This window comes from Haliotis rubra, unplaced genomic scaffold, assembly GCF_003918875.1.
Source record: "Haliotis rubra isolate DU_JTF1 unplaced genomic scaffold, ASM391887v1 Scf1105, whole genome shotgun sequence".
NCBI lineage: Eukaryota > Metazoa > Mollusca > Gastropoda > Lepetellida > Haliotidae > Haliotis > Haliotis rubra.
Genome location: NW_025765010.1, coordinates 69,854 through 191,749, shown reverse-complemented (window position 1 = coordinate 191,749; position 121,896 = coordinate 69,854). Strand labels below are relative to the sequence as shown.

The window sequence follows — 121,896 nt, the reverse complement described above, 5'->3', positions numbered from 1 at the left end:
CCTGGGAGATGCAAACAAAGGGTTGATGGTGTAAGCGCCAGTCAACCAGTCACGTGACAGTTGACAAATGGGCACCTGCATCTCAGACACAGGGGCATCCGGGGCCCATCAAGACATTCCTATCAAATTAGTGCTAGCAAATATTCAGGTAAGATTGTAAATAAACATCTTTATATTGTAATTAATGCATGAACCAGTTTATGGAATACTCGTGAACGTTCATTCATTTATTACAGAAATCAAGGAATTTTAAAATTCAGACTTAAGCTTTGTAATTGTAAATTCTTAATTTCACTTCTAACAACAGTAACTATATACTACATCATTGATTACATGATTCAGTTGTTAATGTATGGGATAGGATAAGGGCCGTTTCTGGCCAATAGAAAATAGCAGAGTTTAAGGTGGCGGAAAACTGACATGTTCAAATGGCTGGTAACCCATTTTGGAATTCTAATGTGATACTGAAGTATGGCTAAACTATGTGAAAAGGGCTCATGTTAGAAGTCTAGATATGAGCAAGTACATGATCAAAGATGGATTATTTATCAAATGTTGGCAATGGTGTTATGTCTGTTTCATCTGAAAATTGCCTGTGTATACTATAAGATTTGCTCATGTCCAACTGTTGGTAAAACGTTTCTTGGAACCTGTCAAATCAGTACTTTATCTATACACTTTAACCTTGCTTATTTATTTAAGCACTTCAGTGAGTGAGTGAGTATGGTTTTACGCCGCTTTTAGCAGTATTCCAGCAATATCACGGCGGGGGACACCAGAAATGGGCTTCACACATTGTACTCATGTGGGGAATCGAACCCGGGTCTTCGGCGTGATAAGCCAACGCTTTAACCACTAGGCTACCCCACTGCCCCTTATGCACTTTAGTGTTATCATAAGTCTCAAACATGCACTTTTTGACTTGTAGCTTAGTGGTTAAATCGTGCACTCGTCACGCCGAACGCCCGGGTTCGATTCCCCACATGGGTACAATATTTCAAGCCCATTTCTGGGGCCACCCGCTGTGATGTTGCTGGCATATTGCTGAAAGCGGCGTAAAACTAAATTCACTCACTCACTAAACTCTGCGGATCCTGTTGAACAAAAAGTAACCTTACTCCACCTCGTCCTTTCCGTTCGTAAAATGCATAAGGCTGAATGTTGTCCCGATTGTATACTGCCTACATGCATGTTGTGAATTTTATGGGGTAGTTTCGCTGATTTTCAAAGTGGTATTACGGGAATGTGGTCATTTTTAAATGGTCAGTTTGTAAAATTAAACGTTTACCAGATTCATGTATCGGATCGTTTCTTGTTTAAGAATAGATACATATTTACCTAAAATACTAACTCAAATGTGTCAGTGTTTAAAAGAATAAAACCATATTACACGGTTGCATGCCATCATTACAAGGGTTCTGATCACTATTACCCGTAAAGATCCGGGTCAGAATCGATCTTCAGCAACCCATGCTCGTCGTAAGCGGCGACTAACGGGATCGGGTGGTCAGGCTCGCTGACTTGGTTGACACAGGTCATCGTATCCCAACTGCGCTGATCGATACCCATAATGTAAATCACTGGATTGTCTGGTCCAGACTCAATTATTTACAGACCGCTGCCATCGAGATGGAATATTGCTGTGTGCGGCGTAAAACAAACAAGCAAGCAAAACTGAACTCGAAATTGTCAACAAATCTGTGCTGTATTATATATCTTGTAGGATTTTACTTAATACAGGGAAGGCATTGCAATCCCCCCAACCCATCCTCCCCCACACACACACACACATTACTCCTTTTCCTATGATTTTAGCCCATAGCCTCTCATTACGAAATCAATTTCGAGTGATCCATACCCAACAGTCATTTTTTTTAAACACATCGAATATGTGACGGTATGGCACAGATGATTGTTTTTAGATTTTAAGCGATGTCAGCATCTTTACCGATCTGGGGCGGTGGGGTAGCCTAGTGGTTAAAGCGTTCGCTCGTCACTCCGCAGACCCGGGTTCGATTCCCCACATGGGTACAATGTGTGAAGCCCATTTCTGGTGTCCCCCGCCGTGATATTGCTGGAATATTGCTAAAAGCGGCGTCAAACCATACTCACTCACTCTTTACCGAACGTTTCAATTTGAATAGTTGATTCAATAAAATCAAATGGAGGTTTTAGTCCTTGTTTCATATTTCCGCATTTGAGCCCTAGGCTTAACCTTGAAATATTAGGTCGTAAAAATATATCAAACCCATTATTTGCCCGTGGACTTTAATACGCTTTCCGGCATTCGTGGATGACGAGAATGGTCACCCATGTTGTAACGCTCAAATCACCCTGGACAAATGTTGGCGTTATAACAAGGGAAGACTGTACAATCATAAGGTATAAGACAATGTCGCGTTATCTTCTAAATCCAACAAAATAGTTTATCGCGAACCTAAACCACGTGAACAAACTTACAGACCGGACTTCAACACCTTGATAATGTATTTATCGGAATTTGTAGACATCTGTTAATCAGCTGTAGTCTCTGCCCCCTTTCTGTTCCCCCTCCCCGTCACACGTGCGTTCCCATCCAGGGTAGCTCTGGGTATCTACCGGGTGGGACAACTCTATCTCCCCGATGCGGGTTTGCACACAGCGGAACGATCGCGGGACAGGTGGTGAATTTCCCGTGTCCCTCCGCTCTCATAAAGAGGCCGCGCAACACCGGGTTGTCATTCCAGCCCACGCGACACGCCGAATTTGATACCTTACCTGCCGGGTGATGGTTAAAGAGGAAATGAGACACTGACTTGGGGAGTATTCCGTGGTGAAGACAAGGTCAGTGTAAAATTATTTTGAAATTAATATTAATATTTTAAATGGAAAATGTTAGTGTAAAATACTATTATTTCCGATTAATAATTTCAATCGGCACATGTCAGTGTAAATACTATTATTTTGAAATTAATAATAAGAATTGGAACCTGTCGATGTAAAATACTATTATTTCAATTAATAATGGACATTTTGTTATGTGTACAAAGAAATGTATTTTTATAGTAATTAATGTTCCACATCTCCCAGAATGTAAACTCACGGACGAAGGAACGTCACCTCGCTTTTTTTAACATGTCACAAAACAACAAATTCAGATGGTGGAAATTTAACAATCATATTTGGAAAATTAATGGATTTACAACATTCTGAATGATGAAAGTTTGAACTACAGATAAGAATAATCACTTAGTGTACGATAAAAAATAATTTTGGTGACGTTTCTTTCGCCCGTGAGTTTACATATTGTTATTAGTAAAATTCTATAACTTTCATTACAACAGGATCGTTAACAAAGTGCTTCTTTGACAGAACCATCACGCAATTAGTATTTTGCCTACGTGTCTTTTATAGTATTAGAGAGAATTACTTAGATGTTTCACGTGTAAAAGAGTGACTTTTGGAGTTAACTTTTCACCCATTTTATGAAGTATACAAATGAAAATAAGAAGAAATCAACAATACGGTGCTGGGCCCCGTTTCACAAAGCGATCGTAGCGTTAAGGTGATCGTAACACCCATACTTTAACACAGACTTACGACAGGCGTAGTGCTACGATCGCTTTGTGAAACGGGGCCCTGGACAGTACATTTAATAGTCGACTACTAGTCTGTCTCACATTCCCTGAAGCATATTATTTTCCCTAATGAATTTAGATTTCCTCACGTTAACCAATTCGGATCTTATATGTCTCAGAGTCTTCCATCCCACTGGGGCTCCTGTTTTTCTTTTGCTTCTCTGAGTGTTATATGTTTTCAGAGACTAAGAGTTAGTCTATTCAACAACATGCCGTGGCATTATAAGATATACATAGGGGTAAGAAAAACTTCTCACTTAGGATTAGGAATCGAGAAAAATGCATAAACGAACTCGACCCTTCATTGCACGTGTTCGCGACGTTCTAGAGTATTTCACATCAAGTTCCATCTCAATAGGTTATACGTATGTTTTATTCTGATTAAGAGACACGGGTATTGGTATTGGCGAAATACTGAATAACATGTAAGATGGATGTTTAAGCCTTGAAAATATTGAAGCTGACTCATTTATTTAAAGATCTCTCTCACAGGATGTTTTCAAGTGCAGATAGTGCTATCGGGGAATTGAGCGATAATGGCGACCCTCCACAATGGACGATTGAACGTTTAAGATTCCGATACAGCTAGATTATGTTTAAAAGTTATCGAAATTTCAATGAGCTTTATAAACATTTCTGCCCTTAGAAGATTCAAAACTAACGTAATTTCACTCACAGTCGCGACCGAACACATATTGTTAAGAAAGGAACCGCACTAAATTGTGATCTCCAGAACGGGAGAACTTTATCAGCGTTTATAAGCTTCAGGCCACGTGCTAGTTTTCCCATTGTGAGTGCAGGTTTGCGGGTACAGAGCATGATTGCTTGAATGTATTGAACATAAAACTCTTTAGGACTGCACATACATATATAAACTGTAAACGTCTGGAGTGTTCAAAGCTAAGCTATCCACATTCATACAGAAAAAGGGAAAGGCGTTCTTGCCCGATTATTTATTTTGTATGGAGTCAGGTTTTCAACTCTCACTTTATCTGAATATTCAAATTTCATGATGTATTTTAGTTTGTCATTATTCTAATTAAACAGATACAACGACTCAATTTAGGTTACTATGAAGTAAAACATAAAATAAATCACTGACAAAATTTAATTCCTATTTCGAGTTTGAAAAATGTACATAGGCACCCCCGTTTGTCCTAAAAGTCATTAATAAATTACTATTGAAACTCTCGTGAAAACGGGTGAAAAAAATGAACTGTGACTCTCTCTTCCGCCCCTGATGTATATGATCATCTTATGTTGTTTTAGTGTGCATGAAGTATATTGGCCATTGGCGTTGTTCTCCATGCCATCGTAGTATAAGTGTCTTAATTCAACATTAGCCAACAATGCCTTTAACTCCAAACTCTGCAGCTGTGCGTAAACTGACACAGGTGTGTTAGGAGGTTCTTCGATTCCGCCGCCATGGCACGTTCCGGTATTGATATCTAAAAGAGCTTTGTAGATTTGGTTCTGGGCTGAATGTACCCTACCGAACTATGTCAACATGAGGATAATTACTATGATTGAAATTTTACATCGATTTTACGTAATACATCGGATACCTCCTAATTACCCGGGATTTAAACAAGGGAGCGTACTCTAAACCTTGGACAAATTCAGAGTTACCTCCCCTCGAATGAATTTGGATTGGGCTCAAACAAATGGCCGATAGCCCCAGTAAGCGAACACCAGTGTTTCCCCCCGTCTAATCAATCTAATTCAGTCAAGGGCTTCACATGCTTCAGATAAGAGAACCAGGGTATGGCGAAGAAGTGAAATTACTGCTAACCTACCGCTCCTGTGAAACACAGTCAAAATCAACGTATTGCATTGTCTAGACAGAGACAGAAATTCGGCAACATATAGCTTGTGCACCAGTTCCCCTCTTTAACAACATACTTTATGAGAAAAAGATTGTTTTTCGTAACGAGGATGTTTCCCGTTGATAGAGCCTCTTTTGATAATGCACAAATGTACTGATTCAAGTAACCCGTGAACTGACCCTGGGCGCCTTTATTGCATAATTTAAAACATCCGTATCTTTCATGGGACAACTGCACTGGGCGTAGCCACGCATAATTAAATTCCGTTCGATTCCCTAGATGGATACAATGAGTGAAGACAATTGCTGGTGTCCCTCGCCCGTGATATTGCTGGAACATCACTGTTTCCTATCTTTCGGGTGGTAAATGTCAGACGTTAACAATGATGCCATAACACCCATAGCTCTGTTATCAAATTCAGGGCAGCAAAAACAATAACAGAGCAGTAAGCGTGGATGTATTTCCTGTCCTCGGGTAGTGAGTAAGTTGGGTTTATCGTGGCTTTGAACAGTATTCTACATCTCAGGACATGTATGATAAATATTGGAGGGAAGACGAAAGGGAGTCAAGTGGCAGAGGTTATCTCTTAAACATCCAAGTTTTACCGATACGATACCTCTCAAGGTGTGAGGATGCGCAGATGGAAGATCGCGTCAGGTGAACCCTGATCAAACTCTGACCGCCCAATCACAATGAAGGATGCACGAGTTCAGGGGCCAATTAGGTGTCATTGCTTTACCGCCTAGACCCGGGAATTTCCGATTTTGGGAAACCATTTAGGGTGCAGATGTAAATTGTCCACAAGAAAATATTAAAACATTACAGGGCGACACTATTTTATCGCCACCGGATTTCGAGAAATATAATCATTTTGCAAACAGTCAGATAAAAATTATGCTGGTCTGAATATGTTTCTCACTCAAGCCGAATATTCAGAATCCGCGACGCTGATTGGCTACATTGACTGTTCAACTATATGGAGGCATCATGTAGTACTGTATCAGAGTTAAAGGGCTGATTTGATCGATGGGCGACGTTTAATACTTTAGTGACACCAGTGAGTCTCTAAGTGACCGAATCTGTTTGTTCCGCTAATGAGCCGAATAACCGTGAAACGTGTTGTTGTCTTTAATTGTTTAATGACGCAGTTAATATTATCATAATATATGCAGCGGTAATAAATAATCGAATCTGGAGCCAAATATCCAGTGATTGACATCATGAGTATCGATGCAAAGATATATCCATTGTATCCATGTAACAGCACGCTATGAACCAAGTCATCGACCCTGGCCACCCGATCCATATAGTTGCCTATTACAACCTGTATAGGTTGCTATGGGCCTATGTTCCCAACCAGGATCCCTGCGGATATTATCAAGTCTGGATATGATAAGCTGCATTACGATACAAGTGACATCCTGTGTTATCTGCGGTCATCATATACAACAAAGACCCTGTACTTGAACCGGCTGGGGAACACTGTAAAATAGTGTTGTAACACAGTGATGTTATTGAGTAAAGATTAGTGTAACATTTTCTTAACGGCAGTATATCTTCCGTGAAGTTCTTGTTACAACAGAAACTTTTCTTGGACAGACTAGCTCAGGGGTAAAATGGTAGACTGTTGTTGCCAGGTGAGATGAATTGTGGTTCAACAAGATCATTGCGCCTACATACGTGTGTGTCTGTGCATGTGTGCGTGCGGGTTTGTGCGTGTGTCTGTGCGTGTTCGTGTGCTTGTACTAGTGGTGGTCCGATTAATTGAAATAATCGAAGATTGGTCGCAATGACAAAACGACCAAGCAATCGATCATGTTTTCTCATAATCGAACACAAACAATTTTGGACCACTTGTTTGCAATAACAATATTTTTCAAAAGGTTGATTTTGTCTCGACATTCCATAAGCACTACAAGCTCGTTCCATGTCATGATTAAGTTTATCTTAACAACTCCAGGAAATGTATGTTCCTAACACACTAGTCATCCTTTAAAGATGTGAAATTTGCAAATGCAATTTGCGAAAAAAAACGAGAGAACTACATGTTTTTTCTTTATTTTTTGTGCATTAACAAACATAACCAGGAAAATTTGATAAATGACGCTAACCAATTATTTTCGATGATTGATCGGTTGTAATGAACCAATCATCAATTATGAGATTTACACCAATTCCCAACACTAGCTTGTACTAGTCAGGGCGAATGTCGGTTTTATAGTGACAGCACACTGAGATGCCATGTAGCGGTTTCACATGGAAACACCACTCAGACAGAGTCTACTGAGTCTCAGCCCACCAGTCCTGACGTTATCTCCTTGGTGGGTGCACCAGGCAGGGCAACAACAAGTGTCATATTTTGAAGTATGTTCGTAGGACGCTGCCCTGCCGACTTTGCGCACTGTCCATTAGACCACGGAGTTCGTCTGGTAATGTGGAACTATATGCCAGTTCATATAGCAAAATGTTCTCTTGTCTAGGGTTGTTTGAACATACGCTTTAACCACCATGCTACGCCACCGCCATACGTAACATAGACCCTGCTGTGTCTACTGTGGAGACCCTGGTCGGTTCAATATGTTTGCACACATGGACACATGGCTGTTTGTTCCGCCTGTCCTTGAATTCTAGGGTCGATGACATAAAACAATGTACTGTGCATAAGAGTACTTCATTAGTAGACACGAGGAATGTCCTTTTCCGGTTACTGTTGAATGTCCGAATAGAGTGAGTTGAAATTGTTACATCTCATCTACAATATTGCACCTTCACCGCTATGGAAGAAACAGGAAACTGATGACAAACCACGTGTTTCTTTCTAGCTTAAGGTTTACTCGATTTGAAGTGTCACCTATTCCTGCTGTTAAAGTGGTTTAAGTCGCTCCAGATAATGAGGTGTGTATTACGTCCTCTGCTCAAATAACCAGCACTTCAGCCAATATCGTCCAGGTCCGTGCTCAAGGTGGAGACATGTGAGAAGCTGACAGCTGCTGATCAATGTACATCAGACTTCTGCAACAGCATTGCAGGTGTTGAACTTGATGCGTCTGTACACATGATACGTACATGCCAGGGTCTTAATATTAAGTGGAGTCATACTTCCGTTAAATGGAATGCTTTTTAAAAAATAATCGACGAATTTAGCAAACTTGTATAACCTTGTGCAGCAAATATAGACACGTAGGAGCTGTGTACTATGCGTCTTGAACTGTGAACCCGCAATAAATTTACAGTGTTGGGAACAAAGGACGATGGCGTAATCTTAGATTCATAAATTGATTTACGAACATCTGGTATCACCACTAATTTTCAGTGATCCTTCCTTTTAATTTTCTTGACTGCATGTTTTTGCCATTTATGCCCAATGAAATAGGTTCTATCCCAAACATCCACATCAGTATGCCAAAGCGTGTGCAGTCAACCAGAAATGTTGTTGGAAGCTGTGGAAGTCTTGGGATGTGGAAGTTTTGGGAGGATACCAATGAAATTGTTTTGGGCAGATAATCGAGAGTAATTATTTTCTTGAGTCCACGTTTAATATTCACAGTAATTTCAAAAGAACGAATATCATAACATAAGCCCCTTACAAAAAACAAAACTGGTTCTATATAGTGTATCATAAATACATTACACTTAGCATACGTTTTGTCCTGTTACAGGTCATTCACCAGCATCATGAGCCCGTCAATACACATGTCCATGTCCATGTGCCGGAAGTGCAGAATGCTACGGCGGAAGTGAAGGATGCTTTGGACGCAGAGGGAGAATATTAAAGCTGTCCGCTGACCCGAGCAGTTCGCAACAAGACTTACTTTTGAGTGTTTTGTTCGTTCGGCTCGCGTTACTTTGACGGCACATACATCATATAACGAAACAGCGACTGAGTCCATCAGGGGCGTAGCTACCATTATAAAAAAAAGCCCGGGCTTACACATGACTGTTGCCCCAAAAGGTTGGGCAAGTCCTCAATACTATCTAAATAAAAAGCTTTGCAACCAATCGGGCTTACACGAAACAATTGGCTGGCTACGCGCCTGTCCATGTTGTTTAACGCCGGAGTTAACCCGAATGTTGTATCACAGCAGTCTGAATAAATACTGGAGCCAGTCCAAGACAACCAAATAATCCTGGGCTACTCCTCGCGGATCCAAGACAGCGAGACAAGCATCGGTTATTGTGGAAGTACTCACCCCGTATGTATGCACGTATAGGAGGCAACAGTCGGTTACCAGGGACCTGACATAAGATATGCTGAGTTTGGCAACAATCTGCATTTAAGGAATAAAGATTATGGCACCCTGTTATGTAATAATGGTTCCGTTTTTTCCCTTTACTAGCATATATAGTAACCTAATTATAAGTTAAAACACGAGCAGAATATTAAGTGTTCATCGCCGTATATTTATGAACGGTGGGTGCCATTCTAGTACACAATATTTTAAGTATCACTAAACCCCCACTGAATATTCTTCCACACAAACATATCTTTACCTCAGGGCGTTAAAACCAATTAATATGCATGTATACCTCAAATTTGATATGAATTAATCGTACCTGTAGTTAATGCAGTTAAAATCAATCATAGCATGGGGCCTTAAGGTCTACCAAGGTCTTACGCCAACCAAATCTAACGTATCCCAAATTGAAATCTGGTGTTCAACTGATGAACTCTGCTACTCCACAGCGGGCAAGGGTGGCTCAGTTGCTTTGGCCATGTCATTCGCTGTGGAAAGTTGCCTCCCTTTAGGCCCTGTCACACTTCTGCGTATCCTATTTCCTTATGAGTTGCGCATTGACATTTCTTTCATACGCAGTCGTACGCACAATACGCACCTCATATGCATCTCAATCGTTTTGTGTAAGTTTTATTTACGCCGGCATACGCACAGTACGACCCAGTACGCCCGATAGTTTTGGGCATGCACCATACCACGCTGCGTATAATACGCAGGTAATAAGTTATAAATACGCATGCAGTGAATCGGTTCCGCATCGGTCGAGCTCGGTAAGTGTTCGTGGGGGTATATTGAGCGTATACATAGCGCACTTGCAGCGCTGATACTACGCACGCTGAACGAACTCGTAGCGAATGCCGACGTATTGCACGAATTAGTAGAGTTTGTCCGTCGATCGGGCAGCGCATTGTACTTGTTTGTAACTTATGACAAACGCATAGATACCGTACTTGCCGAACATCCAGGGTGCACACGAGATAATTTATAAATAGGATGGCTCCTCAAGACTACAGGGTGCACAGATCCGGGCGGCCCATGATGACAAAAGGTAATGTTCACGCAATGGAATCTGCAGTGGTAATGAAAACAGCGGGAAGCAGCCGCCTTTTAAATAAATCGGGAATACGCTTGGCATTCGTCGGAGGTGTAAGGCACGCGGTCGGCTTACGTGTAAGTTGGGTGCATGCTCACTGCATATTCAACTACTTGCAGCAAGAAAAATACCGTTACGCAAATCATACGCACCTAATACGCAATGTATGCGCTGGATTCGTTAATTATACGCTAGAGTCAAAAGTCAAACTAATAAAAGAATTCGCAATTTTGAGCGTACGGCTGCGTATAACTGAATTGTTTTTTTTATAAGGAACTCATAAGCACTTGATATACGCAAATGAGTGAGTTGGTTGGTTGGATTTTACGCCGCTTTTAGCCATATTCCAACAATATCACGGCGGGGGACACCAGAAATGTATACGCAAATGTGTGACAGGGGCTTTAGTCCTGGAAGCTGATCTTTGACTCCAATCAAGGATGACCCGTGATAATGATTGTCAGTTGGTCAGTTACATACCCACTCACGATTTTGCTTGGTTGGTTGGTTGTTTAACGCCGCACTCAGCAATATTCCAGGTATATGGCGGCGGTCTGTAAATAATCGAGTCTGGGCCAGATAATCACGTGATCAACAGCATGAGCATCGATCTACGCAATTGGGATACGATGGCATGTGTCAACCAAGTCAGTGAGCCATACCATCCGATCCCGTTAGTCGCTTCTAACAAAAAGCATGGGTTGTTGAAAATCAATTTTAACAGAATCTTCACAGGTCTACCCACTCAGGAGGGTCACCTACATCGACAAGTTATGTACGATCTGCATTTAATGTTGAGATATACATGTATAAGATATGTTCAAAGTATGAGCTGAGGTCTAATACGCATGAGCTCACGTTCAATATATAACATGGACGCATGACCTCACAAACAATATATAACAGGGACACATGACCTCACAAACAATATATAACAGGGACACATGACCTCAAAAACAATATATAACAGGGACACATGACCTCACGTTCAGCACATTACATGGCCACAGGACCCCCCTGTTCAACACATGGACGCATAACCTAAGTTCAGTATATATAATGTGCCCGTGACCTCACATTCAATATATAACATGGATTTATGACCTGACGTATGATATAAAACATGGACATGATCTCTGGTTAAGTATATAACATGGATACACGACCTCACATGCAATATATGACAGGGACGCATGGCCTCAAGTTCAATATAGAACATGGACACAGTACCCCACGTTCAGTATATAAAGTGAACACAACCTCACATTCAATATATACCTAGTCAAAAAATAAACTTCACATTCTTTCTTCAGGGCACTATAAAAGAACAAGAGATGGTAAGATGGTTAAATTGTTATTATTTCATTGCTGAGATCTGTGTGATGTACCCGATACACTGACAGTGGCATAATCAGTTCCACTAGGCTACACCGCCATTCCAAAACATGGGTATACAGAATGTCAAGTCACAAGAATAAAAATGCGAAATTTCTCAGTTCAATATCGTGTATGGCCGCCCCGCTCATTCACCACTGCCAAACACCGTCTTCTCATCGACTGCCTAATGCTTGTGAACACGTGGTTGGGGATTCTGCGCCATTACTCTTGCAAGGCAGCGCCAAGTTCCTGCAAATTCTGAGGTTGGTTCCTAAGACCACGAAGCCTTCTCCCAAGTGCATCCCAAACGTGCTCTATTGGATTAGGGTCAGGGGACCTCGATGGCCAGTCCAAGACGTTGATTCCAGCGTTTTGAAGGAAATGTCGTGTCAACATCGCGGTATGCGGCCGAGCATTATCATACTGGAACTGTAGACCTGGACAATGAGCCGCCATGAAAGGAACGAGTTCAGGGGTGAGCACCTGGTCGCGGTAAGCCGCAGCTGTGAGGTTTCCACGGATGACCAGAAGTCGGGAACGATTGTTCCCACAGAAAGCACCCCACACCATGCAACTTCCACCCCCGAATCTGTCGACTTCCTGTACACAACATTGGGCATACCGTTCACGACGTAGTCTCCAGACTCTATGCCTGCCGTCCGCGAATCTGAGGGTAAACCTGGATTCATCGCTAAAGACGACTCGATTCCAGTCTCTCTGGGTCCATCGGAGGTGACGTTGGGCCCACAGCAGACGTTGACGTTGATGAAACGGCGTCAATATTGGCCCACGATATGGACGTCGAGAATGGAGATTGGCAGCCCGCAACCGATTTCGAATGGTCTGTGAGGACAGTCGACCTCTAAACATCTCAGCCCTGATTCGTGTAGCCGACAGAAATCTGTCACGTAGGTGACGTAGGACGATTTGACGGTCTTCTGCTCGTGACGTCACACGTGGACGACCCGACGTTGGGCGATCAGAAGTGGTGCCAGTTTGTTGTAGACGACCTCGCAAGTCATACACAGTACGACGGCTGCATCCCATTGCTCTTGCGACGTCAATAACTGATCTTCCCGCTTGCAACATGCCAACGGGACATTCACGTTGCACATTTGACAATCGTGGCATTTCAAGTACCGTAAGAACTGTGGTTTAAAAGTGTTTTTTTCAATTCTTGAGGCCAATGCAAACACGTGCATATGAAGACAACTTCGATGCGAAGATCACGTGATTGACTGCACGTGCAAAACCTGATTTGGCACTAACGTCATTTGCACGACGAATGGATGGGTTTGAGTGGGTTTTGCTAACGTTTTTCTAGAGTCGAAAGATAGGGATTCCATTTCGGATACATAGATGTATCACCAGAGAAAAAATATTCATTATTTTTCAAATTACATTTTGTGAAGTTTCTTATTTGACTTAGTATATAACCTTATATTTTGCATGGCACAATGACCTCACATTAGTTTATATCAGACACGTGGCCTCATGTTTGGTATATAGCATAGACACATGCCCTCACATTCAGTATATAACAGACATGTGATCTCACATTCAGTATATAGCATAGACACGTGACCTCATGTTCAGTATATAGCATAGATACATTGTCTCATGTTCAGTATATAGCATAGACACATGACCTACCATTTGGTATATAGCATAGACACATGACCTCATGTTCTGTTTACAACAGGTGACATCATGTATCATGGACTGATGAGCTCAGGTTTAACTGCCACTGGGTGTAGAGGGTGTGTCACGAGTGGAAGGTCGGTGGCACTATTCCCTACTGCAATAATCCAAATGACGTGAAACGATTGTAGTTGTTGGTTTGTGATGAGCTCAAGGTAGGCAACTAAGATATCATAAACTCGATCCCTTTCAATGGCTGGTCGGGAATTTTTTAGTTTCCTGATGGTGTAGTTGGCGCTATTTCTGATAAGCACGCAGATGTTGTTTCATGTATTGTGTGGTCTGGGTTGGCTTGGAACATTTCACTCTTGTCAGCAGCACAGGGATTGTGTCGGGATAAATGAATAAATGGCTCCAAAGAACAGGGACAGGGGCAGACTTTTCCATTGATTCATGGTGGCAGGACCGCCTCCTTCCATCTTCCATTGCTTTTACAAATCAAATGGAATCGAGCTATCAGGAAAACCCCAGTGTCACCATACTTCGGTTCACCAAAGTTGTCCATTCTTACTGAGCCTTGATGGTAATGTCATCATGTCAGGATTACTTCTATTGACTGATGTTTTATTAAGCACAGCATAATTTAGCATAGCATAATAAATATACTGACGTCAACAAGCAAACATTTATTTTCGATCAAGAGTAATCTGGAAGTCTCTGACACAACAGATTGATCTGGCATAGTAGAGTGTGTTCCGGAGGATATTTAGGACTATACAAGGGGCAAGGGCATACCTTTATTGGCAAAATTTACATCAAGAACAGCGGCCATGTGAAGATTTTACTTATGACCATTCTTGCTGCAATGCTGTGAATGACATTATGGCCGACTTTCTTAGTATTATCATGCAGGCAGCCATCACAGAGACATGGAGACAGACAGTGTGTGTGACTTGTACACTGGGAATGCTAAAATTATTACCCTTTCACAGGATCAGTTTGCACTCAATATTAATCTAAGCTCCTGGGACTATACAACCCAAACTGTCAGTGAGGCACAGAACGTTAATGGCTACTTTACCATTTATCCCACTTGGTACGCATTCACACCTGGGTGAACAGAGGCATACCATGAACAAAGTGACTTTCCTAAGGAGTCACCACCTGTTATGTCTGCCTCATGGAACTGAGACATCAGAACTATACCTCATCAAGTTGCTGTTCGCCCACTCATCCAAGGACTTTCTGTGAGCAACATTGCATGACCTGAATAAGGGGATTTGTCACAATGTTGCTTTTTACAGCTCCTGATTGTAGCCCAACAGGAAGGAAAGACGAGGTCAATGTTTTGGCCGTTTTTCCAAGTCCCTATTTGTTTTTGTTCCTGAGGACAGCATGAAGCTGTTACATCAATAACAACAGTGGGGTAGCCTGGTGGTTAAAATGTCTGCTCGTCATGTCGAAGACCCGGGTTCGAGACCCCACATGTGTACAATGTGTGAAGTCCATTTATGGTGTCCCCCCAAAGTGATATTGGTGGAATATTGCTGAAAGAGGGATAAAACTACTCACTCACTCACCCTATTACATCAACAACAAAGAGACAGAAACACATGATAAAGTTTTCGAGCCAAATTTACTCGATGGCCCCCACGAAGGGTGGCTGAATACAAGCATCAGGAGCGGGTTGTCTATTTGGCTCCACCATCCCCCAAAGGCCAGCTCAACACAGACAGACATAGCAGTTTCTTCACCTGTTCATCTCAAATGGATACACTTGAAACTCACTGAACATCAATTCCATGCTATAAGAGTGAGTGCATGTTCAACGTATAATATCTCAGGCAGCCACATTCCAGACAAATATGGCTCTTCAGAAATGATCTGAACCAGGCGACTGACCACCTGAAATGAACCTCATATATAGTCGGACTATCTTCTTTTGTCCATCCACAATATGATACAGTGGTGTCCTGGTGAGCCCACACGACCTTGCTGAGTTGATCCAAGTAGCAGTAGATTGTATGGAGCTGAAACAAGAAGTCCGATCTGTGAACATCCTCTAGTTATGTGTGGATTGTGGATACCTACAGGAAAGTGATCCATATGGTGGTCGACTGTCCAGACTGGAGTGTTTCAGATGGTCACACACTGTTCAACAGTCCAGGACAGTCAGTTTCAGATGGTTATATCGTTGACTGTCTATACTAGAGAGTTCGAGATGGTCACACATAGATCAACAGTCAGTTTCAGATGGTTATATCGTTGACTGTCCATACTAGAGAGTTCCAGATGGTCACTCAGAGATCAACAGTCAGTTCCAGATTGTCATGTCATTGACTGTCCAGACTAGAGAGTTGGAGATAGCTTTGATCCACAGTCCTTGCGAGTCTAGACAGCCACAGGGGTACCACAGTGATTGACAGTCAACGCCTGTTCCTGTTCCTTCAGTTCCAGGCAGTCATATCATTGACTGTCCTGGCTAGAGAGTTCCAGATGGTCATGTCATCGACTGTCCAAACCAGACAGACCCAGACAGTATTATAGTTGGCTGTCGTGACAGTCAGTTCCAGACGGTCACACACTGGTTGACCAATCAGAGCAGCTGCCCCTCACACAGTGCACAACGGGTCAGGTCCGCGGCCAGCCAGGTAATGTCTGCAAGAAGACACATGTACAATGGAGATTACCCACATTCAGTTTGTTTTCGTTTAGCAATATTACGGCCATGTTACAGTAGCCTCTAAATATTTAAGTCTGACCAGACACTCCAGTTGTCGACATTGTTAGCAATGATCAAATATCATAGAGGTACAGTTATGTGACTGTGAAATTTAGCATTAAACATTGTTGTAATTGCAATTATCGGGCCGAGCTGTAGATGCATCCTGGGTACTAGTGGAGATTTATCGGAATTTTGTATACCCTGGAGATTACTGAGGATGATTTACACCCTGATGTCATAATATCAACTAGCACATTATTAGACTTGAGAAAACCATTGTACCTTTCAGTTGCTCCAGTTGATGGCAGCAGTCAAACAAGGGAGATAGGGAAACTGTCATGACATGTCTGGCACTTCCTGTATGGAATCTGGTCACATGGCAGCAATGTCACCAGATTCAGCATGCCCTAAAGTTAATCCGTCACTGATACAGGAAACTGTCATGAATGTTGAAACTATGGACCAAGCATTCAAAGCTTACCACTGAATAGATCAGAAGACACGGGTTCATATATCCTGTACCACAATGGAAAATACACTGGTGTCCCCTGATTCATACTGGAAGTTTGGCATAAAACCATACTCACTCACTTCACATTCAAAGAATTCTTTAGTTCTAAATTGATCATAACCATGGCCAGTTGATTATAAAAGAAGCTAGCTGAGAGTCACTCTGTCAATATCCAAACAACTGAAAGAGCCAAGAAAGGCAGCAATAATAAAGGGTGGTGGGGCAGTGGGACAATAGGTTAATGTGTTCGCTTGTCATGCTTGTCCAGGTTCAATTCCTCACATGGTGTACAATGTGTTAAATATGTTTCTGGTGTCCCCTGTCGTGATATTGCTGGAATATTGCTGAAAGCAGCATTACGTGTACCATACTCACTCACTTACTTTGGATGAAAGCTAGTTAGCATGGCATGAATATTAAAAAACAATGTATAGCCACAGGGCTCTATACGCAGCTGAGTCATAAATATATGATGGTGACCATGTTTAAAATCTAAATGGAATTCTGTGTGAAAATTTAGACATAGGTTGGATCATTTCTACAATGCACATTTGAAAATGTAAAGTTAACAATGAACAGAGAAACTGACAGTAGACCACAACATAAGCTAACAGAGTGTGTTATGGAACTATGACAGCCAAATACTTACCAAATGTATGCCCATTGACACATTTACAGCTTGAGTGATCCATCTGGAGACCTGCTTATGTTAAGGTTAACTGATGATTGCTTAAGTCTCACCATTCCCAAGAGAGACAAGCATGGGTAGCTGGAGACTAGTCTCACCATTCCCAAGAGAGACAAGCACGGGTAGCTGGAGACTAGTCTCACCATTCCCAAGGGAGACAAGCATGGGTAGCTGGAGACTAGTCTCACCATTCCCAAGAGAGACAAGCACGGGTAGCTGGAGACTAGTCTCACCATTCCCAAGGGAGGTAAACATGGGTGGTGGGGACTAGTCTCACCATTCCCAAGGGAGACAAGCATGGGGTGCTGGGGAATAGTCTCATGGGGAGCTGGGGTGTTGGGGACTAGTCTCACCATTCCCAAGGGAGGTAAGCATGGGGTGCTGGGGACTAGTCTCACCATTCCCAAGGGAGGTAAAGGGTGCTGGGGACTAGTCTCACCATTCCCAAGCTGGAGAGACTAGTCTCACCATTCCCAAGGGAGACAAACATGGGGTGCTGGGGACTAGTCTCACCATTCCCAAGGGAGGTAAACATGGGGTGCTGGGGACTAGTCTCACCATTCCCAAGGGAGGTAAGCATCGGGTGCTGGGGACTAGTCTCACCATTCCCAAGAGAGACAAGCACAGTAGCTGGAGACTAGTCTCACCATTCACAAGGGAGACAAACATGGGGTGCTGGGGACTAGTCTCACCATTCCCAAGGGAGGTAAACATGGGGTGCTGGGGACTAGTCTCACCATTCCCAAGGGAGGCAAGCATGGGGTGGTGAGGACTAGTCTCACCATTCCCAAGGGAGGCAAGCATGGGGTGCTGGGGACTAGTCTCACCATTCCCAAGGGAGGTAAGCATGGGGTGCTGGGGACTAGTCTCACCATTCCCAAGGGAGGTAAGCATGGGGGTGCTGGGGACTAGTCTCACCATTCCCAAGGGAGGCAAGCATGGGGTGTTGGGGACTAGTCTCACCATTCCCAAGGGAGGCAAGCATGGGGTGCTGGGGACTAGTCTCACCATTCCCAAGGGGAGGTAAGCATGGGGTGCTGGGGACTAGTCTCACCATTCCCAAGGGAGGTAATGCATGGGGTGCTGGGGACTAGTCTCACCATTCCCAAGGGAGGTAAGCATGGGGCTGGAGACTAGTCTCTGGGAGACAAGCATGGGTAGCTGGAGACTAGTCTCACCATTCCCAAGAGAGACAAGCACGGGTAGCTGGAGACTAGTCTCACCATTCCCAAGGGAGGTAAACATGGGTGGTGGGGACTAGTCTCACCATTCCCAAGGGAGACAAGCATGGGGTGCTGGGGAATAGTCTCACCATTCCCAAGGGAGGCAAGCATGGGGTGTTGGGGACTAGTCTCACCATTCCCAAGGGAGGTAAGCATGGGGTGCTGGGGACTAGTCTCACCATTCCCAAGGGAGGTAAGCATCGGGTGCTGGGGACTAGTCTCACCATTCCCAAGAGAGACAAGCACGGTAGCTGGAGACTAGTCTCACCATTCCCAAGGGAGACAAACATGGGGTGCTGGGGACTAGTCTCACCATTCCCAAGGGAGGTAAACATGGGGTGCTGGGGACTAGTCTCACCATTCCCAAGGGAGGTAAGCATCGGGTGCTGGGGACTAGTCTCACCATTCCCAAGAGAGACAAGCACAGTAGCTGGAGACTAGTCTCACCATTCACAAGGGAGACAAACATGGGGTGCTGGGGACTAGTCTCACCATTCCCAAGGGAGGTAAACATGGGGTGCTGGGGTCTAGTCTCACCATTCCCATGGGAGGTAAACATGGGGTGCTGGGGACTAGTCTCACCATTCCCAAGGGAGGTAAGCATGGGGTGCTGGGGACTAGTCTCACCATTCCCAAGGGAGGTAAGCATGGGGTGCTGGGGACTAGTCTCACCATTCCCAAGGGGAGGTAAGCATGGGGTGCTGGGGACTAGTCTCACCATTCCCAAGGGAGGTAAGCATGGGGTGCTGGGGACTAGTCTCACCATTCCCAAGGGAGGTAAGCATGGGGTGCTGGGGACTAGTCTCACCATTCCCAAGGGAGGTAAGCATGGGGTGCTGGGGACTAGTCTCACCATTCCCAAGGGGAGGTGCATGGGGTGCTGGGGACTAGTCTCACCATTCCCAAGGGAGGTAAGCATGGGGTGCTGGGGACTAGTCTCACCATTCCCAAGGGAGGTAAGCATGGGGTGCTGGAGACTAGTCTCACCATTCCCAAGGGAGGTAAGCAAGGGGGGTAAGCATGGGTGGTGGGGACTAGTCTCACCATTCCCAAGGGAGGCAAGCATGGGGTGGTGGGGACTAGTCTCACCATTCCCAAGGGAGGCAAGCATGGGGTGCTGGGGACTAGTCTCACCATTCCCAAGGGAGGTAAGCATGGGGTGCTGGGGACTAGTCTCACCATTCCCAAGGGAGGTGCAAGGGGGCATGTGAGTTGGTGGGGACTAGTCATGGGTTGCTGGGGACTAGTCTCACCATTCCCAAGGGAGGCAAGCATGGGGTGGTGGGGACTAGTCTCACCATTCCCAAGGGAGGTAAGCATGGGGTGCTGGGGACTAGTCTCACCATTCCCAAGGGAGGTAAGCATGGGGTGCTGGGGTCTAGTCTCACCATTCCCAAGGGAGGTAAGCATGGGGTGCTGGAGACTAGTCTCACCATTCCCAAGGGAGGTAAGCATGGGGTGCTGGGGTCTAGTCTCACCATTCCCAAGGGAGGTAAGCATGGGGTGCTGGGGACTAGTCTCACCATTCCCAAGGGAGGTAAGCATGGGGTGCTGGGGTCTAGTCTCACCATTCCCAAGGGAGGTAAGCATGGGGTGCTGGAGACTAGTCTCACCATTCCCAAGGGAGGTAAGCATGGGGTGCTGGGGTCTAGTCTCACTATTCCCAAGGGAGGTAAGCATGGGGTGCTGGAGACTAGTCTCAACATTCCCAAGGGAAGTAAGCATGAGGTGGTGGGGGACTAGTCTCACCATTAGGGACACCATCAGCATGGGGACACCAGCATGAGTGCTCTGGAGTGTGTCACTCAGTTCTAACAGGAGACCAAAATCAGTTGCGGGTGACCTCGACTCTCCGGAGTGGCAAGTTTTAAAAGGATATTCTGTTCACAGATGGTGCAGGTGGAAGGTGGGATGTCCATCACATGGCCCATAACTTTGATGACAGTGTCCGACTCGCCATACTTATGTAACGTCTCCTTGGTACTTTGTTCCAACCATTGGCACATGTGGGTCAAGATTCTTTGTTCTGAAGTTACATGATTACAGAAGATACAGAAAGCATAACAAAGTAAAAAACCCCTTCCACTTCAAATACCATTAGGTATCTCTCATAAATATCCCCAAGATGATATGGTATAGGTTTTGGGCTCTAAGTTGGTATATATAAATGCCTGGAATACCCAGTGCAGCACTCTAAAGTACTGTCGGAAATAGAAAAAAAACTGTTTTTAGGCTGTTACTCTGTATCCCTAAAATTTACACAATTACAAATAGCATATGTCAAAATAACCCACTTCGGCCTAACTGGGCGTTCAGTGTGATACGTAATACGAGTCCGCCCGGAGTGCGGAAGGTCGCGGGTTCGATCCCCGACCGCGTCATACCAAAAGATGTTAAAATATGGTACTTGTTGGTCCCTGCCTGGCGCTCGGCATTAATGGGTACAACAAGGACTGGTCGGCTCGGAGTCAGTATAATGTGTCTGAGTGGGGTATTCATGCTTCACTGCGGCATGGTATCTCAGTGGGCTAGCACTATAAAACCAGCTTAAGTCTGGGCTAGTACAAGCAGCCGCACATACACATACACACGCAGGCATGTCGTCATATGAGCGAAATATTCTCAAGCTTGACGTTAAACCCAATTTCACCTCACCTTACCTCACGTAATACGATATCCAGAAAAACATGTTTACTCGTAAAATCATGCAAAACTTAGAAAAAATACGAATAGCTGCTGAAAACAATAGATCAAACTATAGATGGCAATTAGGTCGCTCAGCCAGGTATGACGACGGACCATTGACTCACCTGGCATGAAATGCACGTGCTGCCTACAGGCACAAGGGGTCATCTCAAAGATATTTTGTGCTTTTTCATGTGTGTTGACTATGTCTCATCTATCGATTAACATCTTACGTGTCTTTCTTTCATAAAGTTTATGTTGTGATATGTAAAAGAGTATGATACCCGAAAACCATAGAAACGCATCGTAGTATATAGGTGGCATGACCATCCGAAGATCGACAGGACTGGATATTATTTGTAAATTGTTATGACGTGCAGTGTACCTCCCCAGTATAATTGCCCTAAAGGATTATCTTATCTTAGCTGATATCTCTATCCCCTAGCCAGACCCCAGGTTTTGCTTTTGAGACGACCCCTCCTATCTGTTTCTTTTTATAGTGACAGTGAGACTGCATGGTAGCTACATCCTTAATAGTTGTAGCATAAAAGTTATTATTTTTTACGTCAGCTATCGTTTATAATGAATCTACGTCTAATTTCAAATTGGGCATTTAAAAAGTGTCCTTTGTAATACAATATCGTCGCACACTAATTTGCATAAAGCCATGGTCTGTTCCAAATAAATCTTTTTGGACTTAGAAAAGCCGCATTGCTCATTTCTGCACTAATTTCCCCTCAGTAAAGTCCCTTTTCTCCATTTCCTATCTCTCTACCACCGAGACTGTAGTTAGGCCGAACTTAGTTTAACAGATATTTCACACTTTCACATATCAACTACATAAATTGTAGAGATAAATGAGAAAATACAGTTTTTTTCTACTTCTGACAGTACTTTAGTATATATATACATATTGATGGGGTTGTTCCTTTCAAGGTTAGTTAGGTGGAATGCTGGTCTGGAGTGAGTGAGTGAGTTTAGTTTTACGCCGCACTCAGCAATATTCCAACTATATGGTGGTGGTTTGTAAATAATTGAGTCTGGACAAGAAAATCCAGTGATCAACAGCATGAGCATCGGTCGACACAATTGGGAACCGATGACATGTGTCAACCAAGTCAGCAAGACTGACCACCCGATCCCGTTAGCCGCTCGTACGACAAGCATGGGTTACTGAAGATCAATATTCTAACCCGGATCTTCACGGGTTGCTGGCCTGGAGGTCACTTGGCAAGGTGCCTTGACCAGGGAATCTATTTTGAAGATTCAGAGACTAATTTGCAGGGGTCTCAGGTTAAAAGCAAAAGGTTTCCACAACTAGAAAATGTCAAATATTGAACACAGCATTCAACCATAAGACATGTAATATTGCACATGAACATAGACTTTTATTCAAAAACAGATTTAGAATTTCCATCCTGAAACAAATCTTTAATAGAAAAGTGTGAATCATTTGGTTTAGTCAAATGATTACATACAACATTTGATTTAACCAAACTTTCAGACAGCAGCATTCACTTGTAAACATGTATCTTCAGGGATACAGATAAGGGGCGTACAGCCATAATGTACGCCTAAAAATCAATGACGTACGACATAATATAAGATTTCAAGCGTATCATGTACGCACATAAATACCTTGTACGTCTAACATATATATAAACAGCTGAAAAGTTGTTTAATATTATAAATAACAAACCACATCACCGGTTCGCTCACACAAAAGCATGTAAGTACTCCTTCAAAATGATCAGTACACCTCCACTTGCAATATGAGGTGCAAGTACACCCACAACCTCAAAAGTTATCTGGAGCCCTGTATCTTGTTGGTATTGGTTTCAATTTGAATATATAAAGATGCAGGATTTTGAGTCCAGTAACTTCCTGCCTGACGCATGTATGCAAGATTGTATCATAAACATTTTAAGTTACTTTTTCCATGTTTCTGGACAACATTATTTTCAAATATATATTCAACATACCAAGATGTGAGAGTTTTCTTTTGCATTTGTTGACATCTTCAAATCGTTGTTTAATTAACCGACCATGAATTTCATCTGTGAACTTTTCAATGTCCTTTGAAATTGGCTCAAAACCCTGGAAGACAAACAGATTGGAACTAATGATAATACAGGATAATAGGGTGTGATACAGGATAATAGGGTGTGATACAGGATGATAGGGTGTGAAACAGGATAATAGGGTGTGATACAGGACTATAGCGTGTGATTCAGGACATCAGGGCATGATACAGGATGATAGGGTGTGATACAGGACATCAGAGCGTGATACAGGATGATAGGGTGTGATACAGGACATCAGAGCGTGATACAGGACGATAGGGTGTGATACAGGACATCAGGGCATGATACAGGATGATAGGGTGTGATACAGGACATCAGGGCATGATACAGGATGATAGGGTGTGATACAGGACATCAGAGCGTGATACAGGACGATAGGGTGTGATACAGGACATCAGGGCGTGATACAGGACCATAGCGTGTGATTCAGGACATCAGGGAATGATAAAGGATGATAGGGCATGATACAGGACAATAGAGTGTGATACAGGACAATAGAGTGTGATACAGGACATCAGGGAGTGATACAGGATGATAGGGTGTGATACAGAACACAAGAGTGTGATACAGGACATCAGGGCATGATACAGGATGATAGGGTGTGATACAGGACATCAGGGCATGATACAGGATGATAGGGTGTGATAGGATGATAGTGTGATACAGGACATCAGGGCAGGATGATAAAGGGATGATAGGGGTTGTGATACAGGACAATAGGGTGTGATACAGGACATCAGGACAATAGAGTATGATACAGGACAGGATGATAGGGTGATACAGGACATCAGGGCATGATACAGGATGATAGGGTGTGGTTGTGATACAGGATGATAGGGTGTGAACATTAGAGATAAGACGTGATACAGGACATGATAGGGTGTGATACAGGACAATAGAGTAGTATGATACAGGACATTAGGGTGTGATACAGAACACTAGAGTGTGATACAGGACATCAGGGCATGATACAGGATGATAGGGTGTGATACAGGACATTAGGGTGTGATAAAGAACATTAGAGTGTGATACAGGACATCAGGGCATGATACAAAATGACAGGGTGTGATACAGGACATCAGGGCATGATACAGGATGATAGGGTGTGATACAGAACACAAGAGTGTGATACAGGACATCAGGGCGTGATACAGGATGATAGGGTGTGATACAGGACAATAGAGTGTGATACAGGACATTAGGGTGTGATACAGAACACTAGAGTGTGATACAGGACATCAGGGCATGATACAGGATGACAGGGTGTGATACAGGACATCAGGGCATGATACAGGATGATAGGGTGTGATACAGAACACAAGAGTGTGATACAGGACATCAGGGCGTGATACAGGATGATAGGGTGTGATACAGGACAATAGAGTGTGATACAGGACATTAGGGTGTGATACAGAACACTAGGATGTGATACAAGACATCAGGGCGTGATACAGGATGATAGGGTATGATACAGGACAATAAAGTGTGATACAGGACATTAGGGTGTGATACAGAACATTAAAGTGTGATACAGGACATAAGGGCGTGATACAGGATGATAGGGAGTGATACATGACAATAGAGTGTGATACAGGACATTAGGCTGTAATACAGAACACTAGAGTGTGATACAGGACATCAGGGCATGATACAGGATGATAGGGTGTGATACAGAACACTAGAGTGTGATACAGGACATCAGGGCATGATACAGGATGACAGGGTGTGATACAGGACATCAGGGCATGATAAAGGATGATAGGGCGTGATACAGGACAATAGAGTGTGATACAGGACATCAGGGCGTTATACAGGATGATAGGGTGTGATACAGAACACTAGAGTGTGATACATGACATCAGGGCATGATAAAGGATGATAGGGCGTGATACAGAACACTAGAGTGTGATACAGGATGATAGGGTGTGATACAGAACACTAGAGTGTGATACATGACATCAGGGCATGATACAGGATGACAGGGTGTGATACAGAACACCAGGGCATGATAAAGGATGATAGGGCGTGATACAGGATGATAGAGTGTGATACAGGACATCAGGGCGTGATAAAGGATGATAGGGCGTGATACAGGATGATAGAGCGTGATACAGGACATCAGGCTGGATAAAGGATGATAGGGCGTGATACAGGATGATAGAGTGTGATACAAGACATCAGGGCGTGATACAGGATGATAGGGTGTGATACAGGACATCAGGGCGTGATACAGGATGATAGGGCGTGATACAGAATGATAGAGTGTGATACAGGACATCAGGGCATGATACAGGATGATAGGGTGTGATACAGGACATCAGAGCGTGATACAGGATGATAGGGTGTGATACAGGACATCAGACAGGATGTGATACAGGACATCAGGGCATGATACAGGATGATAGGGTGTGATACAGAACGGTAGGGTGTGATTCAGGACATAAGAGCATGATGCAGGACAACTCAGAAAAATACACACCTCTTCTTCCTCATCAACTGAGTTTCGCAGAAGGTTTTCCAAGACCAGAAATAAAAATCTGAAACCAAATTGTAATCTTTACAACATTGTTCATCTATCATCCACAGACTTGGTACATCACTCCACCTTCCATACAGGAATATGACAACATACAGGCATTGAAACCATGCAACACACTTCATTGTTTCTACACAGTTTTGCAGTTTAATGAAGACATTTCTTCACACTTACAATGAACACTTATATTTACAATTGACTAGATCAGTCTAAAGGAGTAGTGTTAGCTTGCTGATCCTCAGAGTTTGCAGCTAGCCCTGCTTTACTGATTTCTCATGAAGTCAAATCATGGAGAACTGGAAAAGTTATAAAAATTAGAAAAAACATAACCCTCAAATATGTTAATTGTCATTGAAGTCTACCATCATCAAATTACTAGCTGTACTCTGGAACACTTAGAAGTTTTTGACTAGCATTATTTTCTTTTATGAATCATTTGATATAACAAATGCCATCTCATCAAAACATATTGTCTTAATCAGTGAAACAAAATGGTCTAGGATTTGTTTCTTGAGCCTTGAGAATCCATTTGGTGGTAATTCTCACCTGTAGATCTTGAGTGCCTTCAAGGGCTGACTGTTTAGGTCGGTGATGTTGAGGCGATGTTCCTTCAGGAGGTCCAAAGGGTCGACCTCACAACATATGCTCTGTCTGTAGGCTTCAAACACGTCTCCGGCCTTACACAAGGACCCTGTAACACAATAAACATTGGGAGTGGGACCAGAAGCTGGGACAGGTTACCCAAGTACCCTGGTCAGGTAAATAATTGTCACTATCCGAGTCCTGAAAAAACTATCGGTAACTCTACCCATAGTAGCTGATAGTCTCATACATTACGTAAATTCATAGCAGGGCTCGATTTAGTGCTTTGCTACTTGCACTGATGCAACCCAATGTTACAAACTGCAACCTAGTTATTTGTCTAACTTGCACCAGGTGCAAGTCAATTTTTGAGAAATAAATCAACAATAAATCTAACATTATAAGCATAATTATGTCAGCTCATTTTTCTTCTAAACATTGAATAATTCAATAGCATATTTCTTTCATTACATTTTGCAAAAAGAGCAGTGCAGCTAGAATTTGGCAGGTGCAACTAGGTTTTTATCTCAGGTTGCACCTGGTGCAAGTAGGTTAACATCTTTTAAATAGAGCCCTGCATAGGACCAAAATAATCAACCAAAATTTCGGTTTATATTCGTTCTTCAATCCCATAAATCGCTCATTCTGTATAAGCATTGTGTTACATTGCTGGTGATAAGTACCAGTTGCACTTGGTTCTCTGTGTGAAATAAAACCAAACGCCACCTTTTCAGTTTCAGTCACCAGGACTGTCAGTTACCTGTAACTCAAATTAAAAGCTGTAACACGTACCCAAGGTAGCATTCCCCGGGTAGAAAATTGCTGCCTGTCCCTGCCCAACTTGGATCTGTCCAAGTGACAGCAGAGTACTATCTACTTCCTTATCTTAATTTCAGTAACATCATTGTCATGGACACCAGAAAATGGCTTCACATATTTAATCCCCAAGAGGATAAGTACCCATGTCTTTGGCATGACAATTGAATGCTGTATCCTGATTACTACCTCTCCATTCATGACTGTCCTAAATAACAGGCCAACATTGAGGGAAATTGTGTGAGTAGTCGGGCACTGAGGAGTATCAACACCGTACCTGCATACTCATGGATGATTTCCTTCTCTTCCACGTGAATGACTTGAAGCTGATGAAAGAAAATACTGAATAAAGCATCAGTGTCTATACATGTGAAAGGCAAGATGGTGCATTTGCTGTTTAACACTGCACCCATCAATATTCCAGCTATATGACGACGGTCTGAAAATCATCAAGTTGAGACCAGACAATCCAGTGATTGATATTATCAGCAACTTTCCACACCAACTATGATGCTTCAACAACTGCACTCATCAATATTCCAGCTATATGACGACGGTCTGAAAATCATCAAGTTGAGACCAGACAATCCAGTGATTGATATTATCAGCAACTTTCCACACCAACTATGATGCTTCAACAACTAACTGAGTCTGACAACCCAATCCACTAAATCACCTCCTTCGAACAGCATATTTTTCTGGGACCTATTATAACCTTAATCCTTATGGGTGTTTACTTTCAGACGAGTGAGTGAGTGAGTTTAGTTTTACGCCACACTTAGCAATATTCAAGTTGTATGGCTGTGGTATGTAAATAAATCGAGTCTGGACCAGACAATCCAGTGATCAATAGCTTGAGCATCGATCTAGGCAAGTGGGATACAATGACATGAGTCAACCAAGTTATATTTCAGACAATAGAGGAAATCAGTTTAACTGAAACTGAATGTGTCTATTTTGACTGTACTCTATAACCCAATCAGTTTATACTACATAAACTCTGTACACTGTGCTGGTACCCTTGTCAGTGCTACATGATCTGACAATGACACACAACATGGTCCTGAGATGGTTCTCAATCACCTGGACAGTCAGCTTACCTTTACTGGTTCTCTCATTTCTAAATGGCAGAACCTGGACGATGGTCTGAAATCACATCAAAAAGAATTAAGGAACTTGATGACCATGGCTGAATTTCTGTTGTTGACCTACCAGAGTGAGTGAGTGAATATGGTTTTACGCCGCTATCAGCAATATTCCAGCAATATCACGGCGGGGGACACCGGAAATGGGCTTCACACACTGTACCCATGTGGGGAATCGAACCATGGGGACTCATCGGCATGGATCGAGCTGGATTTACACCATCCTTTCAGCGCTTTTAACCACTAGAAGAGATGATGTGATATGATATATGATATGATATATGATATTGTATAGAAGAGATGATGTGGTGTGATGTGATATTGTATAGAAGAGATGATGTGGTGTGATGTGTGACGCGAAGGCGAAAAGAAACGACTCTTCAGATTTTACATTTCATTGCATGGTCTGCCATATTTGGTACTTGTTTCTTTATTTCACAATAAAACAGCACACAATTCATGGTCAACAAATACCACGTCACGGCTGGAAGCAAGGTCTGAAGACTCACGTGAAGACTGCCGCACAGAATGAGCCATTCAGAGACAAGGACGTGCCATGGCAGCTCCAGGAATACTTATCGTCTTTAGGAAATGGTAGCAAGCTGGTATCAACCACAATTTCTGTAATAACAGCAAGAGTGAATCACCATCAACATCCAAACCAAAAATGAATACACAATGTCATTTGGAAAGTGGTCAAATTCTTGTACTAGAATCTGTACTTCACTGAGAAAGTGTAATTCCAAATATGGCACCAGAAATGAGTTTCACACATGGTATTGAACACACGGCTTCAGCTTGACATGCAAACACTTTAACCACTGGGCTACCCAACCAGCTCTATAACAAAATGAGTGAATGAGTGGTGGTAGAGAAACGAGGGTTAACGGCACTATTTGACACCACACTTCTCTAAAACTAAATATGTAATTTTTCAAGTAAAATTGATATTTTTATACTTATCCTGACTCATGATCTTTTGCTTATCTCCCTTATCTTTTCAAATGGTAGTGGAACACTTGAATCCCTTGAAGTTCCCAAAGCGGACGTAAAAATACACTCACCCACGAGTTACCTCCCTTTTTGCCATTTCCCGCGCAAACAAGTCATGTGACCAGCCTTACTTATCACTTTCTCCTGATATTTCTGCCCATGCACTTGGATCTGCTGTAAAATCCGACGTGCTTCCAGCGGGGAGGTTAGGAGGGCTTCTTGTCATGAGTCAGGATAAGTATAAAAATATCAATTTTACTTGAAAAATTACATATTTTAACTTATCCTGACTCATGATCTTTTGCTTATAGAATCTGACGGATTGGTGGTGGGTCAAGCCACTTCGTGGATTCATCAGCTGTCCTTAGATACGTCTTGTATCCCCCATGGGAACTGCGAAACGGCATTTCCGTGATCCTATTCTTCCAACTTCCGTTATAACTCTGGGGGACCACTTTCTTGTCTTACTTCAGTCTCAGACAAGTTGAATCATGTTGATTCATGTGGCTACAGATAAACTAGTATCTTCTTATTACTAGATATCTTATAACAACCCATAGATTATCATAAGATCTTTATCATAAATGAGTTGCTAACCCTTCACGTACAGGTAAGATCTTTACCCGTACAGGATCTTTAATCACTCATGCTAGCCTGTCCTACACTGTGCACATGCACTTTTAAACTAATACTTTTCCTTAGTAAAAGTTATCAACAAGTCAACGTGATAAAGGGTGAGATTTTCCAACTCAACGCCTTTGTGGAACCGTTAGTTGCTGTGCAACAACGAGAGGACCAAATTGGTGAATGCCTGAGACGTCTTCAGTGGCTATGTCTCGGAGGTAGTGGTTGGCAAACACCGTGTCCGACTTCGAAAAGCAGCCCTCCATAATTGTAGATATAGAGCAATTTCCATGCAGAGCCAGTGTTGACGCCAGTGCTCTGACTTCATGTGGGTTGGAAGCTCTAGGAGGTTCTAGTCCTGCTGCTTTATAGGCTCTCAATATGACGGTTCTCATCCAGAACGATATCGTCGTTCTTGAGACTTCTGCTGATGTCTCTGTGGATAATGGGATGAACAGGTGCTTGAATTTTCGTCTCCTTGTCTCAGTCTTTTGAAAAGATATCTTAACGGAAGATATTCCAAACGGAAGGACGTTCCATTGGAAATGCTGCCCTCTGAATATGAATCGTAGATCCTTTCTTGATTCCAGATGTATGGGGATGTGTAGGTACGCATCCTGCAGGTCTATGCTGGCCAAGTAATCTGCTGGACGGACGAGTAGTCTGAGTTGAGGTAGGTGGATCATTCTGAACCTCTCTGGTTTCAGCAGATAGTCTTTGTTGAATTTGCGCATGTTGTAAATCAGTCTGAACTTCCAGACTGCCCCTGGAACGTACTCAACATAGCACCAGTATTATGAATTTCAGCAGTAGCAAGCAACATACGGTTTGCAGGCTGATCTCCTGTTTTATCAGCCGTCACTTGAGATGACTTCCTCACCCGATCCATGGCACGTCTATAGATATAAGACAAATATTGATTAAATTGTAGATTTGATAAATCAACACAATAAGTACAGCGCAAGCTGGAAGAACATGGTTTTATGCACGAAGGGCATTGGGGGTGAGGATCAGCCAAGGATAACCTGTGCCTGCAAACACTGCAAGATTTCATGAAATGTAAACAAAGTTACATGACGATGAAAGTATGACACAAATACAAATAAGTTTTACAATTTTTTTACATATAATACAAAGTAGTTATTGCCAAATCCATACACAGCGTAATTTTGAAGAATAGGACCTAAATAAAAAGGATATAATGCCGTATATGAGACTCCAGTGCTCGCCCAAACATCCACTTGGGCGAAAAGGGATAGAGTGACAAGTAAGGCTGGTCACATGACTGTTTGCGCGGGAAAGGGCAAAAGGGAGGTAACTCGTGGGTGAGTGTATTTTTATGTCTGCTTCAGGAACTTCAAGGGATTCAAGTGTTCCACTACCATTCGAAAAGAAAAGGGAGATAAGCAAAAGATCAGGAGTCAGGATGAGAAAAAATAATGCATTTCTCTCAATAATACTATCAGTTGTTATTACATAAGCTACCACATAATTTATTCCAAAAAGAATTGCGTATTTAGATTACGTATTTAGAATTAAAATGTTCGAATGAATTAATGCAATGCTGCATTAAATCAACTCTTGTGCCCTCTACCAGCCGAACATAATTTCAAGCTAACCCCATAGAGTTAGAATAGAGTAGGAATATTATACGTGCAACTTGTGATTGAAGCCAGTTCGGCAAACACCGACAACACTGCATGCGACAGTTTTCAATGTACGGAGCAATTGTTTACATTCCTTATATGGCAAGTGTTCTCTGTTTGGAAGCTGTTCGCCTCAAAGTTTCAGTTATCACTTTCAGGAAAATCATAAGAGATAATAAGTCTCTTATTGCATCAGTAGGAAGCTAAAGTGAGTGCATATGCCCCAATATATATAATATAGGCCAAAATATTGTCAAGAATGTGTGAAATTTCGCCTTTAAGAGAAAACTGTGACATAGTCTGTTCGTGTAGCAGGGTGCTGTGAACAAAACAACCTTAGTGCTAAGACTATCTGAAGTCAATATTAAAGTATGGGAGTAACAGTCACCTTAGTGCAAAGATCACTTTGTACAACAGTACCCTGGTTATTATCTAAAACCGGTTAGATTACTGAAATACGGCCATCATATATCACACCTAAAGAGACTGTCATTGGGTACTATGCACCTACTTACAGTGACAATCACGTTGAACTGGGGACCTATCTTGTCTCAGAATCCTACATTATGCAGCGTCACAACATGTTACAATGAGTGAGTGAGTGAGTTTAGCAATATTTCAGCAATATCGCGGCGGGGGACACCAGAAATAAGCTTCACACATTGTACCCACTTGGGAATCGAACCCAGGTCTTCGGCGTGACGAGCGAACGATTTAACCACTAGGCTACCCACTGACCCTGTTACAATGAAACCAGCCTACCTCCACTTTTGTTCCTCATCTCAGTGACCATGACCTTCTGTACTACTCCGTCTGCAGAGCCGAGGACTGTGATACTGTCATGACTGGCTAGACCTACAAAACAGACGACACGACACTTTCCCTCAAACTGCAATCACAACAAAGCCCTTAATGTACACGCTAGCACAAGGTTACAAAAACTGTGCTGAACAATGATAGTCATCCCTGACTTGTAGCATACCTGTAGAAAATTAGACATGGGTTCTATGTGACGTAAAATTTTAACTCACTCCATTCCATAGAGTTAGCTCTGATCATCTTAATGCTGAAATTGTTTCGTTGCATGGGACACAGACACTTAAGTGATTGATGTATGTGCAACCTACCGGTGCCTGCCATCCAGTGACTTCCTGTTGCTGTGGCCTTCTGGGAAAAAGACAGTTTGTTGTCTACTTTAACGCTGTGAATCAATAAATATTGTTCCTTGCTGGATATCAGTATAAAACCATCCTGCAAAGAGAGTGGAAAGTGAGTGTACTGGAGTTAATGCCTCTTTGAACAATCCTTAGATAAGGTCATAGAAGCATTCATGGGTTTCATTTCATGTTGTCTTTTTAGTCTGAAAGTCTTTTAGTAGCACAATTTTAATTTATGAGAAAAAGCCCCTAAGAGAAAGTCCTAAAGCACTCAACAACATAAAGCACATCAAGTTTAATGACTTCATTTCTGGACTGTAAAAACACATTTTTAATGTAATAATAATAATAATAATAAGAGTACTTTTATAGCGCCTCATCCACATCACCCAGGGACATGCTCTAAGCGCATAACATATATACAGGTTCTATGTACAGGAAAGTTGACGTCATAGATATTTCTTGAAGAGGTGAGTTTTGAGCTTGGACTTAAAGACTGGGAGTGATGGAGAGGTTTTAAGATCCGATGGTAGAGAGTTCCAGAGAGTGGCAGCAGCATGAGAAAATGAATTTGCACCAAAGGTTTTGAGTTTGCACACAGGAACAACTAGCAAGAGTTGATCGCTGGAGCGGAGAGATCTTTCAGGTTTGTACAGTTTTATCAAATCATGGAGGTATGCTGGACCAATGCTATTAACAGACTGATAAACAAGGGAGAGCAGTTTAAATTCAATCCTCTCGCGGATCCGGAGCCAGTGAAGAGAATTGAGAGCTGGCGTAATATGAGAGCATAGCTTTGTCCTTGTGACGATGCGAGCAGCCTGATTCTGTATTTTCTGGAGGCGCATGTAACACAGCTTCAAAACAGAAAAGGGGGCAGTGGGGTAGCCTAGTGGTTAAAGTGTTTGCTCGTCACACGAAGATCCTGGTCTTATTTCCCCACATGGGTATAATATGTGAAGCCCATTTTCGGTGTTCCCTGTCATGATATTGCTAAAAGCAGCATAAAACTAAACTCACTCACTCACATAAATGCTTCTAGTTACCATAAAAATAATTGCAAAAACCCTAATTTCTGTCGTTCACATGCCTGATAGTATCTACGTGAAAACATTGGGAGCTATCTGTTGCTTGCTCAGAAGCCTGATGTTGCTTATTCATAGTAAAGCCGCCCTAGAAATGACCATTCCAATGACCCTAACCTTCAGAAAAGGTTTCAATGCTCCACTTTTAACAACGGTCCCAAATTTTCTCCTACTTCAGCATCTTGAGCTATTGTAGCCTTGTTAATGTCTACACAGAACGTCAATTCAACTGTTAATATTAATGGACAGAAAATACTGTGTGGCAATACACAATGCCATTTAGAAAGTGGTCAAATGTAACATGTTATATTTGGGATTACACTTTCTTAGTAAAGTACAACTTCTAGTTCTTTTGGGGTTGAGTCCCATCTGGATGCATCTTCGGCTCAGCCCGATAATTGTATTACTTCCCTTTGCTGGCTCCGCCTTCTCAACTGAGCTTGCCAGTGTCAACAAAGATGGCGGATACAGGCATTAAGGTTTGCTCGCTGTTACACAGAAACAAATCAGACAAATTGACATGTCTGAAACCTTCAAAAAATATGTGCAATAATTCCTTCTACCTCTTTCAAGGTACCTCTGCAACAATTGTGTTGCCAAGTTTAATAGGTTAGATAAAAGAAGCGGAATGAGTTATGACAGAAGCCTTGAGATTGGTACACTCAACTTCCCAGTGTAGACACCTGATTGGATAAAAAGCCAGCAAAGGGAGGTAATACAATTATCAGGCCGAGTCGTAGATGCATCCAGTGCACTTTTGGAGCTTATCGAGGATGGGGTTAGTATTGGTCTTCAGTAACCTATGCTTGTTGTAAGAAGCGACCAACATAATCGGGTGGTCAGGCTAGCTGACTTGGTTGCCACATGTCATCGCACCCCAAATGCATAGATTGATGCTCATGCTGTTAATTACTGGATTGTCTGGTTCAGACTCGATTATTTACAGACTGTCGCCATATAGCTGGAATATTGCTGAGTACGGCATTAAACAACAACCCAAACAAACCAATCATATCAAAGGCCTTTAACTCATTCGCAGAACACATAGTTTTAAAATTACTTTATCTCTTCTGTGTAAGTAGAGAGGCAAAATGGACTGTTAATTATCATAAGGAAAGAATAACAATCACATTTTCGTTTCCTTAGAAACGTGTTCCAGTATTTGTATACACTTGTAGTTTAAACAGAAGATCATGTCATGCTGTTGTTAGTACTCACATTCAGTTTCTTCCAGCACATGCAGGAGACTCGAAGATCATCCATCTCCCCGTAGAGGCATGCTGGTCTGACCGACACCTCCTCCCCTCCTCCGATAGTCAGGTCCATCAGGTGAATCACTCCACTGTTGTAACCAACCGCTAAAACAGCTGAAACGCAAATTTACCTTCCTGATTTATTCAGGCTTCCATGGAGATATTGCAACAAAGAATTGCCTCATAATACTTTTCTGACCATTGGGATGTTACTATGACTTCCTGATCAAAAGGCATCACTTGCCTCTCTGCGACTAAAGCCAGTTAGTTCTACAGTTTTCAATCACGGTAGCTGATAATCATGGGTACAACCTGATATTGCTGAAAAATTATTTTGGAATCTCCCCATCAAATCTTTTGATATAAAAAAACCCCTTGTCAATAACAGGGTTTTACACAGACTTTTAAACATGTGAGTCATGGTGACTCACAATATCTATTTTTGGGAGTTATTTTCAATATTTGAGAGTCATGAAAATTTTAATATTTCTTTGGGTTAATCATTCTCAGTATGTAACTGTGTATGTCACACCACCAAATGAAACTACAGCATTGTTCAATTCAAACAGCCAGGATTACTGTCTCCTCTGAGTTCTCTGGAATAATCTGACAGCTCTGTAAAAAGTCAAACTATCATTGAACAATATCATTTTTTGCTTATCAAATCGATTTTATTGAACTGAATTGTGAGGGCCACCCATAAAACTTGCGTGAAGCTTGACTCATATGATAATATTTTGAGAGTTGTTTGCAAAATTGTTACATCAAATACGCAGGAATCACGCGTCATGTAAAACCCTTCAATAAAAGAGCCCTTAAACAATTTGACTACCTCCTCGTCCAACAGAATTTCAGAAACAATGGCAGTAATCATTACTCCATGACATCTCTCCGTGTGTACAAGGTGTAACCATGGCAACCATTACCTCGTTTGTCCTGTCCCAGCTGTCGGCACCAGGACACGGACGTGGGGATGCTAGTGTGAAGGGAGAGAACTCTCACAACTTTACAGTCTTCACTGAAACGAAATGGAGCTTACACTTTGAGATGTTAACACAGAGAAATTGCACTGGGAGCAAAACATTTGTTTCTAATCAGCTTGATATAAATAATACATTATATAATAATTTAATGTTCCATACATTGCAGAGCTCCAGATAAGATTTAGCTCATGTGGGTACTGTACCCACTGTATTGTTTTGGAGTGGGTATTATGAATGTTGAGTGGGTATTTCATTTTCCGTTACCCACTGCTTTCAAATATGTGCGTATTTCAGTCATTTTACCCACTTAAGTATATGTCATTGAATAAGTTTGCTAAGCAGGTATACCTAATCAAAACCAACTTTAATATAATGGAAATGATTTCATAAAAAATCACTCATCCTATACTAACAGTACAACTTGATAGCAATCGATGTCTTTTTCATTACGCAAGCGATTTTTATAAATATATTCCGACGCATTTGTTTTAAACTTTTTGCGTATCTAACATTCTAAATGCGTAATTGGTACGCAACAATTATTTTTTCAATGTGTAATTGGAAATTTTCTATGCGTATTTTACCCGGATACGCAGCTTATCTGGGCCTCTGCATTGTAAAATATCCATCATGAATATATTGACGTTATATTCCATATATTGAGATATGGTCAGATTGAAATTTGGATTCAAGCATTCCACATGCAAAACAACGATTCAACTACAACAAAAATCATCTGTTTTTATCAGTCACAAGATACTAAAATGTGAAGACTGGAAATCTTACGGTTCTAAACAGGGCAAGTGAATCTTCCACAACACAACATCTCCGTTCTTCATGCAGACGGCCAGCAGGGAGAAGTGGCCTTCACCTTGGCTACCTTGGTAACAGTCAGACCAAGAAAGTTCTGGGCACAAAAACAAAAGTCATGAAGCAATAGTTAAAATAGTGATTTTATCTCATGTAAGTTTATCCAAGCCAGAAAACAATTGGAACAATTCTGATTGATGTAAAGTGCTGTGTGTAAAATATTGCAATGCAAATCATACAACATTCTGTACAATATGATTCAACTGCACAGTGACTTATAGCACTTTTCGATGGTCCTAAACTAAGAAATAGTCACTGAAATACATTATATACAGCTTAAATAATAACAATTTTATATGGAACCCCATGAGTGTGAAGGTTTTCTCTAGTCAACAGTTGAGGATGGGATTAGTTTAAGCAGCAAGAGCCGAGAAGGTGATGTCAGTGATTGTTTCATGAAATACAAGCTCTGGGGTCTGCCTCACAGAACTAGACAGATTTTGAGGGAAAGGAGACAGGAAACTTTGCCTCTCTAGGACACATACTCCACCTACCCATCGCCGCCAACTTGTATGTCTGTTCCCGGAGAGCACTGAAGGTGAGATCACCAGGAAGTGGATTTTTGGCAGCATAGATTTGAGACAGATCTGCTACCTGTAACCATGGCAATAACAAATGATAAACACTTGATTGAGCCTGTTTTACTCTGCTGTTAGTCCAACCTCAGTAACATGGAGTGCTATGGAAAATCATTAAAGTTTCAGAATTTCATCTGACTAGGAACAGAATACCAGTCACCAGATAATCTAATATCCACCATAACACATCTATGACTAACTTAATGTCCATGCCTGGTAACCATAGTAAAAACTGTTACTCCACCTTCCATATTCAACATGATATTAGGCTTAGAAAATCAATGTTTACTAAAGCTGAAAACAAAATAAAATTGTGGTCTGACATGGAATGGTAGAAAACAGATTTAGTTCAATTGTTCATGAAAATTGACATGTAAATCTTCACTGTCATTTGTGAGATGTAAATGGAGCTCTCATTGGTCAGGACAGTCTGGTGAATCCCTCCATCTGGAACCAGGCCTATACTTGGTTTGAAAGAGCTGCTACACAACAAAATGGATTTATTTATTCATAGTGGTTGGATTAAAGTTTCGCATTCAAAATCATGAAGTGCTAACATTGTAACTCACCACTGACCACGTTTTCTTGGTGCCTCTTGTGGTGTGGATACACACCTGGTGGTCATGTGACACACTCGCCAACACACACCTGTAGGAAAACAATCCAGTCTAACAGAACACTTTCATTATTACAGGTAAGTGAGAATCAAGATGATGGTGAGATGAAGCAAAGCCCATGTAACATTCCCAAAAGTAAGGTGTGCACTTGGGTATAATGGCAGTACACAACAACAGCAAAATTCTCATCTTATACATGTTATAACTCAACAAGCCTACAAGTTGTTTAGAAGTTGTACAAAATTGTATGCTATATTACAGGGCTCGATTTAGTGCTTTGTTACTTGCACTGGTGCAACCCAATATTACAAAGTGCAACCTAGTTATTAGTCTAACTTGCACCAGGTGCAAGTCAATTTTTGGGTGGTAAACGTCTGAATAGAACATCTAAATAATTCAATAGCATATTTCTGATATTACATATTGCAATAAAAACAGTGTAACTGGAATTTGACTGGTGCAACTAGGTTTATATCTAAGGTTGCACCTGGTGGGTTAAGTGGGTTAACATCTCTTAAATCGAGCCCTGTATTATCATCAGGTTGGCCCTGAGACAGAATTATGAATTAAAATAAAATGCAGATCAATTCAAAATGCTCAAAATGCTTTAGTATCTTGACGAAATGTTTTTTGATTTTCAATTACAAGTTACTGTTTTGTGTTAAAGGTTAGACATTACATACTAAAGTGATTAATCAAACTGTGCATCAAATGTCAGTACAAAATCCTAGCATGGAATCACAACTTACCAAGCTTATGTTACTTAATATAGCAGGGTTTCACTTTGACTTACAAACGTGGGGTCTGGAGGGTCCCCAATACCATATTCTTTGAGTGGCATATTTAGTTGGTGAATCAGATAAGGACAAATAAAGAATAAAGAAGTTGTTCATCCATAAACTTTGTCCTTATCTGAATACTATAATTACATTAAATAACTGAATTTCATTGAAGGACAAATAGAAAAGAAAAGGCTTTTCTGAACTGAATGATTTTTAAGCTTTTAAGAACTATAAAAAATCCACTTATGCAGAAATGATGATTTTCCCAAATTTTCCTGCCAAGTGCACTGGATTGATATTTCGACAAATTACCAGCTGACTATGTCCCCTCCTATAGATGGCACTATTACCAGCTGACTATGTCCCCTCCTATAGATGGCACTATTACCTGCTGACTATGTCCCCTCCTATAGATGGCACTATTACCTGCTGACTATGTCCCCTCCTATAGATGGCACTATTACCTGCTGACTATGTCCCCTCCTATAGATGGCACTATTACCTGCTGACTGTCCCCTCCTATAGATGGCACTATTACCTGCTGACTCATGTCCCTCCTATAGATGGCACTATTACCTGCTGACTATGTCCCTCCTATAGATGGCACTATTACCTGCTGACTATGTCCCCTCTATAGATGGCACTATTACCTGCTGACTATGTCCCTCCTATAGATGGCACTATTACCTGCTGACTATGTCCCTCCTATAGATGGCACTATTACCTGCTGACTATGTCCCTCCTATAGATGGCACTATTACCTGCTGACTATGTCCCCTCCTATAGATGGCACTATTACCTGCTGACTATGTCCCCTCCTATAGATGGCACTATTACCTGCTGACTATATCCCCTCCTATAGATGGCACTATTACCAGCTGACTATGTCCCCTCCTATAGATGGCACTATTACCTGCTGACTATGTCCCCTCCTATAGATGGCACTATTACCTGCTGACTATGTCCCCTCCTATAGATGGCACTATTACCATATATGACCGACTATAAGTCGGAAATTTGATACCAGAAAATGAAGGTAAAAAATCAGACCCGACTTATACTTGAGTTCATTAATCTACCCCAAAAAAACCGAGGTCAGGTGTGTGAATCTGCGAACTCAACTGGCAATGTTTACACCGGAAGCAGGGCGCATATACGTACTGGCAACGTTTCCAAAGGTAAATGACATCGTGGGACAAATAAAACATAAAATATGAAACTTTGTTGTTTGTCTTTTGTAAAATATATTTCATAGTATAAACAATAAATTAAATTTAATCAGATATTTTTATCACAGCTATGCACTTACCGATACTTTGTTATCGCTACGATAAAGTTGGGCCAATGCGACACCTACTTTTTCCGTGAAAAGTCAACTTATTTGTATTCTGTGGCAGTTTTGTGGTGGTTTTGAAAATACTGTTAATGATGAAAATGCAAGTTTACATTTATATCCAGATAAACCACTTAAGGAAGCAAAACTATAGCCGCATTTTTTCCATTTGTGACATGTCATAAAATGCCCGTAATCTCCTCTTTCTTTTATATTTTCATTTCACGTGATCAGAAAAATTATTATAAAAGATTTCTTAAAAATATGTATGGTCAGCCATTTCCCGATATCAGTGGCTTTTCGCTTCGCAACATGACACAACAGCTAAAAATAATTGCTCCGCTTAGATGAATAACATGCGAGGCTTAATCGCTTGATGTCGGGCATCGCTCGAAGGCTCTGAACATCAACAATATCACTGTACCCTTGCCGAGAGTATTTTTCACACTTGTAAGAAGCAATTTTATTGGATAAAAATTGGTTTCTAATGACGCTTTTTCGCCACAGTCTGCTATAAGGGTCGTGATTGGTCAAAACCAGACACGTGACCTAAGGCAGCCAATCATATTACGGCAATGGATACCTTCCTCGTAAACGAAAACTATGGATGTAGACGAAAGTTTTGGGTAAAATAATGCTATTCTGAACATATTAAGCAAGAAATCGCTACCTATACATAAATTATGGGATTTATTTGACGTACCGTGCTAGGTTATGACCTGTGACAAAAATGATTCATGCATATATTTTCGCATTAAACATCGTGGTCCGAAAGCGGAAGATTGAGGCGGCTATGATACCCCATTCGGTGACGGGAAAGGGTCCGAATTTATACTTGAGTTACATGGTTTTGGCAAGAATTTAGAGGGTTGAGAAAGGGGCCCGACTTATAGTCGGATCCGACTTATAGTCGGTCATATACGGTACCTGCTGACTATGTCCCCTCCTATAGATGGCACTATTACCAGCTGACTATGTCCCCTCCTATAGATGGCACTATTACCTGCTGACTATGTCCCCTCCTATAGATGGCACTATTACCTGCTGACTATGTCCCCTCCTATAGATTGCACTAATTCCTGCTTACTATGTCCCCTCCTATAGATGGCACTATTACCAGCTGACTATGTCCCCTCCTATAGATGGCACTATTACCTGCTGACTATGTCCCCTCCTATAGATGGCACTATTACCTGCTGACTGTCCCCTCCTATAGATGGCACTATTACCTGCTGACTATGTCCCCTCCTATAGATGGCACTATTACCTGCTGACTGTCCCCTCCTATAGATGGCACTATTACCTGCTGACTATGTCCCCTCCTATAGATGGCACTATTACCTGCTGACTATGTCCCCTCCTATAGATGGCACTATTACCTGCTGACTATGTCCCCTCCTATAGATGGCACTATTACCTGCTGACTATGTCCCCTCCTATAGATGGCACTATTACCTGCTGACTATGTCCCCTCCTATAGATGGCACTATTACCAGCTGACTGTCTCCTCCTATAGATGGCACTATTACCAGCTGACTATGTCCCCTCCTATAGATGGCACTATTACCTGCTGACTGTGTCCCCTCCTATAGATGGCACTATTACCAGCTGACTATGTCCCCTCCTATAGATGGCACTATTACCTGCTGACTATGTCCCCTCCTATAGATGGCACTATTACCTGCTGACTATGTCCCCTCCTATAGATGGCACTATTACCTGCTGACTATGTCCCTCCTATAGATGGCACTATTACCTGCTGACTATGTCCCTCCTATAGATTGCACTATGCTGACTATGTCTATTACTATTACTGCTGACTATGTCCCCTCCTATAGATGGCACTATTACCTGCTGACTATGTCCCCTCCTATAGATGGCACTATTACCTGCTGACTATGTCCCCTCCTATAGATGGCACTATTACCTGCTGACTATGTCCCCTCCTATAGATGGCACTATTACCTGCTGACTATGTCCCCTCCTATAGATGGCACTATTACCTGCTGACTATGTCCCCTCCTATAGATGGCACTATTACCTGCTGACTATGTCCCCTCCTATAGATGGCACTATTACCTGCTGACTATGTCCCCTCCTATAGATGGCACTATTACCTGCTGACTATGTCCCCTCCTATAGATGGCACTATTACCTGCTGACTATGTCCCCTCCTGTGGGTGACCAGGCCACCACCTTGTAGCCCTTGCTGGACGTCTGACATCCCGTCTTTGGACACAGTGTCCGGTCAAGCATCAGCTGATGAATCTCCTCTATCAAAACACAGCACATAGGAACATGATGGTGCTACAGATTGGTGATTGCAATAGACGGCTGTACATAGATGTTAGCATTATTAAATGTAAAACATATTTCGAGCCTGAAATCTGGGAGACATTACTTCGATCAGACAAGATGCCAACATTCAGCAACATGTCAAAAGTAAACGTAATTAAAAATTTACAAGAAGGTAACTTTCCTAATTCAAGTGGTCTAGCCTAGTAGAGACTTGAATTTCACTTGCAACAATGCCATTAAACATGACAAAGAGTAAGAGGTGTTAATGCTTTGTTTTATAACATAAATCTCATCATTTAAGATGGAAAAATCAACCATTGTGAAGTGGCAACTGTCAAAATGTGAAACAGACATGTTTCTGGAAAAACTCAAATGTCCTCTCTTTATATAAACTGATATTATTATCTATATTATACATATTGATATTATTGTGACAGGCAAAAATCTCTAACCTGTTTCCAAAGATTTGGAAAACTCCTCAAAATCAAAAGACACAAAGCTGACAGCATCTTCTTTAGGAGGAGGTATATTGGAGTGCAGAAAATGGCAAGTTGCATCTACATGTAAGGGTCTGATAGAAAGTTCCTGGAAAGCAAACCGTACACATCAACAATCTCCTTTAAATCAAATACTCGGTACCCATCTCCGTTAAGTTCTATCGTTGCAGGTAAACATTGTAAGCCGCAAAGCAGCATTGAGGTTACAAAATTTGCAGCATGAATGAGCTAATAAATTAAACTAACACATCTTATTTTTATATCCTGAAAATGAGCTACAAAGTTTGGAAGCAGAATTTTCTTATAGGATATTTATATAGCGCACATATCCAGGCAACTAGTGCATGCTCAAAGCGCTGGTATTTTTTTCCCTTGAGCATTGGATGTCAATCTCAACGGCACATCGTATTATCAATCTCAACTCCCTGGGGAGTATTCAACTTTTGCAGCCACTAGGTGCACCGAGTTATTGTGGCTTTCTCATCCTAACGAGGTACCCATTCACAGCTGGGTGGACTAGGACAACATAGTCACAGTACTTTGTCCAAGTTCACCGCACGTTGCTGTACCCGCAACTAGGTGTTTGCACGTATTCATGTGGCCACCATCTGGTCATATACCAACCAACGGATTCGTGGGTTCTTTTAAGTGCACAGGGTTGTGTACTGTACACTAGGGGTTGTGACAACACTGAAAGAGTCTGCACACAAAGTTGACTCCAAGGTTTTCACACCCGGTCACAGGTGGGCTCGAACCCAACACCTAAACCTCGCTGGATCACTAGCCTGGCACCTTAGCCAGCTCGCCCAACGCGACCCCCAATTTACAGTGCCTAAATAATTTTGCTGTGAAACGTTTATGCTCCTGACAGTGAAACATTAAAAACATTTTTTTTATTTGGCACACGTTTAGCATATGCACAGTTTGTGGTAGACCAGCATATAACTATAGTCCGTCAACTTAACTTTTGGCACACTGTTTTTCACAATTTACATAAAACTCCTGAATATTTTAAACCGCTACTCTGTTCATATGGTACTTGTATACCGTGACCTAACAAGATATCGATTTTAGTAATTTTAAAAGGTTTATTAAAGATTTTGCCTTTAAATCTGTCATATAATAATTGTAAAACTGTGGAGAGTTTTACGAGGGGTTAACGCACGTGATGGAAAAGCCAACAACATTGTAAAATGTGTGTCAGCGTGATATGTACATGCACAGGTATTTACATTAGCACGCTTAAGTGATGTCAAAGATCGTCAACACACAGGTTGTGGTAAAAACGATGTTGTACAAAGATGACTGGTAAATCATCAAAAGAGTTTACAACTTTTTCAAGCTCAAGGCAAAGCGAAAAACACCCTCTTTTTCAATTGAGTGTTTCTCCAAAAGACATTAATGCCATCAAGATCTGCAAAAGAATATAGCAAAGAGTTATCTCCCATGACACTCTTTCAGAGACTGACGATGACATGAAAATCGGAACCATCTCAAAACATTCAAAGAAAAGAAAGCTTGATGAATTCGATGGAAGGGTTGTGAGGGACGTCATGAGTCGGTTACATCGATCCAGTGAGTCCATATCGTCAAGCAAACTGAAGAAAATAGAGTTCAAAAGAAGACCTGACATCAATGTATCAAAGCATACCATATGCAATTGCAAGCTGTTGCTCAAATTTGGATCTTGATACAAGAGATTGAGCAACCAGTATTTAAAGACTTCAATAAATCTGCTTGTTTAAAATGGATTTGTGATGATTATACAGTCCCTTTAGATTTGCTTGCAGGCGTAACAATGTAAACAAGATGCACGCGTGTCACACCATGTTGTTTGCTGTTCCATTGTATCATTTTACTCCCTTGTATAACTACTTCTATTTTTCATATTTTTATAAGATGGCTTCTTAAGAAGAAGCTTTAATAATTGACATAAAATTATGAAATTTAAACCTGAGATAGGTCATAAGATATAAAGAGCGTATGCCTAAAAACATTTTGAAGGCATTTTTGGTTAAAAGGTAAATTGTGAAAAACAGGGTGCCAAAAGTTCAGTTGACGGACTATAGACGACTTTGCACTCTACCAAGCTGGAATACGAGTTTATGCATTGACGTGTGTAGCTTGTAGGTCTGGTATCCAAGGGAAAGGGTTGAGTTCTGGGTAACTAACATAGACGAGAGCCGCAAGGATAACCTGCAATAACGCCCGGAAATGTTAAACTCGTTGGACTGTCTCCGGTTTATTTGTGAAGTGGCTGATCATCAAAATGTCATGTCTGTAGTTGCCCCGGCGTACAGTTCACATGAATACACTCGTATTCCAGCCAAGGCCTGACCACCCCGGCGTATTGAGGTGCGACAGACATTCATATCTCTTATACTTAACAACGACATCAGTTCCTAAATGATTACCAATACAAACAATCCCCCGTCCGTGGCAATGGCTATTCTGTTATCGTCTGACCATGATATCGTGTTGCAGGCAGTAACGTTTGAAGGAAATGTAGCTACAAAGCTTCCCGCTGCCGCCATGTTTGAAACAAAATCGACGGCAATAAGGGAAAAGAAATGTGATTGGTCAAATATTGACGAGGGATCCAATAAAACGTTCGAATGCATTTCAAGCACGTGCTGTTTCTCTCGTTTCGTTTTATTGGTTACTCCGTCCGATTTTACACCAATCACGTCGTTCGTTTCAAATACTTCTCAGATGTAAACTTCAACACGTGTTTGTCGTTCATAATAAATATTGAACAGAAACGATGTCCTTTAAATTTAATTTTTCCATGCCTTCAGATGATACCATCGATGAAAAGGGTAAATACATGACTTGTGCTTTTAGGTATTCATTCAATCGTGGAGGGGTGGGTGGATAAACACTGAATTATCTCGATCGTTGTGAAGTAAACAGGTAAAGCAGTGGTCAGGTCACATATTCACTCCTGACGAATACATCAAATACGACAGTCGAAACCTTACCATATATGTCGAATTCGGATATAGCGAAAGGATTTGCCTTCACTGTGTATATAGAATTCCCGATAGAAATTGATGTATAATTAATCAAGTCCTGTAGTTTCCTATTATATCGCAATTAGTGGGTGCTCATGATGTCGATCACTTATTTCTGGTCCAGCCTCGATTATTTACAGTCTGCATGAATATTGCTGAGTGACATTAACTAACAAACTATTAATTACGAGCTGATTACATAAATACAATGTCTCAATTTCATATATTTACAAAGTCTTGACCAATGTTAAATATGTTATAAACCAAACCATGCATATAATTTACATTTTTCCATGTTTAGAATTTAAGTGCATTGTTCCTAAGTAATGACAGAAAACTGAATTAGCATTTAAAATGTGTAAGATGAAGAAAGGTCACATCTTTCAAGACAACGTGTATGATGCTACCAAGAATGCTGCTAGAGTGACCAACTTAATGTTGAATTTTGTTGCTGTACTTGCACTTGAAATGTGAGACATGTGAGATGTTGCGTCTAGTTAGCAAAGGGAGATAAACACTGCGTTTTTCAGATTTTAGCATTCTTATATGTTGGATGTCCAGAAATTTTGTTTTGAACCAGTTGCATAGCAGTTTAATTATTGAAAGTATTGCAGGTAAAACACTGATAAATTTTAAATTGAGATCCTTTTTCAAATCATTGTTCAGTGGTGATTTATCTTCTGTTAAACTTGCATCCTTCTCACTTCATCAAAACGAACAGGTTATGTAAATGAAGCAAAGCATAATTTCTTTTAAGTGCATGATGGTCCCCTGCAATTCATGCTCATTTTATAGACAATTTTCCAAAACGTTTTTGAGTTTTTATATCACTGAGCTGAGCTGAGTATGGTTTTACGACGTTTTTAGCAATTTTCCAGCAAAATCACGACGGGGGACACCAGAAATGGGCTTCACAAGTTGTACCCATGTGGGGAATCGAACCCGGGCCTTCGGCGTGACGAGCGAACGCTTTAACCACTAGGCTACCCCACCGCCCCTTTATTTTACTATGGGTCAAACAATAATATACTGATGAAGATGTTTTGTCTTGTTTTTAGCTCATTTAGACAATTCAGCCAGCGTCATAACTGATGATGACGATTCTAAAGCTCTACCTTCACAAGAAATCTCACGGAACACAGCACAGGTAATTCATGGCACTAGTTCATGAGGTCTGCAGTCTGAAATAATCACCAGCAATTAACCATGCATTTCTGGGAAGTCACCCTCACCAACTTTCCTCCAACAAACATTCAAAATGTACTTGACATGTGATGCCTTCATGTCCATGTAGGTTGCATGTATGGGATAATGAGATCCTTTATTCTTGTTGAAAGCAGTTTAAACATCATTCTACTCAACATTTTAATGAATTGCTGCAAAAAAGGCATTTTCATAACATGGACAACGTAATACAAAGATTGTGAATGCTTGTACTGAAATGTTGCAATAAAAGAATAAAGAAGGTGAAGGCATTGGCTTGATAAAGGTATTAGCATCAATACAGAAATATAGAAAGAAACATAGTCAGTTATGTTTTTCCCTGATGCGCCTGAAGGAACTTCCATAGTTGTGCCCAGATTCTGGATTAATGATACTGAGAATTCCCGTATTTAAGCCCGGGGCTTAAATACGGAAAATCACTGTTCTAGTGATGAAATATTTTAACCATATTTAAGCCCAGGGCTTAAATTCGAAAATGCACTGTATGTTGATAAAATAAAAAGAATCGGTTTTTTAAAAAACTCTTTTATCAAGAAACTGGGCTATAAATTCAAAATTGAATGACCACATGGTTCAATTTAACTGCAACTGCATGCACATCATAGGGGTTAAGATGATCAATTTCTGTCACAAATAACTGCCCTGTAACCGGTGTCCAAAATGTTCTGTAAACGTGATAACCTCGCACAGCACTACTAAAGTTAAAAACGTCGAGGTTCGCCATGCATTTGGAAAGGGACATCACTCTAAATACCAAAGAATTAAATCCAAATTTAAGCCCATGGGCTTAAATATGGAAAAGAATCCCATATTTTAGCCCATGGGCTAAACTTAGTGTTGGCCTATATACGGGAATTCCCGGGAGTAAGATGATATGAATATGAAGGAAGCCATTCACAGACTCACTCAGATCATGACTAATGATGGCAGTCTGTGTTTCCAGAATGTTGGTGATCTGAGTACAACTGAACACAACGTATGTGGTGTTGTATTTAGAGTGATCCGTCAACAAGATGTCAATGTCAGCAGCTCGGCGCTCCAAGTTACAACAGATTCTGATCTTGTTCCTGGTGTTTATGAAGGTAACCATAGTTACGCGACATGAAAATATTCTTGTTTCTCATCACTGTTTAAAAAAAATATGGGTCGGACGGATTTTATGTTTACATTTTATTTTATTTTATGTCCAAAACCCCTTGATTTCTATGGAAATTTACAGCTTTTCTCTAATATAAAATGAAAATAAAATATTCATGCACATCATGTCAATGTTGCGTTTTCTCTTTTATAAAAATTAAAAAAATCTTAGGTTTGGGTCGAATGTTTGGCTTCGGCGGTAACGAGAAACAAGAATATTTTAATGTATGGCCTTACTGAAATATAATGTTAACACCAATGAGTAAGCTATCAATCTTAACGGGACAGGTTTATCACAATTTCATCCCATACACATAATAATCTTTCATAAATAACATGGAGGGTGGTGGAGTAGCCGAGTGGTTAAAGCATTCGCTCGTCACCCCGAAGACCCGGGTTCGATTCCCCACATAGGTACAATAAGTGAAGGCCATGATATTGCTGGAATATTGCTAAAAGTGGTGTAAAACCATACTCACTCACTCACTCATAAATAACAGGACCATATCATGTGTATACCCATCAAAAAAGTTAATTTATAAGAATTGGGTCTTTAAACGTCTTTTGAATGGCATATGATCAGCGTAAGGTAGAGACTGCCTCCGTGGTGTAGTGGTTAGAGTGTTCGCCCAGAGAGCAGAAGGTCGCGGGTTCGATCCCGGCCCGCGTCATACCAAAAGACGTCAAAGTATGGTACCTTTTGGTCCCTGTCTGGCTCTCGGTATTAATGGGTACAACAAGGACTGGTTGGCTCGGAGTCAGTATAATGTCTCTGAGTGGGGTATTCATGCTTCACTGCGGCATGGTATCTCAGTGAGCTAGCACTATAAAACCATTTTGAGTCTGGGCTAGAACAAGCATCCCCACATAAACAAGCATGCACGTCGTCATATGAGCGAAATATTTTAAAGTACGACGTTAAACCCAATTTCACCTCACCTCACCTTACGGTAGCCAGGGAATTACCCTGGTCTGTTTTTGAGACCAGGGATTTCAAGTAAAATTTCAGATTTAATAGGGGATTCCCATGATGGTAACTTGATGCTCAAAGCCTTTATGACTATTATGGCTGAAGATTTCAGTGTTAGACTGAAGAAAGTCAATTACAGACATGCTGAACTTTCTTACCTGAGAGGAAATGTTTGTTTGTTTATTGTTTAATGCCACACTCAGCGATATTCCAGCTATATGATGGCGATCTGTAAATAATCAGTCCAGGGACTGACGTCATGAGCATCGTTTTATCCATTTGGGACTTGCATCAGCCAATTCAATAATGTTTGTAGTTCTTTTCGTAAAGAAACGTCAAAGCACACAGATTGGTTGGTTGGTGTTCAATGTTCCAGCTATATCCGTAAATAATTAAGTCTGGACCAGATAATCCAGTGATCAATAGCATGAACATTGATTTATGAAATTGGGATGCGATAACATGTGTCAACCAAGTCAGCGAGTCTGATCACCTGACCCTATTTGTCGACTCTTACAACAATCATGGGTTGCTGAAGACCAGTTCTAACCTGGATCTTTGTTGGTAATAATTGGAAGGAATTGGTTGCTTACAAACATTGACTCTGGGATGCAAATAAAAAGTTGTGATGTTAATTCACTTTCTAATTATCACTGTTTCAGGAGGTCTGAAGATATGGGAGTGTGGTGTAGATTTAGCAGAGTACCTCATCAATCACAACATTGACTGTAAAGGGTTACGTGTGTTAGAGGTGAGAGCTAGTGAAGTCTTTGATTGGTAATTAGATGAAATGGGGTTTAAAGGTTGTGTCCACAAATATTTTACTCAAATAGCAACATGCATGACTTTGAATTGACCGGATATAAGCCAGTTTTGTTGTGCAGGGGCGAAAGAAAAAGTTAAGTTTTCTTTCTCATTTGCTTGTTACTTTAAATCCTGTGAGTTATTTTTTCCTCATTTAGTGAAATACTTGTTCAATTTCAATTATGAATCAGAAAATTGATGTTGTGTTAAAGAACAGACTTCAATGAGTACCAAGCGGCATTTATTTGTCTTCTTGGTGGAAAAAATGTAAAGTGTTCCTCCATAATCACTTTCTTTTCAGTTTAAAGTTTCAATGTAAATTTAAAGCAGTCCTACACCCTCACTTTAAAGAAAAACATGCTTGAGAAATATTTACATTTTAAAGTTGGCATACGTTTCGACTTACGCAAGGTTATTTCTAGGGCTGCCAGATCTTCACGGAAAGAGTCAGTGGTTGGTGTAAAAGATTTGTTTCATGAGATGACTGTATGTATAACCTGGGTTTATTATTCCCTGCTTTGAAGAGGGAGGGGATATAGGTTTGAGCTCCATCGTCGGAGATGATGGGACAGATTTTCTAAAAAAACCCCGTTATAGATAGGGAAACCAAATTTGGTATGTCTTTTCAGGACATAAATGCCTTGATTGAGTTTGAAAACAGAAACCGTGTTACAATTTGTTACAGAGTTATGGCCCTTGTCATGGGTTTATTGACTTAGTACATGGTATCCCCAATGGGGACAGATTTTCTCAGAAACCGTGATAGACAGGGAAACAGATGGGACAGATTTTCTAAAAACAAAACGTTTTAGATAGAGAAACCAAATTTGATATGGGTTTTCAGGACATGAATGCCTTGATGGAGTTCGACAAACGGAAACCATGATACAATTTGTTACAGAGTTATGGCCCTTGTCATGCGTTTCTTGATTTAATGCACTATCTAACTGTAATAGTTAAGGAAACCAAATGTGGTATGTGTTTTCAGGACATGAATATTGTGGTGGATTTAAAAAACTGGAACCAAATGGGTACAGAACACTGTGGCGGGGATATTGATGATCATGTCTTCTTGTTTCAGCTGGGATGTGGAGCAGGGCTACCAGGACTTACCGCCATGCACAAGGGAGCAGCCGTGGTCGACTTTCAGGATTACGTAAGTGGGGGGAGGTATTATCCCTTGGGACATTAACTCTGTGTTTCCATTGTTTGGAAAGTATATAATAAACTATATCAAAGGTGTTTAGGTATTTTCAATGTGTGAATGCTTACGTTAATAAACTGCTGCCAATAATCCAGTCTGGACCGAACAGTCCAGTGACTAATTTTTGCTGTGTTTTCTGGTGAACTGATTTCTTGTTGTTACAGAACCCTGAAGTGGTTGAAAATATCACAATTCCAAATGTTGAACTTAATCAATGTTCAGACTGCAAGTGTCGATTCTTTTCTGGAGATTGGAGTTCTCTCCCCTTAACAATCTGTACCGATGATGAAGAGAAGCGGTGAGTTCATACAGTGTTCCATTGCATATTGTTACCAGGGTGACGGTGTGCATTTTACAGGAATATGTGAATTAAGCAGGAGTATAAAACTCTTTGTGAAAAGGTTCACGGTTATAGTTCATTATACATTTGTAGACTTCAGAGTGTAATAATTCTGTGGTCACATGTTTATGTATGACAATCTATATCCAAAAGGGTAAGATTAAATAGAACTGGATAACTGTAGCATTTATCGGTGGACATTTGAATTTCAGAGTTGAAGCTGGGTGGGTAGGATGAATTAAAACAATATATATTATGTCAAAATTATGTTGTTTACAACATATAAATTAATAGAATCAGTCAAGCTGGATATTCTGAAAAATGGAAGTGTTTTAAATCCAAAATAATTTCTAGTACCCACTTTTCAGGGAATTAAATCCACACACCAGAATATTGATAAATATTGAATGTTCGGTCTGTAGTTCGTTAACTTCCCAGGCCTCTGTTGCAGGTATGACATAATCCTGACAGCAGAGACAATCTACAACACCAGGAGTTACAGAAAACTTCACCAGGCGTTCCAGCAACTCCTCAAGCAGAATGGAACCATGTATCCAAGATCAGCTGATTTTGTCACAATGGAAACCCTCATTAAAGAGGGTCTATGTTTAATTCTGGTGCTTATGGCAATGTCTGGATACTGCAGATAGTGTTGTATGTTAATCTTAGATATTCTGTGTGTAATCAGGGTACTAATTACCTGCATATGTCTAGGGACATAAGCTTAGCCATGTGGTTAAAGCATTTGCTCTGAAGGCCCAGGTTCAAATCCCTACTTTGGTACAAATGAAGCATAGTTCCAGTGTCCTGTCGTGAAGCATAATAAAACCACAGTCACTTACTGAGAACGATAATAATTTGAGATATAAAGCAAATATGATGTTTCAGGGTTTTGAATCGATCTCAAAACTGGCTGGGATGCCAATGTATCAGAGCAATCTCCCCATTCAAGAGTTCTGTGTTGTGAGATGACACCTATATATCGTTTTGACAATAAGTGGAGTAAGTAGATGTCAGAGAACATGTATTGGTTTTTGGTCACTGGTGATGTGAATATTGCAGTTACATGGTGAATATAATATATAGTCCTATGTTTAACATTTTTTCAATTCTCAACACTTCCTAATCTTTACATTTTTTGATACTTAATTCCAAACACTGCACAAGTATTTTGGATGTGTACTGTACTAGAATGTTGTTTCGCTGTATTTGCCTGAACCGTGTCCAGCTACCTAGCAGCCAAGTCAACCTACTTTGGTGTTGGAGGGGGAACACGGCTGTTTGAGGCCTTCCTGAAGAGGGAGAACGTCTTCACCAGCCAGGTGTGTTTGGAGATAGAAGCAGGTGAGAACATAATATTTATTTGTCAAGCAGGTGAGAACGTGGTAAATAGAACAAATGAGAACAGTATCAGGATACCTTTTCAAGCAGGTAAGGATGGTTTTAGTTAGAATAACCAGGTGTCAAGAAATGGACAGGTGACATTTATTAGAGGTACGTTGGGGAAGATTGGTGAGAGGGGTCTGTCAGCAACATATGCAAAGTCCTAAGGCCAATCAAACTGTCCCACCCCAAATTATTCAAATATTAATTAATTATGAGTGAGTTTTACGCCACTTTTAGCAATATTCCAGCAATATCACGGCAGGGGATACCACAAATGGGCTTTGTACCCATGTGGGGAAACGAACCTGGGTCTTCGGTGTGACGAGCGAACACTTGAACCACTGGGCTACCCCACCGCTCCATTAATTATGATGAGCAGGTGTAATTTTAGTTTTCATTAGTATGAGCAGGTGTGAATCTTGGACAGTATTTATTGTCATTCCCACATTTCACATTTGCCATATACTGGCAGAGGTAATGAGATCTCAGGACTGCCTGACTGAGTTTGGTTTTACGCCGCTTTTAGCAATATTCCAGCAACATCACGGCGGGGGACACCAGAAATGGGAGATCTCAGGAGGATCCGGTTCAGATTGATCTTCAACAACCCATGCTTGTTGTAAGAGGCAATTAATGGGTTCGTGTGGTCAGACTCACTGACAACGTATCCCAATTGTGTCATGATGTTAATCACCGGATTGTTTGGTCCAGACTTGATTATTTACATACTGCTGTCATATAGCTGGAATATTGCAAATTTTCGATAAACAAACAAACAAAGAAACGGAGGTAATGAGAAGAAAAGGACATTTTCAACATTTTTGTATTTTATACATATCAGATTTCTACATGTATTTTCTTTGCAGGTGTGCCAAGGGAGATCTTAAAGGTGACACGACAGACATCCTGACATGAGCCCACCATTGTTGTACATACTGTACATACAGCAAACACTGTACATAATACAAATAAAGACTCTCATAGATCAATCTGGAACTGTACTGAGTGCATGTATATCCTTATTCTGTAGCTCATGCGCAGATCGATGCTCATGCTGTTGATCACTGGATTGTCTGGTTCAGACTTGATTATTTACAGACTGACGCCATATAGCTGGAAAATTGCTGAGTGTGGCTTAAAACTAAACTCACTCACTCACTGTAGCTCATGAGTGAGTGAGTTGGGTTTTAGGAATATTCCAGCATTATCATGGCGGGGGACACCAGAAATGGGCTTCACACATTGTACCCATGTGGGGAATTGAACCCGGCCTTCGGCTTTAACCACTGAGCTGGCTCACTGCCCTGTAGCTCATGTGATTGAAAGTTAAATGGCAATGTCATGGCCTGGTTCATTGTCTGCCATTGTTGTTGGTGCCTACAAACTGTCGGTTGTCTGCCTGTCAGTTGTATGGAATGATATTAGTGAAAAAGTCAAGACAGACCGACAACAGATCAACAGATGGACAGTGCCCTGTAATAACATCCACGTGGCAAGTGCCCACATCATCAAATTGTGACTTATTTAGATGTGACATGAATAGATGTGACATGAAGTATGAGAGCTAGTATCATCTTTGGAGCACTATTTCTGTTCCAATGAATGATCCTCCATCCTGCCCGAGGCACAACTTGTGAGACGAGTCCGAACCAATCCTGCACACATGAACGTTGGTTCTCCCCTCTGAAGCTACAACAATGTCCCGTGCTGTCTCGATCTTGAGCTTGACGCCTCCCGTAACGTCATATGGAGAAGTAGAAGTTGATATTGTCTGTCCATCCCTTTCATCAGCAGCAGTCATGCTACCAGCGTCAGATGAAGATGAAGATATTGATGAACCAGTCTTCAGAGATCCATCTTTCCCTACGCCAATACAAGGCAGTAACACAGCACCTGTTGTAACAAACATACAGAATTTTAATAGTTTTGATTATGAGTGAGTGAGTTTGGTTTTACACCGCTTTTAGCTGTTTGCTAACAATATCATGGCAGGGGACACCAGAAATGGGCTTCACACATGTTGGGAATCGAATCTGGGTCTTCGGCGTGATGAGCGAACGCATTAACCACTAAGCTACCCCACCGCCCCAGTTTGGATTGTGGTTTTTTAAGGCTGGACCTTTGTACCTCTGCTATAGCATGTGTCGGATTTGCAATGGTGGCCATTTTGAAAATGTGACTCTTCACTCACATTAATGGAAACTGTCTATCAGTCTTGACTGATCTTTAATTGCCACTACTATCATGCCAACAAATCAAATACTTGGATCACATAAACCCAGTAGCACCTCCTGCAATGTTGCAATGGAATGAGCCACATCTACCATGGTGGCCATTTTGAAAAAATAATGTTTGCTAAACTTAGAGGAAAACTGGCATCTATCAGTCTACTGTTGTGTCAACAAATGAAATGCCTTGATAACAGAAACCCCGCTAGCACCTGGTGAGTTGCTATGATATATACAGCTGGATAATTGGTGAATAATTCATGGACTTATCAGCTTGGAGGTATATACCCAAAAAATACCTGTCTGGTCTGGAGGTCTGTCATAGATGCCGTCAACATCGGTGAGGAACACAACATGGTCGACGGTGAACACTTCACACAAAGTCTGAAACGTGGAACTGATGTCTCAGAAAGGTGATACACACAGCAGAAATTTGTATCTCTGGCCTCCATAATCCAGATACATCTGCAAGGCCAAATATATTAAAGAGAAGAAAAACAAGAGGAAAACATAAAAAAATATTTTCCACTCATATTATTCACACACGCAGGAACAGATTACAACCTCTTGATGAGTGATTTTGTTTTTATTTTAGCTCACACAGTGCAATATTGTGCAGCACTAAACATTCAGCTTGATGCACATCTGTGCAAGCAGGATAGGGTTGGTCAGACTCGTGAACATAAAGTGAAGTAATGCGGCAATCAAGTCTGGACCAGATAATCCAGTGTTTGCAACTTTGAGCAACAATCAACGCTGTTGGTGTATAATGTCACACGGTTAGTCAAGTCACTGGGTCTGCTAAACTATTCGATCAAGCTGCTTGTATGACGAGCAAAGGTTGGTGTGGAAATATTCCAACCCCAAATCTCCACAGACTAGTCAGTCAGATTAAGGTGTAAGGTAACCTTGATGATGGTATCCCCGCTGAGGATGCACCCGCCGATGTTGGTGTCACGGACGGAGTCTCCATGCATTACTGGGACGAACCCAGCATCCAGCAGATGACTGAGTGTTTCTAGGCCATTAGAGATCACTTTCTTACTTCTTGTCACCCATGAACTGCAGGGCTGAAACATTACCTTCATCAGTTATTTGGTTTCAGGGTGCGGTGGGTTGAGCGGTTAAAGCGTTCGCTCGTCATCCAGGTTCGATTCCCCACATCGGTACAATGTGTGAAGTCCATTTCTGGTGTCCCCTGTTGTGATATTGCTGGAATATTACAATAAGTGTCGTAACACCCAAATCACTCACTACTTGGTTTCAGTTTTCAGATTCTGCAGATTCCATATTTCATTATTGTGGAATGAGTGAGTGAGTATTTTTCACGCCGCTTTTTGCAATATTCCAGCAATATCACGGGGGGGACACCAGAAATGGGCTTCACACATTGTGCCCATGTGGGAAATCGAACCCGGATGTTCGACATGACGAGCCAACACATTATCCATAAGGCTACCCTACCACCACCCCTATTGTGGAATGAAAAGAAACTGTCACATATTTTTTCTTCAGTGAATCTATTAAGATTTCTCTCCCTGGAAACCTATACCGGAAGGAAACAATGAGCAAGCGAGTGTGTGTGAGTGAGCATGGTCCTTTTAACACCACATTTTGCAATAATTGAGCAATACCATGTTATGTGACACCAGGAATGGGCTTCACACATTACAGCCTTGTGGGGAATCGAACCCGGGTCTTCGCATGATGAGTGAACACCCCACCACTAGGCTACCCCACCACCGCATTAATAAAACATTGGGAACCTGGATTAACACTGACTGCTGTTGCCATTTTCACTCAATAGAATCAACCCTGGGTGAGTACTTGTTATAACAGGCAAATTAATGGATGGAGATAAACAGGAACCGCTGCAACATTGTGTTGGCCTGGCGCCAGTTACCGAAGTAAACTCTGCATACTCACCGAGCAGGGAACAGCAGCAACGTTGTGTTGTATCAGGCTATTGACCACAAGAGTATTCAACTGAAATAGATGGTAGGCGGTCTGCATTATGTTCACATGATACCCATCTCCCACCCCGAATTTTTACTCTGGCGTTTAATAATATAAGTGGTGGAATTGGGTTTAACGTCGTGCTTGAGAATATTTCGCTCATATGACGACGCATGCATGCGTGTGTATGTGTATGTGCGGCTGCTTGTACTAGCCCAGACTTAAGCTGGTTTTATAGTGCTAGCCCACTGAGATACCATGCCGCAGTGAAGCATGAATACCCCACTCAGACACATTATACTGACTCCGAGCAGACCAGTCCTTGTTGTACCCATTAATGCCGAGCGCCAGGCAGGGACCAACAAGTACCATATTTTAACGTCTTTTGGTATGACGCGATCGGGGATCGAACCCGCGACCTTCCGCACTCCGGGCGGACGCTCTTACCACTACATTAATAATATAAAGGTTTACTTATTTCAGTTTTCCCCAATGTTGAGAATTATTTGCCCAGATGTGATAAAATACTACCCTTGCTCATTTGATCTTTCTTCATCTACTAAAAAAATGTTACCGAAGCAAAGCAAATAGATCTACATCATAAATTGATTTAAAGTCTTTTAATAAATTTTAAATTTCATCAAATAAGTTACAAAATTAGTAAAAAACATTTGCTATATTTTTTGCTTCAATTGATACATTTTTCACCTGCTAGTTGAGATTGGCGATGAGAAACACATAAAAATACCATATGAAACATCCATAGCTTTATAGCTTGATGACGGTGTAAGAATGTACATCGAACATTGTCCATACAATATACAAGAAGTTATCTGTAAAGTCACCTGCTACTTTATTGCTAATATTCTCAAGAAAATATTTATTGTCATGTAAATGTTCAGCCTCATTTAGGGACGCTTCCTTACATACAAAAAGATTTACAAGTTTGTATAGCAACAATTATTGAATGAGGGCACTGACTATGGGTAGTTCTTAATATGCATTTTAACGAATATTGACAGCAGATTTGATGATACAAAACAAGTGTCCTTAGCATGCAAAATATCATTTTGTATAAAATTAGGATTAAGAAAAGAAGAATATTATGGTCTAATTTCAAGGGTATTGCATTTTTAAGTCAAAGAATTAAAACCTGTTCATCTTGACTGGTCTTGCTATCAATGAAATACAAGCCTCCTAAACTATCACCTCAGCTATCACCATGTCAACTTGAATGGGGATGATGTATAATTTCTCTTTGGAATGCCTTACTAAAATCTGCAGCAAACTTGGCTTAATGGCGGCCTTTGTGCAATTGTTAAAATTTATCCCTGATGATAGATGGATTTCACAACATGATTAAACCATGTCAGGGTTTGAACCCAGAATGTATGATGGCAGACTGACACATCAACCATGAAGCTACACTGAAATCATTGTTAGGCCAGACCAATTTGATTTCTTGTTTTACGGATTTCTGTCCTCAGAAAACCTAAAGGCAGGAGGGAAAAATAATAAAAAATAAAACAAATCACCAGTCAAAGTAACATTCCTTTTAAATACTAAAAGTGTTTTACTTTTGGCAATTAATGAAGTGTATATGGGGCAAAAAACAATCAAAAAATATAAAAGTTTACATTTTTGGCCAATAAAAACATTAAGATTTTATTTTTTGAGCGGCGAAAATTAATTATTATTTTTTTTCTTATTCTTGAAAAAATACGACTGGCGGATCCATAAAACAAGAAATGAAATTGGTCTGGCCTTAGCAAGGTTAGGCTAGGAAGTTTGCAAGAGTCACCTTGGCGACAGATTTGTGTGTCTGACAGAAGCCCATCCTTGCAGCGTGTGCTTCTGCCGCCTCCAGATGAGCAAAGCCGGAGTTGACGCTGTACTGCTTTGCCTGATGGTGGCCAAAGGATCTGTTGATGCCATTGAATTTGATGAACATTTAGTTAAAAAAAGTTGTGCTAAAAAAAGTACATCTGCCAAACAGAATAAGTCCAAATAGGGCTTAGATTAATGTTATTTTCGGCCTAGGTCTGTAACAATCAAAACTTGCCAGTCATTTTACACTTGAGTCGGATTCATTCTGTAATGTATTCCCTAAGGTCTTGGAAACAGAATGTAAGATCAGTATAACATAAAAGAATGAATAAACTCGCAAGATGTCCCGTGCTTGGATTCTAACCATGGACATTCTGATTAAAATCGGACGCCTTGTTCACATGACCAAAGAGGTTAACCCGTCAGTAAGCTGACAAGGTAAGGATATCATCTGTGGGATGACTCCACGCCCTGCTACATATTCCCCCGTCAACAGAAGGCAAGTCTGGGTACTGAGACTTATTTTGCTCAAATTTGATATGAATGTGCTCAGCCCCAAGTTGGGGGCCAATAAAGCAGCCATAACTTGTCCGAGTTACGTGCTGGGATTCGAACTAGAGCTGTGTATCGTGGCCTAAGTGGCGAGACGATATATCCTGATACCAGTTTAATGAGGCGAGACGATATATCATGAAAGTATTGGCAAGGAACCTGCAAGACAATTCTCATCACGATTCAATGGCGGCAATACGATGCTTATCCCGATACTTTACCATTTCTAATAACAGAACATATATGATAGTATAAAATGACTGAAACTTCATTTGTTATACAGCAGAACTTGTGTTACATTCACACACATCTGTTAAAGTCTCAGCATTTAATGCTTAAGAAAGTACAGTCACACATATTCAGTATACCTTGATCTAACATGTATAAAATTAAAATTAACGTTTCCCTTGGGAAGCTGTGTTTCTGCACCAATGCTTTCACAAACAGTTCAATGTAATTTATATCAGAATACAGAATCAAGGAAACAAACTTTAAGTACGCATTCTAAATTTTCTCTTCTCTTTGTTCTCTTTGTTAAAGCTAAGACATCGTTCGTAGTTGTTAATAAATGGTGTTTTTTTGTCAAACAACTAAACATATTTCAATTACTTGAAGACAAGTATTCTACAGTTCACGGAGTTTGTAAAATGTTCACACTCTTTCACTTATACACCGACTCCTTTGTTCATGTAACAAAGATAGCAGGCACAAACAAATTTGCATAAGGTTCAATTGGTTTTTATAATTCAGATGAATTTCAAAGAGACTCCCTTCCCATACCTAATGTATCGGGTGTATCGGGATATATCATCTCTTGTGGTGATACATCGATGTATCATGGACCCTCGCGATATAAATATCCTGATATATTGCCTAAATGTGTTTTGTATCGATGCACTCATATCGCGTAGTTGACGATGCAAACATCGATCCTATCGATGGATCGTTACACCACTAATTCGAACCACGGAACTTCTGTAACCTTGTTCTTAAACCCTTTGCTTGTCATGATGAAGACCTGGTTTTAGTTCCCCTATGGGTACAATGTGAAAAGGCCCATTTCTACTGTCCCCAAACATAATATTGCAGGAATATTGGTAAAAGCGCGCAAAACCATACTCACTCACTCTCTCTCACTTGTTCAAATTGAAAATGGCATTTGCAGCTTACAAATACATGGGATTATTTTGTGAATACTGATTCAACTTATTTAAAAAATATATTTTCCTAAGTGAGAACTTTAAGTATGGGGTACTTAGTATCTGCACCACTGGCACACTAAAACAAGAATTGTGAAAGCTATAATCCTACCCAGCTCCGTGTACAACTACGCAGACCATGTTCTTCTGGACACACTCTTCAATCAGTATGGCCGCTTTATTGAGTTCCGCTTCTTTGAGAACTTCTAGTTCATTTTTGTTAGTGATTGCACTCCCACCAAGTTTGACAACAAGATCAACTTTTCTGCAAGACATCATGTGGGAGTTCTCACAACTGAAATAGAATAAAAAATAATTGTTAGACTCTTGGTACAGAGTACCCGATAATTGTAAACATCGAGATTTGTTCCCACTGAAAATGGCTAACCTCTGACCTCTGATCCATCCCTATTCTGAGTATTCATACTTTGTTTAGCCAAATTCTCATATCTGTTTTGAAGCATCACATGTATTCACCCATTTGATTACGTATAAGTCAGTTAGGCCCAATCAAAATGAGAGGTAAAAAAAGAACTGCATGCTGGTTGTAAAATTAATAAACAGTTAGTATGGTGATAACAGCCAATTATTATTTGTCATATGGGATTCAACACCTCAGATCTGGACACTTTCCAGATGCCACACTACATAACTGCTGGGTAGCAGATGCTAAAACTATTATTTATATGTAAAATTCTGCCCCATGATATCTTTCCCATATAATAATTAAACAAATATCTGCACTGAGTAATTCCGATTTTAAATATGGCCACCTCAGCAGCCATCTTGAATTTACCTCACATTTATTTCCTACTGTAACAAAACCCATGAAGATCCAGGTTAGAATTTATCTTAACCCATGCTTGTCGTAAGAGGCAACTAACGGGATTGTGTGGTCAGTCTCGCTGACTTGGATGACACATGTCATTGTATCCCAATTGTGTTGATCGATGCTCATGCTGTTGATCACTGGATTGTCTGGGCCAGACTCAATCACCGCCATATTGCTGGAATATTGCTGAGAGCGGTGTATCACTAAACTCACTCACTACTGTAACAAAATCTAGAACTTTGACCGTGTCATCAAAACCCATTCCTCAAGTAATGACATGAGTTAAGCTGCATTCCTGAAAACATAACACATGAAACATCTGAAACATATCGGCCATAACGGAGCCTTGCATGGTTACCGGTAGGCATATTTCAAGGTCCAAGGTTATTAGCTTTACATTGACAATCATTATTTCACACGTAAAAATCTTGCCTCGAGTCCAAATTCTCATATGATGGCGACTTTGCCGTCCACTAGTCTCAAACTACTTCATATTTCAGCTGGACAAACAACTGCCTTTTCGAGCAAGTCCTGCGAAGGGAGGTTACTCGTGTCATTCTCACATTCTACCTTATGAAAACACTCGATCTGCAAAAAGACGATCGAATCCCCAAAGTTACTACTGCGGCAACACATTTTTCGAAACAATATAGTTTTCATTTTGAGTTAAAGGTGTGAAACTAATAGAGAGCTGAAGACACACTGATACAAAAGATACAATTATAATTGTATATACTGAACATATTTCCTCATGCCTTCATGGTTGATTACAACGTTGTTGAAAGTAAACAGGCTGATATTCTTTGCAGACTGATGAGACTGGCAACAGTGTTACAAGTAAAATGTCCACTAATGAACAGTTTACAAAAACTATTCAATTAAACAATACACTAAATCAAGTGTTACCTTTTACACATAGATTAAATACTGATCGCAATTCGGCACTCTGTATGAACCAGCTTATTGGTTAAAGCGGTCATTCGACACTCAGTCCGAGTTTGATACCCCATATAGTTAGAGCTACTGCTGAATACAAAAACGATTTGAAAAAAGCCCATTTAAACCGATATTCTATTTACTCCCAAGTATATTAAGTGTCTTCTGAGGTCAAAATATTTAGAGGCCACAAAGAATTAATTCCGCTAATATTTGACTGTGCCAGTCCCATCTGAGACGTCCGTAAACACTTACAAATAAGTGAGTGAGTGAGTTTGGTTTAATGCCTCTTCTAATAGTAATACGATTACACGTGAGCCTAATGTAGGGACACAGCCCGAAGTAATGCAAGTTTCAGATGTTACCTCCACGGTAACACCCACGAGGGGCATGCTGCAGACAAACCCAGAAACCGTGGTTCGAATCCACTGCTGTGGAGACTGATCATTGCGGTTACAGCACGACGAGTGACCCTAATGTGTCGACATAGCCTGGGTAAGTGAGTGAGTATGGCTTTACGCCGCTTTCAGTAATATTCCAGCAATATCACAACGGCGCACACCAGAAATGGTTTTCAGGAATACTGGGCCCCTTTAGAAAGTATGAAAAGTGGTTTGTTTATGGTCAAAGGCTGGAAATTGTTTCATACTACAGGTATTTGGGTATTGTGTTCACTCCTGGCTAGTTTGGACTCAAGCTCACACTACTCTTGCTTCTCAAGCCAATAACTGACTGACTGACTGAGTTTAGTTTTACGCCGCTTTTAGCAATATTCCAGCAATATCACGGCGGGGGGACACCAGAAATGGGCTTAACACATTGTGCCAATGTGGGGAATCGAACCCGGGTCTTCGGCGTGACGAGCCAACGCTTTAAACACTAGGCTACCCCACCGCCCCTCAAGCCAATAAAGCCATTATGGGGTATCCATGGATACCAAAAGAGAGTAGGTTATCTGTCATGTGCGGATCTTTTTAAAATATGTGATGCTATAGTTAAACCTATCCTTTGTTACGGTTCAGAAAATTGGGGTGTTACCCATTGTAAAATCATTGAACAAATCCAGATATAAACATGTAAATATTTCTTAAAAGTTGGTAAAAATACATGTAACAATATGGTTCTTGGTGAATGTGGCAGATTCCCTCTTCAGCTTACTATGTCAAGGGCAGTTAAATATTGGTGTAGACTTTTAACTCTTCCAAGTTGTGGATTACCTCATCAGTTTTATTTAATGCTTAAGTCTTTGGATGAATCTGGACGGACGACATGGACATCTCATATCAAGAATATTTTATTTAGATTTGGGTTTGGCTTTGTTTGGATGTCACAAAATATTGGAGATATTGATGGTTTCATTTCTGTTTTTAAGCAAATATTGTCTGATAATCTTTCACAAGATTGGTATTCATCCCTACATAATACAACCAAGTAATTATATACTTTTCAAGTCCCTCCTGAATGTTGAAACTTATCTCAGTTTAGATATTGCCCCATATTTAAAAATTGTTTAACAAAATTTAGATGTGGTAAAATTAAACTTAATTCTGAGACCGGTAGATATAACAATGTCCCTTATGATTCAATATTCTGTCCTTTTTGCCACAAAATCAATATTTATTTAATTGAAGATGAAATATATGTTTTACTTTACTTTATTGTAAAGCCTACCTAGATATAAGGAATAAATCTCTGGATAAATATTTGAAACATCCTATTTCACAACACAGCTTTTATAAACATAATGACTTCAACAAACATAAATGTTATAAATAATTCATGCCTATTTTTATATAATGTTGGGAAAATAAGAGATTCTGATGTTCTATGTAAAACGCATGTAACTTCTTATCATATCTATGACTGTATTTTGGGTCAGTGGCCTATTACTGAATAAAATGTCTGTCTGTCTGTTTGACATCTCAACATTCATTCATTCATTCATTCATTCATTCATTCCCCTACCACACCCACCCACCCACCTCTACACCCATCCATCTATCCATCCATCCGTCCGTCCGTCCGTTCGTTCGTTCGTTCGTTCGTTCGTTCGTTTGTTCTTCGTTCGTTCCCATATAGAACACTGTGCACAAAGTGTATGTTGCCTGAAACAGTTCTGAGTTGATTCTCTGACAAACTAAAGATAGATATCATCAAGAATGATCCCTAACAAGGTATCCATGAATGATCGGTCAAGTTGATCAACTTTGAAAATGTTTCTTAAATCCACAGTCAGTGCGTGCGAGTGTGTGAGTGTGGTTTTACGCCGCTTTTAGCAATACTCCTGCACTATCACGGCGGTCAACTCCACTAAGACATTCATGAAATGTACACCCCGTAGACCTGTAAACAAAGCTATAAAAGCCTTATAACGTTTAATACCATAAGCTATGTAATCTTCAAAGGGCGTCCACCTGCGTCACTACCTACTCAACATGCACATATACATGTGACCTGACCCAGGATGCCCTGTGTTTGACCTTATTGTTGTCTCCCAAGTGACCTACATGCGCACCTGTCACGATACTCGTCACGTGGTCTGTCTGAATAATGACATGGGCCTCTCACATGCGACCTAAAAGGGATCTACAAAAATTCACGAAGATTGTATCAAGCGTAAATTATTCTCAATAATGTTCCAAATAAGTAAAAATGTAACCTAAGCTCGTTTTGTGAATATATACCATCGTCAACGTAATGCACATATCAATTACGTAATGCTATGAGTGAGTGAGTTGGATTTTACGCCGCTTTCAGCAATATTCCAGCAATATCACGGTGGGGGACACCAGAAATGGGTGACGTAATTTTACCCATGCGGTGGGTGAGTTTAATCAGCAATATTCCTGCTCTATGGCGGCGGTCTGTATATAATCGAGTCTGGACCAGAAATCCAGGGATCAACATCAGAGCATCGATCTACGCACTGACATGTGTCAAACAGAGCCTGACTCTCCCGTGACGTCTTGACAAGCATGGGTTACTGAAGATCTACTTGTTGACGTATGACCTTCACGGGTATGACGCATTGCAGAAACAGGAGCTGGTTAACTGATATTATATTCTAGACTTGCACAAGTTCTTTTTGTAATAATTAATAGTTTAATGATAATTACAAGAAAAATATAATAAGAGATTTGCGTCCTTAGAGTACTGTCCGTTTCCCCGATTTGCCTCTTTAAATGCTAGAATCATTATTATACATCCATGGGCTTAGCATTCTGTACAGCCTTGGAGCAAGGCTAATTCGATTCCAGCGAGTATTATCATTTCTTCTAAATGCTTCTGTTTTAATATAACATTCTGTACACCTTAATTCATTCTATTTGTAATGGTTCTTATAATTCTGGGGCGGTGGGGTAGCCCAGTGGTTAAAGCGTTGGCTCGTCACGCCGAAGACCCGGGTTCGAATCCCCACATGGGTACAATGTGTTAAGCCCATTTCTGGTGTCCCCCGCCGTGATATTGCTGGAATATTGCAAAAAGCGGCGTAAAACCAAACTCAGTCAGTCTGTCAGTCTTATAATTCTAAGGGCTCATTGGAGTTTATGGGCAATTTATAGAAAAAAAAACCAACATGCTACTCTAATTTCGAGTGAAATTGCCTGGAACATTTTTCGTTTTGGTATGAAAGGAGTTTAGAAAATTTGCCACAACAATGAAAGGGAGCCACTGCAACAAGGTGATCGTGCTGCATTCCTGCACCTCGCCTGCAACATCTGACCTCAGTCAGCAAAACACGTTTTGTTGTTGTGTATATGTCTGTGATGATGTATCGTCCTGAATATTTTTTGTCATTGTAATTTGTTTGAATTTAAAATCTAGATACACAAATATCTTTCATTGCATTAGGGGCGGTGGGGTAGCCTAGTGGTTCAAGTGCTCGCCGATCAACATTTCCAGCCGTCCCTTCGCCACGACGTGAAATCATCATCCCGTCTATGTATTTTGAATGTATTTGATTCAATTTAAGTGCTTTTACATATGTCCTTGTACGAGATGTTGTAAAAAGAAACTTTCTATGAGAATAATGACATTCAATGTTTATAAATTGCTTGTTATCATTAAAAGGATCATGGATGAAAAAAATGTGTTATGTATTTAAGGGGTGTAAATTAGGAGATAAACATAATGTGTTGGCCAATTTCCTGGTGCTATTGAGTATTTGAAGCACGGGAATTCATTTGGAATCGACGGCGTCATGGTGGGTAGCGAATGAGGTTATCTCCCAATTGACAGACACCCATTTGACAGACAGTCGATTGACAGACACTGAACTGGAAGGTTAATTAGGGTAACACCTACAGGTATAATGGAACAGTCCACTGTCTAGTGAGTAGAGCAGGATGAGCCTGAAACAGGTTCGTTACTAAGAAGTTTGTGTGTAAAAAGAACTTTGTTGTGATTAAATGATAATATGTCTTCTCTTCTCAAAATTGTTTTCACTATCTATTACTATCGAATATAAAAACAGGTTTGTGACTGAGAGGTATAATAAGTAGGTAACAGGTAGTAGCTAATCTGTTCATTGAACCGTAAATGTTGTTTTAAGGCGTCTGCGAACTGCCTGTCTGCGTAATGGGAGGACACCGAGAATGAACTGTTCTCCAGAGGCAGTCGACTTGAAAATCTTTGCTTGCTCCACTGGTTTGTTGTTTTAAACATCACAGTTGTCGTCTTTCAGGCAATAAACCAGCCCACCACGCCTTTATATGTTATTGATGTGGCATTGTGACCATTGAACCGTGATGATAGATGTGCAGGATAAGCTTCAGTGAATCAGTTTTGTTTGACGCCGCATTGCATTACTTCAGCGACATCACGACTTGTCACTTAAAAGACGAACGCTTTTCTACAGATCTTGACCTTTAAAAGGAATGTTGATTTTTAGAAATGTTAATTTCGTACCGTGCTAGAATAATGGACAATTAAATTCTGACCGCCCTTCTTCCGTGTCAATGGTTTGCATGTATATCCAGCTGTAAAGAGGTCGACCAGCATTTTTAATGCATGAGGCTGCAAAGACGGAAATCACGTTCCGACCTGCCTCTGACGAGGCAGAGAATTATTGCAACATTACTCCATCATAAACTGTTTACACCACGCCCAGACGGAGGGTTGTTGACACGTCCACACACACGTGTCCACTAGCGGTCACTGCCGGCCAGAGAACTGACACAAACAGGGTGTTTTTTTGGTGAAGTCAACTGTCACACCAATATGTTGACGTTTGGACTTCTTCTGACCACGTGTCTGGCAGTCAACTCGCAAGGTAAATTCTTATAATTAGTATTTTAAAAATATTTTAATTATTATAATTTACATAATGTTATTTTTATTTTGTCTTTATTGCTAAAAGGTTTAAAAAGATTCATTGTGGGTGGTATGCAGTGAAAAGCCCGTTGTGTTTATGTATGGACCCAAGTTCGGAGTTTCATGCTGCGCTTTGACATGGATTTTACTGATCTCATGTCATTGCACATGCGCAGAAGACTTAAGCCTTTCGTAAGGATGATGATTTGCATGTAGACATATAGATAATCAATCACTGCCACTATGAGCTTCATACGAGAATACCAAGTATATACCATTTCAGACAGTATATATTCAATTCAATTTACAATATTGATGCAGGATTCAAACAGCTTTAACTGCGTACATTCCGTTAGTTGACGATAAAGAATGCTGAAAAGTAAAGTTTTCTTGATATAACCCAGACTTCGTAAATGCTGTCGGTGCAATTAAGCATGATTTTCCTTTTTAGGAACTCCTCTGACTTTAAGTGATTCATTCATATTTCCTTTTGACCATTTGTTTCTTTTGCCTACTGAAAGGGAAACAGTCACACTGTGGAGCAAATGGAGCAATCATCCACACTCATAACAATCATCCACACAATGGAGCCAACCAAACGATGTCGAACAATCAACCACACACTGTAGCTACAAGAACGGGAACAGTCATTCACACAATGTAGCCTCACGACCAAGAACAATCAACTACAAAATGTAGCAACGCAATCTGGAACAATCAACCACACAATGTAGCCACACGATCTGGAACAATCAACCTCACAATGTAGCCACACATTCTGGAACAATCAACCACACAATGTAGCCACACGATCTGGAACAATCAACCACACAATGTAGCCACACGATCTGGAACAATCAACCTCACAATGTAGCCATACGTTCTGGAACAATCAACCACACAATGTAGCCACACGATCTGGAACAATCAACCACACAATGTAGCCACACGTTCTGGAACAATCAACCACACAATGTAGCCACACGATCTGGAACAATCAACCACACAATGTAGCCACACGATTTGGAACAATCATCCACACAATGTACCCACACGTTCTGGAACAATCAACCACACAATGTAACCACATACTCAGAACAATCCTCCACACAATGTAGCCACACGATATGGAACAATCAACCACACAATGTAGCCACGCAATATGGAACAATCATCCACTCAATGTAACCACATACTCAGAACAATCCTCCACACAATGTAGCCACACGATATGGAACAATCAACCACACAATGTAGCCACGCAATATGGAACAATCATCCACTCAATGTAACCACATACTCAGAACAATCCTCCACACAATGTAGCCACACGATCTGGAACAATCAACCACACAATGTAACCACATACTCAGAACAATCCTCCACACAATGTAGCCACACGATCTGGAACAATCAACCACACAATGTAGCCACACGATATGGAACAATCAACCACACAATTTAGCCATACGATCTGGAACAATCAACTACACAATGTAGCCACACGATTTGGAACAATCATCTACACAATGTAGCCACACGTTCTGGAACAATCATCCACACAATGTAGCCACACGATCTGGAACAATCAACCACACAATGTAGCCACACCATCTGGAACAATCAACCACACAATGTAGCCACACGATCTGGAACAATCCTCCACACAATGTTACCACACCATCTGGAACAATCAACCACACAATGTAGCCACACGATATGGAACAATCAACCACACAATATAGCCACACGATCTGGAACAATCAACCACAGAATATAGCCACACCATCTGGAACAATCAACCACACAATGTAGCCACACCATCTGGAACAATCAACCACACAATGTAGCCACACGATATAGAACAATTATCCACGCAATGTAGCCACGCGATCTGGAACAATCATCCACACAATGTACCCACACGATATAGAACAATTATCCACGCAATGTAGCCACGCGATATAGAACAATCATCCACACAATGTACCCACACGATATAGAACAATCATCCACACAATGTACCCACACGGTACCCACACGATATAGAACAATTATCCACACAATGTACCCACACGATATAGAACAATTATCCACGTAATGTACCCACACGATCTGGAACAATCATCCACACAATGTACCCACACGGTACCCACACGATCTGGAACAATCATCCACACAATGTACCCACACGATATAGAACAATTATCCACGCAATGTAGCCACGCGATCTGGAACAATCTTCTGAACTGAACAGCTATGCTTGTGGTGTTTCCTAGGGACATCTGGGAACTGCATGGCAACTGGCTGTGGTGATTCCGGTATATGTATAGACTATGGGGACGGCAACGTGCGCTGCTCCTGCACCGACGGCTTCAAGGGAACGGCGACTCAATGTGTGGCAGAGACGGGTGAGAAAAAAATATAAATGTAACATACATACATGTACATACAATCAAGCACCGTTTTGTCGAAGTAGGGAAACACTTTGAGTTATCCGAATCATTGTGTGCGAGCTTGTGCACGAAAGAGTTTCCCGATTTAACATGTCTATATGCCAGGATTTGAGGATATTGCTCACATTTTGGTACAGCAGCTTGTATCCTACACCTTACGATGACATAACATTCAACAACATCTTATTTGATTTGATATTTATCTTACCAAAGTTAATGGACAGATTGTAGGTTCACTGGATGCACGGACGGCACGTGCGAGTCTGGGAGTGACGGGTCATTTAGATGCACGTGCAAGCCAGGCTTTGTTTTCACTCAGGATGACAACAAATGCGAGCCAGGTGAGACATGATTGCATTATAACCGTATCATTTTCCAGGTGAGACATGATTGCATCATAACCATATCATTTTCTAGGAGAGACATGATTGCATTATAACCATATCATTTTCCAGGTGAGATATGATTGCATTATAACCATATCATTTGTTTCAGTTGAGATGTACAGTTATAATAACATATCCGGTCACCTACATGTGCCAGGTAGTGAGTGAGTTTAGTTTTACGCCGCGTTCAGCAATATTCCAGCAATATCACGACTCGGGACACCAGAAATGGACTTCACACTTTGTGCCCAAGTGGGGAATCGAACCCGGGTCTTCAGCGTGACGAGGGAACGCTTTAACCCCTAGGCTACAATAACTGCCCCTGTGCCAGATAGAAAACAACTCATTTATCACCTACGTAATAGAAAACAGATCACAGTCTCCAATACTATTCAGAGCACCATAATACAGGTTTCTCTTTTGTTTGTAACCCGTGAAGATCCGGGTCCTGATAACAGCGTTAAACAACAAACACACTGCATACTGTTTTGTTTGCATATCCTTGGATCAGGGTAAAACCATTCTCTTCCCACAGAGGTTACTCCTGTCATATCTTCCTACGTAACCTCTGTTCTAATACGGCCATATTTCCCGGTTCTCGTAAAATCCCCTAGCGACAAAAGATCGCAACACGAATTATCTCCCTTCTTTCTATCCAATCAGAACACCTGTTACATCGACTTAGATTCAACTTGACTAACACAAGCAAATGTGGGGCCACAAATATCCCCCATCTGCCGGGGACTTGTGTTGATGTTACACACAAGACGTTTAATGGCTAGCTTGTCCGTTGTCAACGAGGGCGATGGAGACGCCACTGATCCGCCATAACATAACTGAGTTCTGTCTAGAAGAAACGTTTGCGCATCGCGCAGGGGAAGAAGTTTAGTTTTCTCGAAGCATACGGAAATTACCGAGGCCTTGCGAATGATCACTTTTGAAACAACGTTGCTGATTGCACAACTAAATCTGATTGTCTCCAATCACGAGTCTTGAACGCTCACACCATGAAAGGGCCGTATTAGAACAGAGGTTACGTAGGAAGATATGACAGGAGTAACCTCTGTGGGAAGAGAATGGGGTAAAACGTACGTGGTGAAGATTTCGACGAGATGTTTGTTTGTGTTTTGCAAATCGAAGGCCTGCATGATTAGTGAACATCAACATAGCGAAAACGAAGTCTAGGTTAAAATGCGCGGACGGTATACTGAGGGCATATAGTCTACTGCTTAAAGCATTCGATCGTCACGCCGAAGATACGGGTTCGATTCCTGTTATTGGTACCATTTGTGAAGCCGATTTTTGGATTCCCCAGGCGCGATATTGCTTGTATATTGCTAAGACCGACATAAAACCTAACTCACTCAGTGGTTTGTTTGTCTTGTTTAGACTCGATTAGTTCCAGGTCGTGGTGAGATAGCTGAAATATTGCCTACTGCGGCACCCGTGAAGATCCGGGTTAGAATTGGTCTTCAGCAACCCATGTTTGTCGTAAGAGGCAACTAATGGGATCGGGTGTTCAAGTTTGCTGACTTGGTTGACATATGTCATCGTATCCCAATTGCCTAGATCGATGTTCATGCTGTTGATCACTGGATTGTCTGGTCTCGATTATTTACAGTTCACCGCCATAAAGCTGGGATATTGGTGAGTGCGGCGTTAAACAACAAACCAACCAACCTACTCACTCACTCACTGATGCACGGACTATTCACGAAGATGTAGAATATTGATCTGAATTTATTTTGGTAAATATTGAAAAACATTACAGTTGTATATGATGACTGTTGTTTTTCATGAAGCCCCCGAGAACTGCCCGGACACCCCGTGTCCAAATGGTTACTGCAGGACTAACACGGACGGGAGCAAGATGTGCATGTCGGACTCTTCAGGTAAAGTTACCACAGGGGACAGGTTAAAGTTACTCAAGACATCAGAAGGAAGTCAGTGTTACTCTTGAAGTCAAATAGATGGTAATCCTCCATTTCAGGTAATTATTATCCCAGACTTTAAGTAAATGTAACTAAGACTTGAGGTAAATGTGACTGAGACTTCAGGTAAATGTTATCCAGACTTCAGGTAAATGTGACTGAGACTTCAGGTAAATGTTATCCAGACTTCAGGTAAATGTGACTGAGACTTCAGGTAAATGTTACCCAGACTTCAGGTAAATGTGACTGAGACTTCAGGTAAATGTGACTGAGACTTCAGGTAAATGTTATCCATACTTCAGGTGATTGTTACCCAGACTTCAGGTAAATGTGACTAAGACTTCAGGTAAACGTTATCCAGACTTCAGGTGATTGTTACCCAGACTTCAGGTAAATGTGACTAAGACTTCAGGTAAACGTTATCCAGACTTCAGGTGATTGTTACCCAGACTTCAGGTAAATGTGACTAAGACTTCAGGTAAATGTTATCCAGGCTTCAGATAAAGGTTAACAACGGACGTAAAGGAAAGTTTACACCGGACATCAGGTAAATGTGACTAAGACTTCATGTAAGTCTTTACCTTGGACGTCAGGTAAATTCTACTTCTGACTTCTGACTCTAAGGCAAATATTACCCAAGGTGTCGGACAAACGCTCTCCTGACTCCAGCTATGCGTGACCCACGATGTTTTGTGGAAAGCTTCTTTGTGAATCGCTCCTTATTGTTATCATTCTTGTGTTCTTTCATCAAAGCATTTACTGTAATCATTTTTGAACAGTCATTCCATTGCACAACCTTCTCCAATTTCAGCCTCTAAGACAGAAGACTGCTCGACCCGGAACTGCCAATACGGCGTCTGCATCAACAGGAACGGCGTGTACGGTTGTCAGTGCCTCATGGGATACACCCTGTCAACTACGGACCGCACCGTGTGTGTCCCACTTACACCAGGTGAGTAAAGTGACGTGGACTGGTACGTAGTGAGTAAAATGACGTGGAGTGGTACGTAGTGAGTAAATGACGTGGAGTGGTACGTAGTGAGTAAAATGACGTAGAGTGGTACGTAGTGAGTAAAATGACGTAATGTGTAGTGAGTAAAGTGACGTAGAGTGGTACGTAATGAGTAAATGACGTAGAGTGGTACGTAGTGAGTAAAATGACGTAGAGTGGTACGTAGTGAGTAAAATGACGTGGAGTGAGTAAAATGACGTAGAGTGGTACGTAGTGAGTAAAATGACGTAATGTGGTACGTAGTGAGTAAAGTGACGTAGTGAGTAGATGACGTAGTGAGTAAATGACGTGGAGTGGTACGTAGTGAGTAAAATGACGTAGAGTGGTACGTAGTGAGTAAAATGACGTAATGTGGTACGTAGTGAGTAAAGTGACGTAGAGTGGTACGTAGTGAGTTATAATGACGTAGAGTGGTTCGTAGTGAGTAAAATGACGTAATGTGGTACGTAGTGAGTAAAATGACGTAGAGTGGTACGTAGTGAGTAAATGACGTAGAGTGGTACGTAGTGAGTAAAATGACGTAGAGTGGTACGTAGTGAGTAAAATGACGTAGAGTTGTACGTAGTGAGTAAAATGACATAAAGTTGTATGTAGTGAGTAAAGTGATGTAAAGTGGTACATAGTGAGTAAAGTGAAGTAAAGTATATGTAGTGTGGTGTAGTTGCTTCCACGACACATAGTGTAGTCAGTATGATACTCATATTTTTGTGCACACTAATGCAATATTCAACTGCAAATAAAACTATAATTACAGGTCAGTCTGCCACAAATGCCATCAACATGTGCCAGTGGACTGTCTGCACTAACGGTCGCTGTGACACGGATCGGGCAGGGGCGCCATATTGCATCTGTAACCCTGACTACCAATGGTCATCGACCAGTAGGACCGTGTGTGTGAAGAAATACAAACCAGGTGGGTGGCAACGACTCCAGCACATACACACACCCGACGCTGTAGACCATGACAGACTTTCTGAAACAGACCATCCCTTGCATGGGTACAATGTATGAAGCCCATTTCTGGTGTCACCCACCGTTATGTTACTGGGATATTGCTGAAAGCGGCGTAAACTTTAACTCACTCTAACTAAAAATAAGGATGGAATAACATCAAGAATGCCGTGTTCATTCGTGGGCCGCCATTAGACCACACGTCAATATTACGTGAACAAAAGCTGTCAGTAAGGTTCCAAGGGCGCTGCCATTAGACGTCAACAATGTATACGATTTATATTCATAACACTTTTGTTAGGTACAGAATATGGCTGTTCTAGGACGATAATGAGTGTGCTCTATTTGCCAGTTCCATGGAGTTGCGATGTGAGTGGGTGTCAGAATGGCTACTGCGGTAGAGGGTATGCTGGTCACCGGAAGTGCATCTGCTATCCTGGCTTCCGTCCGGATCCTTATCACCCATCACGATGTGTCGGTAAGTGTTGTGCTCTCAGCCATAGTAGGGGCAGTGGGGTAGCCGAGTGGGTAAACCGTCCACTCGTCTTGCCGAAGACCCGAGTTCGATTCTCTTGTTAGAATTCGTCTTCAGCAACCCATGTTTGTCGTAAAAGGCAACTAACGGGATCGGGGGCTCAGGCTCGCTGGCTTGGTTTACACATGTCGTCCCAGTTGCGTAGACCGATGCTCATGCTGTTGACCATTGGTTTGTATTGGCCAGACTCGATTATTTACAGCTTATAGCTGGAATATTGCTGACTGCGACGGCAAACAAACATCAATCAATCATATATATGGGTAGTGCAGTTCGCTATCATAATTCCGATTGCATAGATACATCATTTCAAGCAATGTTTGCAAGTAATTTATTGTTTCCGTGGCTGAATGCTGTTCGGTCTACTTGCAGAGATCTACAACCCATGGAGATACGGCTTTGACATTTTTTCGTCACCAATGGGAATGCTACTTCTGGGAGATTTCTAGATCCTTGGACCGCCCAGTTGTTTCTGGTTATTAATATAAATTAATAACATTATGATTTTGAGTGTTATTGTCGTGTATAAAAATGGATATGTGTCAGCAATAAATTTTGTACGTTTGCAACGTGTGTCCTTGATCCCGAAGAATGTATCTTGAAGGAACAGAACAGGGGCGGTGGGGTAGCATAGACTGGTTACAGCGTTCGCTCGTCACGCCAAACACTCGGGTTCGATTCTCCACATGGGTACAGTGTGTGAAGCCCATTTCTGGTGTCCCCCGCCGTGATAATACTGCAATACTGCTAAAAGCGGCGTAAAACTAAACTCACTCACACACTCACTACTCACTCGGGAGTCTATTCGGTGACATGTGAAGCAGTTTGGGCCAGTATTTAATGCACTTCATCCAACTAACTTTTAACAATGGATATGGTCCACATTCCCCTAAAGCCATTACATTAGGAGTGTTAATGCCTGCACCAAGATTATGTTTGCATGCGAGAAACTGGACCCTTTCTATCACCTCTATTCTTCCCCATATTTCGCATCCATAAAGAGGGATGGGTTTAATTTGTGAGTCAAATATTTTGAAAAATGTTCTGAGTGGGACTTTTCCATATGTCCAAATAATCTGAATATATTCATTAATGCCCTTTACTCGTTAAACGCCAAATGAAATACTTCTCTTGTTAAATTTAATGAAGAGTCACCAATAGTCCAAGGTACTTATAGATAATACCATTTTTTACATTGTTTAAGATTTCCACCTTCTATGTTGAAAACACACACACACACACGCACACACACACGCACGCACACACACACGCACACACACACACACACACACACACACACACACACACACACACACACACACACACACACACACACACACACACACACATACACACACACACACACACACTTCAGTTTGCAGTGATCTGATCACACACACAAGTCTGGTTGTTTTCTGAGGTGAGATGCGAGATTGTTCCAGAGATGAGGGCCAGCCATCTCGAGTGACCTGTCACCATATGTTTTTGTCCTAGTCACAGGAATTGTCAAAAGACACTGGTCATTTGATAGAAGGGAACGTGCAGGAGTATAACGGTGGAACAGATCACGGAGGTACTGAGGAGCTAGACCATGGATACTTTTCAAAACAAGGAGTAGAGTTTTATATTTTATGCAGTAGTGGACGGGAAGCCAATGAAGTGAGTGAAGAACGGGAGTAATGTGGTCTGATTTCTTTGACAAAGAGATCACTCTGGCCGCAGTATTCTCTACCTTCTTAAGCTTGTGTATAAGATGATTTGGGAGACCCACAAGAAGAGCATTACAGTAGTCGAGACGAGATGTTACATATGCCTGAATAAGAGATGCTGTAGTCTTGACGTCCAGGTATCGTCGAATCATGCCGATGTTGCGAATGTGGTAGTACGCCCTTCTACATATGTGTTTGATGTGTGGCTCCATGGACAGTGAGGAATCAGAAATAACTCCCAAGTTACATACCTCAGGCTTTGGCTGAATCTCACACTGACCGATGCTGAATTTAGGAAGAGAGATACTGGTTTGGAGACGCTTATGGTGGAAAACTATAAGTTCTGTTTTATCATCATTCAGCTTGAGGTAGTGTGACGACATCCAGTTTTTGATGCAGCTCATACACTCTTCAATGGTGAGAAATGAAGACACAGCTGATGAAGAAAGTAAGGGTTTGAAAGATATGTAAATCTGAGTGTCGTCAGCATATAAATACAGTAGTCATCTAGAATATTCAGTTGCTCTTGTAGCTCATTTACACGATCATAAATAAAAATAACATCATCAGCAAACATAAGTAGAAACAGTTCATTTAAGTGAGTTTAGTTTTACGCCGCTTTTAGCAGTATTCCAGCAATATCACGGCGGGGACACCAGAAATGGCTTCACACATTGTACCCATGTGGGGAATCGAACCCGGTTTTCGGCGCGACGAGCGAACGCTTTAACCACTAGGCTACCCCACCGCCCCTCATTTAAATCAGGGAATAATTGTACTCCTCTCCGACATGTATATCGGCGGTTTACTCCCATAACGCAGACCAAAATGCAGATGAAAGTAGCACACTAACTTGGTGGATCATGCTGGTCACCCCTAATTAATGAATGGCCTGGTCCACTCCCCTACTGTAAGGGATTACCGTTATGTTAGTCACCGAGTAGTAGTGCACAACAACAACATTGTCTGACAACACTGCTCCATTCTTTAATCTGTTATTGATACGTTTGATGAGGAGAAGCTGTCAGATAGTTCAACTCCTCCCAGGACAAGTCATTGATAAAAAGAGTAAATAAAACGGGGCTTAATATACAGCCCTGTTTGCTTCTAGTAGGTTACAGTCAAAACACCCAGTGCTATGCATGCTGTTACAGACGAATACTAGAGATGAATCGTTACACCACTAACGAATACCATAACTGTATCATACACAACACTTTAACAGGTAGACCACATTAGTGGAGAACATTTATTATTTCTATCTATGGAATCAAATGTTTTTTTTAAGTCTTCAAAGATAACATAGAATCTACGTTTACGTTTATTTTTGTATACCAGCAGTTAGTGTGATCAAGCTGTCCATTCTTGCATATTCAGGCCTAAAGTCTGCTAAATATCTTGTTGTTATTTTCTGTCCATGTTTAATCTGCAGTTAATTATTGTTGTTATTAGGATCACACTGAGGGCCATTTTTGTAGATAGGCACTATTATACGTTTACTCCAAGTGGACCGCCTCCGTAGTGTAGTGGTTAGAGCGTCCGCCCGGAGAGCGGAAGGTCGCGGGTTCGATCCCCGATCGCGTCATACCAAAAGACGTTAAAATATGGTACTTGTTGGTACCTGCCTGGCGCTTGGCATTAACGGGTACAACAAGGACTGGTCGACTCGGAGTCGGTATAATATGTCTGAGTGGGGTATTCATGCTTCACTGCGGCATGGTATCTCAGTGGGGTAGCACTATAAAACCAGCTTTCTGGGCTAGTACAAGCAGCCGCAAATACACATACACACGCATGCACATCGTCATATGACCGAAATATTCTCAAGCACGACGTAAAACCCAATTTCACCTTACTCCACGTGCGCGGAAATGTGCCTGTGGAATAAATTCTATCAAATATAGCGTTGATGTAGGCATAGTTCCGTTACATGGGGATTTTGACATTTACGGTAGTAACACATCTAAACCTGATGACTTACCATCCTTTAATGATTTCATACCATTCAGTATCTCTTGTATTGTAATCCGACTCTTGCTCTTAGTGAATTTCTGTTTGATCGACAGCATCATAAACACCAATTGGGTGCAAAAACTCTTTGTTCAAAGCTGGAACTTAAAACAGATCTTTAAAATATTCGTACCAAATATCTGCACTGATATCTATTTGGCAATGCTTACAGTTTACTGTTACGAAGCGACCCCTCTAAGATATGTAACTGTTCTTTTTAAATGAAGTACACTCACATCTAGTGATTCACTTATATCTATATATTACGAAGCTTCTTAAATGATATCAAACAAGCGGGATCTAAACAGTTTCTGTACTGTCACTTACTATAGTGGCATTGTGTATGATAACGTTTTCTTGTGAAGTGTCTCTTAAACGTCCTAGCATTCCGCTTAAATAAAGAGGTAGCAAGACGCCTACAAATACAGCAACAGAAGCATAAATACTGTTGTTTATCTAGTCAGTGGCACGGACCAGTTCTTGTTTACATCTATCATTATGCAATCTATATACAGGTCTCTACGTGTTTAATGAAACAAGTGACCCGTGAAGGTCCGGGTTAGAATATTGACCATCAGTAACCCATGCTTATCGTAAGAGGGATCGGGATCTGGACTAACGGGATCGGGTGGTCAGGCTCGCTGACTTGGTTGACACATGTCATCGGTTCCCAATTGCGCAGATCGATGCTCATGCTGTTGATCACTGGATTGTCTCGTCCAGACTCGATTATTTACAGACCGCCGCCATATAGCTGGAATATTGCTGAGTACGGCGTAAAACTAAATTCACTCACTCACTCACTCACTCAACCACCCACCCACCCACCACTCACCACTCACTCACTCACTCACTCACTCACTCACTCACTCACTCACTCACTCACTCACTCACTCACTCACTCACTCACTCACTCACTCACTCACTCACTCATGAAACAAGTGTTTGTGGGCGTGAGGTCTGAGAACCCCGGAATCTTCTTTGCTCCACACGGAGTGTGTATGACGTCAATGTGCCGTTATTTGCATGATATGCATGTGCATGTTGACACAATAACATAACATGACATGACAAAAACGTGTAAACTGCAACATCTGTCATCATAAACCTTTTGAAGTTTCTGTTCGCGCAAATTCCGGCCCCACGGCGCGTGTCCTTTCTTGTTGTCGGACAAAACGCGTATATTAGAACCATGACTCATTCCTGAACAACACATCATCATTGTACTCCTGTAGATTGTAATATTTTGTTTGGTGACTGAATCGATTGTACGGTCCTTTTGGGAACGTTACCCGATTCTGGGAATTCTTGTTTTGAAAGAAATTGGGTTGGAAGGAGAGAAGGCCTAGAATTGCATCATCGACTCCGTCATTTCCCAGGAACCAAACTCTGTCATTTCCCAGGAACCAAACACTGTCATTTGCCAGGAGCCAAACTCCGTTGTTTTCCGGAACCAAATTCTGTCATTTGCCAGGAACCAAACTCCGTTATTTGCCAGGAACCAAAGTCTGTCATTTGCCAGGAACTTGACATCATGTCAGAAAAGGTGTACATTGTGGTTAGACTGTGTGTATTGATGATGCCGTTTTTAGCGATCGTCATGTCCCATCTGACTGCGTCGGAGCTGATAACGTTGATGGCACTGCAGGCACCGCTTGGACAGTCAGGTGAGTTCTTGCAAGTCAGGTGAGTTCTTTACAACTGGTTGCATTTTATCTAGAGTTGTATACAGCAGGGTGGGTTCAAGCTGGTCGGGTACGTTGTGTACCGCACACATGCAAAATACATACAAGATGTTGCTTGTTGTAGCCCAGCCTGACACATGCCATTAAGGGAATAGAACAAGGCACGGAACAGCCCACCGGCATTAGTCCGCCCTTTGGCAAGCATCGCCAAAAATGCATGTACACACGCACGCATGCACGCACGAAGGAACGCACATAACAATATACCTGTAGTAGGTTGTTCCTCTTATGTGTTGAGGGCATGGTGACGACATAGTCTAAGGCGCCGTAACTTGCTGTGCAGAGTTGCGTCCCGTGGGAACACCAGGATCCTATGGTCATGTGCTCGAATCTCGGTATTCCACGATTATGCTTCAAGATTTGTCAGCACTATATATCTGCTCCTGGGTTTCGCCATACTGGACCGGCATCCCTATTCTCTAAGACCAGGAGCGCTAAGGTAGCACAGTGGTTTTTGCTCTTCATACCAAATATAACCGGGTTCAATTCTTCTCTAGGGTACGAGGTGTGAAGCTCATTTGTGGTGTCGCCCGCTGTGATATTGCTGGAATATTGCTAAAAGCGGCGTAAAACCATAATCACTCACTAGTCAACCTGTCACACACCATGATACAGCTGGGATAATATTGTTTCACTCGCGTCTAAACAACGAATCTAATTTCAGGATCGATCGGTCAAGGATCCGGAGGTAATGTATTCGGACAGAAGTCCAACTGTATATATCACGGCTGTATCAACGGCAAATGCATACCCGTCCTTGGCTTGCCCGGCTACCACGTGTGTCAGTGTCCCCCGGGTCACTCCCTCCACCCCAACAACAAGTTGATGTGTAGTCCGACAGGTACGTGTAACAGATGGCCTCAACGTGTTTGTGTGTTTGTTGTATAACGCCGTACTCAGCAACATTCAAGCTATATGGCGGCGGTCTGGACCATACAATCCAGTGACCATCAGCATCGATCGACGCCATTGGGGTGAGTGGGTGAGTTTAGTTCTACGCCGCACTCAGCAATATTCCAACGGAATATATGGCGGCGGTATGTAAATAGTCGCGTCCAGACCCGACAATCCAGTGATCAACAGCATGAGAATCGATCTACGCATTTGGGATGCGAGTCTGATCACCCGATCCCGTTAGTCGCCTCTTGTTACGATGGCATGTGTCAACCAAGTCAGCGAGCCTGACCACCCGATCCCGTTAGTCGCCTCTTGTTACGATGGCATGTGTCAACCAAGTCAGCGAGCCTGACCACCCGATCCCGTTAGTCGCCTCTTGTTACGATGGCATGTGTCAACCAAGTCAGCGAGCCTGACCACCCGATCCCGTTAGTCGCCTCTTGTTACGATGGCATGTGTCAACCAAGTCAGCGAGTCTGATCACCCGATCCCGTTAGTCGCCTCTTGTTACGATGGCATGTGTCCACCAAGTCAGCGAGCCTGACCACCCGATCCCGTTAGTCGCCTCTTGTTACGATGGCATGTGTCAACCAAGTCAGCGAGTCTGACCACCCGATTATGTTAGTCGCCTCTTGTTACGATGGCATGTGTCCACCAAGTCAGCGAGCCTGACCACCCGATCCCGTTAGTCGCCTCTTGTTACGATGGCATGTGTCCACCAAGTCAGCGAGCCTGACCACCCGATCCCGTTAGTCACCTCTTGTTACGATGGCATGTGTCAACCAAGTCAGCGAGTCTGATCACCCGATCCCGTTAGTCACCTCTTGTTACGATGGCATGTGTCAACCAAGTCAGCGAATCTGACCACCCGATTATGTTAGTCGCCTCTTGTTACGATGGCATGTGTCCACCAAGTCAGCGAGCCTGACCACCCGATCCCGTTAGTCGCCTCTTGTTACGATGGCATGTGTCAACCAAGTCAGCGAGTCTGATCACCCGATCCCGTCTGTCGCCTCTTGTTACGATGGCATGTGTCAACCAAGTCAGCGAGCCTGATCACCCGATCCCGTTAGTCGCCTCTTGTTACGATGGCATGTGTCAACCAAGTCAGCGAGTCTGATCACCCGATCCCGTCAGTCGCCTCTTGTTACGATGGCATGTGTCAACCTAGTCAGCGAGCCTGACCACCCGATCCCGTTAGTCGCCTCTTGTTACGATGGCATGTGTCAACCAAGTCAGCGAGTCTGATCACCCGATCCCGTTAGTCACCTCTTGTTACGATGGCATGTGTCAACCAAGTCAGCGAATCTGACCACCCGATTATGTTAGTCGCCTCTTGTTACGATGGCATGTGTCAACCAAGTCAGCGAGCCTGACCACCCGATCCCGTTAGTCCACCTGTATGGCAGCGGTCTGTAAATAAACGCCTCCAGACCAGACAATCCAGTGATCAACGGTATGAGTATCAATCTAGGCACTGGGAACCGATGACATGTGTCAACAAAGTCAGCGAGCCTGACCACCCAATCTCGTTAGTTGCCTCTTACGACAAGCATGGATTACAGAAGATCAATTCTAACCCGAATCTTCACCGGTCTTTGGTAATTTAAGACACTTATAATTAAGCCGGTATATACATCAGTCTGGCACTCACATTTAATCAAAGACTCTAATTTCGACCTCAGTCGGTCAGTTAGGATACCTCCATTAACAAGATCGTTTGTTAAAGAAATTTTTCTCCCCTTCATGCCAATGTCTGAAATCATAGTGACAATGTGTTATGGACAAATGACCTACAGATTCCCTACATGGACACAATGTGTGCAGCCAATCTCTTATGTCCCCGGCCGCGATTTTGCTGGAATCGTGCTAAACGCGGCGTATAACAATACTCACTCAGGCATAAACTTCTGGTAAACGCTAAAAGATGTCCTACAATAATTTTAAAATTGTTCATCAATTCGAATTGCAGATGCCTCCATGTTTGAAACCCCTGGAAGTCGCCTGACCCTGTTCACGATGCTGTCACTGATTCGACGGATACAGTCCATGCAGTCCATGCAGTCAAATCGACAACCCTCACTAACACAGAGTCAGCCCCAGAACGAGGCCATGTTTGATGCTTAGACCGCCACCAAGATACTCAAGGAACAGTGCTCAGTGTGTGTTCATTGGTTAGGAGGCTGCGTTCACTGTCACGTGACCCAAAGCCGGACAGTACACCATTGAAATAAACATAAATACAGTAGGCAATACAGGCTATGATCGGATTTGCGTACGTTTCCCGATATTTCCTAACTTTGGGCACTTATTTCACATGTCGCTGCACCTTCGAAACATACGATCATCGTATACTGCCGTATGCACAAGCACCTGTTTCATGTATGCTATGACGGGATTTGCAGTCATTTCCTCAGTAAATGTTTGATCATAGAGTATTTCCATTACATTCCTTTCAGTTGTAATAGGTGATGAAATGTCTGAATCTGTTCTAAGTTTGTTAGGGTTGGAAATTTGAATATTTCCTTAGGCGGAAAACATTTGTATATTTTCAAACGATTTTATGCCTCAGAAACTTAGGAATCATTCCGGATATCAAGAGTATGTATTTGAACAGGTTGTATGTCCACATTACATTACTAAAACAAGATTAAACAGAATTACTGAGTTCACATTATCTTATTTTCACAAAAGCTGAAGCCTTTCACATGAAACCTCATGCGACCTAATTAAGCTTCTACCGATGAGGGTCTAGCAAAACATTGTAATGCAAGCCGAGTCGCTTCAATCAACACCGCAGTATTTCCTATATATAACCAGGAATACTCTACTTATATAGTCTCCCTGATATAACCAGGTGAGGAAATCAACGTATCATCAGAGGCCCATCTGACCTCAAACCAGAGTTACCTCCCCTTAAGTTTTACCCTGACCCGGAAGGAAAACTCTAAAACCTAGGGCCTTGTTTAAATGGGTTGTTCTGTTTGTGCAAATTAATTCCCGTGTGACTTTTGAAAGCTTAAATGAAAGATCAGGCATTGTACTTTATTGCAAACTTTTTTGTCTACAATCTGCACATGGCATTGACTGAAGCCTTTCAAGATCTGACCCTAAGATCAAGGCTGTTTAGAAACTTCCAGTGACCATTGTTGAGAGTGGATACAGCAAAATATAGATGGTCGATCTAGGCCGATATTTTGCCGGTTAAGTGACAATTGGCAGGTTGATCAGCATGCAACAGTTGAATAGCCTATGGCCAATAGTAATCATGGTGGACTGGCATGTCATTGAAGATAGCAAAGGAGGAAAATAATTGTGGTCTGAGGCCACGTGACCTACGTTTGACATGTACGTGTCATCTGGCCACCTCATTTGCATTTTTCGCAGCTCATGAAATAAAAGAACATTTGGGAGAGTATGAACAAATATTTCACAGTCGGTCTCCCTGCGGCTTCTGTCAACAAATTCACAGCTCGTTAACATAGACAAAGGATGCTAAGTACATTAGCAACATTCCAGCAACATCACCAGACACCAGAAATGGGCTTCACACATTGTACCCATGTGGGGAATCGAACCAGGATCTTCGGCGTGAGTAGCGAACGCTTAAACCACTAGACTGCAACACCACCCCAGCAATATTATGAAGTAAAACAACTTCTTTGAGTGGCATTTTAGAAGTTGGGAAGTACAATAAAGGACAAACTTTATGGATAACAACTTCTTTTTATTCGTGAGTGCGACGTGAGTGCGACGTTTCGATACATATTCTTGTGTACATATTCATATGTACACAAGCCATTCATGTAGAATTATGGGAGTCTATGGTATGCACATTTCAATTACTTTCTTCACATGAAAGTAGAAATATATATCTTTAAAAAATGCAAGTATATAAACACCAGAGATAAGGCAGAGGGTGTATTAAATTCCACCACCGATACAATAAAGTCCGACGTCGAGATATTGATAGTTCATCCTCTACACAGCTATTTGTATACACAGGGCAGTTGATTAAGACGTGTAGTTCATCATCTACACAACTATTTGTATACACAGGGCAGTTGATTAAGACGTGTAGTTCATCATCTACACAGCTATTTGTATACACAGGGCAGTTGATTAAGACGTGTAGTTCATCATCTACACAACTATTTGTACACACAGGGCAGTTGATTAAGACGTGTAGTTCATCATCTACACAGCACAGATTAAGCAGTTGATTTGTATACACAGGGCAGTTGATTAAGACGTGTAGTTCATCATCTACACAACTATTTGTATACACAGGGCAGTTGATTAAGACGTGTAGTTCATCATCTACACAGCTATTTGTATACACAGGGCAGTTGATTAAGACGTGTAGTTCATCATCTACACAACTATTTGTATACACAGGGCAGTTGATTAAGACGTGTAGTTCATCATCTACACAACTATTTGTATACACAGGGCAGTTGATTAAGACGTGTAGTTCATCATCTACACAGCTATTTGTATACACAGGGCAGTTGATTAAGACGTGTAGTTCATCATCTACACAACTATTTGTATACACAGGGCAGTTGATTAAGACGTGTAGTTCATCATCTACACAACTATTTGTACACACAGGGCAGTTGATTAAGACGTGTAGTTCATCCTCTACACAGCTATTTGTATACACAGGGCAGTTGATTAAGACGTTCATCCTCTACACAACTATTTGTGTAGTTCATCCTCTACACAGCTATTTGTATACACAGGGCAGTTGATTAAGACGTGTAGTTCATCATCTACACAGCTATTTGTACACACAGGGCAGTTGATTAAGACGTGTAGTTCATCCTCTACACAACTATTTGTACACACAGGGCAGTTGATTAAGACGTGTAGTTCATCCTCTACACAGCTATTTGTACACATAGGGCAGTTGATTAAGACGTGTAGTTCATCCTCTACACAGATATTTGAAAACATAGGGCAGATGGTTTGTGGGAAGAATGATAAAACAAGAAGGTGTCTACTTGGATGGACAGCATAGACTCTTTGGGAACAATTATATCAATAGTTTCCCTTTCCTATTACTTTGTACTATATAATGTTCACACCATTTTCTGGTTTCCAGTTTTAGTAATACCCAATCGTGTATATAAGACTTATTAGTAGCACGTTCCATACGTGTAACCTGTAATACCTGTATTACACATACATACCGGTTTACGTTGTAAATATCCTGACACTATTTTCAGTAAAACGTATTCCATACGCTTCATGTTACTTTGTAAGAGCTTATGCAATAAGTATGCGTCTTGTCATATTTTTTACTACAAATGTGTGTGTTCAAATGTCCTTGACGGCAGCCTGGACCAGACAATCCAGTGATTGATACAATGAGCATCGCTCTTAGCAAATGACATGCATCAACCAAGTCCGCGAGTCTGACTACAATACCGCGAGTCTACTCTAATCGTAATCATGGGTTGCTGAAAACCAGTTCTAACCAAGATACTTACGCGTCCCACCCATTTGCAAATCTATTAGGTAGGTTAATAAAAAATATTTAAAAGTCAGTATCACGGTATTGGAGTCCATCTTTGATTGTAGGTATATCCCATTGTATAAATTTCATGATAGACAATTAACGCAATGTATGTAGTCAATTACAGCTGTATCTTCTAGCGGGAACTGTAACTAAAACGATTGCTTGTAATCAAGGTACATGTAATCACAATGAGCTATTCAATACACGCATATATACGTTACTCTGAATATTGACAGTTGTGTTAGATGCATTAGAAACGGTTGGCGGTAAACCTGGGTCGTGATATCTTCTTCGCCACACGCAAGCTCACTTGGTAGTAAAAGGGTGTATCCTTGCATTGATCAACAAATATTAAATAGCATTTCGTTTTGGAATTAATTGGAAAATGTTGTCATCTTTTTATTCTTTTGATACCTGCATTTTTATGATAATTAATGAACACGTTTTGAAGTTTAACTTCATCTGCTGTTTGTAAAAAATGGATTGAGAAGAAAGGTATTTGTGTTAAATTATCATGTCACAGTTTTGTTGGGGTGCCAAGTTACTATTGTCATGGTAACAATATGTTTAACAATGACTAGTTTTCACCCGTGTTTTGTAGCTGGCAACCATGAAACGACCGCAGCTTTCATTTATTTTCACAGACCCCCTGAATGCAAACTAGCTGCCTAAAATCTAGGGTATTTTTTTCATTCATGACGCTGAACCGTAATGGAATGGATGGAACCCGTTAGAAGTGTAGCCATATCTCCTTATATGGTCATGGTCGCTTGTCTGTGCCTGCCGCCTCTCTCATCATAAAAGGTTTCTGTACCAGATGTTGTGCACAAGAATAATCATATGGCGTGACTATATTGTTTGTCAAAAACTTGTTTATGCTACATTGCTGGTTACGTCATGATGAGGCAATGAAAAATGACATGAATTTGGTATCATATGACTATAATTATAATGACAATATCTCAAATTCAAAGCGACAAAGCCCACAATCTGCCAGACTGCACATCGTCAAGCTACCAGGAAGGAATCACAAAGACATATCACAGCTGTTCTTGGAAAGTCGAGGTCACCCTGCTCCTCGCCAAAACAACAATCAACAAACACACTCGTAACTCATGATATGTGTGGAATCGTGTGTCACATTGGATCATTTTCTAAATGGCTTTTGTGAATTCATAACAAACTCACACAATGGCAAGTCAAATAATTGTTTGATCGGCATTCTAGAAACTGGTTAGTCAATAACGAAACATACAGGAACTTGATATTTATAGACGTGTAGGCCAATTGTGTACCCGAATAAATATCCACGTGGACACTTAGCTCAACTCACACGTGGAAGTGAGTGAGTATGGTTTTACGCCGCTTTTAGCAATGTTCCAGCAATATCACGGAGGGGGGCACCAGAAATAGACTTCACCCATTGTACCTATATGGGAAATCGAACCCGGTCCTTCGTCGTGACAAGCGAACGCTCTAACCACTAGGCTACCCCCCTGGACTCACACTGGAGAATTGCATGGGACAACTTTGATATCAATGGGGACACAGGGTGGATCTCTCTTATTGTCCGACAAGGGTTATGTGTAGTTAGACAGTGGTGTCGTTTTATAAACAATATGTTTTCTTATGGTCGGAAAGGCTTGCTGCTAATCGTAAAAATGGAATTACCGTTTTTCGTCAAAATTGGCAGACCTAAGTATGCAGCACAATTAAATATCACCACTCGTTCAAATACTAAATGTATATTCTCAAATACGCAAGATTCACTTATAAACAACTATGCTGAACCTTAGCATGAGCGTTTATGGAAAGCCCCGTACCTTTAAGAGTAGAAACAGGCAGATATACAAATTTAAATGGTAAGGATAGTTTGTTTTAACTGTAATGAACAAACAAGAAACCAACCAACCCGATAAACATAATAAGCATACTTCCTTAAAGTAATGTGTAATAAGAAGCAAACCAAAACAACACTCTTGTTGTACGTGCTACTTGGATTATGTCCAAGAGTGAGTGAGTGAGTGAGTGAGGTTTTACGCCACACTCAGCAATATTCCAGCTATATGGTGGCGGTCTGTAAATAATCGAATCTGGACCAGACAATCCAGTGATCAACATCATGAGCATCAATCTGCGGAATTGGGAACCGATGACATGTGTCAACCAAGCCAGCGAGCCTGATGTGTCAAAGACGTTTGATAGGCACATCAGATTCAGAACAAAGCAGCTGTAAATTAAAACCTTCAATGACCTAAAGTCCCTGTCACACTTCTGCGTATATCAATTACTTATGTTGATACATGGGATATTTTCCTTGTATGGAATTATTGAATATGATTAAATATTCCCCTCATTACGAGCTGTGGGAACCATAGCATTATCATCTTTACTACCATGTGATTCTCACATTTAACAGGGGCGGTGGGGTAGCCTAGTAGTTAAAGCGTTGGCTCGTCACGCCGAAGACCCGGGTTCGATTCCCCACATGGGCACAATGTGTTAAGCCCATTTCTGGTGTCCCCCGCCGTGATATTGCTGGAATATTGCTAAAAGCGGCGTAAAACTAAACTCAGTCAGTCAGTCAGTCACATTTAACAGTGTCATATATATATATTATTTAAGGGCCACGCAGACAGAAATAAATGTAAGACACCACCCCACCCCACCCCCACCCCCTCGTATTTCCAGCATCCATGAGTATAATTTATTTGTATTTAGAATACAAAGTTAAGTACTCACATTGACTGTTACTTATGGTGTATTGCATTTGTGGTGGTTTTGCGTGGATGGAGCTGGAGAAGGATGATAACCACGGGTTGCGTTCAGGTGTGTGTGTGTGTGCATTGATGAGTGCTTTCCATCACCTTAAACCTGGCACGTTTCACAGACAGGTGGTGGTGGATTTTGTGTGGAATGAGCTGGAGAAGGATGAGAACCACGGGTTGCGTTCAGGTGTGTGTGTGTGCATTGAGGAGCGCTTTCCACCGCCTTAAACCTGGCACGTTTCACAGACAGGTGGTGGTGGTTTTGTGTGGAATGAGCTGGAGAAGGATGAGAACCACGGGTTGCGTTCAGGTGTGTGTGTGTGTGCATTGAGGAGCGCTTTCCACCGCCTTAAACCTGGCACGTTTCACAGACAGGTGGTGGTGATTTTGTGTGGATGGAGCTGGAGAAGGATGATAACCACGGGTTGCGTTCAGGTGTGTGTGTGTGTGCATTGAGGAGCGCTTTCCACCGCCTTAAACCTGGCACGTTTCACAGACAGGTGGTGGTGGTTTTGTGTGGAATGAGCTGGAGAAGGATGATAACCACGGGTTGCGTTCAGGTGTGTGTGTGTGCATTGATGAGTGCTTTCCATCACCTTAAACCTGGCACGTTTCACAGACAGGTGGTGGTGGTTTTGTGTGGAATGAGCTGGAGAAGGATGAGAACCACGGGTTGCGTTCAGGTGTGTGTGTGTGCATTGATGAGTGCTTTCCATCACCTTAAACCTGGCACGTTTCACAGACAGGTGGTGGTGATTTTGTGTGGATGGAGCTGGAGAAGGATGATAACCACGGGTTGCGTTCAGGTGTGTGTGTGTGCATTGAGGAGCGCTTTCCACCGCCTTAAACCTGGCACGTTTCACAGACAGGTGGTGGTGGTTTTGTGTGGATGGAGCTGGAGAAGGATGATAACCACGGCTTGCGTTCAGGTGTGTGTGTGCATTGAGGAGCGCTTTCCACCGCCTTAAACCTGGCACGTTTCACAGACAGGTGGTGGTGGTTTTGTGTGGAATGAGCTGGAGAAGGATGATAAACCACGGGTTGCGTTCAGGTGTGTGTGTGTGCATTTGATGAGCGCTTTCCATCACCTTAAACCTGGCACGTTTCACAGACAGGTGGTGGTGGATTTTGTGTGGATGGAGCTGGAGAAGGATGATAACCACGGGTTGCGTTCAGGTGTGTGTGTGTGTGTGCATTGATGAGTGCTTTCCACCGCCTTAAACCTGGCACGTTTCACAGACAGGTGGTGGTGGTTTTGTGTGGATGGAGCTGGAGAAGGATGATAACCACGGGTTGCGTTCAGGTGCGTGTGTATTGAGGAGCGCTTTCCACCGCCTTAAACCTGGCACGTTTCACAGACAGGTGGTGGTGATTTTGTGTGGATGGAGCTGGAGAAGGATGATAACCACGGGTTGCGTTCAGGTGTGTGTGTGTGCATTGAGGAGCGCTTTCCACCGCCTTAAACCTGGCACGTTTCACAGACAGGTGGTGGTGATTTTGTGTGGATGGAGCTGGAGAAGGATGATAACCACGGGTTGCGTTCAGGTGTGTGTGTGCATTGAGGAGCGCTTTCCACCGCCTTAAACCTGGCACGTTTCACAGACAGGTGGTGGTGATTTTGTGTGGAATGAGCTGGAGAAGGATGATAACCACGGGTTGCGTTCAGGTGTGTGTGTGTGTGCATTGATGAGTGCTTTCCATCACCTTAAACCTGGCACGTTTCACAGACAGGTGGTGGTGATTTTGTGTGGATGGAGCTGGAGAAGGATGATAACCACGGGTTGCGTTCAGGTGTGTGTGTGTGCATTGAGGAGCGCTTTCCACCGCCTTAAACCTGGCACGTTTCACAGACAGGTGGTGGTGGTTTTGTGTGGATGGAGCTGGAGAAGGATGATAACCACGGGTTGCGTTCAGGTGCGTGTGTATTGAGGAGCGCTTTCCACCGCCTTAAACCTGGCACGTTTCACAGACAGGTGGTGGTGATTTTGTGTGGATGGAGCTGGAGAAGGATGAGAACCACGGGTTGCGTTCAGGTGTGTGTGTGTGTGCATTGAGGAGCGCTTTCCACCGTCTTAAACCTGGCACGTTTCACAGACAGGTGGTGGTGGTTCTGTGTGGATGGAGCTGGAGAAGGATGAGAACCACGGTTGCGTTCAGGTGTGTGTATTGAGGAGCGCTTTCCATCGCCTTAAACCTGGCACGTTTCACAGACAGGTGGTGGTGGTTCTGTGTGGATGGAGCTGGAGAAGGGTGGAGGGTGGACAAGAGGAGAATGAGGGAACCGAGAAGGAGAGGACAGGGAAAAGAAGGAGGGAATAGTATATAATGGAAAGTGAGGATGTTGGAGATGACTTGAGTCGGGTGTGAGGATAATGAGAAAGAAGGGGGGATGAGGATGATGAAAAGGAAGAAGGGGGGATGAAGATAATGAGAAAGGAGGGAGACTAAGGATAATGGGAATTAAGAAGAAGAGAAAGACGAGGAGGAGGAGGAAGAAGAAGGGGATATTGAGATCATGATGAGAAGGCCGAAAAGGGTGAGGATAATGGGGCAAAAGGGCAACAGAGAATGAGAGGTTGGATGGGGAGAGTAAGGTATGGAATCCTGGAAGGGACATGGTCGCGTTGTCGCGTTGTCGCGTTGTCGCGTTGTCGCCCTCTCAAAAACAAGCAAAATGAGGCAAAATTAACCAAAGCGCGACTATGCGACAAATGGCCGAAATGTCCGCGTTGTCGCATTGTTGCGCTTTGGTTAATGTTGCCTCATTTTGCTTGTTTTTGAGAGGGCGACAACGCGACCATGTCCCTTCCAGGATAAATAGTGAGGAGGAAGTGGAGCCGAAAGAGAGGAGGAGAAAGTGAAGCATGGGGAGGGACTAGTTAACGACTCGTGGCGTGCTACACAGCAGCCAACATGTGTTACCTGGACTTAACAATTCTGCTGATTCTTCATTGGACTGCTGCAAGTTTCATTGTATATTGTCATAGATGTCTAACTGTAATACACGCTGGACGATTCTGATTGGACAACGAAAAGAAATTGAAGAACACCATTTCCCTATAAAACCATTCCCGTTACTTACCGTCAAATCATTCTGCGATAAGACGGGACGATGAAGGTAGGTTGTCCTTGTACGTTATAAAGGCTGAGATTCATTCTGTTGTCTCAGGAACCCCAAGTCTAAACCATAAAAGGGGGATGAGTGTAGGCTGCTTGACTTCAGAAGGGGATAAATTGTGTAGCGTTTTGTTAAATATATTTTATATATTTATTGTATATTGTATAATGTATAGAAGAAAAATAGAAAGTTGGCGAGGAGGATTGAGAGGAGTGAGTGAGTGAGTGAGTGAGTGAGTTTAGTTTTACGCCACACTCAGCAATATTCCAGCTATATGGCGGCGGTCTGTAAATAATCGAGTCTGGACCAGACAATCCAGTGATCAAACAGCATGAGCATCGATCTACGCAATTGGGAACCGATGCCTGACCACCCGATCCCGTTTACTAAGTCGCCTCGTACGACAAGCATGGGTTACTGAAGGTTCATTCTAACCCGGACCTTCACGGGTAGGAGGATTGAGAGGAGGAGAATGATGATGAGAAGAAGGGGGAACCTAACCGTATTCTCATCCTCATGGACGATTATGCCCGACTCTAATGTGCTAGGGTCACTGAGGTCAACTTAGAGCATGACCATTGTCCGTATGGAGTGGTCACTCCGATCTCAAGACATCAACACCAGCAAACACTTATGGGATGAGCTGCTGGTTGACCCTCAAGGTATAATTCAATGGCAAATCTAAACGCAGAAATAATGGAAAACTGTAGTTTAGAGAAGTAAATATGGTAAAAATTAACTCATTTGTAGTACTGATCACTATGGTCTGAATACCATCTCTGACACTCCCCCTCGCTAACAATATCAGACGTTGGATTTGACGTTGAGACATTGCGTTCCATTCTTCATAGAGGGCTTGTTCCAATCCATGAAGCTTTTGTACCAGAGAATCTCTTTAGCGAGGTCTGCGACCCATGATGTCCAAACACGTCATATGGGATTAAGATCGGGCCAGGGTTGAGTAGCTACCGCCTCTCAACGTGCACGGTGTGGCTTACCATATTGTTGTCCACAATGACTCGGTTCGTGTTCACAGGATGGCCATGGAAATGTGGTACAACAACTCTGTGTAACATGTCAGTGGTGTACCGTTGATCAGATCAGATTTTGTCTGATCGCCACCAAGTCACGTTACAGTCATGAAAAGCTGCACACCGTCAATGAACCACCGCCAAACGGTACTTGCCTAAAGATATTCTGCTGTGCATATGCAGTGTTTCTGCGGTGCCAAACACGACCTCGGACATCGGTCATGACCAAAAGAAATCGACTGTCGTCCGACCAGTAGACCCTTCCCCATGACGTCAGTTCCAAGCTTGAGACCAAAATGGTCGTACTGCTTTGTACTCTGGGGACATCTGAAAAGTCGTTATACACGGCCGGTTTTAGGCGACTTGACAAACGGCGATGTGGAAGCAACTCTATTTTAATCACACCATTGACATGAACGGATGACGTCTTGTGATGCTGAGCAGGGCTGGCTCTTCTCTAAGAGTTGTCGCTCGCGGTCGACCTGAACGCTCACGGTCCTTAACGTCATTAACTAGCTGATTCTGACCAATCGACGGATAGTCGAAGGATGACAAGCAACATCTCTTGCAACAGTCCTCAGTAACATGCCAGCATCCCGTATACCAATTATTTACCATCTTTGAAAGGTTTTCAGTTGAGGATTCCCTTATTTGCTTAACAACAACGAAATCAATCAATATCGAGCTGTAAGAACCGTTCACTGATATTTAATATTTGCTTACTGACGGGTAAACAAATTGTCCCTGGCTTATAACAACTGGTTTGTCTGACTTGATCATACGCTTTTCTTTCACAAAACGTTTTGAATAAATTTTGAAGCAGACGTTTACTTGTTTCAAATGTTGATTCTTCCAGGATACGACTGCCTTTCTGCTACTCCTGTTCTCCTTCTGTCATTCCTGCTACAGTCGGGGTAAGTCGGTTTCTGTCTCTCATACCCACTGAACCCACTATTTCCTGACCTACTGGAACTTTGCTTTTAAATTTTATGAAGTACGAAACAACACAGTCCGTCTCACGGTCCTAAATCACATTACTTTTCTTCGGCCCATCAATGCCTGTACTGCAATCTCCGGACTACCAGTCGTCAGACTTCCATTTCGTGGAGGGAGCGATAGCTGAGTTGGTTAGATCGATGACTGTAACTGGCGAGTAGGTGCCTGATTTTAAAAGTATGGGTTCGAATCCCGGATGGTAGTCAACCCCCAAAAGCACTAGCATCTGCAATTTCCTGAGAAATTGTGATACCAAAAATATCATCTGACTTTACTCTGACACATAGATATTGGATGGTGCAGGCATGACACCAACGAAGTATTCAATTACCGATCAGACACAATACTACTTTACTCCACCACCTAGATATTGGATGGTGCAGGCATGACACCAACGAAGTATTCAATTACCGATTAGACACAACAGAAACAGACTCGTCATTGTATTTTCATCTGTCCTCTCATTTTGATTTTTACACCTTTGAAACTGTAAGGTCATCAACACCCCGAGAATCTTGTTCTTTTAAAACTTTACAGATTACCCAATTTAGAAAATTACACTGAACTGCCCTCTGGTGTCTACGTTCAAGTGTTCGATACAAAGAGAAAGCCAGTTTTACTTGATGGATCGGAAAAATAGGGTAACTAGATTACCCAGTAAAATCCTACAACATAATGAGCTATCTCGATTACAATACCTGCCATTCACGCAATTAATATGATTGGTCAACCAAGATAAAATATGCTGATTACCTAATGAAACCTGATTCGTAAAACATGATTAGAAGTACATTTAAACCTGAACCTCAAACAAACCAAATCATCCCTAGCTGATATCAACATCAAATATTCCTAACAGGCTTTAGTTACACATGGATCGTTCAGGCTATTGAGGCGGCCCAATGTGTGTCTCGTTATTATTCCAGAGAGCCAAGTATTGTCTTCAGAAAAATGAAGATAGAATACCACGCATTTGTGCATACACATGTTCACTCTTCAAACAACATTATATATTCCAAGAATATCAAGTATTCAGCTGTTACTGCAAAAAGAAGTGAATCTGCTGAACCAATCCAGATCAAGTCAGCATGATTTAACGTGTATGAAACCACATATATGTATAAATCAGCAATGAATGCACATCTTGTAACCTCAGTGTATGCATACAGGCACAAACATGTATGTATGTATACTCTTCCAAAAAAGAAACGCATATAGGAATTTCAACTGTATTTTTATATGTTTATTTTGAAACATATTGTAGGCTTTATGAGTCAATGAAATATAGCGAAATTGCACACTGGGAATGCAGACTAATCCGTCTTTGGCACCAGCTCGAGGAAAGTCAATTTGAGTGTCACATGGAGACGTGTGGTGGCGCTGAAGTCAATACCTCGTATGACCACCGTGGGCATCCAGAACTGCAGGGCATCGCCTCGGCATCGAACGAATAAGTCTCAGAATCTCGTGTTGCCCAATCGCAGCCCACTCTGCCTGTAGTGCCTGTGCGAGTTGCTGAAGTGTCTGGGGCTGAGGGTTACGGCGTCGCACCCGTCTGTCCAGGGCATCCCACAGATGTTCGATCGGGTTTAATTTAAGTCCGATGATCTTGAGGGCCAGGGGAGCACATTGATGTTGTGGTTCTGGAGGAAGTCTCTAGTGTGACGTGCTGTGTGGGGCCTGGCATTGTCCTGTTGAAACAACTCCCTCTGGCGATCAATGATTGGAAGGAGGTGTGGGCGTAGGATTTCGTCAGAGTACCGTTGAGCTGTCAGGTTGCCCTGGATCATCACCAAATCACTTCTCCTACGGCAGGTGATCGTTCCCCCCATCATAACACTTCCCCGGCCGAATCTGTCCACCTGGGGAACGCAAGCGTCGGCGAAACGTCCACGTGGACGTCTGTACACCCGCATTCTTCCATTGCGTCGTTCCAATAGAAATCGTGATTCATCACTGAACCAGATTCAACGCCAATTCGGTAGGTTCCAGGCCTGAACGTTGGTGCACCATTAAACTCGATGTCGACGATGTTGTTGTCGAAGCACACGGCCAAAATAAGGTCTTCTGGCACGTAAACCAGCCTCTCTCAACCTGTTCCTGACGGTCTGTGCAGAAAGCCTTCTCAATCCGGGTATTTGTCGAGAGGTACTGGTCGCCGTAGCTTTTCGATGACGAAGGTGATGTACCCGGATGTAGCGATCCTGCGCCGCAGTGGTCGCTCGAGGTCGTCCACTTCGAGGGGCATCTGCTACCGCATTCTGCCGGCGATATCTCTCCCAGAGCCGTGAAATGGTGCTTTGGTGAACATTCATGCGTCGGGCAACTGCATGTTGAGACTGGCCAGCTTCAAGCAAACCAATGGCGATATGACGGTTGGCTTCATTTAGACGTGGCATTTTGCGTTCGTCAACAATATTCCACATACAGTGAATAATCGACAGACAGCGATCAACCTTTTATACCCATCATTGAGACTATCTGATCCCCAACTTTCACGTGCATTGCATGTGAATTGTGTATTCTGTGACACTACACGCCGAGAATGAAAATCATGCTGTTAAATACGGGTATTTTACGGATGGTGCGTTTTGTTGTGATGTTTCAAAACATAAACACCATAGGACTCATAAACAGAGCAAAACCTTTTGTAAAATGATTCACGTTTAATTCATTGCTACATGAAATTGCTATTTTCATGATGCGTTTCTTTTGTGGGAGAGTATATGTATGTATGTATGTATGTATGTATGTATGTATGTATGTATGTATGTATGTATGTATGTATGTATGTATGTATGTATGTATGTATGTATGTATGTATGTAGGTAGGTAGGTAGGTAGGTAGGTATGTTCAACATGGAAAGTGGAAATCTTATCTATGCATCTATCTATGTATCTATCTATCTATGTACCTACGTATCTGTTTATCTATCTATCTGTCTAAACAATGTATACATGGAGGCATACATGCAGACAGACAGGCAAACAAACAATTTATGTGGGGAAAAGGCCACAGCAGATGATACAGTCAGTATTGGTTGCATGAATTACGTTGTCGTTGAGATCGGTTTTGTGCCTCTCGTCTGTTGAGTTTTCTTTAAATATAGACGTGCTATATACAACATCAAAGTTTTCAGCTGAAATAATTGTGGCCATAGATGTTACAGTTTGAGACTTCACATACTGTTTGATATACATACTTCTCAGTGCTGGATAAATTCTTTGATGTCCGAAATGTATTGACTGTTCTGTAACTCTCCACTCTGTTGAGAACGTAAGATTCACGTGACATACTGACGTTTATCGTGAAATGAACGGCAGCTGGTTTGTTTTGAACGTTTTGAACACTAGGAACAACCTTTATATTTTGCACGTGTTTTATATTTTTGCAGCTTGCCTTCAAAAGCATCAAGACATCCTCATCATCGAAGATGTTTCGCGCTCCATCGAACAAACCAACTTTGAAAAAGTGAGACGATTTACAGAAAATTTGCTGAGTCCTTTCACCATCAACCTTAATGCTGATAACGTTGCATATATGGTGTTTTCTACAAACGCCAGAGTGGTATTCAGTTTGAGTGAATACAGCAACAATAAGTCAAGCGTCTTGGCAGCTCTCAAGAACCAGGTCTACGAAAGCGGTTCTACAACGGACATTGTCGAGGCTATCAATGTGGCTGTTAATTCAGTTTTCACACTGTCAGAAGGCGACCGACCGAATGCTGACAACGTGGTCATCATGTTCACAGATGGGTTCGATACAAAATCGAAAAGGGAGGTTATCGATGACAGTATTCGTCGACTGCATGCTAAAGCTGAGGTATTTGTTGTCGCTCTCTCCGACAATTCCACTGTCAACAGCCTTGTTACAGAACCTGGTAACATCTTCCAGATTGGTTCCAATGATGCAGTCAGTTCACTTCAGGCTAGCCTGAAGAGTTGCAAGACCATCCAGACCCAACAAGTTGTCAAACGTCCGAGGCAATGACTGCGTTGAATGTTATTTCGCATTCAATAAAATGTCTGCATATGAATCGTGTTTGTTAATGTCTGGGTCGGACATAGGAGATCTGATATACCTCCTTCACTCCTTCTCTCTCTGCGTCTCTCTCTCTCACTCCCTCTCTCTTTGACTATATTTAGTACTCTGGGGTGGAGGGTAGCCTAATGGTTAAAGCATTCGATCATCAAGCCACAGACCCAGGTCCGATTCCCTACATGGGTACAATATGTGAAGACCATTTCTAGTGTCAACCGCCGTGATATTTCTGGCTAAAAGCAGCGTAAAACCATACTCACTCTCTCACTCTATTTTACTTTATCTGAAATGATCAAAATGAATAAATTGCCCCCAATATGCTAAAAAAGTAATTCTTCAGACTGTGAAAAAATTAACTAAGCTGCCACAGAACTGCAATACATGTTTAACAATACATGCTTAACAATTCATGTTTAACAATCCATGTTTAACAATACATGTTTAACACACAATACATGTTTAACACACAATACATGTTTAACACACAATACATGTTTAACACACAATACATGTTTAACACACAATACATGTTTAACAATTCATGTTTAACAATACATGTTTAACAATACATGTTTAACAATACATGTTTAACAATACACGAGACCTTGTCAGTGGCCTTGCATGACCCTGTACACATACAACCAGCCTACATAACTAATTGGTCCTGGAGACGAAACACTGGAGTGCACCAGCTGACTCGCATGCTTCATGGATAACACATAAAAATAGACCACATCTACTGGAGTGCTTGGTGATACGTTTTATGTCGCTTTTAGCAATATTCCAGCAACATCATAGCGGGGGACACCAGAAGTGGGCTTAACACATTGCAATCCACATGAGTACAATGTTTAAGCCCATTTCCGGGGACACCTGCTGTGATATTGCTGGAATATTGCTAAAAGCGGCGTAAAACTAACCTCACTCACCATTCAGTGACGTCAGATGTTATACACGCCTCAGCAAGAAAGCATTGCATGAATTGCTGTATTATCTCTATCCCCAAAACTACACACATAAAACGGTTGCCAGTCTAAGTTGAAACGTTCTGTTGCTCTTACCATATCATATTGAGGTTTATGCGGATGTCCTTACAGATGAGCCATTTCCAAAACTCGAAAGTGCGAGAAAGCCCCCCCCCCCTTCCTTACACGAGCCACACTCGCCGTGCATAGTTTAAATCTATTCTAAAGAGAAACCTGTAATGATAGAAACATGCACCAGTTATGCTTATGCCAGTCCAAACCCATACTCTGTGAATTTCTCCCACAGTAGAAAACAGTTTTTAAATTTACTGAAATACAGTAGGTCCAATATTCATTTAAGTATATAGTTTATGTAGCCTCTGTGTGTGTGTATGTGTATGTGTGTGTGTGTATGTATGTATGTGTGTGTATGTGTGTATATATATATATGTGTATATATATATATGTGTGTATATATGTGTGTATATATATATATATGTATATATATATATATGTGTGTGTGTATATATATATATATATATACACACATATATATATACACACACATACACACACACGCGTGTGTGTGTGTGTGTGTGAGTGAGTGTGTGTGTGTGTGTGAGTGAGCGATAACGTAAACCGTATTAACCGCGCGTTCATTTGTAAATGGTGTCGTCGTAAATCACATGCTGTGCCATGGATACAGTGCAAAATAAAACAACAACAACACATAATCATAACAGATTGTAACACTATTTGTTGTGTTCACTAATCGAGATATGTCCAGTTCATCAATATATGACGTAAACAGATTGTAAGTTGTTCATCGGCCTTTATAAGCAGGTTGCGTATGGGGCAGTGGGGAGCCCGCAGACAGGGGAAAAGAGCGGACCAGCAAGACGTCAGAGAGGCCAACCAGGAGAAGGAAGGACAATCACAGCCCAGCTGTGTGAAACTAACCTCACTCACCATTTGTTAATGTCTGGGTCGGACATAGATCTGATATACCTCCTTCACTCCTTCTCTCTCTCTCTCTCTCCGGCAATTGGGCCAGCCTATCTACTGCCCAAAGGTCAGCATGACTTCACCGTTGGTTTGTTTCTTGTATAACGCCGCACTCAGCAATATTCCAGCTATATGTCTGTAAATAATCGTGTCTGGTCCAGACAATCCAGTGATCAACATCATGAGCTGCGATCTACGCAACTAAACCGGCAGATAGGGGAAAAGTGCGGACAGGAGGGCAGAATGGCAAACCACTGACAATGAGGGAGGGACACTGAACAGCCAATCCAGTTCATCTACTGGCCAAGTGTCAGTCTCACTTCGTTGCTGCATCGATGCACATGCTGTTGATCTCTAGATTGTCTGGTCCAGACTCGATTATTTACAGACAACCGCCAAATAGCTGGAATGTTGCTGAGTGCGGCGTAAAACTAAACTCACTCACTCACTCGTTGCTGCCCCCGACTCGATTATTTACAGACCGCTGCCATATAGCTGGAATATTGCTGAGTGCGGCGTAAAACTAAACTCACTCACTCACTCACACCTTGCCTCACTAAGCTGTACCGTAAGAATACAAACGTCCATTCTTTGTACGCCATACGCCTCGTATTGTTTCAAAAGCACCGGAGGTGTTGCACGATTCGTTTGACGATTCTGTCGCGATACGTTTTTCAAGCACCCTGTGCTCATCATGTCTATATTTGCATGCTTGTGTCTGACCATCATCGAACAGAATTCCTACAGAGGTTACCCAATCAGTGTGGGATAGTTCAGTCTGTATTTGTTGATGATATTGATGAGTAGTGACATTTTAACTAACTATTGTTTCCTGAAAAAGACTACTTTACACTCGCTTACGTTTTACTGAAATATGTGGCGCGGTCAATATCAAGCTGGAACCTTGCCATAATGTATGTAAAAATGTATTTAAAGGCTGGACGTATGAACACAGAGTATTGATAACTGGGTTGGTTTCTGTGGACATCAGAGATCAATTATACACATGAAGTTGTTTCACTTGTCAGAGTTGTTCAAGGTTATAACATTAATTCAAGGCCCCAGTAAAACATTTACAAATTTGCTGCATCAGCAACAAAAATGATGCCAGATACAACTGCCTATCTTTACTTGAACGATACTAGGTTCCCGATTTCCAATGTTGTTTGTTTGTTTACTGTTAAACGCCACTCTCAGCAATATTTCAGCTATATGACGGCGGAATGTACATTTTTTTTAATAATCACGTTTAAACAAGAAAATCTGTGAAATCGTGAGTGTGTGCAGCAACCCCATAATGAGGTAATTGTGTGAGTGAGTGATTGAGTGAGTGAGTGTAGTTTTACGCCGCACTCAGCAATATTCCAGCTATATGGCGGCGGTCTGTAAAAAATCGAGTCTGGACGAGACAATCCAGTGATCAACAACATGATAATCGATCTGCGCAATTGGGAACCGATGACATGTGTCAACCAAGTCAGCGAGCCTGACCACCCGATCCTGTTAGTCGCCTCTTACGACAAGCATGGGTTACTGAAGATCATTATTCTAACCCGGACCTTCACGGGTGTAATGAGGTAGTTAGTAACAATGGAAGTCCCTGTGAATCAAAATTGCATTGCACTGAATCACTAGTGTTTCTTATTTAACCATATCTGATAGAATGCATAATGTAAAGATCGTGAATATAACGCGAAACTGATAATGTTGCAGCTGTCCACATTGTATCACTATCAATGCGGGCGACACATAATTCATAAACACATGGTATTTCTTTGGTGTTTACAGTTCACAACTTTTGAGATACATTCGAGCATGCATTTTTTACCTAGATTTCAAAGAGCTTACTACAACTCTTGCTCAGAAGTTGTTTGATCAAGGTTACAACATTCAAGGCCTCAGTAAAGCTTTCAAAACGTTTTATGGTGGACATGTGGAGGACACTTGAAATTTGATGCATCAGTGACAAAAATGATGTCCGATGAAATTCCCTATTTTGACATACATGTTTAGGACGGGTGCCACCGATGGGGAGGATAGATATGCTCTGTCATCGTACAGCTGTAATACTACTGAAACAAATATAGTGAGTTTGGTTTTAGCCGCTTTTAACAATGTTCCAGCAATATCACGGCGGGGGACACAAGCAATGGGCTTCATACATAGTACCCATGTGGGGAATCGAACCCGTATCTTTGGCGTGACGAGCGAACGCTTTAACCATTAGGCTACTCCACTGCCCCTGAAACAAATATATACTCATGATATAGTCACAATGCTTTTATCAGAGATTCCTTATTGATGTGGAAAGTATTTTGGCGGTTCTATTTTCAGGGATTGTACCCATGTAGAGAATCGAATCCAGGTCTTTGCCTTGAGTGACAGACATTTTAACCATTGTCTAGATTGTACCCATGTAGAGAATCGAATCCAGGTCTTTGCCTTGAGTGACAGACATTTTAACCATTAGACAATGGTTAAAATGTCTGTCACTCAGGGCACAGACCTGAATTCGATTCTCTAAATGGGTACAATCCCTGAAAATAGAACCGCCAAAATACTTTACCCCGCCGCCTTGGAATAATGTTGAGGGCTGCATTAAACTAACTCATGTGTATTGAAAGAAATTTTAACACACATGTTTGCGTTTGTTCAAGCCAGAATTGAGTACAAGCTTATCAATAATATCATCATTCTGCCCCTGCCTATCTGTCAGAACTCAGAGAGCACTATGAAACACTACGACAACTTTGATTTGCAGATCTGTGTCTCCTCTGTGTGCCAGACCCAAAGCTTAGATGGTTTGGGAAAAATATCCTTTTCCATCAATGCAGCAACATTGTGGAATGAACTGCCTGTTGACTTGAAAAGAATTGGAAATCTTTGCATTTTCAAAAGGACTTTAAAGACCTGCCTGTTTGCAAATTTTACACATAATCTTTCCCCCTTTTACAAACTTTGTAGATACCCGTGAACTTTTGTGTAGCGTAACCTCTAAGGTACCGCGATTCGCTGGGCACTTATGGAATGCACTTATTATTATTACTATTTTCTATGTCACAGACTAAATATGCATACGATCATAAGGAAACGGAAAGAAGTCCAACTCTATGTATCGTGGCTGCGGTTCAAAAAGAACCCTACCTAGCCAGCTGTCGTTCATTTCCCAGTGTACATCAGTAAACTAAGTCGCGTGTTGCTGTCCAACAAGCGGAGAGTTAATTGATTGTTTTGTTGTGATTCATGTAGCTGTCAATATCAGGTGTGAAGTTGTTGCGTTTGGAATTTGCTCACCGTTGCACTGTTTTCATGACCTGATGAAAATCAACAAATATAACTTCAGTCCTTAAACGCATACTCGTCCATGGCTTCGTCCGTTACGATATCAGTCAGTGCACCCAGTCTCTCCCCCCACTTCACATTGATGTGTGTTCCCAGCTAAAAAAATCACGTTTACGACTGACTGACTGACTGAGTATGGTTTTACGCCGTTTTTAGCAATATTCCAGCAATATCACGGCGGGGGACACCAGAAATGGGCTTCACACATTGTACCCATGTGAGGAATCGAACCCGGGCCTTCGGCGTGACGAGCCAACGCTTTAACCACTAGGCTACCCCATCGCCCCTCACGTTTACGATGGTCCGTTTGCAGCAAAGTAGGAAAAAAGACGGTTTCATGCAATGGTCGGTGAAATTGTTATTTCAGTTGACAGTCACAGTGACAATGAAAATATTTCAGACTAGAAGTTTTAAGACTATTCCTGTGATCTGCAATATCCTTAAGCTGTTTTGTTTGTTGTGCATACCCCCTATTAAACAATCATCAAAACACCAACATTTACATGATTGTTTGTTAAACAAATTTTCGACTTCTTCATGCCAATGTCTGAAATTATAGTGCTGATTTGTTATGGACGAATGACGGATGTTATAAACTTTAATATCATTAAAGATGATTTGTTGCTTTCGAATGTATATTTATTTTCCATTTCATGGGTACGATGTTGTAGCAAACGGACTCGTCAATGCTACCGGTAAGTTTATGTTAATAGATTTCTGGCACTTGCACCTAAGGGAGGCAACTCTGCCCAGACCAAATCAGAATCCGCATTTTAACAAGCACTTTTCGTAGTCTTCAGTTCATACTGAATCACCTAACAGCTGTGATTGGGTGATTTTTGTGTTTTGTAAATGTTCATCCATCCGGTAATTAAAACTGACTATATTTTCAAATATCTAGCGCTGACCTTTTTACACGATGACATATACTGGATGTGACCACATTTTGTGCGGAACTGGGGTTGGTCTGCTTAGCTACCCGTACTAGGAAAAGGTGCTGTCTAAGGTGGTCATATTTTATATTTATTTTGCTTCTTTCAGGCCAGACTATGCACACTTATACATGTACTAGCTGTTAATGGCTTAGTTAATTAAAAGAACATATGACGTTACTGTAGAAGTCATTGGGAAAATATTTGGTTTTTGTGTAACCTACATGGATGAGGAGGCTAGGTCAGTGGTTAAAGCGTTCACTCGTCACGGCGCAGACTATGGTTCGACTCCCCACGTGGTCACAATGTGTGCAGCCCATTTCAGGTGTCCCCCGTCGTGATATTGCTTGAATATTGCTAAAAGCGGCGTAAATTCCCAACGTACTCAGTCGGAAACCTCTAGTAACGCTGAAGGATGTGATACAATAATTTTAAAACTGTTTATCAATTTGAATTTAGTTGCATCCATGTTTGAAAACCCTGGAAGTCGTCTAACCTTGTTCACGATGCTGTCGCCGATTGGACGAGAACGAGGGCATGTTTGATGCTTAGACCGCCATCCAAGATACTCAAGGGGCAGTGTTCAGTGTTCACTGGCTGGGATGCTCCGTTCACTGGAGGACGGGGAAACATAGTATAGTTTCTGCAGATTGCAGACTGAATATTAGACTAACAGCTAGTCTCTGAAATGAACATATTTTTTCAGAAAAAAGGCTTATAGTGAAAAAAACAAACAAACTATAATATAAAGGAGCCCTGAGGCTTTTTTCATTTTCAGACTAACAGCTAGTCTCTGAAATGAACATATTTTACAGAAAAAAGGCTCATAGTGAAAAAAAACAGACAAAATATAATATAAAGGAGCCCTGAGACTTTCTTCTTCAGACTAACAGCTAGTCTCTGAAATGAACATATTTTACAGAAAAAAGGCTCATAGTGGAAAAAATCCAAACAAAATATAATATAAAGGAGCCTTGAGACTTTCATTTTTTTTCAGAGACCCTGAAGCTGTGGAAATCTAGACTTGCCACATTTTCTAGACTTGCGTGGGATATTTTGGATATATTTGCTTCAGGGTCTGTATGATCGAACAACTGAATATCATAATTCATTGATAACATTTATTGACTTTCCAGGGCAGAGAGGTAGCCGCTCGTCATGCCCAAGTCTCGGTCTCGAATCCACTTGACATTGTTGGAATATTGCTCAAGTACGCGTGAAACCACACTCACTCTTCTGAACGATGATTATGACAAAAATATTCTGTTCCAAAATGTGTAAGGAAAACAGTTTGTCTACACACAACATTCAACGGACATGCCGGATGTCTGGGCAAATTGTACAGAGAAAATATTATAAAGGTTTTATGCATGTTGCAACATTAACAAGATGCCAAAGTCCTTGTTATCCCCGACTTCAACAATAAACCGAAGGACTGAATTAAATTCACTGACTTGTATTTTTATGTAATTGAACATTGAAAGAACTGTTGAATAGTTTGATTATATCATTTTTTCAATCATTCACAACTTATAAAAAATATAATCTTTGGCTTGATAATTTTGTGTAAAAAACATTGGAGTAAGAACTCAACTTGAAACGAAATGGTCCCCGCCATGATTCAAAATGTTATTAAAATCTAATGATTTTTCAAAGATCAAATACACATCAGCAATTGTAAATTACGTGACGTTAAATTTTTGAAAATTTCAAATCAGGTTCAATTTCAAGAAAATCAAAATCTTTTGAGTGCTGGTTGAGCGCCAATACACGTGTACTGAGCTGCATATGCACTGTAAAGCATACTTGGTGGAGATGAAAAATGTATAAATGGAGAGATTTTCTAATTTGTATGTTGTTCTATTTTGTCGTTTTTTTGGCCAAACTGAAATTGGTAGATGCTGACTTATCAGTAGTAACGTTATGGGTAATACAGCTGTTGAATAAAAAAACATGATACAGCACTTCCCTCGTAAACACAGACAACAAGGAAAATCTATAGGCTATTATTGCTACTATGCGATTATTTTACAAAAAAAAAACGGTTTAAAACTGCAGTTCGTCCTTCACGCAAATTATGTTTGAAACACTGTACACTACCATATCCAGTACTGACCAATACCTGCCACGTTACACCAACCACGCAACACCTACCACACTACACCTACCACGCTACACCTACCACGCTACACCTACCACACTACACCTGCCACTCTACACCCACCACACGACATCAACCACACTACACCTACCACGTTACACTTACCACGCTACACCTACCACCCTACACCTACCACACTACACCTGCCACACTACACCTGCCACACTACACCTACCACCCTACACCTACCACGCTACACCTACCACACTACACCTGCCACTCTACACCCACCACACGACATCAACCACACTACACCTACCACGTTACACTTACCACGTTACACCAACCACGCAACACCTACCACACTACACCTACCACGCTACACCTACCACGCTACACCTACCACACTACACCTGCCACTCTACACCCACCACACGACATCAACCACACTACACCTACCACGTTACACTTACCACCCTACACCTACCACCCTACACCTACCACACTACACCTGCCACACTACAACCACCACACTATACCTAACACGATACACTTACCACGCTACACCTACCACCCTACACCTACCACACTACACCTGCCACACTACAACCACCACACTATACCTAACACGATACACTTACCACGCTACACCTACCACCCTACACCTACCACACTACACCTGCCACACTACAACCACCACACTATACCTAACACGATACACTTACCACGCTACACCTACCACCCTACACCTACCACACTACACCTGCCACACTACAACCACCACACTATACCTAACACGATACACCTACCACGCTACACCTAACACGCTACACCTACCACACTACACCAACCAGGTTACACCTACAACACAACACCAACCACGCTACACCTACCACGCTACACCTACCTTGCTACACTTACCATGCTACACCGACCATGCTACACCTACCATGCTACGTTTACCATATTACACCTACCATGCTACACCTACCATGCTACACCTACCATGCTACACCTTACACGCTACACCTACCACGCTACACCTACCATGCTACACCTACCACGCTACACCTACCACGCTACACCTATCACGCTACACCTACCACGCTACACCTACCACGCTACACCCACCACGGTACACCTACCACGCTACACCCAACACGCTACACCTACCACGCTATACCTACCACACCTTACACCTACCATGCTACACCTACCACGCGACATCTACCATGCTACACCTACCACGTTACACCTTCCATGCTACACCTACCACGCTACACCTACCACGCTACACCTACCACGCTACACCTACCACGCTACACCTACCACGCTACACCTACCACGCTACACCTACCACGCTACACCTACCACGCTACACCTACCACGCTACACCCCATCACCCTACACCTACTAAGCTACACCTACCACGCTACACCTACCACGCTACACCTACCACGCTACACCTACCACGCTACACCCTACCACGCTACACCTACCACGCCACACCCACCACGCTTACACCTACCACGCTACCACGCACCTACCACGCTACACCTAATATCACGCTACACCTACCACGCTACACCTACACCCACCAACACCTACCACGCCACACACCTACCACATCTTACACCCAACACGGTACACCTACACCTACCACGCTACACCTATCACACTACACCTACCACCCTACACCCACCACGCCACACCTACCACGCTACACCTACCACGCTACACCTACCACGCTTACACCTACCACGCTACACCTCCAACACGGTACACCTACAACGCTACACCCAACACGCTACACCTACCACGCTACACCCACCACGCTACACCTACCACACTACACCCACCACGGTACACCTACCACGCTACACCCAACACGCTACACCTACCACGCTACACCTACCACCCTACACCTACCACATTACACATACCATGCTACACATACCACGCTACACCTACCACGCTACACCTACCACACTACACCTACCACGCTACACCTACCACACTACACCTACCACGCTACACCTACCACGCTACACCTACCACGCTTCACACACCTTCCACGCTACACCTACCACGCTACACCCACCACGCTACACCTACCACGCTACACCTATCACGCTACACCAACCACACTACACCTACCACGCTACACCCACTGAACAACACCTACCACGCTACACCTACCACGTTACACCCAACACGGTACACCTACCACGCTACACCCACCACGCTACACCTACCACCCTACACCCACCACGCTACACCTACCACGCTACACCCAACACGCTACACCTACCACGCTACACCCATCACGCTACACCTACCACCCTACACCCACCACGGTACACCTACCACGCTACACCCAACACGCTACACCTACCACGCTACACCTACCACGCTACACCTACCACGCTACACCCCTACCACACTACACCTACCACGCTACACCTACCACCCTACACCAACCACATTACACATACCATGCTACACCTACCATGCTACACCTACCATGCTACACCTACCACCCTACACCTACCATGCTACACCTACCACCTTACACCTACCACGCTACACCTACCACCCTACACCTACCATGCTACAACCTACCACATACTACACCTACCACATTACACACATTACTACGCTACACCTACCACGCTACACCTACAACATTACCATGCTACACCTACCACGCTACACCTACAACACTACACACCAACACGCTTACACCTACCATGCTACACCTACCATGTTCCACACCTACACTACCTACCACGCTACACCTACCACGCTACACACCACGCTACACCTACGCACTACACCTACCACGCTACACCTACCATGCTACACCTACCACGCTACACACCTACACCTACGCTGCTACACCTACCACGCTACACCTACCACGCTACACCTACTACGTTACACTTACCACACCTACCACACTACACCTACCACGCTACACCTACCACACTACATCAACCACGCTACACCTACCATGCTACACCTACCACGCTACACCTACCATGCTACACCTACCATGCTACACCTACCACGCTACACCTTCCATGCTACACCTACCAGGCTACACCTACCATGCTACACCTACAACGCCACACCTACCACGCCACACCTACCACGCTACACCTACTACATTACACTTAACACTCTTCACCCACCATGCTACATCTACCACGTTACACCTACCATGCTACACCTACCATGCTACTGACTGACTGACTGAGTTTAGTTTTACGCCGCTTTTAGCAATATTCCAGCAATATCACGGCGGGGGACACCAGAAATGGGCTTAACACATTGTGCCCATGTGGGGAATCGAACCCGGGCCTTCGGCGTGACGAGCCAACGCTTTAACCACTAGGCTACCCCACCGCCCCACCTACCATGCTACACCTACCATGCTACACCTACCATGCTACACCTACCACGCTACACCTACCACACTACACCTACCACGTTACACCTACCATGCTACACCTACCACGTTACACCTACCATGCTACACCTACCATGCTACACCTACCACACTACACCCAACACGATACACCTACCATGCTACACCTACCATAATACACCTACCATGCCACACCTACCATAATACACCTTCCATGCTACACCTACCACACTACACCTACCACGTTACACCTACCATGCTACACCTACAACGTTACACCTACCATGCTACACCTACCATGCTACACCTACCACGTTACACTTACAACGCTACACCTACCAAGCTACACCTACCATGCTACACCTACCACGCTACACCTACCACACTACACCCAACACGATACACCTACCATGATACACCTACCACGATACATCAACCATGCTCCACCAACAACGGCACACCATCCAAGCTACACCTACTACGTTACACTTACCACGCTACACCTACTATGTTACACCTACCACGCTACACCTACCATGCTACACCTACCACACTACACCTACCACGCTACACCTACCACACTACACCTACCACACTACACCTACCATGCTACACCTACCACGCTACACCTACCACGCAACACCTACTACGTTACACTTACCACTCTACACTTACCACGCTACACCTTCCATGCTGCACCTACCACACTACATCAACCACGCTACACCTACCATGCTACACCTACCACGCTACACCTACCACGCAACACCTACCACACTACATCAACCACGCTACACCTACCATGCTACACCTACCACGCTACACCTACCATGCTACACCTACCATGCTACACCTACCACGCTACACCTACCACGCTACACCTACCACGTTACACCTACCATGCTACACCTACCATGCTACACCTACCATGCTACACCTACCACGCTACACCTACCACGCTACACCTACCACGCTACACCTACCATGCTACACCTACCACGCCACACCTACCACGCTACACCTACCATGTTACAATTACGATGGTACACCTACCACGCTACACCTACCAGGCTACACCTACCACGCTACACCTACTACGCTACACCTACCAGGCTTCAACTGGTGGCGGTGATGATGGTGGTGGTGATGGTGATGGTGGTGATGTGGTGGTGATGGTGATGGTGATGGTGATGGTGATGGTGATGGTGGTGGTGGTGGTGGTGGTGGTGATGGTGATGGTGATGGTGATGGTGGTGGTGGTGGTGGTGGTGATGGTGGTGGTGATGGTGATGGTGGTGATGATGTTGATGATGGCGATGATGGTGATGATTGTGGTGTAGATGGTGGTGGTGATGGTGATGGTGGTGTTGATGGTGATGGTGATGGTGGTGATGATGGTGATGATGGTGGTGTAGATTGTGGTGGTGGTGGTGATGTGGTGATGATGGTGGTGGTGATGATGTTGGTGAAGATCGTTGTGGTGATGGTCGCGTAGATGGTGGTGGTGGAGGTGATGGTGATGATGATGGTGATGATGGTGGTGTAGATGGTGGTGGTGGTGATGGTGGTGGTGATGGTGATGGTGGTGATGATGGTGATGATGGTGTTGTAGATGGTGGTGGTGGTGGTGATGTGGTGATGATGGTGGTGGTGATGATCGTGATGATGGTGGTGATGATGGTGATGATGGTGGTGGTGGTGATGGTGGTTGTTGTGATGTTGTTGTTGTTGTTGGTGGTGGTGGTGCTGTTGTTGTGTAGGAAGGGAGTGGGTGAACAAGAGTAGAATTAGGGTACCTCGGAGGAAAAAAAAGAGGGGAGGAAAACGACTGACTGACTGACTGAGTTTGGTTTTACTCCGCTATTAGTAACATTCCAGCTACTTCTCGGCGGGGGACACCAGAAGAGGAACACGAAGGAGAAAGAAGCATAAAAGGGAAGGTAAAAGGATAAAGGGGGTGAAGAAGAGAAGGAGAAAGACTTGAGTGGGGTGTGAGAATAATGAGAGTTGAGTTGAGTTGAGTTCGACGTCACATCGGCATTATTCCAGCCATATAGCGACGAGACCAATTCTGCATTCATATACAGGTTAAGTCCAAAGTCCAAATGTGTGAGACCAATTCTGCGTGTATATACAGTTTAAGTCCAACTATGTGTTTTAAATATATTTGTTCATTACATTATTATTTACAAATAGAAAAATATCATAGCACCAAATTTAAAGAAAAAAGAAGCAATCTGTCATTCACATTACATTGTTACAATTCATGATACAGATCGATCTCTCTCAAGTAGTAATACAATGAGGCGTCCGCTTGCGCAGGATAACAGATATTGCAGAATTATTGCTTCAAAATGCTTCAAAAAGTCCACACAGTGAGTGATGGTGACACACTTAGGAGATCCCCTCGCCATTTGTTTTCAGCAGATAGTCATGAGTAAACCGACTGTGGCCAATACCACATCGTCGTAAAATTACCTCATCACGTCTTGACTGACCACCCAAGTAGGTATAACCGATTGTTGGTTTCAGTTCGTGAAATCTATTTCTTCACACCTGGGTGTCCCACCATTTTTGCATAAAGTCTTGAATATAACTTTGGATAGTGGGTTTGAAATCACTGTACGGGACCAGTAGTGAGGATAACGGTCTGTTAACAGCTGTTTTAACTGCACAACCGGCTTGTGTGTTACCTGCAATGCCTATGTGATCCGGTAACCAGCAGAGGATGATGTCACACTGACCAGTAGAAAGATCGTTGTTAATGTTCTAAAATGCCATCAGCCTTGGACCCGTCTGTAAAATGGATCTATGGGTGTTATACTTAGAAAGTAACTGGATGCGTCCCTGTTGGAACACCAGAGGATTTGTTTCGGACGTTTTGAGTTTGGTGAGGGAAGAATCCACCTGTGTTTTCACTATCTGCCAGGGTGGGGAAGACAGAATTCGGTAAGGTGCTATGATATTGAGATCAATGTTAGCTGCAGACATGTGTTGTGGAATTCTAATTCCGCATTGTGGAACCAGGCTTGGTATATTAGGAAACAGGTTTTCATAGAGAGGGTTGAAAACACAATTGTATTCTGGATTGGACTGACAGATTTGAACGTAATCTCGTGATATACTGCACTGAAAGTGTAATGTGGCATTGTTCAAGGGGAGGTTGGTCAATCTCCGCATACAGACTGTCTACCGGAGAAGTCCCATAAGCTCCGAAACAGAGTCTAAGTCCTTGGTGGTAGAAAAAATCTAATTTTTCTAAATTGCTTTTGCAGACTCCATCATAGACAATGGTGCCATAATATAGTTTAGAGCGAAACAATGATCTGTACAAGTGAAAGAGGGTAGTCTGATCCCTTCCCCACTCAGTATTTGAAATGACCGAGTTTGGTTTTACGCGGCTTTTTAGCAATATTCCAGCAACATCACGGTGGGGGACACCAGAAATGGGCTTCACACAATGTACCCATATGGGGATTCGAACCCGGGTCTTCGGCGTGACGAGCCAACGCTTTAACCACTAGGCTACCCCACCGTCCCGCCGAGAATGATGGAAAGGCAGAAGGGGAGGACGTGTGTGTGTGTGTGTGTGTGTGTGTGTGTGTGTGTGGATAATGAGTAAAAGTGGGAGGATATGAATAATGAGGGGTATTGAAGATCATGAGAAAGAGTGGGAGGATATGGATAATGAGAAGGAAGAAGGGGAGATTGAAGATAATGAGAAAGAGTGGGAGGATATGGATAATGAGAAGGAAGAAGGGGAGATTGAAGATAATGAGAAAGAGTGGGAGGATATGGATAATGAGAAGGAAGAAGGGGAGATTGAAGATAATGAGAAAGAGTGGGAGGATATGGATAATGAGAAGGAGAAGGGAGATTGAGGATAATGAGAAAGAGTTGGAGGATATGGATAATGAGAAGGAGAAGGGAGAAGGGGAGATTGAGGATAATGAGAAAGAGTGGGAGGATATGGATAATGAGAAGGGAGAAGGGGAGATTGAGGATAATGAGAAAAGAGTGGGAGGATATGGATAATGAGAAGGGAGAAGGGGAGATTGAGGATAATGAGAAAGAGTGGGAGGATATGGATAATGAGAAGGAGAAGGGGAGATTGAGGATAATGAGAAAAGTGGGAGGATATGGATAATGAGAAGGAAGAAGGGGAGATTGAAGATAATGAGAAAGAGGGAGGATAGGATAATGATAAGGATAATGAGAAGGGAGAAGGGAGGATTGAGGATAATGAGAAGAATAATGAGAAAGAGGGAGATATGGATAATGAGAGGATGAAGGGGAGATTGAGGATAATGATGAGAAAGAGTTGGAGGATATGGATAATGAGAAGGAAGAAGGGGGAGATTGAAGGATAATGAGAAAAAGTGGGAGGAGGATATGGATAATGAGAAGGAAGAAGGAGATTGAGGATAATGAGAAAGAAGGAGGATATGGATAATGAGGAGAAGGAGAAGGAGATTGAGATAAGGAGAAAGTGGAGGATATGAGGACAATGAGAAGGAAGAAGGGGAGATTGAAGATAATGAGAAAGAGTGGAGGATATGGATAATGAGAAGGAGAAGGAGATGGAGGATAATGAGAAAGTGGGAGGATATGGACAATGAGAAGGAAGAAGGAAAGGATTGAAGAAGATGAGAGAAAAAGAGGACAAGGAGACACATGAAAAGAAATGAGAAGGAAGAAGGATGGAGACAAGATTGGACAGGAGAAGGAGAAGGACACAGGAGATGGACAAGGGACAACGAGAGGGACATGGATAAACGAGAGGAATGAAAGGACAGATGGAAGGATACAAGAGGATGAGAACTGAGAAAGGAGATGGAAGACAATGAGAAATGGATACACGAGAAGGATGAAGGGAAGGAGAATGAAGACAGGAGGGAAGTGAGAAATAGAAGGACAGACAATGATAATGAGGAAGGAGGAAGAGGATGAAGACAATGGAGAAAAGGAGGACATGTGGACAATGAGAATGAAGAAGGAGAAAGGAGAAGACATGGACAATGAGAAGGACAAGGAGAACGAGAAGAAGGAAGAACGAGGAAGGACAAGGAAGGACGAGGACAAGTGAGAAGGACAAGAGAAGGAAGAACGAATGAGGACATGAGAACGTGGACAGGAGGAGGAAGTGAAGGAGACGAGAAGGAGGAGGACAGAGAAAAGAGAAAGAGACTGAAGAGTGGACAATGAGGAACGAGGAAGGACAGGAGGTGAAGGACAATGGACACGGACAGGAGGAAGAACGAGAATGAAGACACGAGGAAGGAGGACAAGACAAGGAGAAGGAAAGAAAAGGAGGACAAGGAATAAGGAGAAGGAAACACAGGCAAAGTGGATGACGAGAAGAAGACGGAGGACATGGACAACGGATAAATGGAACAATGGATAATGAAGACATGGACAAGGAGGAAACAGAATGGAGTAGAATGGAGACATGGATGGGAGAGGAGGAAACAAGGACAGGAGAGAAGGAAAAGGAAGAGGAGAAGGAAGGATGGAGAGACAAAGAAGAACACACAGAAGGAAGAATGGAGGAAATAACGAAGGGACCAAGGATAATGGAGGAGGATTGAGTGAAGATGGACTGAGGATCTAAGAAAGGAAAAGAAGGAAACAAAATGAGACACGGAATGGAACACATGGAAAGGAAGGATAATGAGAAGGACCAACATTCCCAGCAGACCGGATGAGGAAGGACACACACACCAAAAGAAGATGGAGGAAGGAGAAGCAGAAGACAAGACATGGAGGAAGAATGACACACATGGGGACATGACCTGACATGGATGAAGGAAAATGGAGGAGTAGAGGATAAGAGGAAGATAGAATGGAAGACATGGACAAATGGAAGGAGGATAGAATGAAAAGGAGGATGATGAGGAGGAATATGGAGGGATGAGGAGAAAGAAGAGAGGAGAAGGAGGAGGAAAGAAGGGAGAAAGAAGAGGAATGGAGGATAATGGAGGAAGATGGAGGAAGAGGAGGAGGAAGGAGGGAAGGGTGAGGATGGAAGGAAGGAGGAAAGGATGAGGAGGAGGAGGAGGAAGAAGGAAGGAAGAGGAGAGGAGGAGGAAGAAGGAAGGAAGGGGTGGAAGGAAGAAGGGAAGAAGGTGAGGATGGAGGAAGGAGGGAAGGAAGGAGGATGAGGAGGAGGAAGAAGGAAGGGTGGAGGAAGGAGGAGGAAGAAGGGAAGGGTGGAGGAGGAAGAGGAAGGAGGAGGAAGAAGGGAAGGTGGAGGATGGGAAACAAGGAGAAAGAAGAAAGAGGAATGTGAGGAGAAGGATGATGAGGAGGAGGAAGAAAGTATAAGACGATGGAAGGTAAGGATGGAAGATTAATGAAAAGGGAGAAGGGGAGGATGAGGATAATGAAAAGGGAGAAGGGGAGGATGAGGATAATGAAAAGGAAGAAGGGGAGGGTGAGGATGATGAAAAGGGAGAAGGGGAGGGTGAGGATGATGAGAAGGGAGAATAAGAACGGGAATTTTCGCCAAGGTGTCCATCTGCTAAAATGACTACAAAGCTTTTGGGCAAAGTCCCGATGATGAAATGATTCAACACGACTGAAATACCCCGGTGCACAAAAAATGTGAATTGGTATATTGTGAGGGAACCGTTGCACATCATTATCAAACAGCACTACAACAATTGCTAGTGTGAATTGCAGCAACCGAATGCACTTATACTCCTCAGCGCCAAAGACGTCGTTCGTTTTTGGTGTCAGTCGATGCAGCATCCACAGGACATATGAAATTGATATCAGACTTTTGGATCAGCTACCTAGTGACATTCAGGTGGTCGACAGCGTTTCACCACACACCCGGAAGACATGTGTTCAGCATGACGACTTCATTGCTGCTCCACATTCCGATATGCCTTGTGGAACAGAAGTGCCGTAACCATTTCCACTCATGCATTGCGTGTGGCATGAGGTTGGTCTCCACTCACGGATTCCAATGAACTGGCGTCACAGGCAGGCACGTTTAGGATGGGCTGAGTTTGTTGTTTCAACAGACCCGGACTAGAATCCAGTAGTCTTCACTGATGAATCGAAACTCTGTCTAGACTTCACAGGCCATTGAGACTGCGTGTGGCAGAAAGCTACTTTGAAGGGACTCAGTCGTTTGCCTCAGTGGGTCACAACGATAGTTGCTACAGGGTTGACGTTCTGGGTGTGCTCCTGGTGTTATACTGCTGCACTCCGACAGAACCTCCTTCTCATGGACGAGTACGACCGACTCTAGTGTTGATGAACACTTCGAGCATGTGACCATTGTTCGTGTGGAGTGGTTATTCCGGTCATTCCAGACATAAAAACAATCAAACACTTATGTATGGAATCCGAGAAGGGGCATTGTCGCATTGTCGCGTGTCGCGTTTTAGTTAATTTTTAGGCTTTTTTTACACATCTTAGATAGGGCGACAATGCGACAACGCGACATATTTTGACTTTGAAAATTGTCGCTACGTCGCATTGTCGCCCTGTGGACGCATAAAAAATATTATTCAAAACGCGACATGCGACATTGCGACAATGTGACAAATGGCCGATATGTCGCGTTGTCGCATTGTCGCGCTTTGGTTTATTTTGCCTCATTTTGCTTGTATTTGAGAGGGCGACAACGCGACAATGCGACAACGCGACAATGTCAATTCCAAGATTCCATACATATGGGACGAGCTGCAGCAAACATGATTAAGAATTAAGTCATTTGTAGTGCTGATCACTATGGCCGCTTGACGTTAACACGTCCGGTCATTTTCAAGATTCTGGCAATAAAACCTCAAGAATTGACATTACTATCAGTAACCGAGCACGATGTCAATAGCTAGTGTAACCTCCGTAAACAGAATAACATCTCTGACCCGCCTCCTCAGTAACTGTATCAGACGTTGGATTTGACGGTGAGGCATTGCGTTCCATTTTGGATAAAGGGCTTGTTCCAATATATCTAGCGAAGTTTGCGACACATAATGTCCACACACTCTCTATGGGATTCAGATCAGGCTATGGTAGAGTAGCCACCGACACTTGACGTGAGAAATCACTACCGGTACGTGCACGATGGAGCCTACCATTGTCGTCCATGATGACTGGCCTTGTGATCACGGGATGATCATTGAAATGTGATGCACTGTTGTACAGATCAGATTTTGTCTGATCACCACAGGATCACGTTTACAGAAAGGCACCACCACACCATCAGTGAACCTCCGCCAAACGGTATTTCCTCCAAGATATTCTGTAGCGCCAAACACAAGCTCGGCCACCAGTCACGACACCAATATAGGGGACATCTGATAGGTCCAATATAGACACCAATTTAGAGGACATCTGATAGGTCCAATATAGACACCAATGTAGAGGACATCTGATAGGTCCAATATAGACACCAATATAGGGACATCTGATAGGTCCAATATAGACACCAATATAGAGGACATCTGATAGGTCCAATATAGACACCAATATAGGGACATCTGATAGGTCCAATATAGACACCAATGTAGAGGACATCTGATAGGTCCAATATAGACACCAATATAGACACCAATAGAGGACATCTGATAGGTCCAATATAGACCCAATATAGAGGACATCTGACCAATATAGACAGAGGACATCTGATAGGTCCAATATAGACACCAATATAGAGGACATCTGATAGGTCCAATATAGACACCAATATAGGATAGGTCCAATATAGACACAATATAGGGGACATCTGATAGGTCCAATATAGACACCAATATAGGGACATCTGATAGGTCCAATATAGACACCAATGTAGAGGACATCTGATAGGTCCAATATAGACACCAATATAGGACATCTGATAGGTCCAATATAGACACTATATAGAGGACATCTGATAGGTCCAATATAGACACCAATATAGAGGACATCTGATAGGTCCAATATAGACACCAATATAGAGGACATCTGATAGGTCCAATATAGACCCAATATAGAGGACATCAATAGGTCCAATATAGACACCAATATAGAGGACATCTGATAGGTCCAATATAGACACTGATAGGTCAATATAGAGGACATCTGATAGGTCCAATATAGACACCAATATAGAGGACATCTGATAGGTCCAATATAGACACCAATATAGAGGACATCTGATAAGGTCCAATATAGACACTGATAGGTCCAATATAGGGACATCTGATAGGTCCAATATAGAGGACATCTGATAGGTCCAATATAGACACCTGAATCCAATATAGACAGAGGACATCTGATAGGTCCACTATAGACACCAATGTAGAGGACATCTGATAGGTCCAATATAGACACCAATATAGGAGACATCTGATAGGTCCAATATAGACACCAATATAGAGACATCTGATAGGTCCAATATAGACACCAATATAGAGGACATCTGATAGGTCCAATATAGACACCAATATAGAGGACATCTGATAGGTCGTCTGACTTTACACCTGACCGGTTTTCGGCGACTTGACAAACGACGACATGGACGCCACTCTGTAATCGCGCTATTGGCATAACCTGATGAGGTCGTGTGACACGGAAGGTCTGTATCTTCCCTAAGAGTTGTGACGGTCGACCCGAACGCTGACGGTCTTTAAACGTCACTAACTGGCTGATTCTGACCAATCGGCTGACAGTCGAAGGATGACAAGCAACATCTCTTGCAACAGTCCTCAGTAACATGCCAGCATTCCACATACCAAGAACTTATCATTTTTGAAAAGTTGTCAGTTGAGGATCCCCTTATTTGCTTATCAACAAATAAATCAATCAATATCGAGCTGTAAGAAACGTTCACTGATATTTAAAATTTGCTTAATGGTACCCGCCATTAAGCAAATTTTAAATATCAGTGAACGTTTTGGAAAAAGATAAGCATTTTTCACAAAATGTTTCTGTTTAATTTTGGAGCAGACAATTACTTGTTTCGAATGTTGATTCTTCTAGGCAGCCCTTCTGCTTCTCCTGTTCATCTGTCATTCCTGCCACAGTCAGGGTAAGTCGGTTACTGATGCTCAAACCCACTGAACCAACTAACTCTTTGCTTTTAGTTTATGAAATACGGAACAACACAGTCCGTCTCACAGTCCTAAACTACATTAATTTCCTTCGGCCCATCAATGCCTGTACTGCAATCTCCTAACTACCAGTCATCAGACTTCCATTTTGCGGAAGCTGCGTTGGCTGAGTTGGTTGGATCGCTGACTGTAACTGGCGACTGGGTGCCTCACTCACTCAGACGCAGGTTTGAATTCCGGATGGTAGTCAATCCCCCACCAAAGCACTAGAATCTCCACTTTACTGAGAGAGTGTGATCCCAAATATACTATCTGTTACATAAGTGGTATTGTGCATTCCTAACTGTTCCCTTGTTTTTGAGAAACATCCTGTAGGTAAACAAGGATATTCTTATTCGTCTCACAAATGATGGGTAGTGCTGGCTAAAGTGATCGATAATCGGAAATATCGTAATTGGGAATTTCTTTATGAATATCGATATTAAAACTGTGATAACGATGATATCGTAAATTTACTTTTGTGATAAAAACGTTTAGTAAAA

General features: G+C 42.3%; 6 protein-coding genes and 1 long non-coding RNA gene across 8 annotated transcripts in view; 5 read left to right on the top strand and 2 right to left on the bottom strand.

The window, feature by feature from the left end:
* Positions 1-2,725: 2,725 nt before the first annotated feature.
* Positions 2,726-9,250, top strand: LOC124287175. The gene is made up of 2 exons (XR_006901201.1): positions 2,726-2,823; positions 9,103-9,250. It is a non-coding gene; the product is annotated as an uncharacterized LOC124287175 (long non-coding RNA).
* A 5,320-nt stretch (positions 9,251-14,570) lies between these two features.
* On the bottom strand, positions 14,571-46,073 carry LOC124287086. Of its 2 annotated transcripts, XM_046723576.1 has the most exons (21): positions 45,915-46,073; positions 43,456-43,588; positions 42,861-42,978; positions 38,543-38,621; positions 37,890-37,989; positions 37,312-37,432; positions 36,469-36,560; positions 35,508-35,656; positions 33,175-33,298; positions 32,810-32,902; positions 29,294-29,405; positions 28,740-28,785; positions 27,917-27,965; positions 26,788-26,932; positions 26,185-26,242; positions 23,604-23,718; positions 20,816-20,962; positions 17,675-17,725; positions 16,797-16,922; positions 16,312-16,447; positions 14,571-16,267 (listed from the first exon to the last, which is right to left on the bottom strand). In XM_046723576.1, the coding sequence occupies exons 1-19, from the start codon at positions 46,032-46,034 to the stop codon at positions 16,912-16,914; spliced, it is 1,863 nt and encodes a 620-aa protein (XP_046579532.1). In that variant the 5' UTR covers positions 46,035-46,073; the 3' UTR covers positions 14,571-16,267; positions 16,312-16,447; positions 16,797-16,911. The 2 variants fall into 2 exon arrangements, with proteins under 2 accessions (XP_046579532.1, XP_046579524.1); XM_046723568.1 differs by having other exon boundaries at positions 14,571-16,447.
* Positions 46,074-46,214: 141 nt separating this feature from the next.
* LOC124287076 (histidine protein methyltransferase 1 homolog) lies at positions 46,215-54,568 on the top strand. Its single transcript, XM_046723558.1, has 9 exons — positions 46,215-46,319; positions 47,573-47,661; positions 48,682-48,820; positions 50,508-50,596; positions 51,731-51,805; positions 52,018-52,151; positions 52,645-52,743; positions 53,422-53,537; positions 54,446-54,568. The coding sequence occupies exons 1-9, from the start codon at positions 46,265-46,267 to the stop codon at positions 54,487-54,489; spliced, it is 840 nt and encodes a 279-aa protein (XP_046579514.1). The 5' UTR covers positions 46,215-46,264; the 3' UTR covers positions 54,490-54,568.
* A 178-nt stretch (positions 54,569-54,746) lies between these two features.
* LOC124287065 (isopentenyl phosphate kinase-like) lies at positions 54,747-62,724 on the bottom strand. Its single transcript, XM_046723547.1, has 7 exons — positions 62,606-62,724; positions 61,454-61,636; positions 59,565-59,685; positions 57,734-57,793; positions 56,716-56,877; positions 56,107-56,191; positions 54,747-55,472 (listed from the first exon to the last, which is right to left on the bottom strand). Exons 2-7 carry the CDS (start codon positions 61,618-61,620, stop codon positions 55,150-55,152), a joined length of 918 nt encoding a protein of 305 aa, XP_046579503.1. The 5' UTR covers positions 61,621-61,636; positions 62,606-62,724; the 3' UTR covers positions 54,747-55,149.
* A 5,472-nt stretch (positions 62,725-68,196) lies between these two features.
* LOC124287166 (fibrillin-1-like) lies at positions 68,197-76,262 on the top strand. The gene is made up of 8 exons (XM_046723655.1): positions 68,197-68,381; positions 70,702-70,833; positions 71,103-71,219; positions 73,067-73,156; positions 74,007-74,147; positions 74,962-75,120; positions 75,511-75,636; positions 76,066-76,262. Exons 1-8 carry the CDS (start codon positions 68,330-68,332, stop codon positions 76,140-76,142), a joined length of 894 nt encoding a protein of 297 aa, XP_046579611.1. The 5' UTR covers positions 68,197-68,329; the 3' UTR covers positions 76,143-76,262.
* Positions 76,263-80,627: 4,365 nt separating this feature from the next.
* Positions 80,628-84,726, top strand: LOC124287158. Its single transcript, XM_046723644.1, has 3 exons — positions 80,628-81,079; positions 81,822-81,998; positions 84,027-84,726. The coding sequence occupies exons 1-3, from the start codon at positions 80,947-80,949 to the stop codon at positions 84,179-84,181; spliced, it is 465 nt and encodes a 154-aa protein (XP_046579600.1). The 5' UTR covers positions 80,628-80,946; the 3' UTR covers positions 84,182-84,726.
* Positions 84,727-121,221: 36,495 nt separating this feature from the next.
* Positions 121,222-121,896, top strand: part of LOC124287058 (collagen alpha-1(XII) chain-like) — an 11,530-nt gene continuing 10,855 nt past the window's right edge. Inside the window, exon 1 of the mRNA XM_046723534.1 lies at positions 121,222-121,332. The gene's annotated coding sequence lies outside the window, so the exon portion shown is untranslated. The remainder of the gene's footprint in view (positions 121,333-121,896) is intronic.

Bases quoted from the DNA above. Each gene is read 5' to 3' on its own strand.
- LOC124287076 (XM_046723558.1), top strand. From the start codon at position 46,265: ATGTCCTTTAAATTTAATTTTTCCATGCCTTCAGATGATACCATCGAT. The intron at 46,320-47,572 runs GTAAATACATGA...TCTTGTTTTTAG, and splicing joins TGATACCATCGATGAAAAGG to CTCATTTAGACAATTCAGCC. The intron at 51,806-52,017 runs GTAAGTGGGGGG...TTGTTGTTACAG, and splicing joins TGGTCGACTTTCAGGATTAC to AACCCTGAAGTGGTTGAAAA.
- LOC124287166 (XM_046723655.1), top strand. From the start codon at position 68,330: ATGTTGACGTTTGGACTTCTTCTGACCACGTGTCTGGCAGTCAACTCG. The intron at 75,121-75,510 runs GTGGGTGGCAAC...TCTATTTGCCAG, and splicing joins TGTGAAGAAATACAAACCAG to TTCCATGGAGTTGCGATGTG. The intron at 75,637-76,065 runs GTAAGTGTTGTG...GTCTACTTGCAG, and splicing joins TCACCCATCACGATGTGTCG to AGATCTACAACCCATGGAGA.
- LOC124287086 (XM_046723568.1), bottom strand. From the start codon at position 46,034: ATGGCGGCAGCGGGAAGCTTTGTAGCTACATTTCCTTCAAACGTTACT. The intron at 32,903-33,174 runs GTAGGTTGCACA...TCTGTTTTGTAG, and splicing joins TCACTGGATGGCAGGCACCG to GTCTAGCCAGTCATGACAGT. The intron at 26,933-27,916 runs GTACGGTGTTGA...ATTGTGTTACAG, and splicing joins AATCATCCATGAGTATGCAG to GGTCCTTGTGTAAGGCCGGA.
- LOC124287065 (XM_046723547.1), bottom strand. From the start codon at position 61,620: ATGATGTCTTGCAGAAAAGTTGATCTTGTTGTCAAACTTGGTGGGAGT. The intron at 56,192-56,715 runs GTTACCTTACAC...TCCACGTTTCAG, and splicing joins GCGGGGATACCATCATCAAG to ACTTTGTGTGAAGTGTTCAC. The intron at 55,473-56,106 runs GTATTTTTTGGG...TTGTTACAACAG, and splicing joins CAGACCTCCAGACCAGACAG to GTGCTGTGTTACTGCCTTGT.
- LOC124287158 (XM_046723644.1), top strand. From the start codon at position 80,947: ATGTCAGAAAAGGTGTACATTGTGGTTAGACTGTGTGTATTGATGATG. The intron at 81,080-81,821 runs GTGAGTTCTTGC...ATCTAATTTCAG, and splicing joins GGCACCGCTTGGACAGTCAG to GATCGATCGGTCAAGGATCC. The intron at 81,999-84,026 runs GTACGTGTAACA...TTCGAATTGCAG, and splicing joins GTTGATGTGTAGTCCGACAG to ATGCCTCCATGTTTGAAACC.